The 144,179-nt window shown below is 37.1% G+C and overlaps 2 protein-coding genes and 1 non-coding gene across 4 annotated transcripts in view; 1 reads left to right on the forward strand and 2 right to left on the reverse strand.

Moving 5' to 3' along the window:
- Positions 1 to 12,452: 12,452 nt before the first annotated feature.
- On the reverse strand, positions 12,453 to 114,805 carry LOC134804046 (WD repeat-containing protein 47). 2 transcript variants are annotated; one of them, XM_063776925.1, is made up of 10 exons: positions 114,640 to 114,805; positions 108,498 to 109,976; positions 108,003 to 108,089; positions 105,101 to 105,143; positions 55,992 to 56,212; positions 36,964 to 37,141; positions 28,656 to 28,799; positions 27,252 to 27,407; positions 24,608 to 24,827; positions 12,453 to 15,905 (listed from the first exon to the last, which is right to left on the reverse strand). In XM_063776925.1, the coding sequence occupies exons 2-10, from the start codon at positions 109,949 to 109,951 to the stop codon at positions 15,760 to 15,762; spliced, it is 2,649 nt and encodes an 882-aa protein (XP_063632995.1). In that variant the 5' UTR covers positions 109,952 to 109,976; positions 114,640 to 114,805; the 3' UTR covers positions 12,453 to 15,759. The 2 variants fall into 2 exon arrangements, with proteins under 2 accessions (XP_063632995.1, XP_063632996.1); XM_063776926.1 differs by lacking the exons at positions 105,101 to 105,143; positions 108,003 to 108,089; positions 108,498 to 109,976; positions 114,640 to 114,805 and adding exons at positions 78,676 to 79,096; positions 79,970 to 80,339.
- Positions 114,806 to 123,658: 8,853 nt separating this feature from the next.
- LOC134805379 (U6 spliceosomal RNA) lies at positions 123,659 to 123,762 on the reverse strand. The gene has a single exon (XR_010146275.1). It is a non-coding gene; the product is annotated as a U6 spliceosomal RNA (small nuclear RNA).
- An 8,110-nt stretch (positions 123,763 to 131,872) lies between these two features.
- Positions 131,873 to 144,179, forward strand: part of LOC134804061 (dnaJ homolog subfamily C member 11) — an 18,885-nt gene continuing 6,578 nt past the window's right edge. Inside the window, exons 1-9 of the mRNA XM_063776957.1 lie at positions 131,873 to 132,059; positions 133,214 to 133,388; positions 137,790 to 137,871; positions 138,696 to 138,815; positions 139,177 to 139,304; positions 139,553 to 139,744; positions 140,740 to 140,953; positions 142,178 to 142,294; positions 142,993 to 143,184. Of these exons, the coding sequence (XP_063633027.1) occupies positions 131,991 to 132,059; positions 133,214 to 133,388; positions 137,790 to 137,871; positions 138,696 to 138,815; positions 139,177 to 139,304; positions 139,553 to 139,744; positions 140,740 to 140,953; positions 142,178 to 142,294; positions 142,993 to 143,184 (1,289 nt within the window). The 5' untranslated portion in view covers positions 131,873 to 131,990. The remainder of the gene's footprint in view (positions 132,060 to 133,213; positions 133,389 to 137,789; positions 137,872 to 138,695; positions 138,816 to 139,176; positions 139,305 to 139,552; positions 139,745 to 140,739; positions 140,954 to 142,177; positions 142,295 to 142,992; positions 143,185 to 144,179) is intronic.

Below are 144,179 nucleotides of genomic sequence, written 5' to 3' on the forward strand. Positions count from 1 at the left end.
TACGTTTATTTCATGTTGTCCTACAGGAAAGAGGAAAGACCTTACGCTTACTCGCTTTGACGCTCATAGCTCATCCTACGGGAACATTTTTATTTGAGAACTTCAGAGTTAACTATGACTTAGGTACTCGTACCTCTGACCAATAATAAGTTTATGATGATCGTCTATTGCAGAAACATAATATATACAGGGTGAAATTTAATTCACTGGCCAAATTGAAACACCCGAAAGAACTCGAAAAAATATTAAACACGTGTTTTTTCTTTTAATACCGCTCAGTACATTTTTTTCGAAATAACTCATCATCAAGTTGTCCTAAAAACCGACAACTACCCACTACACCCGCTTCTCTCTTATCAGTTAAGGTCATTGACACCCCGCCCCTCCCGCTGTTTGCAATAGCGTCACCAATTATGAACCCTATTGCAGCGAGATAAGACGCTTACCTACATAAGTTGCTAATTTTTCCTTCATACTTTAACGGGCTTAGATCCGTCAAAATGCAAAGGCAACCCATTTTTAATCTAAAATATTATTTCTGACTAATGATTATTAACAAAACGTCCGTGGCTTAAAAACAATGAGTAAAAACTAGGTCAGGAATCTTTGCATTCAGGCGTATTTAAAAAATTGAATCATCTTATGTACTTACATTTGATTAAAAGTCGACGCAATTAACGAAAGTCCCACGAGATGGTACTCTTGGATTCAATCCTTGTCTGCGAAGGCGTGGAACTGAATCCATTTCGTATAATCTTTGTGCACCACGTAAACACTCACCACTTAATAAATAACACCGTACCATTTCCTAATATTCCCGGTTCGAAAACATTTTTTTAAACCTTAGTACGCGCGCGATTATTATTTTAAGGTTGGCGAGTGACGAGTGACTAATCATTTATGCTTACCGTTATGTTTACCGCTAGCGCGGAATGGTTTAGACTACCCTCGAAATTGATAAACCTGCCTACCATCGCCAACACTAACTAGGTGGACCCTATTGCAACGATTATAAGGTTTAGTGAAGGTCAGATAAGGGTTTTGCTGATGTTGTTGTTAAAACCTACTATTAGGTTTGTTTACATTTGTGGTAATAGGGTGACCACGACTCGTGGAAAGTATTTAAAAATTGAAAAATGAAAATTAAAAAAAAATGTACTCTTTTTTTTCGCTAAATATATTCCTTAAGTGTAACCTAGTGCCTGGAATGAATATGGCCAGTGATTTAAATTTCACCCTGTATAACTTGCTTTCCGCGGGCCGTAAGCGGATTTTTGAAGTTTCTATAACACCCCCAAGTGGCAAGTATGGCATAAAGATAATAGTTAAAATCTTTTATTTGTTTACATTACTTTGCCGTTCCTGACTTCATAGCTGGTTGACATAATGGTTCAAGAAACACAAGTTTGCGTATACCGTTACAAAAACAGTATTAGTTTTAGTCAACAATGTTGTATGAGTCCCCATGACGACCATAATGTATAGGTACATATTTTCGAGAAATGGGCCCCTGGTATATTGCGTTCAAAAATAAACCTAACGATTGGCACGTTGGCTACGCGCCAGTTGCCAGTTCAACACTTTGTACAGCAATCAAGAGGGTATAAGTATGTAACCTTTTCCTAAATTCTTTTTTCTATCTTTTTGACAATATTTTAGCGTGTATTTTCAATCTTTTGGGGTTGCCTAATGCAAGTTTTAGGTTTGAAATATACAACAAAGAAACATGAGATATTATATATTAGTAAAAGGGTTTAACTCGAGTTTGTCCAAATTACAAATTTTTCCAGTACAAGGTTTATTTCATGAAACTACATCTTATGTGCTGACACCCACGGCCCGACGACTTCTAATTGCTGATAGTGGAGTGTGCTCAAGCCATAAAAAGGTCAAATACGGCGTTCACTGAATAAGAGATTTCCTTTGGTAGAATCAATCTTTGTGTTCCTAAAATGTATTTAAGAAGTGGAGCCACCCAGATTTTTGATGCAGGTGGGGGGGGGGGGGGGTTAAGGATCGGTGACGTCTGAGGTTAATATTTTTTTAAGTATAGGTTCTATGTCAAGTTTAGTTGATTTCCCATACAATCTTACACCTTCCTTTTCACTTTTGAGAGATATTTTTTTGAATAAAAAGTATCCTATGTTCTTCCCCGGGACTCAAAATATCTCTACACCAAATTTTATCTAAATCGGTTCAGCGGTTATTGGATCCCCATACAAATTTCCATCTCCCTTTTCACACCCTTAAGGGATGATTTTTAAAATTAAAAGTATGCTATGTTATTCCCTGGGTCTGAAACTATCTCTGTACCAAATTTTAACTAAATTGGTTTAGCGGTTTAGGCGTGAAGAGAAATTTAAAATTAAGTTATTTTTCATATTTTATGTGTTTTTACTTCGGAATGGTCTCATTATGATATCATAAATGAATTCGGCATCCCCGATTTATACGAAAACGATACCAAACTTGGCCTAGTAGCTTAAATAACATAGATATCAAGATCAAGTTGAGAGCCCCCCCCCTAAAAATATACATCAAAAATCTCGGTGGCTCCACTTCTTAAATCCATCCTTCGGTCCTAAGGACCAATCCTGCCAAAGGAAATCTCTTGTTCACGCAACGCCGTATCCCACCCCCAGCACCTTCCGCTATGAGATATCGATTGTGCAAAAGGGTTAAAGTTTGCCAAAAATCTTAACCATTATGTTTAAAACGATTTATTTTTATGTAATCTCGTTTAAAAAATTGGTACTTAAGAATCGTGTTACGAACGATGGTTAAAGTAAAGTGAATCTTAGTGAATAAACTACATTTCAAGAAACATTCGGTGTAAAGAAATCAATATTCACTTACATTTATTTCAACTACCTAGTCTAGTTCGTGAATGACGGTAAAACTTAAGTTTTTATATTATTCACAAACAATTTTTAGGACGTCACGATGTGTAAAGGGGTATAAATAATTTACTTTGACCGTTTTTCACCATCTAGTTTCGCTAAAGTGAGTTAACGATTATGGTTAATGTGCACTTAGGTTCTGTTCCATATATTTTTTTTTTTAGTTGGTCAATGTTGTGCAAAACGGTGGAAGTCAATAGGATGTGCGGGGTGCAGAAGAGGGGTCGGCGGCGCGTACGCCGCTCGGCTCCCGTGAGTCCCGCTCGTGTAATCATGACGCTTAAACTAATAACGCATAGACAGATAGTCCCCATACGGCTAACCTGCCAAAAGTGAAGCCGAAACACGATCGATGTGTGCGTGGGAGGCTCTTGTTTTACGCTCAGCAACACACACACATATACAAAAACGTGTTGCCAGTATATGGATATTTCCCTCAAAGTGGGGATTTAACAATATCCTTAACACTTGGTTATTAATAATTTGTGTGTAGATTTAATAGCAAAAGCTTTTTATGTTTATTTAAGGATTTTTTGCATTAGAGTCCTTTGTGAAATAAGGTTTAAATAAAAAAATTGATCCATTTTAACAATTTTTTATTTAAAATGTGCATGAAATTACTACATAATTTGAAATAAAATTATGAAATATTTAAAAATATATAAATTTTATATAATTACACAAGGAACTTCAATTAAGCGTATTCATTTTAGAATGTAAACGTCATGTCCCATTTTGAGGAAAAAATATTCACTACACTGGCAACATTTATAACAAATGGCGGCTGACGAAACATTGGATTATTGTAGTTACGATTACGTAAAAATATCACTTTAAACTCTATACTTACGCGTGAAATGTAATGTAAGTCGGTTTGTTTTTATGATATGATGCGTTGTGACACCCATTTAGGGTTGCCAGATGGTCGGGATTTGGCGGGATTCTCCCGATTTTTAGCAGGTGTTCCCGATTCCCGACAAAGTGTAAACTGTCCCGAAAAACAGCTTCACGTTATAAAACAATAATTTCAAGTTCCGTACTGTCGTCGAGCGAGCGAGCTGACGTAGTGCCAATAATGTAAAATATCGTTGTTTTTAATACAATTACTTTAATTTGAATGTATTTTTTTAGAGATGCCCCGAATAGTGAATTTGGCCGAATATCGAATACCGAATATTCGGCCCCTCTCTCGACCGAATACCGAATATTCGGCATGACATGCGAACATTTTGAGTCACAATTATTATGCAAACTGTTCGCCATCAAACAAGCACTACGTTTGCTAAGATATATTTTTATGTTGAACAGAATTAATGAATGTATATTAGAGTCAATCAAATCAGACCCATGATAAAAATAAAATATTTTGTAATCAATAAATGCTCAAAAACGTGCCTTCGTATTTAACTACTTTCCAAGAATATATTTTAAATATTAAATATACCTACCTAGTTTTTGGTTATTTTTTTTGTAATTTTTCTTTTTAGGTAGATGCAACAGATATTCGGTATTCGGCCGAATAGTAGGCAACATTCCGCCGAATACCGAATATTGGGCAAAGTGTCCGAATAGACCGAATACCGAATAGTTGCCGAATCATGGCATCGTGGCAATCGTGGCATCTCTAATTTTTTTTTCCCGACTTAAGTCCCAAAATCCCGAAAAATTGATATTGTTTCCCGATAATAGCGCCTTTCGATCTGGCAACCCTACACCCATTCAATGCACAAACAACCATTTTTCCTGTGTTTTTGATTTTTAAACGGGAGGTGTACACAAACCGACGTGACCTTGAGTACTGCCAGGGCCGATTGAATACGGTGACACGAATGCGACGTGACGTCGCACTTGAAATGGCTTCACTAGGGATGTACGAACACTCGATCTATGCCTTATAAATCTATGTCATGACGCATGCCATCAGCTTTTATAACTTCAGTGTGCTATGGAAAACTTAAGTCACTGCGAGAAAGGTAAACGAAAAAAAGGAAAAGTTGTTGTTTATTGAGGTGAGCGAATTCAAATATCAAAAAGAAAGTCCTGTACAAGAAAATACATCTGGAAGACTGATTATGAAATAATTGGGCATCAAAGACAAAAAAAAACAAAGGTAGGGAAGTAAGACCAACAAGTAAGACTGCCCTGTTGTACTGAACCATACGCAATTTCAACAGAGAAATTAAATATATTACTTAAGTCACTCTTTAATTACATTGATATTATTCTTTTTGGTTTTTTTTTTAACTTCTTTCTGTAACTTTCACATAAGTCTGGTTAATTTAAATGACAAGTTATAATTCAACACTTAAACTATCTAAACTAAAAACAAAAAAACAATTTTTTTAAGAAATAATGCAGAGAAAACACGGTTTGAAACGTTTTTCGGCCATATTAAAAAATTAAATTTTTTGAGTTTAACCCATTAAGGTAACGGGCCCCAAGTTCGTGTTAGTACGTTATTTCGTTAGTTTTGTTTCTGGCGCAAATAATAAGGAATTGAAATATTTAATCATTTAATCATTGCAATCATGTACAACATTATAAGTATACAAGGTACACACATAAGTGAACATGAACCCGGACAGGGTATAGCAATTAGTTTTAATCTTATACTAAAGTCTTATTTTATTGAAATTATACATATGAAAAAAATCTGTATTATTTAATCTCTTCAATAAAATAATAACCAATATTTTAGTGATTAAATTGAGAGTAATACGACGGTCGAAACTGTCAGACGGCCGCGAACAGCTGTGTTGTATGCGTGCACTTTTTTTAGGTGTAAGGTGCGCGCTCTCACTTGTTAAGCTTATAGGAAGGAAAAGCTAAACCCATTCGAATAAAACTTTTTGGGAGTGTTTCTGTGGGTTCCTTAGTAATTGATTTGATAAGAAAAAAGATTGAATATATGCATAGAAATACTTAAAATTGCAATAAATCGACTCACGTAATAGCGGTCATTTTATTTTACGTGTGTCTCCTATTTCGTGCCACTAACGAATCAAGGGTTTTCTAGATACATTTTGAGTGCTTGTTTTTAAATATAACAACGAAGATAATTAAAAAAATAAATTAGAAAACAATTAATGTATTTCATGAGGTTTCGTATGAGCGAAATTCGGTATATGTTTTTTTCACTAGAATTCTCATAAAACGAGTTTGAATGTGACCCGAGTTTAAAAAATTAAGGTGTATTCCACGTATATTCTCATATTAACTACTAGCACAATTTTATTTATAATTCAATTTATTTGATTTATTTTTGTGTATGTTTATATTTAACGTATAAGATAGTAAATTTTTTTTTTGTAATTTTTTTTTTTTTTTTTTTTTCGGCTTTTAATCAAGTATTAAAGTACCCACATGGTTTACAAAGTCTTAATTCAACCATTAAAGTCGACGAGTACAAAAAACTTTATGCTAGCGCTCAATTAACTTTAATTTGACCTTACAATTACTCGTAAGTAGGTAAGACCGTTAAATATTTAAAATGATTATCAGCAAATTATCACCAATTACTCTAGGAAAATTTATTCCGAAACAGGGGACACGAATTCACGAACTTAGAGGAGCTGAGCTAAATTTGTATCACGAAATCGGAGCCAAATAAGAGGTTCACGAAAAAATTCATAAAAAAAGTTACAACTAAAACCCTATAGTTTATACATTACATTATTAACAAAGAACTAATATAACTTACTCAAAAGCTTTCAAGGTATTGATATGCTTAGTAATATTTAAAAAAAATATACAAGCTCTCAAGAGCCTTAACCTGCCGAAACAGGGGTCCTTTACCTTAACCCTTTTACACTGGAGGCACAGAAAGAAAACAAAGTTGTTTCCATACTTTTGGCCTTGGATGTATCTATAAGTAGGTAGTAAAGTTATCATCTGACTTGAAATTGTGCTCAAATAAACAAACCCTCCATCAGTGTCTCGAAGAACGAAGGACAAAATGTAGCAAACAGAACATAATTTATTTATGCGGCAATTATTATTATAATAAGGAAGCACGAAGGAAGCCGGGTGCGATGTGGCTTGAAATTAGTCTGGAGTTCCCTCGCCACGGAGACTCATGTTTCACAGTCGTTCCGCTAGAAACCCGCCTTTATTAATGCTTGAACATGTATTAGATAAAATATTATGTAATAGCATTGAATTACGAGAAAATTGTATGACTTGATTATGATTACGCGGGAGGAAAGATGCACTACTTATTTGTTATGCAAAGTTGTTTGTTTTTATTAAAAATCGAGAAAACGAAGGATTTATAGAGTTGGAAACACGAATGAAGTGAGTGAAACAAATTGGAACCCTGAGCATTACGAAGTTATATACCTATTATACCTAAGATAAGATGAAGCCAGAAAATTGACTTACAATAGTGTACATAGTAGGTCAGCGCGTGTGCGTTCTATGCGTTAGGTATTTTTAGTACCGTAAGGGCACACGGGGCCCGTGCCTAGGGCCCCCATCCTCAGGGGTCCCGAAGGACAGACAGTATCAGTATAGTTGATTACCCATGCTAAATAGAAGATCATAGTAGAAATATGTTAGTTGAATTAGCATTCTTTACTTTCCAAAAGGGCCCCAAATTATTATGTGCCCAAAGGCCCTAGCATAGTTTAAGACCGCCCTTTTAATAATTCCTAAACCAAAGGGCTAGTCTTTTGAGAGAACAGTTATTTGATAGCAAGTGTTTAATATGAAATGGTCACAAATATTATCTTACGGACAGGGTAAAGCGAAGCTAAGCTATTCAAGTTTGTGTAAGCAAACAATAAAATGTACGTTGAATTTTAAATATAGCTTAAGTATTCATAAAAAAAGTACTTTTATGGAAGTAGGTAGGTATGTGTTGATACCAAAATTCGTTATGGTAGAAGTGGAAAGTTTATCTAAAGAATTTATTGACTCGTTTATTACTTAGTACAAATATAATTATGTGACTTTTAAAAATGCAAATTCTAAAGAAACATTTCATTTATATATTGATGTGTACCTAAGACTCCGACAGTTTATGAGTGTTAGAAGTAAGTATCTTACACTGGATTCATGATATCCATTCACCAAGATCATTTGGCTGGATCACCTGTTATATTTTCACTACCTACCGTTAAATACGTGGGCAAGTTCGAGGGATTTCATGTCGTAAATAAAATGTTGATATATATTTATGCAAGTGCTCCCTGAATAATCCTCGATTAAGTACTCGATATCATGTCTGATAATAAAAGTGTACCGATGTAATGTCTCGTCATCATCTTCATACTATGAAATCAATTTTAATATAATAAGAATAATACACGTTTTAATTTGTTTAGTGTTTTTATTTTTAAATCTAGAGAAAATAATAAAATTTATTTGTAACATCGGTATAATTTTTTGTTGATGAAATATTTTGCTACATCACTTTAGTATTCGTGCCCCGAGTTAGCACAGGTAAGTTTATCGATGTTTCATTGTCTCACACTCGTTTTTGCCACAAAAACTTCTATGTCTGGTTATTGTATTTAGTATTGTGCCACAGAACCTTACCAAACAAAAATATGTACTTAGATTTATTTTCATGCTGCATTAATATTTTAGATTAAGCCTTGTTTTTACCTAGTTAACTGAGACCAATGTTTCTGATGTGTGTACCTAGTCCTACCATTGTAAGTAATAGTATAGTGATTAAATCGACTGGCTCTTATGTACAAATACTTAACAATATATCTAAAAATTCTATGGATAATACTATGAGTAATATCTTTTATAAAAAAGCATGCTAAAAATTATCATCGCCGAAATTAATGTATACACATGTTATAAGTGTACGGCGAGGGTTTTATATCATTTATATGGCCAAGTATTTTTATTTTTCCTGAAATCGTACTCTACTCGGATTTGTAACATAAATAAGTTTAATGAATTTAACAATATGAATTTAAGTAAAAAAAAACATCGGTTAGGACTTTTCACATTGAAATATTTTTTATTATTTTCAAAGTAGTATGTGCCTAAAGAAATTCCCTTGTAACTAGTACCGTTATACCCTGTTTTTTTTTCAGTATTAATGCTATAACGATTTTACATAATATATTTGACCAGATAAGATACCACCCCTGATACCCAAAACTATTCATATTATGGCTACACAACACAATGAAAAGCCTTAAGTTTTGTGATCTACCTACTGTAGTTATGCAATTCAATTATGATCGAATAAATATTGTTTAATTAAACCTGCAGCCGAAGTCCAGTCACACAACTATGGTCCAAAAACTTGAATTATTATTTTTGGTGTAACTATTATTGTTAGTTTTGAAGCTGTTAAGGAAAATAATTTCATAAGTACTTACTTACCTATTTGTAAAAAAAAACAGGACTACTCACTGAAACAAATTACATTAATACCTACCTAATGATTAGGTACCTAAAATGATTTAATATTTTAATTTACTTATACACATTGCTGTTTCAATCACTCAATGGCAGTTGAATAATTAATGATTCTCGCATACCACATAACCAGTAGGCCTACCGCGAACCACTTTCGACGTGCTGCCTCTCTGTCGCACTTGTAAATTCGTACGTAAGTGTGACACGGCAACAAGTCGAACGTGGTTCGCGGTAGGCCCTCTACATAGAGCTTTCAGAGAATCTTCACATTAACAATTATAATTAATCTAATCATACTAGGTATGTTCTCAATAGCTAATTGGTCCCCTTACGGGAGGATTTCAATACACATGTAAGTAATACTTAACCAATGACATTCTCTGATGACATTTCCCTAATAGCATTATTGACAATATTGATTATGGTCTTATGGTGTTAAAAGGATAAGAAATGCCGATATGTGCTTCATATAGTTGTATTTCTGTATTATCAGTTAGTCTGCTGTTCATTTGTATTATTAAAACCCTAATTTAAGTGTCCATCAATGTGTCAAAACATTGTTATTTTCAAACTTTAATTTTTTGCGTTATTAAATACTTAAACTGTTATATTACCTGCATTGTTTTAATATTTACTGCTAGTGTAGAATTTTCACCGTATCATTATAATATTTATAATTAAATCGGTTATAGTACAATTTACAGCCTAAAAACATAAAATTACCGCTGTTACAGGCACCAGTAACAGTCACAGTTACAATCAACGCATGGTCAGCTTAACACATTTACGGCGTAGACGAACACTGGACTGTAGGTATGTTGCGAAAAGCGTCTATGAACAGAGAACCCGCCTAGCGGTCGCTGGTAGTCTATGTGTTTAAACATTTACCGGATGAACGCGAGCTAACGCTGCGTCTTACGTAAGCGAACAACTTGCGAACGCGACGCGGCGCGGTGCGGCGGGCCCAAGGCGTTCGCGTTCGCAACGAAATCGCCGACGTAGGCCACTTCTATAGGTATCAAAGGATTGATTCACCCCGCGCCGCATCGCTTCGCTTCGCTTTCGCGTGTTGTTCGCCTACGTAGTACGCTGCATAAGCGATTTTTGAACTGAAGTATTGAACAGTTAGAGTTATGTACCCAGTCATTAAAAGTTATATTTTTGTAAAAGTAAATCAAAAATACCTATGTTACCGAACTAAAATCTGAAAATAATTTACTATAGCTGGTTTTGCTGTTTATAAGTCCAAGATTCTAGTTATAGACTGTATTCTGCGACAGACTTTTGCGCCGTTGTATTAATTAATCAACGTCCAAGACTCGCAAAAACATTACCTTTTAAAAGCATCACAAGGCCGACAAAAACATGATGTTACAGGAAGTAAATTAGATCATTCGTTTATACCAGGCTATAATTAAATTTGCTCCGTACCGTATTTTTCTTTTTTCGGCTGTGGGGTTTGTTATTTATTTACATAAGTAATCTTTATTGCACAAAAATACAATCCTATAAAAGGCAGACTTAATGCTATAAGGCATCCTAGTTATATGTTGTTTAATACACTATTTCCTACAACTGAGCCAAAATGCTTAAACACGAATTATTTCCCCTGATTGGTAATTTTGGTCTTCGTTTTGTGAGCTAGGAGGTAATTTTTTACATTATTTATTCCAATATATAATAATGAGATCGTAGTCAAATGGGGGCACAAAATATGATTTATTACGTGCCTAATTCACCTGTAAACATCGTGTACACATATGTGTATATATATATATATATATATATATATATATATACATAAAATCATACGTGTTCGTGGGAATAACAGATTACGAACTCAGATGTTTCAGCTTTAGGAGCCTGATGGAGCGTAAGGTTTTAGGGGTTTACTTAGCGGAGTGAAACATTATGGGCATAAAGCATAGGGGGGATGTTCTTTTGAAGGCTTTTAATATATTGTAATTTTATTACGAAGTGAGAGTCTCAGTAAGTTTTATAATACCTAACTTTTTGTGATGTTTACGCTTATATCTTTCGTTAGACACTTTAAGGAATCACCGCGTTCGATATTGGTTAAAATGCAGTAGGCCTCATGCTTTATTATATATAACCATACCTATCTCATATTAATCTTAGATACCTTTATTATTATTGGAGGCATTTTGTGAATATTTCAGGCATTAAGTGGCGCTTTATCGATTGTTAAGACGAGCGATTCGCCGAATGAATTTTGAAAATGTGACACACAATAGGACAAACAGACCAGATAGATTCCTATACTTACAAAAAATAATGGTTTACTACTATTCCGTCTTAATAACCATGGATTAAAAGGAAATTAATAAAACGAATAGTAATTAAATAATGTGATTATATTCTTAATTGATTAACGGATACATTTTGTTAACGAATTCCAGTTTGACAACGTTGGATTAGTTACGTTGGGTAAGTTATTAAAATTATAAAGCATCGATTATCTTTCAAGTAAAAATTAATGTTCATCAATACATTTTTCATTCATAAAATATATAAATATACTATAAACATAATAGTATTATGTGCAATAATGGGTGACTCAGCACAAATATAATAATCATTAAAACAAGTTATTAATCATCTTCCTTTTGTCAAACACTACTTAATATAAGTACTTGCTTGACGTAAATAATTAACTAGCACAACATGAAAAATTAAATATAATAATTATTAGTTATTAAATTTGTGCAAAGTCGTTTACAATTGGATTGCAGTACATTATATTAATAATTTAGGTAAGTAATGTTATAATCTTTAAGATTGTCATTAATACAATTATTTGTTTACTAAAAATTAATTACCTACTAACACCATATGTGTCCTTAAGATTCTAAGCGAATGGTGGAAGGCCTAGCGCCTCTCTTGCCACCAGTACGACGTGTGAGTCTGTGTGTTGGTACTCTGGAGAGGCCGCAACTTAACCTAAGATTTGACTCTAACATTATTATTTAGCAAAGATTCATTCATATTGCATGACAACCCGCGTCTTCATCAAACCTAAGAGATAAGTAAGTATTGCAATTGAATTTCAATCGATAAATACATTTTTCGTATCATTTGCCTTGAAAGCGATGTCTACAGTTCAATTATTGTAGCTGTAATGAAAAGAAATGACGCATTTTTTATAAGTAAGTACTTACAATTTAATTTGCAGTTGTGGTCAATGTTCGCGAGCAATATTGACTGTAAATAAAGTGACCGAATGGTGAAATGCAAGCATATCAACCGTCAAAAATAACCAATGAACAATATCTACGATACGTTGGCCTACCCCAAAAGCTCTTTTTTTTTTAATTGTTTACCTATTATGGTTAACGAAATTCAATTCGCTTACTAAACTATAGACAGCAGCTTTTCAAAATATATTTAATCCGCAAATCTGTCGCTGTGAACTCATAGCACAATCAGCAAAAACGACCCGACAACGCCTTACAACACGTACTCAACACGACTCGTATTAAAGTAAAATACTTATGACATTAACGAGGGGACCGAAAAATAAACCTTCAAACAATGAAAGTAAGGTAAAAAATAGATGAACAGGAAAAATTGTAATATAATACATGACGGATTGAATTTTTATTGGCCTGGAAGCTGATAAAATGAGACTGGAAATGTTCTTGATTAAATCTGACCTAACTTTTCCACTGGGTGACAATTCTGTTTGGTATTAGTCCAGAGAGTGAGCTTAAAATTCTCACTAAGAAAATATAATGTATTTTTTTATTACTAGTCGTTTAATAAATGAGATTCAATGTACAAAATCATATAGTCAAAGATATTTTAAAAATACATAAAATAAAAGCGAATTAAGTCGATATTTGTGACAAGATAATCACTAAGCAAGCTCCATAAATACTTACGTATATAAAAAATAAAGTTTTTTTTTGCGTTTAAAGCTTTTTGTCTTTAACATCTATAAAAAGAAATAAAGCTAGAAGCATTTTACAGCACATCACAACACATCACATTATCAAAGATTTTAACAGAAACAGAAGTAAAGTAAATTTTATTCCCATATATTTAGACAAGTGAGCCGTCTTTCTGTTTAGAAATGGTTAGATCAAAATCATATCATATGAGTTACAATCTGGTTACAATGCGTTGCGTCTGTTAAATATACAGTTCATTATACTTCTCAATGGAGGTCTCATGTTTTAGTAATTCTCTTTAAAAAAATCTCTAACCATTTTTTGGCCTTCCGTATTTGTGTTACAAGAAGCCTTCAAGTGTAAATTTACATTAAATTTTTAAGTATATACACACTCAAATACATACATTCAACGCGTATTAAAATCGAGCTATAGATACAAGTATTAAATCAAGTAAAATACGTACATCGGTTTAACTTACGTATTACTTATATATATTTAACAATACAAAGTGTTACCATGACAGCTGGAAAAGATTTACATGTTTTACTGTTAAACAATGTTTTAAGGAAATAAAATTATATATTATTTATTTGCACACTACTTAGGCCCGCAATGACACATTATCTCAAATTTATAACAGCACCACAAATAATAAACAAAATACGTGATTTACATTTTACTTAATATGTATTGTGGTAAAAGTAAATAAATACACATACTTTCACCTTTTTACGTTGAATATTATTTCAACGTGCTGACATGACAAGTTTAACTTTGGGCGTAATCTCGGGCTTGTCGCTTTTTATCGGTCGATTAGTATAATTTTAACTCATGGGAATGTCAGTATAAACGATTACAAATTTCGTATAAATAATCCAATGTATAGTACAAAAGAAACCAACATAGGGTTGCTAATTTTACAGATGTGTTTCTGCTAACAAATCCCTTTGCTATTCCTTCAAAATAAGAAAAAATCTCCAATCCTAGGCAGAGAAGCTCAATCACTGGACAATAAAATAATGGAATAGTTATAAAAATACTATATACAAACTACTTAAATATAATTGCAGAGAAATTGTAAACATTTATTTTAAATCCATTTTAATTACATATCGACACTACTTTGAAAAAATCTCGTATCTCACCCTGCTACTCAAAGTTGAAAGGCAGTAACTCTGTATGCACCACATACATAGATACTACATTTTTCTTTTGTTTGACAGAACAAGATACAAGTTTGTTTCAAAGTAGTGCTGATATGTAAAATGTAACTTTTAAATGTTGCGATGTAGTATCGGTAAACGGTAGTGAACAACACATCCTGTAGGTATCGTTACTTCAGAAACCGTTAGTAAAGTTTCAAATAACTGGATGCACTATATCACCAGGAGTATTTATACTGGCCATCTGGATCAGTTTTTAATAACAGAGTTTTCATGTTTTCACAATTAAAGTATAAATATGTAACGTGTAATTTTTTCTTACTAAGGCTCACAATTATAACTGACAGTGAAAACTCTGAGAATTGATCGTGGGTAGAGCTCACTTTACATCCAGTACCAATTTATAAAACTGACACTCCACGTTTATCTAGCAGCGTTGAGCACTGTAGTATTAAATTAAATTTTATGAAATAAATTATAAAAGGTATGAAAAATCTGATACATGTAGGCCCTAGGCGGCGGAGCACCCGCCATTTACGAAAAATCGATCACTTCGCCAAATTGAATTCCCGAGACACCCTTCGTAAAATCTTTCGTATAAAATTTTGAACGTAATTTATTTACAGAACATATAATTTAGCATTGCCTTTATTATATTATAGGACGTTACACGTGAAATTGAAATTATAATATTATTATAACACAAACAACTCGTATTTTGTCTACAATATACATAAAGAGCTTGGCCCTTCTTTTGATTGGCCGTACTTGACTGTAGCCTAAGTAAACATCATTTGTGTGTTTCCACGTTAAAATATACCTTATGCAGTCGACGACCTTATGGTGACGACGTGATGTTAGTATGGTGACTTTCTGATACGGAAAGCTACAATGGACCATACATATCTAGATTCATTATCATGTATTTACTTGATCCATGTACGCTCTCATTGGTCTCCCCTTAATCCCTTTTTCCTTCATGATTACATTTCTAATTTGTCTTTTCCCATTCCCGAAATATGAGGACATGAAATATCAACAATTTCTCCAGACAAAAACTACGGCAGAAGCGCAATATGCCAAAGTAATTCACAACCGTAAATAGTGTCCTTAAATTTTGGGATCGGTGAGACCAGCACAACTTACTTGTAACTTCGAACCGCACGTGGACCTTCTGTTATTAATGAGAAATTATTGACACACGGTGACTAGTTGTGCTAGCTCAGAGAAGACAAATTTAGGCCCTCTCCTGATTTGGCAGTGCGGATCGAAACAGTACGCAGTAAATTTTCTTAATTGGGAGCGAGGCCCAATCTCTGTCTTAGTTTGCAGGTTCCGCGACGTCAAGTCAGGAAAGCGCCTTTTTCAGTGTTAGTACGAGCCGGATACCTGAGGAGGTTAGACCGGCGGTATAGTCCACAGCACGGCGGTCTTGTCTGCAGAAGTCGAAAGGAACGAGAAGTCGTCCGGGTGCCATCTGGCGGAGATCACCTTGTCGGGGTGCCGCGCCACTGGGACGCTCGGCAAGGCGCAGGTCAAATCGCCTAAAACAAAACACTACGTTAACAAAATCGATGCTAGGAGGTAGGAGGTCTAAGGTAAATTAATTAAAAAACCGGGCAAGTGCGAGTCGGACTCGCGCACGAAGGGTTCCGTACCATAATGCAAAAAAAAAAAAAAACAAAAAAAAAGCAAAAAAAACGGTCACCCATCCAAGTACTGACCACTCCCGACGTTGCTTAACTTTGGTCAAAAATCACGTTTGTTGTATGGGAGCCCCATTTAAATCTTTATTTTATTCTGTTTTTAGTATTTGTTGTTATAGCGGCAACAGAAATACATCATCTGTGAAAATTTCAACTGTCTAGCTATCACGGTTCATGAGATACAGCCTGGTGACAGACGGACGGACGGACGGACGGACGGACGGACAGCGAAGTCTTAGTAATAGGGTCCCGTTTTACCCTTTGGGTACGGAACCCTAAAAAGTGTTGAAATTAATGACACCCCCGGCATTCGATATTGCAAATGACTTAATGAGATATGATATTTAATCCAAACGTTATATTATGTTGATTACATAACACTCATGTGCTAACGCAATTGTGAAAATAAAACAATTCCAGGCCCCTATTTCACCAACGTGACAGGTCCGGCAATTGTCGACATCACTGTTACTGACGTCACAGGCCTCCATAGGCTACGGTAACCGCTTACCATCAGACGGGCGGTGTGGTTGTTTGCCACCAACATGTTAATAAAAAAAACTGCACTATATCGCCAGTTAATAAGTACTTATTTTGCGAAGCTAATGACAATTGTCACAAGAAATACGACAATTGTCACGAAATTCCGACACAGAACTCATTTGCTGTCAAGAATTACCGAAAGTTCTTTGAAATCTTGTGACAATTGTCATCATTATCATCATAAACATCGCAAGAGGAATGCCTGTTTTTTGCCGATATAATAAAGTTTTTTTAAATAATACAATGTTGTCACCATGACAAACAGGAATACGGCCCGCCCGATGGTAAGCGATAACCGTAGCCCATGGATGCCTGTGACGTCAGCAACAATGAGACTTGTCGAATTGTCGCACCTGTCACGTTGGTGAAATAGGGGCCGCCCGCCTAGCCAAGGTGACAATCGCTTGCGCTACGATAACGAAACGATGTTAAATTACTATGGTATATAAATAGATATAAATATCCATTTTTTGTACCCACATAATTTGGTAATCATAGACAGATTTTTTTCTAGCACGAACGAGGCAATGCTATACCTTCCGATATTTAGTTTATTCTTGTTCATTTATTTCCAAATGTGGCCTTTGTATATGAAACTTATAAGATAGGTATCGATAAACTAAATATCGGAAGGAAGTCACAAGCGTTACCTCGTTCATGCTAGAAAAATATATTACATCGGTCAAATCTTACAATAAAAAAAGATTCTCAGATTTTACAGTTTCATTATAAAACTATGGGTTTTTGGTCAAAACTTGCTATGTAATGTTCTAATGTTGAAAGTATATTAAATTTGGAACAATTTAAGCCCATAAACAGCGCCGTATGTCAAATAGTTCTTTAGGTATGGGGCTTTAAAAAAAAGGGTATTTTTTCCTTGAATTAAAATTTTGTTTATACCTTATTTAAGACAAATATCGGCACAAACGCTCATGCTATGAGGTATATTGCAATAAACAAAGTTGTAGCAAATTTAATTACCTTTCATTTAAGTGCAAGAAAGGGTCGGTAAGTCTTACAGTTCTCTAGTTATCGTAAAAAAATGAAATTGCTATAATGGGGAAGGCAACTAATGTATTGTTTAAGACATTATCAAAATCCCTACAAAATGCAGTACCATCGACGAGAACGCAATCTACGATTAGCTTTTACCGGTTTTCCCCGATAGCAGCAGAGCGATGTCGGAGATCAACCATTTTTTTATTCAGTAATGAAATCAAGATACAATCTGTAGTTTGGCTTGTTTCTCGGCCCCACTTTTTCGTTGTAGCCATAGATCCCACGATGCCGATTCCGATTCAACAATGTGTTATGGTTTTGAACTTGTTTTGATACGACCTTGACAATAGTTCACGGTAATTGGCGTGGTGTTGGTGAAACACACTGAAATTACTGGAAGTCATGTCATTAGTATCTAGCTCGCGCTCGCTTATTGGTGCTCTTGAGTGTACTCTGAGTCGTGGTAATACAAGATCACTATAATATCCTAACCATAACATATTGATTTATCAGAATCAGCTACCATTACCCACTCTAGGTAAACGTTTGTGTTATAGGGCATGTATGTGACTCAGTCTTGTCATGTAACCAGTGTATTAAAACTTCTTCAATGGTTTACCGTATTTAACCTTCATTTTACCATTTACCTATGGTTTAAATTGTTCCAAATTTAATATACTTTTAACATTACATAGCAAGTTTTGACCAAAAACCCATAGTTTTATAATGAAACTGTAAAATCTGAAAAAAGTCCGAAATTTTTGCAGTTTTTCGCAAATTACGCAGAGAGCACAACTTTTTTTTGCTTGCAAAACATAGTCTCACATTCCTCCAAGGACTCCAAACAATATACAAAAAATACAGAACTACATCACGCATTGTTTTTTTAGGAGATATTTTTGTAAGATTTGACCGATGTATATCTCTACGTCTAGTAATCAATATTGATATAGAGGTACCTACATGGACGCCAAAGTAACTTAAAAACTTACGCGAAATCTAATAATCTGATGATATTTAGTTTATCCTGTTCAGTCAGCAGCAGAAGTAGCGAGCCATGTATTCTAAAAGATGCACACGCTCTTAGCATCTTTTAAAAAAAGCTGTGTTAAAATTATTTTGAACAACAGGCGTGCTTAGCTTTTGCTCATTTCTGTTGACTGTTCAATCAGTACATGGAATAGTCATTGTCACGTGACGTTTCTCACGTTTGTGCAGCAGACAGATGGTTCCAAACTGCACTGGAATTAACTACAATAGGTTTTGGCTCGCGGCCAAATCAGACACACTCATGTAAATCGCTTTAATAATGTTTCTTAATTTTTTGTAACAAAATAGGTCTGTGGAATTGAATGTTGCATTTTAGAAGGAATGTCTAGTTAGTACATAGTAATCGATATAGTAATTAAAGTTGTACCATAAGTAAATTGCGTTTAGATGTCTAATTTAAAAAGAAATCTAACCTGTAATTTAGATATTTTATGTATATTAGACATTGGTACATTGCAAAGAATTATTTATTAAGGTTTCTGAATATCGGTTGCTTTATAAGCCTGCTGCTATTATTAGAGATTAATGTAGCTAAGGTAAGTAGAAGTGCGATCATGCTTAAAAATCACGCAAATGCCGAACGACCCAACAAAACGAATTCGGGAATAAATAATATATGGAAATGACGATGTGACTTCTCGTTTGCCTGTGTGATTTTGATACATTTTTAGGGTTCCGTACCTCAAAAGGAAAAAACGGAACCCTTATAGGATCACTCGTGCGTCTGTCTGTCTGTCTGTCCGACCATCCCCCCCCCCCCCCCTCTTTATCTCTGAAACTACTGGGCCTAAAATTTACAAAATACACAAAATAGTACTTTACCTAGATGACAGGAAAACCTATTAGAAATGTGCAGTCAAGCGTGAGTCGGACTTATGTACGGAACCCTTGGAACGCGAGTCCGACTCGCACTTGACCGGTTTTTTACGATTAGATACGATTGTCTATTAAGTGTATAGGTACTATAGTCTTTTTTAAACTCGAAGGGTGATGACATGTGATGCTCTGTAATCGCTCGCATTGAAACATTTTACAGAAGTTCAGTTTTATTATCTCAACAAAGCTGTTTGGCTAAGTCAAATAAAATTCAAAGTGAATTGGAAACTTAGAAACGTTATCCCTGGCTTGTAGGTATAACGTACTCCAGCTCAGATCGTTTAATGCAGACCACCATAAAACGCATGCATTTGATAAGTGTTGCTGGCGGCAGAACCGAAAAACTAGGAATAGGTTTCACAGTTTCCAATATGTTCATTTAAGTATATCTGATAGTAACGAGATTTATTCTACTGACCGAACACTTGCTGTTGACTATACTTATTTCTTACTAAATCATGTGTCAAATCCAACACAATAATCACGTATGCCACGTCGTAATATCTAATAAAAAAGGCACTTGTTATTAGTCATCCCGACGAGTTTCATTTAGCGCTCGTCATCGGCTCGGAGTAGGTACTGATATCGGCAAACATTTGTTCTATTAGGGTCCCTTGTTTGCTACAGTTGATTACGGAGTCAACGTGACATATGATACTAACTAACGACCCTGGGTTTGAGCGCTGGGGTATTTAGGAAGTATCCCAAGCTCTATGCTTGTTGTTACAGGTTTCGCAATTCACAAGTAATTGTATGGAGTATGGGAGGTAGAGGTAAGGTATACAATCTCCATATATCATAAAGTGTCCGTCAAAAAACCTTAAATAGGTGGCGCCACAATACCTATAATATTCGATAAAATAATTCAAATCATTGACAGCGCACTTCACTCCGTCAACTACTCTAGCGCTAGTCTGGAGAGATTTGGAACTATTATAGCTGACAGCTGGACACTTTTGCAATAGTTCTGCCTTAAAAGATTGACGTCCTTCCTCTACCGCCCATAGTTCCATACTATAATAATTTAATATGGCGATGACAGTTTTTATGTCTACAGCCTTTTATAGTGTGCGTGGTCTCTCTCGAGAGACGCATCTATACGTTTTGAAGATAAGTAATGTTGAATTCCATGAGATGAAATCGCTAACTATTAGCTTTGGTGGTGCCTACGGATTTATTTCTAGGTGTAGCTACTCACATTAAAGTTCCCTTGCAGAGTGCTTCTCGCTTCTCAACAACTAGAGCTTCACTGCACTTTAATTTTACTAAAATTCCGCTGTACATACAAACCTTTTTTTTAAGCCAGCTTTCGAATATTTGAAAATGTACACCTTGTTTTTATCTTAGCGCTTTCCCAGTAAGTAGTATCCTAAAGCATACTGGGCTCCTCTTGGCTACTAAATAATTACAATTATATAAATTTTGACAAGTTCCGAGACAAGACCTTACGAGCGAAAGTCAAAATTGGAACCGGCGACCTTAGTGCGATCGGCCGGCGATCAAGTGAGCGCAGTAGGAAGACAGAAAGAAAGTAGGGAGTGCTAAAAGAAAGCAGAATCATGTAGCACTGCCTCTGGTTTGAAATTCTGTATTCTGAACCACTATGTCGCAGTTTGTTAGTATCTATTCTTAAAGTACAGACTTAAAGCTTGATTTAAGCACATCTCACTCGAGTACCTACCGTTTTTTAAACACAGGCCTAGTATTTGCTGACAACGCGTGTCTCCAGTAATCGAGAAGTGCAACTGAAGAGGGTCTATCTAGGAGCTATATTCCCGTAAGCGCCTGACTGATATTAGATTAGCATCATATTTTTAACCTTGAAAGCTACACTACCCGCCAATGTTATATTACCTTTGTATTATTTGCTACCTTTGTATTATTTTGTAGATATTTTCATGACAACATCAGGTGTGATAATCCTGGCAGACTTTTTGATTGATCGAATAGGAAATATAACTGTACACAATTCTAATTTCACAAATTCTCGACGTTCTTGCCACTTTTAGGATCCAGCCGCAGAAAAATGATGTGCCTTAGCGAACAGGAAAATACAGATTTCACATAACGTGCACAGAACTTTTGTATGTAAACTTCCAGGTCGTTGTTAAAGCTTTTTGCGGATACGGATCTTTAAGATTACGGGTACTTTTTGCACTGAGTGCAGGTCAAGGGTAAAATCGTATTTTGCTTTGAGCATTTTCACATTACAAGGTCCGTGATTAGGGATGATTCTTCTATATAGGTACATAAAAGAGAGCCCATGCTGGGTAGCCACAATAAAACGACGGCAACACACGATAAGAATAGGACGGAGCGAAAAAAGAAAACTCCGTGTTAGCCCTATAGTTAGCAAATATGTACACAGGGGTGACAATTTCCTTCTAGCTGCAACGTCGATTCACCTAAGGTGTCTTGAAATGATAGAAAGTGGAGCAAAAACTGTTGGAAAACAAATGACAATTGCGCATTCGCATCCATATTGATATTAAGTATTCTCGTATTTGAAACTTATACGTCAGTTTTAGAAGTCCATCGTGGCGTAACGTTAGCTGCTCATAGATTTACCAAGAGTTTAATTAGTTTAGTATACGCTATTTATGACGTATTTCTCTCACGTATTTTCCTACGAATATTGCTGAAGCAAAGCCAACTTACTGCCTTATACGTGATGAAGATTGAGAAGATAACCACGTGTTCTCCTTAATAAACAGTACTTATGCTCCGTTTGCACCGCAAGAGCGTATTAATGAGTTATCGATCTCGGGCGATACTAAGAAACCCCCCAGGACACGACCCAATAAGGTTGGTAATGTCGGTGCTAATAGAAAAATTATTCGCTCGTAGATTTTAATAAGAAAGACTATACATGTCGTGCTGTGCTCTTCGAATAGAGATCCGACGGCTAATTTGTAAAAATAAGTTTCGATAATATATTTGTACAATATAGGACGTAAGTCGTACCTATGGGTAAATAAATAAATGCACACTAAAAGTTTTTTAGAATGAGCTACTTAGGAATCTATGCATTTTATTCTTAGAGCATTTAATAAACCGGAGTCGCCTATAAAGCTCACCCCTTTGCCGAAAACATTGCACAGTTGTGCAAACTTTTGTATGGACTGACGTTTATCTGACATGGCTATTTGTACGTTACGTACAAATCATGTATAATAGAGCATTTAATAAACAGGAGTCGCCTATAAAGCTCACCCCTTTACCGAAAACCTTGCACAGTTGTGCAAACTTTTGTATGGACTGACATTTATCTGACATGGCTATTTGTACGTTACGTACAAATCATGTAGAAATAGCCATACATTTGACGTGCCCCTCCTCCGCAAAAATCGGCAGACTGTTTTGTACAGAAAATGACAGCCAAGGCGTCTCCGGTTACTAAATACTCTAAGATTTTATTGGTTAGTGAGTGTTACCCTATTGAAAATATTAATTTTCACATTTTTATCCTCTCAAAATCTGAATTAATGCAGGATATGGTTTTAACATAAAAGCACATAGGGCTATTCATAAATTACGTCATTTCAAATTAGGGGGGGGGGGGGGGGGGGTCTGGACATCGGAAGACGGTAGCATGAAGTAGGAGGAAATGGGGTCATTTGAAGCATGATTTTTGGATGATTATATGGGGGGGGGGGGGGTCAAAAATCGATGACGTAATTTATGGACAGCCCCATAGCACTACGCACATGGCATGTACTACAGTATTATGTGTTTTTTTTTATAGTTACACAGTTTGGTCGACATAGTGACCAGCGACTGCTTTTTTTGTGAAAGGACTGGTGTCGTTGCCGAAAGGGCCACGTCACCACCAAGGATGAAAAGGAAAAGAAATTTACAGAAATAAGGATAGAGAAAAGGAAGAATAGAGAAGAGAAATTAACTTGCAGCAAAACAATAACGCTATTACAGAATGTTTTGAGTAGTATTACGTGGCACACCACATAACATTTATCTTTATTCTAAAAGTATTTGTGAAGTAAACCGTGACCGACGGAAACAAGCGTGTTTTTTCTAATGGTCCATCTAATGGCTCGCCTTGCAGACCCATGTTAGGATACGACCGGCTAATTAATGGGCGATTAACGGACTGCCCAGAATGTGCTGTTAATGTGTACTGGCTCTAATCAACACTTCGTTACTTTACAACTGTAGTCGACATTAAACTATCATAAATGAGAAATAACAGACTTTATAATAAAAGTTGGCGCAGGGGGCCCATTTTTTAATTTCAAGCGCTCGATTTCATCATTCGTAAACATGTGGAAATTGGCGAAGTGATATTTTTGAAACACGAGTAATAGAAATTGGGAATCTAGTGGTATTGACCACTCGCTTTCATTTCTATTAGTATCGGCGATGTGTACTATATTAAATAAACCTATATAGAACTGGCAGCAGCGGGGCAAAAACGCTTGCTAAAGAAGTCGCAAATCGAGCGAGATGCAAGAATATACGCTGGGTTTATAGATGTTAAAATAACACGTCGAACTTTTCAATAAGTTTAATTTTTAAGTAGTATAAGTTTGTAATCGGAGCTACGACAGAAAACTATTACTTTTCAATAGTTAAGCTGAACAAACATGGCCCACTTTGACTTGTTACTCGCGACCGTATTGAACTTTTGACGCTTGCGTACCGAGGTGGTTGTTATATAATTAATACAAGTCTGGGCCCGCGACTTCGTCCGCGTGGAGTACCTAATGATTTCCGTAATAAAAAACTGTCCTATGTTTTTCCCCGGGACTCAAACTATCTCGATACCAAATATCATTGACCGTATACACAGCAATTAGTATTAGGTTCATGTCTCTGATACACACCCAAAGTTAAGAGCTACGTAGCATTAGTTTTTGATTGAGCCCTTATCTATATAGAAGGGCATTTGTGTGTTTCTATCAATACAAGCTGTAAACTGATGTTTACAGAGGTGACAACTTTTGTTTAAATATTTGTGTATGACTCGCGTTACAATAACAATCTGCTAAATAAGCTCACACTGGTGAACCGTAAACACGATATTAATTGCTAGGAAAGTACAGTAGTAAACTCACCCTGAAGATCAGTGAGCACGACTCTGGTGTCGTACCCAGCTGTGAGCAGATAATAGGCGCCGGGCGAGAAGCGCACGCTGCGCACGTCGCCCGAGTGCGGCGTGAACCGCTGCAGCGCGCGCGAGCCGCGCACGTCGTGCAGCGCGCACGAGCCGTCGTCGTGCCCGCACACGAGGAGCCGCCCGGACGGGTCCACCGCCAGCGACGCCACGGCTGCACCCTACACAACACAAATTGGGATTCTCATAAGGTCATATATTAATTCAGCTCATGAATTTTCCTATAACTAATTTTATTTATTTTTATGTATGGATCGATGTTGTCTGAAATAAATGATTTATTATATTATTATTATATAAAATTTGTAACATTGTAAATATACCATCGTTGCCACACTTAACTGACCATCCGTAAACCTTATTGATATACCGAAGTTATACCGATCGTCAGTTACATGTATGTCTCTCTTGGGTCGGTCCTTCATGTACGAGGATCGTGGTCAGCACCAGGGTTGCATCTGGAGCCGATGATCTGCCTTCATCGGTTTCTGTCCAGCGCGTATCTTACGACCGTGACTTGACTTTTGACTTGATCGGTCCATCTCGTTGGTGAACGACAGCTCGATCTTTTGGCTTGAACGTTACATGTATACTACTAGCGAAATGACAACTGACAACTAAAATATTGTACCTGCTTGTCTGTCAGTTTTTATGGACCATCTTTAAGAAGCGGATACCTAAGCACATGTTGTTTTTTAACCTCTGTAATAATGCATTAATACAATGTTTGAAATGAAATTGTATTTTCAAACTTTGAGTTCGCTATGACGACAATATGGTAAAGGTGTGAAATGAGAAACTTAATTTTGAGCTGAGTAACGGCAATAATGAGCAAATTATGTCATATAACCTAAGTTTAGTTCAGCATAAGAATATTCGACAGTTTAGCTACTCGTACGATACCAGTTGAAAGTGTCGCATGCATTATGCATATTTGTAAGCGACGCGACGATCTATCTTCTTGCCAATATCGACGACTTAAATATCAAGTATAAACCGGGAAGATTAACTTGCCTACTTAAGAGGATTTATGCTAAAAGGGCGAAGATCGTAATTTACTTATCTATTTTTGGAGTTGTATTTCCAGAGATTATTTTAAGTATTATGAAATTATCTAATAAGCTTAATGGCCCAATTAAGAGTACATCAGTTTTAATTGTTGATGAAGCATCTTTGATACAATGTATTTAATTATACATATAAAAACAAGTACAAGTTGTTACAAAATATGTTGAAATTAAGGAAGACAGAAATAAACAAGATTCATAAGTTAAATTTACATCTAAATAAAATACCAAGTCTAGCCATAAATTCCGTCACAAAGTTAATTGTCCTTTTAGAGACTATGATTTTAAACTTATTGTATTAAGTTTTATGCTCTTATTTTAAGAATGAATAACGAATAATAAATGCCTAATGATTATTGACACATGACTTTGAATAATCAAACGAACGGTCCCGAAAATACGCACAAAAAATATTTTGTGTCTTAGAGATCCAAGCCAAATAAACATTGGGTTGTTACAGAAATATTTAAAAGTTCGTTAAAAAGCATGAATTAAGACAAGATATATTATTTATGTCAATATCAACTAATAATTAGATTAGACATTTTTTTATTTCTATTTAGATTCTCCATTTAATACTCCTATGTAAAATTTAATTCAATAAGTTAATTCCCATTTGTTCTGTACAGATAACATAGTGACAAAATTTATGGCTAGACCACCGCCTCGTAACAGGTAAAATGAAAATACGCTGCTAAAACAATCGGTTATTTTCGGGTTATTATATTATTACTTAATTATAAGTTCCTGGTGAGTTTATTTCTGAACCAATTCTAACAAAATTATTTTAGATTGCAACCTTACAAGGCAGCGTAGGCGAAATATTCTCAAAGTAGCGCGCAAGGCAGAAGTAACTTTTGCCTTGTAAACGCTATCGATTTCTATAATTATCTAAATCAAGATTACCCTTGACCCTCCACAGATTTTTTTTAATTTCTTGCCTTTTCTTAGTGACGGTAATGGTTGGACATACCTTAGTTGCACTGCCGACAGTAATATGTGGTACTATCTAGTGTTATTCTAGATACTTATACCGGATGTGGCCTGTAATATGAGCAAAAAATTAAACTGTAGGCTGTACTCCTCATACTGACCAACAGTTGTTCAGCGACTTTTAAAAATACCTTGTGGTTTGATTTTTAATACACTTTAAAGTTTATTCTAAGACGCAATGTATTGCGAATTTTGTTATGTTTAAGGCGTGACAAGCAACGTCAATCACAATGATATGGCGTGGTGATGGCGTCCATTGAAGATAATATTTATTTTGTATGAAAAATAGGGAGTCTAAATACTTCATAATTTTTAAAAGTCGTTGAACAAAAGTGTCACCGTTTGAGGAGTATAATCTATGTTTTAATTATTTGCTCGTGTTACAGGCCACACCCAGTATACTGCTGCTTGACATCGCTTCGTCCCAGGTGTAAAACGAGATACAGAGCGCCCTTTCAGTGCCTTCTAAGCAGGTATGCTCAATATTTTCGTACGTCGACTGTATGGTAATCTAACTGGATTTACCTTGGTGGCACTGCCGACGGGCGGCGAGATGACGTTAACGCAGCCCCCCGTTCTCAGGTCCCAGAAGCGGACCGACTTGTCCTGGCTGCCAGACACGAACATCGCTCCGCCCCAGTTGTACAATGACAACACGTGCCCGGAGTGACCGCTTAGTGCCTGTGTAAAAATAAACAACCGAATTAGTCATAGTCGAGATTTTTTCGTATATCGTCCTCGGTTTTCCGAACAGACTCTAAGTAGTTATGTGGGTGCGAATGCAAATAAAATGGCAACCATAATATCATCGTACAGATATGTATTCGGAATAATAACATTTGATGGAATAACATATTTATTTCTAAATTTATTTCATATTTCTAAATATTCCCGAAGATTATAAAGAACCCCCGACGACGGCCAGATCTTTTTAGATTGGTTTTGTGCAGCGCAAATCCGCGTTCTGTATACGACGGATTAATTGCTGTTAATCCACAAATAAGTCTAATTTAATTAAAAGAGCTGTCTGCGCAAGAATCAGGGTCAACCTCGAATCAATTCGGAGTAATTGATAACTTGTTTAATCACTTTAATTACTCATAGATAGATAAGTACTAATTAATTATAATATTACTATATCTTATTCAACTCCATGTAACTTTAATCTCTGGCCATTTCAATCCCAAACGGATTTTTGATTTCCGAGTATACCCACACATTTTAGCACCTTCCTGCCTTACCTTTGTCTATGGTAGCCTTAAAATCAAATCTAGGATCAGGGTCATTTCACTATCTCTGTCACTCTTGCATCGACCACGCAAGATTGAATGAGGAGTTTTAGGACCCAAATCGTAGGTTTGTTTGCGGATAGTATAGGAAAGAACATTTACCTGGAAAGAAGCGCTGGTGGCCTAGCGGTAAGAGCGTGCAATCCGGAGGCCGCGGGTTCAAACCCCCGGCTCGTACCAATGAGGTTTCGGAACTTATGTACGAAATATCATTTGATATTTACCAGTCGCTTTTCGGTGACGGAAAAAATCGTGAGGAAACCGGGCTAATCCCAATAAGGCCTAGTTTACCCTCTGGGTTGGAAGGTCAGATGGCAGTCGCTTTCGTATAGACTAATGCCTACGCCAATTCTTGGGATTAGTTGTTAGAATGTGTCTTCGTAAATTGAAAGAATCTTGTTTTATAGGTAACTGCATAAACGCACGTGGAACAAGTTTAAATGTTAGAATAATATACAACTTTTGTACGCGTGCGTGATGCCGTCACATTCTTTTCGACCTTGCTGCGGAATATACTAAATTTGTATCAGTGCTTATTCTCTAGACAATATGTATATATCTTCGTATGAACTACTTGCGGCTCCCGTGAGCCGTGGCAAAATGCCGGGACAACGCGAGGAAGATGATTATGATGATTTACCTGGAAAGTCTTGCCAGTGGCGCAGTCGGTGACGTAGATTTTGCAGTCGCCGGCACCGCCGCTCACCAGCAGACTGGTCTTGTTGGTCGTGTCCTCTATGAAGCACACGTCTCGTACTGTGCCGTCGTGCATCGTTAACTCCACCTGTACAACAAGATATAGTTTATGCTTGTAAGTAGATTAATTCTTTACCAGGCTGACATTTCAAAAATAACAATCGACTGGCAGTCTTACTCATCGAAAATAGAACACATGTTTGAAGTGCCTTATGTGGGAAATATATATCCCTTGGCTTGGTAAAGGGTTAACTTGAACAAGTAAAGGGTTAACTTGAACAATAATATTGTTTAGTGAAAAAGGACATGTTTAAGACAGACGGACAGCGCAGAAATATAAGGTTTAGCCATGTTCTTTTATATCAGTCCAACCGCGGTTGAGAGGGATCATTGGTAATTTTGAGTAACCAATCTAACAACTGCTCAATAGCCTAGATTCTAGGCTGATCTTTCTAGGCCCTAGAAAGATTAAAACCAGTAACGGTTTGTCCCCTAAGTAAAGGCATTATCATTTTATACTCAAAGTATACCCGTGTAAAATCGTGTACCTATACCTAATCTCGAAAAACATTAAAGGAATGTTTGCCCTTCAAAAGGTCTAAGGGAAGATTTGTCTGGCGCGAAGGTCAGTTACGTAGAATAAAATGCACAGAGAGAACCGAGGCTTAAGTAGTCCACGAGGTACTTTAAGAGTATTTTCCTGTAGCATCTTCATCATCTCATCTTCGTCATATTATCTGTGCAATTATATCAAATATACCAATTCAAATGATTATTGTAGAAAACACACAGCTTATTAATTTAGAAAACATATATTGACTTGTGTACATTCTCTTGGTATCGAAATTAAGACTGTTCCACGGCGACACCAATTACAATATAAACCAAAAGATACTAAACGGCAATATTATTTAGTAGGAACACGTAGTGAAGTATTTGGCCTCCAGCAATAGTGTTTACCTATAGTGACAAATAACGCCCGGAATTTCAAAAAGCCCAACGCAATGATATCCGAATATGTTTTACGAATAGGCACATATATGTGCGGAATAGACGGATATATCACTGAAGGCGTGAAATGCGGTCAGCGCACGCTAACAATGTAGGGACTTTTAGGAAATAACAGTTTTGGTTTTAGCTCAATCCTAAGTACAGCCGCCAACAGATATATCAGAGCGGCCAAGGTGTTCACAATATCTGAACACGCGCTCTAACGCCTTGACAATAGAAGCGTGTTCAGATATTTATGAGCGCCTAGGCCGCTGCGATATATCTGATGGCGACTGCACATTTAATCGTTGTTACCTTGTCTCCATAATTTATAAGTGGCAAATATAGCTTCTATACATTTTTTATTCTTCAGGCTTAAGGCATCATAATAAAACACAAAGTATACAACGGCAGGGATGACCGTGAGTTAAATGAGGTATCAACCTTAATACCAGATAAAACCAATGCCTAAAGTTCAGCCGTTACCCGGCCAGATTTTCGTACTGGAACCGATCTGACGATACTTGAACAAGGCTCTTTGAATGGTGAATTGTTGTTTGTTGCACACAAATTTGTACAATAATTATTTACTAGTTATTTCAATAAGAGCATAATGAAAAGGATAGTAAAAAGTTCGCTTGTAATACAAGAGCACAAGTATCCTACATTAAGATTATTTTATGCCTATCTGAGGATGTGTAAATGTGAAATTAACAAATATATACAAACCAATAATTAATATCATTTATAAGAAAATAGACATCTTACAAATAGACTAGATAAATGATCATATAAAACCTTAAAATATATCCAGCTTGTATACAAAATATCCACAACGCAGGCTTCGTCAGGTGGCCACAAATGCAAATCAGCAACATGCTTCGTCCGAAACAAACCAATGATGATATCCGCAACAGGCATCGTAATTTTTAAATAATAATGCAAAGTTGAACAAACCAATTGGCCTGATGACAAATTTTGAAATCACTTTTAATATTGTCGGTACACTTGTATTGGTTCCGAAATACACAATATTTCAGCTATACTCATAATATTTAACATAAATTATTGCATTTTTTTATAGCTAGTTTAAATCTCGCGCGAAAACGCCTCGCAAGCCATTTGTGACGTCATTAATTAGTTGGTGGAAGGGTGATAGACATTGTTTACATACTTACAGTTACGAATTTTCCCTTGAATCCGAATGATATTGTTAATTCAGCACCATATATTACGATTAGGGATGATAAATACATTACAAACATTAATCACAATAACTCATTTTATACAAAAACTCTCACACGGTTGCAATTTAAGATGAATTATTTAAATACATGTAAATTCTGATTGAAAATCACTGAGCGCCGGTTTTACTTTTTAATTTTTTCTGGTTACGACAGCCAACATGGCAATGATAGTTCCATTCAGCCAAATAATTAAAAAAGTTTTTTGGTGCAATATCGTATTATTTAGCATTTTATTTATGTAATAACAAATAAATATTTACTTTACATTGTGTAATAATATTTTTTGTACGTAATAAATGTTTAGTGGCGAAATATTTTTTTTTTTTTGAACCTCTAAACTCTTTGGTGAGGATGTATGGATTACGGTCAATGAGGTTGTCTATGCTGCTCTAAGAAATACGCATGGATAGATGACGTCAATCCTTAGCTCGCTTCTGATTGGCGTTTCAGTCAAAATGGCTGATTGGAGAATTTTGCACTTTTATTTTATTGAATATATTAATCATCCTAATGTTTATACTGAGATTGGGCAATTTTTTAGAATCATATTAACATATATGTTTCTTTGAAACCATTATTTCCATGATTCTTTGTTACTGTCATCAGGCCAATTGTCACGAATCGTACCTACACACCATATATCTGGATTCTATAAATAGTAAAAGGATCTGCACCAATTATTGGGACAACCAAGAGCGGACCCCTGGTCCTTTACTACAGGATAGTAAGTTTAATTAAATTACATCTGATCGAGCGGTAAATAATTTGTAAAAAGAACTGAATGTCACAATGGAATGCAATCATTAAAATCATCCATTGGAAGACCGTTAATTTTTCCAGAAGCAAATCGATCGGATATATCTGTCGATATAAGTTGATGACGGTATGATTTAAATGAGTAAACAAGCCTGTACACGGGGGCGGATTCAATTGCGCCGTTCGACTAAAAAATGTACGCACAAACAAGTAGGGCAAGATTACTCGTAAATTATGTATGAGCACCAAGCATCCGATAAGTTTCCGGGCCCTTTAGGAATACTGGCATCTCCAGGTGTGGGCTGTCTCATGAATACGGTACACGATTAGAGGATGTTTCCCGTGCCATGTAATTACAGTTGGCGGAAACTCTTTGTCCTCTAATGTAGACATTAGTAGGTACCTTAACTAAACAGTCGTTTTCCACATTATTTTAATTAGCTTACGACCGACCATATGGCCACTTTTGAGCGTTTGTTTATGATGTAAAACATTAATGGCGGAAGTTAAGCTAGTTTTTGTTCTGAATTTGAAATGTTTACCCTATTGATGAACAAAGACTATATTATAAATTAAAATAGATGTTGCATACGAAATAAATAGTGACCAAGGGTTCTAGTACCGGCTAGAATACGTGCGAATATATATTACATCAATGTCTGCAAAATCCATTCCATTATGTTTTTATACCCTCAGAAACTATTGTACCTACTCGGCTATTGTAGCTTAACAGTAAAAATTCAGTATTCCATTAGCGCTACAAACAGACTCATTTCACATATAGAGACCCATTTTTCTGAGTTGAAACCTTAATGTGACAGTACACCGTAAACTTGTAAACTATTATTTTCTCTTAAGAAGGAAAGTCACAGGTAAACTAGTGTTCGCAAACGCGACCTTATCATGTATTATTAGATTTCTATTTTATAAATATTTATATATAAGGTACGCGTTTGCTAAAGTTATCTACTATTTATATGGGAATTGGTAGTTTTATCGATGTTATCGCGATGTAGTTTCAGATAAGATACTAGTTTTACGCCTCAATAAAATGTGTTGTATGAAATTTAATACGTTTACTTTTATTGATAGTGTATAAGACAGTCTAGCTAGGGCAATAAATAGCTTCATAGATAAGATTACTCATTAAAAGCCGGAACTTATAAATAACATGACAAATAACAAGTAATTTTGTAGTATCTGTACCTACTATCTTTGTTTGATTTGAACATATGTTTTAATTTTGTTTCTTAGTAAAGCCAAAATTGTGTTAAATAATACACGATTTATTTTTAATGAAATTACTAACTGTTTTAGCAATAGACAAAAAAAAAACCACTTCCCCGTACGTGTGCGACAATCGTATTCCAGGCTGATATTTATGTTTTTCAAAAAACTTACATAAGAATTGGCTAGTAAATCGGTACCTGCCCATTGTGCATGTGCACATAGTGATATATTCAGTAACAAAACCAAACAAAGCAAAATCCACTTTCAACACAAATCAATCGATTGCAATGTACAGCTGAAACTAAATGGTTCGTTTTGAAACAAAAGAGCTCCTTTATTTGACTTCGATAAAACACATGCATCACATCGAGACGATAAAAAGCGCACCCATTCGAGTTTTTGACAGTAATAGTTTATTACTAAAACAGTATATTTTTAGCACTTATCAATTGTGTGTCTAGCAGCCATATTACATTAGAAATAGAAATAAATATGAGGGCGGAAAAATTCGTAAACACAGATTTTGGGGTCCTACTTTCTAGGTATCTTTTTTACATGCTTATTTAAATTGCAATGCAATGCATATTTAAAAAAATCTTAACATGGAATGTATATTTTCTTGGTCTTCGATGAAAAATATAAGATACATATATTTTATTATTGGTATCATCTCTAGGGGGCTGATAAAATCAATACGATGATATATATTACATATTGCACTTCAATTTTTTACATAATAAACATGAGAATAATTTTAATTCCAGAATATGTTAACGATTTAGATAGTTTAAATAAATATTGGTAAAACCATATACAGATATTTTACACGAGTCACGCGAAACTTTATTACATTGTTGTCGTAACAAAGTTTCATAGCGATTATTTTCGTAAATTAATGCAGGACAAGTGTAAATATCTACCTAAGTATTTTAGTGTTGATGTTTCCTTGTAAACGTCTAATTACAACACTAACGTGTTAGTTGGAAAAGATAGTAGCAAATAGATAGGGATTGGCAAGAGTAACAATGAATCACGTCAACAATCACGACATATTCTTATTTGTATAAAATACTGCTCATTGTGTAAGAATATTTTCCATGGTGTCAATATTGAAACAGGAATATGGAGACTAAATTTGTATGGTTAAGCGGTCGTCCAAATTCCTCAATATACCCTAATATATCAAATATATTTGTTATACAGGATAGGTAATCGTTCGTAAATATATGGCAATATTGCAATATGGCATTCAGTTCGCTCTGTACGCCTTACATAAATCAAACGGGCGGCCATCGATACGTTTCCGCAGAAGGGACCCAGCGGTTCACAGCTAATAAGTCATTCTTCGCGGTTCGTTCTGGCATGAGAGATAGCGTAAGCCTGGCCACGGCTTGAGGCAGTGGTATCAGATCTGAGCAGCCACTGACCCGCGCTACAACGGACAAAAGGCTATATCAATGCATTAGTATAATGTATGTAACGTTTTCAGCAAAAGATACCTGTGACGTCTGTCATTAAGGTCGCTTTCTATACTTTATGGCAACGGCGCCTTATTGAGGAGCTAGAATACGTACCTACTCTTTGATAACCACACATATGTTCGCAACAGAGTTCTGTATAACAAACTTTGTAACGTGAATTTTGTAGAATGATCACTGACGAGTGGTACGTGCTACCTGCTAACAAGGCAAACATTCAAAATAGATAGGGCGGAAATTAATTAACGATCACTACCAATAATTGAGCAAATTGCGAACCGCGTGTTAGTTTATTTACAGTACAGTCACCTGCAATAATATGTTACTCTTCGAAGGCCGCAAAAATATGTGACACGCTCTTACGGCTGTACAAATAAGATCGTGTCAGATATTTTTGTGGCCTTCGTTGTGTAACATATTATTGCAGGTGACTGTACATATGGTGCTACTTTACCGCCCTCGTTCGGCAATTGGCACAATTCGTGCATAAGTATGTCGAAAAATTAAAGGGCCATATGAACTGTAACACGTTGTACATAGGTACTCGTGCGAAAAGGGAATTCGCAACGAGTGGCGATAAATTGAAACACGACCGAAGGGAGTGTTTTAAATCGACACGAGTTGCTACTTTTATCGTACTTGTATCATACTGTACTATAACCTCACGAGCAAATATAACAGTATAAGTACCTATAGGTTGCACATACTACCTAATACATACTACAAGCGTATCATAAGAATACACAGAGCGTTTTTATTATGTCTGACCATACTTTAAGGGCTGGATATGTAGGCCATCCTGAACAACTTTTACTATGGAGCCAACCACTAAATCGCGTACTAAAAAATCTGTTGTCCCATAGAAAACATTGACATATGTATCGCAGAAATTTATGAGACAGCAGGTTTTTCGCAAGTTAAAAGTTGTTCAATAAGAACTACATATTCATCCCTCGTAGAATATTTATCTGACAAAATATAACAAAAACAACATGTATGTTTAAAATCCATAAATGATCAGAATCACTCAGACCCTTGCGTGGCTTGTCGTCTGGTCAGCTAGGACCTGCCTTTACTGCTACTCGTGCGACTTCATATAGTTATGTTATGCCTATCTGTAATTCTTGCTGCGCTTTCCGTGCTGAATTTGAGTTCAAAACTAGCTTGTAAATGGACACCCAATTAGCTTAAAACATGTCGCCTAAAGCGTTTAATGAGGGGTAGAATCACAGTGTGACACGATGGGTTTAGCCAAGTACTATATGTTTTATTATTATTTTATAAGTCGTTTCCAACAGGTATATTTTATTCGAAAGCAATACATATTTCGAATAGTATCAAAATTCATTTTGAAGTTCATTGGTGTATAAATTCTGGTTCGACATGTAAAAGCTTCATCGTCTTTGTTTTAGTAGTAGGGTATGATGCATCTCAATTTCGGAAATCATTTGTGGTATTTCGCCTGAAATTGGAAGCCGGGTTACTAAATTGAAGTGGGTGTTTCAAGGCCATTGATACAAAAGTTTAAATTAGCCGAGGGACTGCATGACCGCTCCACGTGAGGTTCAAATCTATCCAACAAACAGCTATCAAACTCGAACGAGAGCATGGTTCATTTGTCCGTGCGAACACAAAGGAGTGTTCCCAGTCAAAGGGTTAAAGTGACATTACATTTGAAAAGTTTCCTCGCAAAGTGTACTGACTCGACGGCAAGCTTAGTAAACAAAGGGAGACTTGAGTAAATGTTATTATCTTTATCGTATGAATCTGTTCAAATGCAGCATAAATTCATGTACAACAACGTAAAAGCTACGAAATTTTCGTAGGTGGAGTGATAGCAAGGTAAACAAAGGGGCTGTCGCGAACGTAATGTATTGCCACTTTGACTTCCTCGCCTGAAAGGTAGCATAATGCCTCATAGTTACATTGCCTGGCTGTGTTAAAGTGACCATTATAACGCTTTTAGCCCAGATAGGTACTTGATTATTCGTTGCTACTTGATACTGTTGAAATTTGAAAGCAGCTCTTTTGAATCCTCGTCCGATTTACCTCAGACATTTTGAAAAGTATTTATGCGTGCTCTAACATAAATGTTCACTAAACGATCACATTTACCCAATTAGATTTTTGTGTGGATGTAATCGTTAAGTGTTTACATGCGATTATTACTAGTTGGGACACACACACACACTCTGAAAACTGATTCGCATACAAGAAACCACGGCTCACACTGCTTAAGGAAATAGTTATATAAACTTGCTTCGCTACTCAGTAACCCGAGTTAACAAGTTTTCGTAGTAACAGGTACGCATTACGGTTCGGTAAAGTTTTAGGGGTTGTTCGAAGATCAGAAGCAGTCGGGCTGGGAAATTAACGTGTAATGTGCTTACAAAGACAATGGGTGTGCGAATGTCGTTAAGACGATTGTGCTAAATACCTTTATTATCTTGATGAATCAAATTACCTACAAGGAAAAATATGTATCTGCAAACGGAATTTTATGTAACGCGCGCAGGGCTGTAGTCAAAGCAGTAGTAGCTTTGTTGCTTACCTCCTGGCCTTCCAGGTTGCAGGTGTGGCTGTTGAACCGCATCAGCTTGACGGTCTTGTCGTTGGAGCCGGTCGCGAGGAGGTCTCCCGCCGGGCTCCACGCCAGGCAGTAGATGCTGCCCTTGTGATGTTTGGTGCGCTTGAGCAGCACTGTCGGAGCAGTCGGTGCATTGTTGTCCCTAGTAAAAAAAAAAACGTATTATTGTAGTAAAGGTTGAAAGAGTTCTTATTTCGATTTTTTCTGAGATTTATTTATTTACCACTTTGTACGAGGAACTTCTGCCACTTAGCAAAAACAGATAGGTGACATTTTAACTTTAATAAATTTCACATCGGTTTACCACGCGTACAGCGCACTTAATAGGTACATAAAATATAAAATGAATAATATTGCGATAACATTCATATAAAAATTGAAATATTTTTATTAAATTAGTAACTATTTTTTTATTTCACACGTACGAATGCTCGTAAAAATAAACAGAACCAGTGAAGACTATTTACCTTCGAGGAACGATTTCAATAAATCCATGCACTAGCTTAGGCGCGTTAAATAAAAATATACCTATATAAGCTCTAAAGAGTTTTTGACGTTAATTTTGGATTCCGAAATTCGGATCGCATAATTGGAATAAAGAAACGAAAATGTTCACGATTCTCTATAATGCGCAAGCATTTCTATGTTATGTAATTCACCATTCTACCTTATTTTATCCTCACATAATATGAATCACATAATCATCGTATAAAATCGAGAGTGAAGGTGAACGTGAAGGACTCGATTCATTACTCGCAAGTGTAAATATGAACTGAATTTTAAAACAGTACAGGTAAGTTTTAAATCTACAACGATTTCAACGATACAATTAGCCTTTGATTCCTTATTGACTAAGGTAGATGCGAGATTTCGAATATAGGTGCCTATGTATTGGGAACAACAGCGGATTTATGTACTTTATTCTCCCTTCTAGAGTTGATTGAAGTTAAGTGGAGCGCTTACTTTGTTCGCGAATTTCAAGTTCCTACTTTGCGCGGTCGCTAATAATACGGTATTTTTATATAAAATAAATTAGATTGCCGTCACGCAGAATCGTGAGTGCTCTTGATGCCATACCGACGCATTAGTGGATTGCATTAAATAAATCAGGAGCAGATCGAGCTGCTTAATATTAAATCAGATTGTACTTCGACTAACAAGGGTGTCTGTTAGCAAGTTGTACATAATGGGTCATAGTTACAGTTACTTTGTTAACGAATACAAGTTCGGGGTAATTGGGAACGACTCGACACGGAAACGTTTCTTTGTTGCTACAGAGGGGAGTTTCTTGTACACGGATATTTTAACTTAAAAGTGTACCATTATTTTTTTAGAAACCAATAACTTTTGGGTTATTTCTACTCAGAATCACGAACACTATCGATTTAAAAAGAAAAGAAAACGTGTCCTAAGAAAACTTTCAGTTTTGTAACGCTATTTCCCATACATTTTGTTTGGACCGTTACAAAACTGACACCCAAAATTTGTATGAAAAACTGGGGATTTTTTTTTCTTTGTCTCATTCAATGATGATGATGATGGAGACAGGAGGTGGCCATAGGAACTCTGTGATGAAACAACGCAACCTTATTGTGTTAAGGGTACAGTCAGCGAGGAAAGCTTGTACCAAAAATGAAAATTTTGCCATAAACTATATCTTAAATAACTTAAAAGTATATAGGATGCAAGGTATTTTTTGCTACACAATTATTTTGTAAGTAACTAATTTATTAAATATATATTATTATAGTTATTACTCAAATAAGTGACACAGAATTACAGTAAAAACCAAGCACCGTGAAACTACAAAATAAGAGAAAATACAAGGAAACAAAAAATAACTACAAATAAAAACCAAAGACAATTTAAACATTAAATTTGGGCGACGACATAACAGCGTGGCTCCGTTGCGTCGTCGTAATAACATCTTCATAGTTCCTACTTCATTTAAGATAACCAACCTTCCTGTATACAAGTTATTTGAAGCCAGTCTGACATCATCTGAGTTCCGCAACACCTAGAGGCGTATGCAAAGAAGATATGACGACGCATCACGAATTGTCTTGGAGATACAACTTTCAAATAAGGTCTTTCCATAAGCGAGTATCACTTAGTATTCATCTATGAGTCACCGGCTGATTATATTATTTAATAATATCTGGTAAACCGAGCTTTGCTTGAAAAACATATAAAAACTCAAAAATGCGCGTTTTCCCAGAGATAAGACCTAGCTAGATCGATTTATCGCCCCCGAAACCCCCATATAGCAAAGGGTCTAGCAGGCTAAGGAAGGAGAAGTGGCCCCTGTGACGAATATCGGATTTTTATAATGTCATTTGTTGGCCATCGTATAATATAGAAACACCTTAACTTTCAGCCCCCTATCTTGAACCGTCACCGAGATAATGTCAAAAACGTCATTTTATGGACACATTTTTCAAAGTCGTTTTTCTCCTGAACTATATAAGGTAGAGCAATGAAACCAAGTCATAGCTACAAAGAATGAGTAGGAGTATAACTCAGATTTTTTTAAATCTATAATTCCCTGAAAAAATAATGATTAAAATGCCAGAGATTTTTTGGCAGCTCTTTTCAACAAGTATTTGTAAAATTACACCTATGGAAAAAATCACATAAACTGCAAATAGTATTAGCTACTACCATGCGAAAAATCAATTCAATATAATTGGTGCAACATACTTAAAAAATTATATGTCAACGAAAGCGTTGAGCTATCAAAGGCGTCTTTCATTCTGAAGGAGATTTTCTGTTTAAATGAGGTTTAATTTCGTTGCCTAGCAACAGAGAGTGTTTATTTTGAACTTGACGCATGGCTGTAAAAAAAGGTTACTCAACTCATTTGATAGTTATTGCTTTCGTTGACATTTAATTTTTTTTAAGTATGTTGCACCAATTATATTGAATTGATTTTTCGCATGGTAGTAGCTAATACTATTTGCAGTTTATGTGATTTTTTCCATAGGTGTACCTTTACAAATCCTTGTTGAAAAGAGCTGCCAAAAAAATCTCTGGCATTTTAATCATTATTTTTTCAGGGAATTAAATATTTAAAAAAAATTGAGTTATACTCCTACTCATTCTTTGTGGCTATGATTTGGTTTGACTGCTCTATCTTATATAGTTCAGGAGAAAAACGACTGAAAAATGTGTCCATAAAATGACGTTTTTGACATTATCTCGGTGACGGTTCAAGATAGGGGGCTGAAAGTTAAGGTGTTTCTATATTATACGATAGCCAATAAATGACATTATAAAAATCCGATATTCGTCACAGGGGCCACTTCTCCTTCCTTAGCCTGCTAGACCCTTTCATCGAAATCGTTAGAGCCGTTTCCGAGATCGCCGAAATATATGTAAGTATATATAAATAAATAAATAAACAAGATTTGCTCGTTTAAAGGTATTAGATATCTGCTGATAATCCGTAGGTAACATGTAAGTACATAGGTATATTTGAACAAATACTTCAAGTCTGTTAGTAGCGATATTTTTCGGTACAGGGCAAAAACGACGGTAAATTACAGGGCCGATTAAAAAATGAGAAAAATTATAATCCGAGGTGAAGGTGAGCTCTAAGACCGAGATAAACTGGGGTAGCGGCGTTCTGCGCAAAAAACGCCCTCATCCCTACCTAGCGGGACTTTAAGCCAAAACAAGAAAAGGTTAAATACCTAATATATTCAGCAAATCTTCTTATCGGTGAAACTTACGCAGATCGACCTAGGTTTCATGAATGGACGTAACTTAAAAAACAGGAAGAAGTCTCATTTGTAATAAAATTAGCTTTTTTTTTAAACTACTATTTGTAGTTAGTTTCTGTTTCTTGATTGATGACATAGGGGGTTAAGTAAATAGTATTGTAGTTGAATCATTTACCGGTCTGTTTATGTGTACAACTGGATACCGAATTGCACCATGAATATTATTGAATATGTGCATGAACATTTGTATATTTGACATACTAGACTTACGAATACAAATATAGTTATCGTTATGGTCTGTGGGATGCTGGTTCGGTAAATATAACTGTGTGTTAAATATGAGTACGTAGGTAAACCGCGTTTAATTTTAATATTGAAAAAGGTCCACATTTCATCTATAAGCTCGAAATATCTGCGTCGAAATCCAGGTTTTTATCTCCAGCAATATATTTTCAGATCCCTTTCACTCTGTGTTACGTCGACACACTTTTATACTATAAAAGATAACTTCAATTATTTAATACATAGTACAAATGAAAATGTATGATTGTGAAAAAGGATAGTTATAATGTTCTAATTTATGAATATGTACCTACTTATTCAAAGTCTGGTATGTAAATTTAACCGTTTGTTAGTCGTATACCTCGAAATCAAAAAATCCTTGTAGCTTTTCACCTATTCGCGTTTCGCCGCGATAGCGTATTTTGTTGTAGTTTGTAGTGTCATATCGATGGCATATTTTGTTGCTCGCATATATTTGTAATATATTTTTACAACAGTAGTAAATTTTGATGTAGCATGTATTATCCATAGCCTATTTAGTCAACCACATATATTTTCAATAGATGTTTACAACAATAGACATTTTTTATGTAGCATGTATCACTAATAGTCTATTTAGTTAGCCGCAAATATTTTTAGTCGCATTTTACCTGGGTCGCATATTGTTATATTATATTGTATTAATGGTAAAAAAATTGGCTATATCACTGGGATATAATAAAAATACAGTCGTTTATTGACTTCATTGTTACAGCGTATATTGTCTATTATTTTATTAGTCATATCAGTGATATGCACAACGAGGTTACATATATCACACTCATCACCAGGAGAAAAACTACAAGTGCGAAATGCATTTACAAAACATAACTATAGAGGTATAGTGCTTAAAGGAAATATCGCGATATCTAATATCGCATTACAAACAAATATCTATTGAGGTGAAAAGCGACTACAGTGAAGAAAGGCAGGATAGTAAATATAATATGAATTTTATATACCATTGTAATTGGCGACCAAAAATCATACTACAAGAAAAAAAATCTGTTCAGAAATTCTGAGATCGCGGCGAAACGCGAATAGGTGAAAAGCTACAAGGATTTTTTGATTTCGAGGTATACGGCTAACAAACGAATTTAACTATATCCTTAACAAAAGTATCTGTCAAACATTGCTGACTGTACTGTTCGTATATAAGTAGTCGTCAGATCTTCATTAAAAAGGTTCTAACTAAACATATACCTATTCGATGAGGCAGTCCCAGTGTCACCTTCGGTTTTGTCATGAGTTCTCTCTCTACTCTTCAAATGACCTAGTTACTCGTTGCTGGCCAGAAGTCATAATTACATTCGGAATCACAGTAGATTTGCCCAGAGTGACACGGCCATTGTTGTCGAAATAAGTAGCCACAGAATTCCCTACTCGCCGTTACGGAGGTTTCATAATTTATAGGGGCTCACCGAGATTTTTATTTCTCGGCGGGATGAGATAAGTGCCTTTTTCGTTTTCTTTTTATTTGCTAATATAAACTCAATGTAATATACGTGATAAGCGCATATACATTTACGACATTTGCTTTACCTAATTGCTCGACAAAAGCTCCGTGAACCTCGCCACCTGCTAAGCATTAGTTCAAATAGATGTGTTTTTAAATGTAATTTATTTGACAAACGGGCAAACCGGCGGTCGCGGATAAAAAGATAAAAAAGGTTAGTCTCTTCTCGGTGCCAGTAACCTTTCACTACGCAAATATGGCTCGTAAGGTAAAACGTATCGCTGCTTTTAGTTTAGAGGTCCTTTACGACATAAAGGTCGTTTCAAAATCAAGTTCTGTGTCGGCCGTTGCATGAAACTGCATGACGAGTTGCTTTCACGGCGACTTTAAATCTTTGAAATATTATTGTGGCTAATACTCGTATGGGTGCTCGTAATAAGCCGTAAAACAACTTGTAAGAAAGAATATCCTGTTCCAAGAATGTTATCTGATTTAAACAGTCATTGGCACAAAATATATGTACACATTATCAACTACATAAATGGCCAATAAGGCTGATGGCCAGTATTTCGTTCAGTATAAGCATTGCCATTCTACGTGGCAATGCGGCCAGCCTTCTTCAAGATTTTTTTAAAGTTTACAAGTTTATTTATATAAATTTTTTATCAATTTGTATGTATTCGTTTCGTAATGTAATTATTGTATATTTCATTAAAAATATATACGAAAATAAACGTAAAGTATGAGAATTTCACATTTTTTGTGTATATATTTTCACAGAAAAAAGTACGAAAATAGAAAAATAAATATATATAGGTTACAAAATGTTGTACCAGCAATGAAAATGTGCGATCACCTTTAGTTGCAAGTTATTTCGAGCACGAAGCTAAGCCTACACTTTGAAATGATCATAGCGGGATGGACCCGTCTTAAGATCCCAGAAATTATTATATCTAGTTATAAACTCGACAAAAGCGACAAATCCCTTCTTAGTTGGCATGTCCAAGGCTGACAATCGCATTATTTCCGCTCCTCTTACTAAAGTTTATGCTGTTGACAAGCGGGGTTTAGCCGCTCCGATCGTTTCTGTGGTTCAATGGCTAACACGAGAGCTTTTAGAGTACTGGGATAACAATCGAGATACTTGTGCTCAAGAGATTGGACGAACTAACGTACACATACGGTAAGAAAAGTCGCTTACTAAAACTCACTCGTTCGATATTAAACTGATCAAGGTGTAGGATAATGCATTTTCTCAAACATGCCACTAAATAATTTCAACAATTTGCTATTGTTTTAGAAAATGAACACCTATCAAGCCTCTTTTAAGTTTTAAGGTTAACAAGCTATCCCAGCTGACGGTAAATAGTACGAACGCCGTATGTTTACGTTAAACTTTAAAACAATCAAATCTGTTGAGCCGTGTTTAGTAACTATGCTAAACAAAGAGTATTCTACAACACTGCGCACTCAACTTAATTTTGGTTGCGAATAGATAAAAACATCTCCTTATGTTTGAACGTACAGTAAGTTATTAATAAAAGGGTAATGGATATACGTAGGTAAAGTAAGTAAGCTGCCATGATAATTTGTGTGGTCAGAGTGCTTTATTTGCATGACACAGGCGTCGTTCAGAAGGGTTAAGATGGACGGCTCTTTATCATTTGTCACCATGCCTGTCACGTTCTAACAAGTATGTAAGTGCGAAAGTGACGCATGACATCACAGGTGATAAAAATGCGACCATGATACCGCTGCAGGGCACTATACACTGTATCACGGGAAGCCTCACAGGCTTGTATTTTGAAGCGATCAATATTGGAATTGGGAGCAGCTAAATAAAACTTTGGCTTATACAAGCGATTTATAGAACCAATACTCTACTGGAGTAGACATATAAATTGTGATAGTATAGGGATGATGACAAATTTTATTACAAAATCTAGTTAAATAGATGACAATGGTTGTGATAAATATATCACAATGAATTGGACAGCCGCACCGTCAAAATAGCCATTTTCTTGTTTCCCATATTTCAAGACAGCTTCTACTCAAGCGTGACGTCAAGATACTCACGATAAAGTACCGTTTTGTAAGGAGCTTTTCTCGTCCGACGTCATTTATAACTTTTGTATTGCTTTAATGCAATGGGAAAACTCGTATATCCACCGTATGCCAACAACGCATACTCTTATATTTCGGACACACAGTGCGCAGAGGCGACAAAAGTTTGGAATAACTGGTTGGAAACCGAAGATCACGCGGTCGATTACCAATAAGAAGGACCGATCAAGTTAAAGACTCGTCATCCTCTGCTTTCTACAAGGTCGTCAAAGACGCGTTGGACAAAAGCCGGTGGAAGCTAATCATCCGCTCTAGATGCAACCCTGATACTGACCACGATCCTCAGACATGAGGGACCGACCAGAGAGAGAGAACGAATGCGATGGGTCCCATATCGACTCCTACTTAGATAGGTAATAAAAACTTGTCATCTAACCTATTGTACTGTAATAATTAATGTTTATAAGTATAATAAGAATAAGCAAGTAAGTTTCTTTGAATCTTTTTCGAAGTGTATTAATAAGAGAGGGACGGGTAGTCCATCTCGCAGGCGATATTCCCAGCCCAGGTATTCCTGTGACCGTGCGAGCTCTTGATTGACGCATACGTAGATTAAACAAGCCTGTTGGGAGGAAATTCGGCGCTTACTTCGCCGAAGGATTACTTTCAAATTCATTCAGTGAACCAAGCCGAGGCGGCCCGCATCACGAGTATGGAACAATAACGCAGTTCACCAGTTTGCTTAGGACGACGTCCTGCTCACAAACGATAAGTACTTTAGAAACAAAGTATAGTGGAATTGCAATTGACTTTATGCGTGTACTTGCGGCATTAGTCACTGCAACGATAAACTACATAGCCATTCCGGCACAAGAAATCATGAAGAAATATAACCAGGTATAAGTAAATGTACTCGTAGATATATTACATTCCTTAGCTAGTAGCTTAGCTTAGCAGTACCAGCTTGATATACGTCAACGGCGCATTAAGCGCTTAATCGCAGAGAGAAAAGCGAAAGCAGTTACATGTCATACTTAAAATTACGTTCAAGTATGTCTCGGGAAACAATAAAAACAGTCTCGCGACCGAGAAAGGTCAAGGGAAACTCGTTTCGCCAATGTTAACTGCTTGTCATTTGAGAAAAGGGGTACAGACGCGGCTCACCATACATTGATGGGGGAATATATTATTTTATCGACCTATCGAAGAAGGCTTTCTTAATTACGTATGCCGTGAATCTCGACAAAATTTGTACCTATTTTTAAGACCACCAATTGTTTAGAAGTATATACCAAATTAATGCAGATTGAGGATCAGTAACCAACCTATATTATATATTATCTACCTATTTACAAAACCTATTCGTTTATCGTAAACATCGCTTCCGCCGGCTCTTTAAGGGGCTACCCGAGGTTTTCATCGATTTTTGGCAAGTTTTGAATAGTACCTCGTTTTTTTACACTACAGATAGAAATATAAAGACACGGTTATCGGATCTTCAATTTTTTATCTCCCATTTTTATCTACCGGTTTTGAAAGAAATGAATACTTTTCTTATGAAATTTTTAAACATTGTCTAAAAAAACAGTTTTTTCGTATCTAGTAGTAGGTCCTAGAGATGTGCGCCGATGGCAAAATCATCGGCGGCGGCGTCCGATGATTTTTTGACCGGCGGCGGCGGCGTGACCGGCGCGAAATCGGCGTGGCATAATTTTTGATACTGCATGAGAACGTGGCTGTAGTAAGTCTACATTAAAGCCTTCTGAGTATTTACTAGGCTATCCAAAGCATATTATGTGTGTTTTCTAAATTATTGCCGAAAATTATATGTCACTTGGCAACCATTTATTACCAACCAATACCAACCTAACGAGTTACCAACGGTATGTTTAAATATTAAAATAAAAAGGATACTTTATAACGCTACATTTTAGGCAGTATTTTTACTTACTTTGTAAGCGAAATACAAATAAAACACAAAAAAAAAATTTAAGTTGCCTTAAATCTATATTGACTTTTCCCAGCCGCTTATTACGCCTCACCTAGGATTTGTTACGAAATAATGATGAATACTTTACATTTGTCTGAACTGAAGTTTACCAGAAATGTATGTTAGAATAAAGATGTCATCGTTTTCGAAAGTAAATGCCTCTGGCAGGTTGATTCGCTCAACTTTGAAGTGTCCCGTTTTATGGAATATTAAGGTCTACTTTGTTTTCTTTACTGCTAGCTTAGTGATGATACTTGGTGATTTAAGTTCCTATAAGTAGGTATAATTGTTTAGGTATAGCTTATTACGAAGCTTTAACCTGACTTTTATAATTATGATTGCAATATATATTGTTAAGTAAAAGAAGCTGATAATCACCATAAAATTACTAAGAATTGATCGTGTGTATTTTTAAATGAAATTGTGTATTATGTGATAAATAAATCAAATCATATCTATCATATATAATATTTTTATACTTACATTAGTTAAGTTCTATTTAAGTGTATTATGATTGTTATAATTTTGGATATTTTTAAAGAAATAAATATTATTCTTATTCTTTATATGATGACATTGATGACCCTCATGCGTGTTACCAGCATCATACGAGAAATCATATAATACACAATTATAATCGTGGTGACAGCTTGCTGGAGATTCTAAGAAAAAATTGCATGTTTATGTCCTAGGATATGAACCTGCTATTTTCTTGACTTTAGTTCACTGATTAAATTGACAATAAAGAGACTATTGATGTAAAACAAAATGCGTTCTACAAAAAAGCTGTGTGATAAAATATCAAATAATAACCTGAAATCCAGAAACTAGATCTTGTTTAATTTAACGCTAAATCGTTATCACAGTTAAACCGCAACGACAAAAATGATGCTAATTTGCTTCACTGGCAAATAATAAGCGAAAAAGCATAAGGATCTTTAAATTATAACTCTGACACTATCTACTCACTACGCAACATGGAATAAGACACGATAGGTATCAAAATTTCCCACGCCGATTATACGCCGGTCAAATTTATCGGCGCCGCGCCGCCGCGCCGCCGCCGCCGACGATTTTTCCACGCCGCCGCCGCCGATAAATTTGACCGGCGTCGTGGAAAAATCGTCGGCGGCGGCGGCGCGGCGGCGCGGCGCACATGTCTAGTAGGTCCTTCACAGCAGTGAAGGATCTGACATGTAAGTAATCTACATATTTGGGTTCGTCTTTGACGTTTCGAAACGACTTTTAAACGAATTTAATTTTAAACTAACTAACACAAAAGTTATGGCCAGAGAACCAGTTTTTTAGCCTAAAATTGTTCAACTTTGATGCCAAATATCTAGAAGACAATGAACTTTGAAGTAAATATGGGATAATATATTGCTTAAAGCCGTTGCTGATACTACGATAAGATACAAAAAAAACATTAGAAAACTAAGGGATTCAGATCGAAGGTCATTGGCGTGGGGCCCCTTAAGCAACATATTGCAGCTTTAATTAACGCTATCGATTCGGACGAGATGTTATATACGTTCATCAACAAGTAATACAGTACATATATCTAGTTATGCTGTATACTGTGTACGTTGGTTGTTCTGGGCGGTGACTGACATAAATGCTAGAAAGTATGTGCTTAATAAAAACGTCGCGTCGCCTGACTCCGAAATGGAGTTGAAAATGTCAATGAATCGGACCGAGAGCGAGCAAAACGCAATCAGGCTAATGTTTATATAGAATAATATTTCCACTTAGCTTTATAGGCGAAAGATAGTAAAGATAAATAAAAGTTGACTTTACCTATTTATAATTGATAATGATTTGTTAGCAACAAAATGCTGCCGTGTTCTTCACAATGTGGTTTCCACTGGAAACCGTGAAGTTTTTAGTAACTTTGAACTAAAAACTAGCAGGCATGGTGGAGGAGAAGGAATGCCAACAAGCAACTCTAGACCAAAAAGTCGTAATGTGTAAGGGTATTATATTGACATAGTATTTTTTGGCTTCGGTGACCAACACAACAAAGTAGTCCTTGCCATTTGTTAAATTCCGCAATCTGACGCTTGCATTGTATAGAAACATCCATTTACCTAGATATCGCCTTCCCTTTCATTTCTCATTTTATAGACGAGATAGCTAGAATACAATACACAATTGTCGAAGATTTTATGGAAAATAATAAATTACAGGAACAGTGAAGGTGGCCAGATTCGGCCGTTTGAGTTCCAATGATAATAAAGCAGATAAACCATTAAAAGGGCGCGTAAAGCCAGGATATTATTAGAAAGGAACACATAATAAGGCGCGCCACGCGTAACTTGCGACGGAAGATCTGAAGCTCGTGCGGGTTTTAACGTTTTACCTCAACAACTCTGAAATTAAACTTCTGATTAAAATTTCGCTAGTCTAATCCCTCGGCTATATCACAAGCTTTTTTTATACTAAAATAATACAGCTATGGTATGCAGGGTAACTATATACAATTGAAAATAAATGATAATTAGACATGTATTCGTGATTTTTTTCTATCGAGCCAACTTTAACCTTTTAAGTATTTTTTAGTCTGCCCTCGAAAATATACTATTAAAACGTGTAAAAATTCAAAATATAAACTACAATTTTGCGGGGGTCCCCACTTAAAATACTTCAACTACATTTAATTTGATTGTGTTTAAAAATGGTGTGAAAATAATAAGATGTTGTGTCAATAGGCGATCTCTGCCAACTCCTCGGGCAACAAGCGTGTTTATATGATATACATATGTAAATACCATATTCAACACTTAGTGCATAATTGGGAAAGGTTAGCACGCCACTCGCTCCAGGCTGCCGTAACATTCGAGGTCGAATTTAAGGCTGTCAAGCAATAAAGCGTATCGTATTGGGGCAATTCAACAGATGCCAAAAGAGTTCTGATAATGCAGAAACGCGCAATACGTACACTTGCCGGTGTGAAAGACAGGCACCCTTGTAAAGAGCTTTTTGGTTCTCAACGTATAATGACGCACTACTCACAGTACCTGTTCGATGTACTGATATATGTAAGACAGAATATATCCCAATTTGCACGCATTAACTTTCCGGGCAAACTGCTTCGAGCTGCAGGGCGTCTGAGAACAGTTCCCCGTCGCATGGCACTTTCAAGAAAGAACCCACGAGTAATCGGCCCTACTTACTACGAGCACCTACCTGCCGCTCTGAGAAATGAGCCGTGTGACGAAACATTTAAGCGCAAATTGAGAAACCTTTTGTTGGATAACCCTCTGTACTCTGTAAATGAGTACATGGAATTGAATTTGTAACAACATATGTAATTTTATTTATTATTAAATTGTAGATTTGTATTTTAAACATGACATTTTGTTCTTTTGTGATATTTTTATGTTTAAATTCGACATTTTAATGACAGTTACAAATTATTTATGTTGACATCGACTTTAATGTTAACTTGGTTTATATTCAATTGTTTGACATGTTTTTCTTTGTACATGACGATCCTTATTGGGAGACATAATTTTATTAATCTTAATATTTTATTTTTAAATATATAATGTAATTTTTGACGATCATGATGAGAAGATAAACATAATTTTGACGAATGTAGCAAATTTATAGTGTAATTTTCATCTTGAAATAAAGAAAATCTAATCTAAATCTAATCTATGCCCTTTAAATCTCGCAGTGACAAAATATAACACAAAGTCACATCAAAGTCGATGTAGAAGTTAACTTAACAGGACTCTACAATACATTACCAGGAAAACTTCGGTTTTCCACTTGGGAAATTAAGTAATTCGCTAAGGAAGCCTATTACTACCGTACCGCATTAACAACTCCGAAGACAAACAAGAGAGCCATTTGTTATTTAATATTTCTGTGCACAGGTATTTCTCTGAGTTAAGGTGAAGGTTGCCGGTATATTGACATTTTTTGTGGGTCCTTTTATCCGAGTTACTGTTTAATTTCGCGTAAACGCTTGTAGGGCAGCGGCGTAAAGGCGAATGTGTATTTCAGAAGGTTATTTGTAAGAGGGATTGCCGAGATGCCAAGGCGCTGGCGAGGGGACAAAAGGTCTGGGATTTATCCTTTAACGAGATGGGGACGGAAGGTGAGCTCTGCTGGGCCACGGCTGAGTCGCTGAGACTCGGCAATCATATGCAAAATACGCTAGCTGAATTAATATACCTCGGAGTAGTTTAATTTAAAGTACAATGAAGCACATTTATTCAATGTGATATGTATTTACTATAACATATACTGAATGCTTGCTTGCAAACTATACGTACGTCAGTGTATTTAAGTATTTAAGGCCCCGTAGGTTCGTGTTATTATGAGAAGCATTTTCATATTTTTGTGAAATATTGTTAAAAAAAATTAAAGTGCGTTTTAGACTTATGTTCGTGATTTTTCTATCGAGCGAAAGTCAAAATATCAGGATTCGAATTGATGAAGTCACTAGAGAGAATCTTCAAAATTCTTTGTACCTACGGCACCTTAAGATAAGAAAGAGTAGTAATCTGGAGAAGGTGTCTGTTTTATTCCTTACACCATTCGGTAACCTAGGCCATGTCCACTAGCTTACCTACCTATTACCCGCTCATTATAGACATAACTATAACCAATATCACAAAAGCAATTAAACTATGTTCTACTTAAGGAGATTCTAAATCTATATGTAGATTTATCGTGAATACAAGACAAGACGTAAAGTGTGCTTGCAATCGATATTAAAACGCGATATCGCGTAATAAAAACGAGAGTGGAAACCAAGTTTTATCTGTGGTAAACCACTCTTAAATGCCTTTATTTCCTGAACCAGTCCCTTGCGATTTCATCCGGAAATTAATAAATCGGCCATTTGTCTGCCGACCGGGAACAGATTGTTATTTTGTAAATAATTCCGTTCGCTGCCTTTTAACAAATACAAAGAATCTACCTCAGAAACTTCGGCCAACATCTGTAGCTACAGGCTAATGTCAATATTTCATAATATAACAATACTGAAGCGGCGGCGGTTTAGGTATAGGTACACGAATTGTCTAAAATCTAATTATTGAATTAAACCACATTCGGAACGGAAGGTTCAATTTTAGAAGAAGGATGAATGTAAGAAGCGGGTGTTCGTGACTATTAAATAGCCTTTCCTCGTGCAAGACTGACCTTCTATGAGACTATTTACTAGTCGGCAAAATTTATCAATATAATTTATTTGCTCACTATTCTATTCTATTCATCTCCACCTGTCACGTGAAGGACAAATATTTCTCTGAATGTGCAGCCGAACGCGTGGGTATTACCAAGCGATTATCATTTTCTGTCCCAAACGCTCCCTCGTGGAATAAAATTGCGAGTTTATATGTTTAGCGCGCCGTGGACGGGTTTGAATAAAATATGCCGCCGCAGAGCAGGGGTGTATTACTGTATTAGGCTTTAAAGGTCGGTAGGACTTCGCGCAGGGTAAGCCAGGGACGCAACCGGCAAACCATTTTAACGGCTAAGCAGCCCTTTATAACAACATAGTATAACAAAGTTGATAATATTTATATTTCAGAGCTATCCAGAAGCATTCCAATTTCTGCTATAAGAAGAACAAAAAAATCATAACTTTCTATTTCGATTCTTTCATCTTTCCATTTCATTTGGTGCCGGCCCTCTGAATATGATTTCGCCATTTGGCTGTGTCAAAGTAAGAAGGTACTTTTAACGACTGTTTCTCTAAGTTTCTCCTCCAGGTGGCACTTGGGCGGCCTGATGGTTATTGTTTTCAATACCTAAAACGGCTAAATAAATATGAGCGGTAGTAGATATTCATTTAAATCAGCGGTCGGCAACCTTTTAGCAGCCAAGGGCCACATAGTAGTTAAGGAAGTTGACGCGGGCCGCACTTTGTTAATATGTGTGATTTTATCAGACATTGTTGTTTGACAATATTACATACAAAAAAACCAGGGGGGCTCGCGGGCCGCAAGTGAAAGGTTCGCGGGCCGCCTGTTGCCGACCGCTGATTTAAATAATCCAAAGAATCATATCTAAGCTACATCGGAAATAATAATTACGTCATTGCTAAACTCACTCGCTTTATGTCTCACGACTATGGGGCTGTCCATAAATTACGTCATCTATTTTTGACGATTTTTAATAAATTATGCTTCGAGTGACCCAGTTGATGCATGCATTTTATGAAGTATTACGATTTATTGCTAAACTCACTCGCTTTATGTCTCACGACTATGGGGCTTTCCATAAATTACGTCATCTATTTTTGACGATTTTTAATAAATTATGCTTCGAGTGACCCCATTTCCTCCTACTTCATGCTACCATCATCCGATGTCCAGACCCCCCCCAATTTGAAATGACGTAATTTATGAACAGCCCCTATGTTTCCAACGTCCCGCATAATACCGCGCCATACCTATCCCGGGTATTAAGTTGACATCCCAACCGCTAATCCCTGTAATCTCATTAAACAACGAACATCAAAATACCTATTCAGGTAAACATTATATAGGGATTCGTTTACTTTTACAGCAATCAGCAGTATCAGGTACATATTGATCAACTGGAGCGGATTCAAAACATTTTTATAAAATCTCTTAGTTATAGGACAGGTTTTTACTTCATTGACACCTCGACGGCTGCGAAGTACCTACTTCAATATCCCTTCCCTCAGTAATCGTAGGATGTATTTGGATGTTATGTTTTTCTTCAAAATTTGTAAAAATGCAATCCAATGCCCTTATCTTTTACAAAAAGTGCTTTTTAGTGTTCCGCACCGCCCCTTACGTTCTAGGCCCCTTTTTCATGTTAGTTTTGCTCGCAAGAAATATGCGCAGCATAAGTTTTTCAGACGAGTGCCCAACTATTGTAATAGACATCTAAGCAGGATTGATCCCTTTCACAAATCACTTAATGCACTTAAAATCATGTTAAAGGAAAAAATATTATAGCTGTAACTACCTACTCTCTGAGATTTTAATTTGATAGCTAATGTTCCTCGATATGTTTTCGTCTGTTTTTCTGTACTACGCAATTTCAGAATTCTATATTTCTTTCTTGACCCTCGCTGTAATTATTATTATTATTCCGACTTTTTATTGTAAGTATTAATGAGTTATTCTTGCTTCTTGTTGGATGTATCCTACCTTAGGCTTATGCTTGTTCCTTTTGTATACCAATTTTCAGTTACATATATATTTTATGAACCTCCAGGTCTTTTCAGTATTAAGATTTATGTGCGTATTACGCACCTCTGACATATGTATCTTGTATGACTGTATGTGTTCTGAATAAATAAAATAAAATAAAATAAATAAATAAACAAAACCGTACTATAGTTATTAACGTGTGAATTGTATAACAGAGCCGAAATGAAAATATTCGGAACATATTAAATACTACAACAAATAATAATCAGATATACTTAAAATCGCAAATTAAATATTCGTTTGTTCTGTTTCCAGTCATGTTCAGGTAATTTACACGCGTGTAAATTTAATACACATCTATAATTTTGTTATATTTCATTCAGATAATATTTAATTATAGACCATTTAGGTACCTACTTATTAGAATAGAGATGAACACAAGATAAATAAATTTTCTCTGGAATTAAACACTACGTATTGATTAGTACATGCGTGTTTGCAATGTGCATATAAAATACCTTGTAATAAAGTCGAACAAAGGTCGAACAAATACGAAATACAAATATGAACACAAATCACGTGTTGAAAAGTCGTTTTATGTGACAAATGGTTCAGTTAATAGCTTACGTTGAGGAAAATAACAAGAGGAATCAGAAGATTAGTTCTAACAACACATAAGATAATATTCGCATTCTAGTTGGTAGAGACAATAGAATATCTAATAATAGTGTTATCTGGAATAAAATTAAAGAAAACTAATCTCAATGCATCTCCAAATTTAGTAGTAGTAGTAGTAGTAGTAATCACTTTATTGTACACAACACAGGTTTACATAATATTTACATTGCAATTTACATTGCAGAAATGGTTAAAAACTTTGTTTATCGTCAGCTCACGATGTAATAGTTGTAGATCATTGTATATTAATCAAGTAGAATCTTAAAACTCAATTCTTAAAAAGTTTACAGTTATATTTTAATCGCTAGGTGATTAAATGATAAATTCCCTCTATCTAACAAAACCGGAAGGTCACGAATTATGAATTATGTTGTTATCGCAGACATCTATTATCACTCTCTAGACTGTGCCTGGGATGTATAGCCCTCATTTATTTGCTTGCCGACAAGCCTTAATCAGGGCTGAGAAGTATACTGTAATTAAGAAATACAACTTCAACATGTATGCCACAATTTATGATGTTAATCAGATAACCTCCCCTTTCACAAAGTTTGCTGAGTTTACATACTTATACATTATTATTTAACGAGTTTTATTTAATATTACATTAACCGGCGAAAAGAGCAAACTTTGCTAGAGTTTGGAACTTTTATGCAAAATTAAATGTGAAACATGGTGCAAGGATATCTTCAAAATGAATTCAAAAATCAATGCTTAAAACAATAAATGCTTTTTTATTGAGAAATGTTATAGTATTAAGTCATATTAGTAACAGTAATAATCCATCATTAATCGGTCTACTTATTGGAATCCAATATTACCGACGTGCCCCGTCTAGATGACAAGCTATTACGCGAATAATATATGCATACCTATACACATAGAATGCCTGTATTCATTTAGAGACAATACAGGGCGGCAAACCTCAAAACCCTCAAATTCTAATTAATCTTAATAAATCCAGAATGACATATTACACAGGCATTCTATGTCAGATTGTTGTTCACCGCACGTTATTAAACTTTGAGTTTGATTTCGCGTCGCCTCAGGTTTTCGATGCGCGAATCAGCAATCACTCAGGTTTCAATGAAACTTGTATTTCAAAATGATATTGCAGGTAGAAGACCTATATGTACCTAGTTAAATAATTAAGGCTCCGTCACACAGGCGCGTTTGGCGGGCGGCGTGAGAGCGGGGCGCGCCGCTTTTACATATAAAACGCTCACGCCCGCCCGGAAAACGCACCTGTGTGACGGAACCTTTAAGTAAGAAAATCATTATTACAATATTCTGTAATTTTAGCTAATGTGTCACCACACTTAAAGACGCGGGATCGTTTTATGACAACCACATTTCACTTTTATTTGTTGGTTTACGACATTGGTATGTCGGCGGCAGATCGTAAAATCAGGCATATCGAGATATTCCTAGGCATATGAAACGCCGCTATTTATACGGTATATGTAATGGATGTGATCGAACCTTCGTTGCCGCTCAAGTTGCATCGCGTGGGCTTAAATGAGCTTTATTATTATGACATTGCTATATTACGCGCCGACGTGCGATTCCGTGTTGAATGATGTGGTGATACCCTTAATACGTAATCATTTACTTACTTGACATCATCTATCTTCGGGTAGGTGCATATCCTGAGAGTTTTGGTGTTTGAGCCGACGGCGTACAGTTTCCCGTTAGGATGGAACTCGGCGCACCGCACTGCCTGCAGGTCTTCGAGCACTGTCACCGGCTTGAATGTAGGCCGGGAGCCGTTCACCTCGGCACCGACCATGTTACCCGCCGACATGGGTAGACCGTGGCTGCCATTTCGATTTTGTGCCTGTAAAGAAAGCAGTGGGTCATGGGACAGGAACTAGGTACCTGCTGAAAATTGAGAAAGATCACAAACAATATTAGAGAGACCCTCATTAGCGTCTTTTGAGCTTCGACGTCTAGTCTGACGTTGCCGATTTTAGGAATAATGCGTGATTTTTCTGCAGAGGGAAGCTGATTTATGGGACTAAAACAAGTTCATACATAACATAATAAAAATCAGCTTCAAGCAGACAAGCGTTCAACCAGTTCGTAGCTGACCAATAACTTTATACCAGCCGCCTCAGTTAAACGGTAGAGTGACTCTACCGGGTAGACCAACTATTCACTCTCTACAATAGGTAAAGTTCATTGATCACGATCAGTTACTTGCTATGTCTCTTAAACTAAGGCAAAAATATCCTTAGCATGGTGTAGAGGTGACCAGGCAAAACTTAGACAATGGCCAATTTGTACGCGTGCTTGTCAGGTATCGCTTTAGTATGCTATTGTAGGTACCTATAGATGAAAAGCCTTTGACAAAAGTTGTAGGAACCATACAATTCTGAATCCTCTATCTTATTATAAGGGATCCTATAGAAAGTACACAAACTCTAATGATGGATGATCCGACATGAAATCAACTGTTCCTTTTCTAACCTTAATTTTTACTTGGCCATTTAAACGAACATCTCACTCTAGCGCGTAACAAATAAAGCTCATATTTGATAAACCGCAAAGATGTTACGCGAGTTTGTGAAAGTAATAGTAGAAATAGACGGGCAACGAGACTTCTCTTGTGTGGTCCGCAGTGAATTTTTCCGAACGACCAACAACATTTTCCTATTTTCAGCGCAATCTATCAAAACGAAATTATAGCTCGTCATAGAAACGAAGAACCAATACTACTTATAGTGAATTGTTATCAAAGGACATATTGATTTATTGAAACTTTTCGTTCATGTCTCGAAAACGTGTACGAACCTAAGTGTAATTTGTATGGGTACCTACCACATGGTATGCGGTAGATGACAAGTAAAACGTTTGAAAACCTGTAACTTGATAAAAAATTGTCACACGGGCCATCAATCTATTGACACCTCAACAATAATCTGCTAAGTAGATTCCAGTTCGGCAGACTGCTAAATCTTAACACCTTTTTACCCGACTACGGAATCAGAAGACTAAAGAAGATGACACCTCCTATAATCTTCTGATTCCGTGGTCGGGTAAAAAAACAAGCTTCCGTTGAGCACCACCATTATATAATTATATTAATATTTAGTATTCAACTCGTATCGTGTAGCTGACCCTTTTAAAACCTTAGCTTCTCTTTTCAACAACGCAAGTTTCAAAAACACATTAAATCAATATTATATTAATAACCCCTATAAATTGAACAAAACACGTTCTGTCCACCGTAATTAGAGCGTATCTATAGATATGAACAAATTTACAGTCAAACATTTATGCTGGTATATTTTCTATAAACTCGAAAATGAAACATTCTACTTGAGCACGTTCACAAGTGATACTAAAAATCATTATCAGTTGCCTTGTCTGCTGTTGCGTTCGATTTCCGACCTAGCTAAAGGGGAGCAAAATTACAAATCCGATTTTTATTCGTAATTTGCAATGTAAATTTTCATCGGGCTTTCAAAGATTAGGCGTACATAGGCATGGTTTGAATCTGGCTTGACTCATCTAATTAAGTTGTAAATTTAGTTCATATAATGTTGAAAATACAATACATATTCTGATCCGGAGAAAAAAACGAAACTTAAAAGACTTAAAACGAAGATATAAAACAGACATTTTCAGGGTGTTCGATTCAGCGAATTGATAGCCCTATATATTTTCCACGTCAATGGAGGGTCCAGTGATGGGCTGAGAAAACAACGAATGAAAATGTAGCAGGAAATAGTTGGTCTGCCGTGGAACATCTACCATATATCATATATTTAACATTACATTAGTATTCTGTGCTGGTTATTTAGAAAAACGAAACAAATTAATTTGTCCAAACGGCTGGTTGAGGTCACCGGGGACAAAAGAGCTGGCAGCTTCCTCGCTCAACGAATAAGCGTTGCGATTCAGCGAGGAAATGCTGCCAGCATCCCTGGCACTATGCCCCAGGGGCCTTCTTTAGATATAGATTTTTAGAATGTTTTCTTTTTTAGGTTTAGTTTTAGTTTTGTAGGTAGTTTTAATTTTAGGTTACTTTAAATTGTAAGTTTGGTGTTGTGTAACAATAGTACATTGTAGGAGAGGACGGAAAACCGCTTAAAGATGGACGAGTGAGTTTGAGACTCAAATAATACGAGTCCATCTTTAGCGTTTCCGGCCGAGGCATTACATAGTGCTTTTCACGACTACTGCGAGGAAATAAGAAAACATTTGCATAACTATAAGTACTAGCCCGCGATTTCTCTGGTAGCAAATTACTAGCCACTGCCTGTGCTGTCTCTTGAATTTCGGTAGGCGTCAGCGTAAGAATATCATTTTCTTCACTAGAAGTCATTTATATAGCGAGCGTAGATACGTGTTTCTTGTATTTTTTAGTCAAACACAATTTACACTATCCAATTCAGAGAGTATTTTCCGATCCCGTTTTTTACTTTTTTATCACTTTTGAGAGGCGTTTTTCTGTTGTTTGCTTCAAACTGACTCTAAACTTAGCGTTTTTGCTACCAAAACCACCAACAGCTACAAAAGTAAAAAACGCCTTAAGCGTGAATCGAATGATCTGACTGAATGAATGAATGGTTTTGACATTTCTTTTTTTTAACAAGAAATTGGTCCTATAAATAACCTAATTTTATTTTTGAAGGTAAAAGTTGCGCCAAAAAATAACTTTTATTGATTTTTATGTTTTAAATGATACTCATTGCTGTAGCGTACCGTCACCAATGACAGATGATGATAACAATGAAACATTGTAGTAGTGGTGGTTCAGGTGCTACAGCTATTGCCTACTTTCCAGCTTGGTTTTAGACCATCTATTGCCACATTTCCGAACAGTGGCGTGAAAATTAATTTAGATCTACTTACAAAAAATATTTATTCTTGAGAAAAAATCTAATTTGGTTCGCCTATTGAGAGACTCCAAGTATTTGTTAAACAAACGATAACAGTTAAAACTAAATTATAAAGCGTGACATAATAGGTGCTATAAAGATGATACTTAGTACCATTTCCAGCGTTATGAGTTATGACATCACGAATCAGTCATAATTGTTTGGTAAAAAACGATCGAAACAGTCTGGCACCTGAGAACAGTCTCGAAATTCAACAGCTGATCGTCGCGTTACGTAATGCACGAGGGAGTCGATAGAGAAGTTTCCAATTAAAGGACTCATGCGATTTATAAGCCAAAATGTCTAAATTCTTAGATGAATAAATCACGTGTATCAATTAGTGTTGGAACTACTAATACACAAATAAATAATGTTCAATTTATAAGTTTTGCAACTTATATACTAAACGAGTACCTATTCAAGCAAAACTCGCATCAGACGGGCGGAACGGTTAGACACAGAGTTCTATACGTTTTTAATAACGTTGGTATTCTACGAAATAGGGCGCTATCTTTTTTTTTTTGTTCAAGACATATTTACTGGTAAATAAGACAATAGCAATTTCAAACAAGATTCGTATTTGTTACAGATCTTACGGAAGAGATAGCTACTTGAAATTACACAATGTACACTAATATAATAATGCATTAATGGGACGCTAACTGATGTAAGACGGAACTGTCATGTAAGTCAAGCAAACGTCCGTCCGCTTGGCTCGTAGTCCGTACAACATAACTTTATGATGTCTTACGCAGATTAGATTACAATGCAACAAACAGGTAAAAGTAACAGCAAAATAACTTGAAAATAAACTTAAGAGTTGCGGGATTGAGTTTCGTTGACTTTATACTCGTATTAAAATATTTACAACTTATTTTTTGAGTTTCAGTAAATCGTCTTTACCGTACAAAATATGTATTAATAAAGTTAGACCAAGAAAAGTATGCAGCGATGTTGATAGCCCACGCAGTGCTAGTGTCATTTTAAACGTCAAACTTCTATGAAATTATAACGTATAAATAACAACGGTCTAACTCTAGTTATTTAAGCACGTTTATGCATGAGTTACATATTATTATCCAGTTGATACAATCAGGAAATTAATAATTACGGAATAAGAAAAATAATACCTAATACTACCTCATAACATAAAGGTCAATGATAAATGATAATGGAATCCGTTAAAAACATTACCGTCAACAATGCTACAAAATTGCATTAACATAAAACGTGTGAACTCACTCACTACAATAAGCAACAATAACAATATTTATGATTGCCGAAGAAAAAGCTTGTACATATGACACCAATGAGAACGGGTTTCTAACTAGAAATGCATCGATTACCGACTCGATTGAGGTGATAGGCGTTAAGGGGCTACCCGGGGTATTCATCGATTTTTGACAAGTTTTGAATCGTATCTCCTACTTTTGCACTACATAATTACAGATAGAATTATAAGGCAAACGGCTATCGGTTCTTTAATCTTTTATCTCCATTTTTGTCTACCACATTTTATATTTACTTTCAAATAACATACGCTACCAGGAAAGCTTTAATATTTGGTGTAGTATTTTTTCTTGGGATGTCCAGTATAGTGGACATTACCGACGGTTAACTACAATTGTATGTAGATACAACCTTTTTAAGTGCGTAATTAAGGAGAAATAAGGGTAAATCAGTTTGTTTACACATTTCCCACTTTCTATTAAATCGTAGTGTGCATATCAATTCACCAACCAGCCCGACTTTATTTGTAAGAGAGCAAAAACGCGTGGAGATATTAATGAATACTTTGTTCGCTCAGCAATTTTTATGCTAACAGTAGAATGCGGTTGCCAAGTAAGTGGATGTGAATTATGTAAGCATTTAATCAGCTCATAGTAATCAGCAATACTCGTTTTTCATATACATATTCACATTCCTCAATCAGGTTATTCTCGATCCAAATTAACTAACCGCATAAACTGTTCGAAATCGTAATCGGAACATCGCTTGTAACAGTTTCGATTCGAGTTTGAATTGATTTGGGCAAGAAAGTTGCTTACAAGTGTCCACGCGATTCAACACCGGCCATCAAACGAGTGCCACGGAATCGGATAAGTCACGTGACGTAACACGGAACAAATTTAGGAGTCCGTAAATATTAAATATCTATAAATAAATACGAGCACCAAAAGCGGTGGTAGCCGAGTGGATATGACGTCCGACTTTCAATCCCGGGTTCAAATCCTGGCTCGTACCAATGAGTTTTTCGGAACTTATGTACGAAATAACATTTGATATTTACTACTAGCTTTTCGGTGAAGGAAAACATCGTGAGGAAATCTGCATACATCTGCGAATAAATTCAAAGGTGAAGTCCCCAATCCGCATTGGGTTAGCGTGGGGACTATAGCCCAAGCCCTCTCGCGCATGAGAGGCCTGTGCCCAGCAGTGGGACGTATATAGGCTGAATTATTATATAAATAAATATATTCAAGATAGCTGGCAGACTAAGACGACTCTTTACACTCTCTAACGACTTTACCCTCAGTGAATTCCATCCAAATTTTCAGAAAACAGTTTACAGTTAAAGTGTACTTTGTACACTGTTGTCTCAAGGCACTGAACCTTCCTATGCCATTGTCAAATATCACACCTTGTCTACCGGTCACGTCGATGACCACCGACAGTGTTATGTGATGTGACGTTTATACTCGTAGAATAGAAACAGTAATCGTGCCCGTGTTGACCATCAAAATACGAGTATAATAGGGCTCTGTACCGTCTCTAATCGTAGAGGTTAAAATTAGTTGGAAAATTTTCGGTTATCTATCGAAAAAGCTGCTGGCGATATATTTAAGGCTAACCAGTCCGTCGATTGAGCGTGGACAACCCACCCTTAGCCCAGCCTCCCCGGCTGAAGGTTACTTAAGGGGCCCACTGATTAACAGTCCGCCGGACGGTATCGACCTGTCAGTTAGAATAAAAATTTGACAGTTCCGAACAACTGACAGGCCGATACCGTCCGGCGGCCTGTTAATCAGTGGGCCCCTTTACAGAATGAACGACACCCCAAAGGCAGAATCTCAGATGCGCACGCTAGGGAAGTGATTTTAAGAGGGTTTGCGATTCTGTTTTGACGGACTGATTAGTGTTATATAAATCACCAGTATTTTTCAATCAAGTTTTTTGGTTTGTTAATGCTTTTTAAACTTTACACATTGTTTTCTTGTAAGGAACCCCTTGTGGCCCTGGCGATTAAACTCGTTTGTCAAATCGCTACGCTTCCACTTCGATATGAATCCAATACCCGTCGACTGACATTAGGTAATAGTGCAATTTCGGCCAACTTGCGACTCGCATTAGAAAGTGTAACTCACGCATTTTACTTTATACCACTCGGTTTATGTAAGTGCTCATAGAACATCTATATATGTTTAGAATATTCAGTTTCTTTTTTTTTAACTGTCAAAACGATTTTGCTACTATTAGCATGTGACGTTACGATCAAATTATCTACTCTTTATAGTTTTATACGGGTTTTAAATACAAATTGTGTCTCAAAATAACTGCTGTCTACGTTTCTCTATAAATTTTCTGGTGCTTTATTTCTTGGATGGTGTAAATTAATTTATTTTAAATACAGTCAAATACCCTTTATATTAATGCTCAAAATTAGTGTCTTAATTATTAATGGTAATAAACAGTATACCTATTTAGGCCAGTCAAATTAGATAAAAAAAGCGTTTTCAGAAATTAATTCCCAGCAAGCTGGAAATCCTTTTAATATCTTCAAATGAAGTTCTAAATGAGTATAATCAGAATTTGCTCCATCCCAGGAGATGTGGATAAATTTTGGGGGAGATACATTTTACCTTAGATTAACAAAACCACTCGATGTAGAAGAAAGCCACCATCAATTACAATGTCACTACCAGCAAGGTTGTTGTGAATCAGACACTGGTGAAATTTCTTTTTTTGATTTATAACACGATTATACAAAAAAAAAACAGAAATTAAAAGTGGCGGGCATTTTTTACAATCTTTGACTACGAATTCATATTAGGGTACCTTTCGGATCCTCAGATGTCAATTTTTATCATTATTAGAGCATATTTTCCGTCGGACGTACCGTTTTTGAACAACAAACAAAAAAGTGAAAGACCATAAATTTTTCCACAACTCCTGGAATGGAGTAAACTCGGATTACACAAATTTAGAACCAAATGAAGGTATTAAGACGATTTCCACGTTGCTGGAAATTAATTCTTGCAAAAATGACTGGCCTTATAACCGAAATTAGGGTTTCAAACATTTAAATTTTGTTAGCGGTACTAAACTGTATCACTACAATATAAACAAATCTTGCATAATAAGCAAAGCCCGGATTGACGGGAGAAATTATGTGTTGACGTTTCAATAGTGCGAGGACAGATATTTTACAAGTCGATGTCGATAAAACAGCACGATGATGTACTATACCAACGTTATGAAATTCAGAAATATTATAGTTTTACACAAAATTAAAACGAAATGTCTGTCTTTTTTTAATATTTATCGTAATATACAATTATATTTTTTCTCATTTTTCCGATTTTAAGCTCCTTCGCCTTGGTGATAAAATCCATTTCAGTCAAATAAAGGACCGTTCTAAATCTACTGTAGTAATCGGGTCAAATTTAAATAATTCATGGTGTTGATCATGGTCTAATAAAACATGGTCTTCTATTCCCAGAGTGACACGGGCCTACGTCACAATAACATTGCCACTTTATTTCAACATAACATGTTACATGGGTACATTATACCTATGGTTAATAAGTTAAAATATTTCTTTATAATTTTATAATTTTCATTTATATGTATTTTATCTTAAATTTTACAATAACACGTCATTTTTAATTATTCGTTAGAAATATCTTCCGATTCACGAAAGAAATTTCAAACGTTCGGGTAATTTTGTTTACATTACTGGCAACATAGGATAGCGCTGTCACATTTGACAATTTGGATCTAGATAACTTCATGCCCTGACCGTCATCCTTGTCGAACGCGTGTTAATTGTTATTTCCTTCTCGCTCAGTGTCAGCAGGCGCAGTGTTTTCCAAACTTTTCACGTCGTAAGCTTGGTAATTAATGTGTAACTGTGAATTAGTTTTTCAAACGTTTGTCTTGTATAGATAAATAAAGTTTAATTTAATACATTAGATTTGTTTTATTTTACTATGTTTCTACATGAATAACTTAAAATTAAACCATTAAAATAATTTTCACCGTTGGTTAAAATTCTCCCACATTTTAAAGTTTGAGAACCTGTAAACAGCATGATGACGTAGGCCCGTGTCAGTTAGGTCATACGCGAATCTCGGAATAGAGTACCAGGCGGAGTATATTATTATACCATGGTGTTGATGAATTACTTCTGTACTACGCAGTACCATTTCTTTTCCAGATATCAAATCATTTAAAGTTTTTAAAATTTAAACACCAACGTTTTATCTTCAACATATTCTGATATTTATTGTGAATAACTTTACCTTGAGGATTTAAACGTAATCTTGATAAGTGCCCTTTCAACTTTTGGACGATATTCAAACTGGCTTCCAAGCTTAAATTCTGCTTTATTAATTTTTTTATGGTATGAAGTGTTGGTATTTAATAAAAAATTGTTAGTATGGATGTCGATAGAATAGTCGATATTTAATTAAATAAGCACTAGGAAAAGTGATTTTTTTCTCCCGTCAATCCGGGCTTTGATAATAAGACTTTATATTCTGTTTTACCAAATGACTATGTCCTAATTTCATTAAGTACAGAAAGAAGAATTTAACGTCGTTTTGTTCTTTGATTTAATTGCGTTATTTGTTAGATTCCCTGCCTTGTTTCTCCAAATTGAGATCCCGACGGTTAGGTACTTCATGTAATACGTACCTAAACAGTTTCAGGGGCAAATAAATATAATTTCATTTAGATTGTAACACGAACTAAAGTCTCTTCCCAACTAACAATTTGAGGCAAAATTTAGGTTTATACGACCAAATTTTATGGTCGTATATACGTTTATACGACGCGATTTGGGCGCAGCTTATTCAACTTAAAGTCGTAAAAAAGTTGAGTAATGGTCGTTTGAATACCTATTAAGTTGCATAGTCGTCGTATAAGCGTTGCCAATTCGACACTTCGTCGTATAAATAGTAACTACTACGACGCTTAATCGACTTAAGGAAGAGTAGTGGTGAGAAATACGATATTTATACGACTTTAAGTTGAGTTATCGCCGCATAAAGGTCGTATAAATAGCTTATTTGTTCAACGCAAGTTCCGCGTCGGCTTGTGTCAAAAATGACATCAATATTAACAGCAAGTGGTGTGAAATTGTATCTTTGAAAGAATGTATAAGTAGCAATTTTTTTAAAGTTGGTGGTTTATGATATAGGAGACAAGTGTATATTATATTTGTTAACTACTGCGCAGTTAATTTTACTGATGTTTGCTATATAAGTTTATAACTAATTGTTGATGCGCTTTTAAAATTCTTACTCATTTAATTATTTTGATTAACAAATTATTAAGCAGATGCCTTATAGGACAGTTATACAACTTGAGGTTGTATAATCTATACGTTTGATTTGGAATAGTCGCCATAGCTTTTCAAAAGTTGTATAAAAGTTTATTTTACCACATCTATTCGACTGTTGATTGAATAGCGGTAGTATAATAGCACTTTTGCTACTTAAATACGGATAGCGGTCGCCATAGTAACAGTTAGTCGACTGTTCTATAAGGAACACTTTTACGACGTGTAAGCAACTATTAGTAGTTTAAAAGACGCATAATGGATATTCATACCACAAAATTGTCGTGACTACGACATTATTACGACCATAATAATGAGGACCTCTATGCGACCAACTGTCGTGTAAGAAAGTTTTATAGGAGTCGTCGTGATACCTACTATACGACTGTCGTATAAAATGGTAGAATAAACGTTTATTCGACCTTGCTATACGACAATAAGTTTACCGACTATTAGTCGTATAAAATGGTAGAATAAACGTTTATTCGACCTTGCTATACGACTATTAGTTTCACCGACTATTTAGTTGTATAAAATGGTAGAATAAACATTTATTCGACCTTGCTACACGACAATAAGTTTATCCGACTATTTAGTTGCATAATGCACCATTAGTCAAAATGACGACTGTTATGCTACTTTTATTATACTTCGAGTCGTATAGCTACTTGATATACGACCAAATTGTTTGTTGGGTTCGATCACGTTTCATTTATATAAAAATAAAACGACTTTACTCAAGTTAGTAAATTCAAATGTCAACAGCCGCTACGGTACGCGAATAGAATCCGAAGCTGAAAGCTGAGTCGATTAAGGAAACGGCCTTTGATTCCAAATTACAGGTCAAGATTCTAAACACCCCGTCTTAATTCAATTTAAAAACTCTAGCCTCCTTTATGTGACTTAATGATTTGCGAGTTCTCTTTAAAATAACGACGCAACCAATGTTAGGTCACTTTTCACAAGTGTAGTGTTATTTGTGTTCGCATCATCCGCGTTATTAGAAGATATGACTAACGTTTGCCCATAAGCGGTGACTGGCGTGATTGTGTTAGGTGACAAGTAATTATTGCCGTCATAAAACTTTAAATAACAGGTGATCGTTTTGTTGTTTTTTTCTTGGTTAAGTAACGTTCATAACACATATTAGAAATGTAGGAACGAGTTGCCAAGCATGTGTTGTTGCTTATAAGCCACGCTTCAATACATCATCGCTTGAAGATAACAATTTCTTAATTTCACGTTGCATTACATTGCTAACGGACCACCTTATAAAAAAACTATGTGCACATGTATAATTTATCCTTTTCATCATAAAACCGAAGACATACATGTGAAATTGCGAAAACCATCAGTTGTTAGTTCATGAATTTGATTATTAAAACTACCTAGTAAATAAAATCTTAAATATTAAAGATTGTAACTAGGTTTAAGAAATTGTAATGCTATTATTTTTTTGAAATAAACAGATTTAAGTCTAATTCATTCTAATTAATTATTAATAATAGTCTCAAATACGGAACCAATAATGCACAGTTACGTGAGGTTTATGTAAGATGACGAGGCATTATTTAAATTCGTGTTATAAAACAAATTTGTAAATTCGCTTCGGATATCGCATTGGGTAAGAGTTTTCTAATTTGCTCGTCCGATTCTCGTAGTCGGGTGATAATGTCGGTCGGCCGGCTGATCAATACAGGGCGGTATTAGGAAGATTTCCTATCACAACTCGATAATAAAATAGCCGTTCTGAATCTATTACAGGATTTCCTGCGACCGAGTCACGTAGCAAGAAACACGCGAGGGTGAAAACAAGCCAGGTACCCGGAATAAATCACACGATCCCATCCATCCGAACAAACCGACCGTAAAAAGGTGCACGATACAATCCACTATCAAGATTCCGCTCACAATAATAATTAAAACATATCTAAACAGAGATATTACGACACAAAAGAATTCACACTCGCATTGCAACGACGTTGGGTAACCTACAACAAAAAGTGTTCGTATTACCCGAAAACCTGAATTCACACTTACCTACAAACATTATAGTGATGCAAGTTCATAGATAAATTAGAATGCTTTGGTATCACGTATACGTATTGTACTCAGTATATTATTTGATATAAAAAACAAGTATCGAGCATCCGTTACGCGCAGGACCGAGTGTCTCGGTTCACCGGAGCTGAACGGGGCCTGCCCGGCGCAGCTCTTGATTCCCATTCCCATAGCACTCGACCAAACATTGTGCTGATGTTCCGTAAACACAACACTACACATGCATCTCCATAGGATGTACACACATACTTTTTTTAAGACATCAATCGCAATAGCGTCACAAACACAAACTTCGCTAAGCGTCAATCAGGTAATGATAATCATGTATACGAGCCTAGAAAGTCCGCATAAATACATTTTAAATCGACACAGTTACTGTTAAACAACTTTTAAATTATCACACTGCAAATTCCCTTGTATGAGACACATCGCTGTAGTCGTTGAGATACAGACTACTACAACGGCATCATAGCCAAGATAGAAAGTTAGCTCAATTACCTGATGGAAGGCGGAGATGCGTTTGGGGGGCAGCAGTTGAGGAGGCTTGTCGACTAAATTTTCCATGGAGTGACGACTGAAGAATCCTTGCTTTTGGAAAGAGGTGTTACTTGTATAGGACGCGCGGTTAAATTTAGTCGCAGGAGCAACTATTCGATTGCCGTTTTCGTCGTCATCTTCCCACTCGGTAACGACCTCTGTGCGGACGTCTTCAAGCGAACGCGAGCGGCTGCACGGGCAGGCCGCCGCCGGCGCCGGGTTGGGGTGTCGCAGCTGACGCGGAGGTCTCTCCCTACTGTAAAGATCCGAGTGACTCGGTGTGGGTGCTCCGGCTGATCTGTAGCTCGGAGATAAGAAATAATAGTCCCGAGACTTATTGCTGTACGCGCTCATCCCGGAGAAATCCGAATACGTAGAACCTTTAGATGATGATGTTTTGAAATTCCTCAAATCCATCGGATCCGGCGGCCTGAAGTAAAAATTGGGTTGCGCCTGGCGGGAAAGCGGCGGCCAAGGTCTGAACGGCGCGTCAACATAATGTGACGGTTTAGACTTCATTTTAGATCGTGGCACATCCGAGCGCAACGTACTCAGTCGGTTCCGTGCGGATGTAGCCGAGGGAACAGCGCTACTGCTGTCACGGGCAGCGGAGCTGCGCGGGCGCGGGCCCACCACCCGTGCTGCACCACTATCCACCACGCGTTAGACAGAGATGAGAACATAGAGAAAGGCGCGCTTGCGTTCCGCTCGATCCGTTGAATGCGAATATAAGTGAAAGGGGTAGCCCGTGCGCGGTCAACGCGTCGAATGCGCTCAGATAAGAAGTCTCTGGCGAGCGAGCGAGATATCTTCTCCTGTTTACAACTACCGACTATTAAATACAACCTTAGTACCAACAAATTATTGCTATCATTACAATAATGCGAACGTTGCTTTTACAAGCAGGTTGTTTGTTGTCACTTTCTATCGGAGGTACGAACCTAGCCGAGATACGTTTAAAATATACGTGAATATGTCTTATAAGGCATCGATCAATATTGCTGAATATTTATGTAATTATTCCAAGTGGAGTGAATTCGAAATCGTTCATTTTTATTATTTTACGTAACGTATTAAGTTTTCCATCACGAATAAAGATTTACTATTCGGTCCAATGCACTCCATAAAAAGACATTGTGTTTGAGTTTCTTGGAATTGCCAGTTTTCGACATAACGTTTATCTCATCACGCGTGCATTCCACTTTCGCTTATTTCTTACGCCCGAACAGTTATTTACAAGGCACGCCACAAGTGAGAAACATATTTCATAATATTCAATTAACTCGACACTGCGCATTATAATTGCTTATTGATGAAGATGAGACGTAAAACAATAAGATAAATCAACTGAATATTGCGCACAACTCCCACACGCCCGCCTAGAAATAACGATGGAAAACTGAAATATTTAATTAGTTGCCTTATTTGTAGCGAGGGAACTCAAGGTTGTACCATATACAGATCATAGGCACAGTAATCATAAACAAGCTAATGTCAGTGGAACTCATCATAATCTTAATTTCAGCCTACGCGTGGAAAACGCGCATGCTAATTAGGCATAAGCATCAACAATACTGACCACAACAAATGCCTCGTGTTATACATCACGGCTATAAACGTTTCATGTCGCCGCGGACTTATGATAAAGAATACTGCTAGCAGAAAAAAACTAAACGTCTGATAAATTAATTAATAGTCGCGCAAAAACAATGATCGTAGAAACAATAACAGACGATAAGGTAATTAATACAATAGATTATTATTACCTCACGGTGTTGTGCAAACGCGACTGTACAGCCTATGACTTCATTATATGACTCACGGTGATGGCGGTTTACTTTAGCCGAAATTCCCTAAAGGAAGTACGTATATAGGTAAACATTTAATACTGACCGACGCCACATTACAAGTGAATCATTCGCCGGTCGGACATTTGTCTTTGTCTTCAATCAATTGGAACTTAATAACTGATTGATCAAAGAGTCAAACGGGCCAAACTGTAATTTTATGGAGTCGAGTTTCAGGATAAATGGGAATTGAATGAGTAGACCGGCCTTGTACGCGTTTAAGATGAGCTCTTTTAAGATACTGGGCTGCGGACGCTGCGGTGGCGGCCAATATTTGTTGCAAATGGTAACTATTCGCTTACTACTTCACGATATATGGACCCGTTGCATTGCGGCATCTAGATACCACATCAAAGTAGCGCGTAGCGTTCCAATTTAGTTTCATGTTTTTGCAAAACTCTGCAAATAAAACATGCATTCAACTAAAAGCTGAAACTGATTTAGATTTTATGATCGAAATCTAAAATCAAAAGCATAAGGTATACGGTATGCGATAATAATTATGAAATATGAATTATTGAGAACAGAGAAATATTTTTAAAATACATGTACGAACGGCGTCAAATTATGGTACCTAATATGCTAACGATCGCTCTGCGCATAATATCTGATGTAATAAATGAGATTTTAATAAATATGAATCAGTTATCGAATTCACTAATGAGATGATCGATGCATTGTTGGCCAAGGTTGGAATGCGAATGGTAGATGGTAGTACATATATACAAATAAACATAATTTTCCACTTAATAGCCTAATTTGATGCGAATAAGAAATTCATGATTTTTTGTGCGGTTTGTATAAATAAAACTTACACACGACAATATCGACATCGACACTATAGCCAATATCGTCAAGTCTAAATACTTATATCAAAAAACACATCGAATGTTGTCCAACGTTGCTGACGCTGGGAGTGATTGCAAATTGCAATTTTATTGAGTTGATTGCGTCGTCAAGGTCATTACTTAAATGTGAAGAGTACCACTACAGTACTATACAATCGTCTTGCTCGATTTATTTAATCAACAAATCGTTACTTTTGATTAGTGAGCGCATCAAAGACTCGGGCACCTATACCTTCTCTTCTTCGTGCAGCGTGAGCAGTGGGTGTTATCAAAACAATGACACGCCAAATGGCCTAAATGGATATGGTGAACTTTTGTGGGTCTACGTTTACTTCCCTTTTGACGAATTAAGGCCAGAGCAGCGCCAATAAGGGTTTTTTGCCCATATGTATATTATTAAATTCCTTATAATGTAACGAGAAATAAATGTACTGCAACTATATGGTTAAACGCATTTTTTACAGCGTATACTCGTATTGAATAACTTATTTTTCTGAATATCCATACATTTTGGTGCAGCCGTGCTGCCTGTGACGTCACAAGCAAGGTTCGTTTATACTCGCGGTGCACGGGCCATATTTATTTTCTCAATTTCTAAGTTTATGGGGTACAATAGACAGCAGGTATATTAGGTAAGCATACAAGGTGATTCATGAGACGTGAGCAGGACTACTCCTGCACACTCAATAACTGATAATTGATCGATCACCGTCGTATTTGGGTGAAACAACCACACTTTTTCCTATTTTTTTACTTTTTGGTGAGGGCTAGTTTAATTCTCTACAATCATGGTTACCCTACAAGACCTAATCAATAAACATAAAACCTCTTTAACCGTAATTACAGCGTTTTGATTACGAAGAAAATAAACTGTCAAACTTGAGTGAGATACGAGTTTTCAAAAGTAACCAGACCGTGATGACAGTGATGACATTCAATTTGACACAGAGTATCGGTAGTTTAGTATTCTAATTTTAGGGTGACCATGCATGTCGTAAATAAATTAATAACTTTTTTTTTCAACACGACTAGAAAATGAACGCTAATCTCACCAATACTGATACGAAACAGTTGCTTATAATTTACGAACTGCGCAATGTTAGTCCTGCTCACGTATCCCGAATCAGCCTGTATATGAAACACTTGAATATCAAGGAAAGTAGATTTGATTCTATATTCCAATAAAATCATGCATAGAGCTAATTCCCAACTAGTGCCTCCTCTCTCCTCTTGGGAAATAGCGGGACACCATACTCGTAGTTTTTAGACATCACAATATTAAAGCACGTATTTATATGCTTATAAGTATATAAAGGAGGCAAAAAGTCTGAAAACATCTTCAACACAGCGGTAGCAATGCAAATCTGGAATAAAGTGTTAAAGGCCTAAACTGTCGTGAGACAAAATGTAAATATTGTCATGATTTAGTACCGACCGGTACGGGTGCGCGGCGTCGTGCCCATTAAAGGAGGTATAGGTCGGCCGCTGCCTCCGAGCGAGCCATGTAAAACGACCTAGAAAACATAATACTTGCGCGGAATTTTTTGATATACGGAGAAAAAATCGGACGATTGCGAGTCGGACTCGCCCACCAAGCGTTCCGTACTTTTTAGTATTTGTTGTTATAGCGGCAACTGAAATACGTCATCTGTGAAAATTTTAATTGTCTAGCTATCACGGTTCTTGAGATACGCCAGGTGACAGACAGACGGACAGCGGAGTCTTAGTAGGGTCCCGTTTTACCCTTTGGGTACGGAACCCTAAAAAGTAGAAGATTGAGCATGACGCGTTTATAACACGCGGTAGAGAAGCCAATATAATTTATAATGTAACCATTGCATATAGAACAGGACAAAAGACATACATACCTACAACATAGTGTTTCAACAACATTTCGACTTATTTTACTGATAGCATGCGGCATGGCCACCATATGGCCTCTATTCTTAAGTAACAACTTTATCAATATTTTGCTACAGTAAAAACTAACTATAGAGATCTACAACTGACGAAATACACTCTTACTTTCAATAGTACATTGTAGGAGAGGACGGAAAACCGCTAAAAGATGGACGAGTGAGTTTGGGGGCCGACACGTTAGTGGAGGCCCTCGAATAATACGAGTCCATGTTTAGCGTTTCCGGCCGAGGCATTACATAGTGCTTTTCACTACTGCGAGGAAATAAGAAAACATTTGCATAACTATAAGTACTAGCCCGCGATTTCTCTGGTAGCAAATTACTAGCCACTGCCTGTGCTGTCTCTTGAATTTTTGGCGTCACCGTAAGAATATCATTTTCTTCACTAGAAGAACTCATTTTTATAGCGAGCGTAGATACGTGTTTCTTATATTTTATAGTACTATATAGTACTATTCAGTGAGAATTTTCCGATCCCGCCTTTTTTTACTTTTTTATCACATTTAAGAGGCGTTTTTCTGTTGTTTGCTTCAAACCGACTCTAAACTTAGAAGCGTTTTTGCTAAAAAACCACAAACAGCTCCAAAAGTAAAAAACGCCTTAAGCGTGAATCGAATGAACTGACTGAATGAATGAATAGTTTGACATTTCGTTTTTTTTTTAAACAAGAAATTGGTCCTATAAATAACCTAAATTTATTTTTGAAGGAAACAGTTGCGCCAAAAAAGACCTTTTATTGATTTTTATGTTTTAAATTAGATTCATTGCTGTAGCGAACTGTCACCAATGACAGATGATGATAACAATGAAACATTGTAGTAGTGGTGGTTCAGGTGCTACAGCTATTGCCTACTTTCCAGCTTGGTTTTAGACCATCTACGAGCCCCGATGCACATGTTTTCGTCTAGTGAGACCATTTTTTGAGGTTCTCGCGTTTGTTCAAAAATAATGTTTTTGTTTAAAAATTACTGATATTTAATGCTTATACTAATGTAATTTAATTTTATATGGTAATACTCTGCAATAACTAAATCCAAATACAAGAAATACCGTTTGTACTCAAAGAAAAAAAATAATTATTTTTTATTTTTTTTATTGACGGGTAGGATTACAACATATGTGAAAATCTCTAATCTAATCTGTGTGCTCTGCCAATGTACTGACAATTTTGTTTCGAGCCCATGCATGCAGCAGTGCTGTAGGAGAGGACAATATGATTTGGACAACGTTTTTGAAAAGTCCTTTTTTTCAGCAATAAAAGTCTCATGCAATTTTATTATACGTTCAAAATAAACTACATTAAACATTGCTATTATGGTTCCCATTACTGGATCATTTTATGTTCATGTGTAAAATTTATTAAAATAAACAAAATTGTTGCGTGGAACTAGACGAAATAATTTGCATCGGGGCTCGTATTGCCACATTTCCGAACAGTGGCGTGAAAAATACATTTGCTGACCGATTAGGACTACGCATTTTTGTTTATAAAAAAATTACAAAACTTACAAGTGGCTTTTAGCTGTTTAACTTCGTTTAGTAAGACAGTGGATCTTCTGCACATTATTACACCTATTCCGTAGCTTTGGTTGCGTTAGAAAATAGCAAGGGCACAGTATAGAGCCAGTTGTGATTTTGCAAGCCTGAACCATTCTTATGAAATGTATAAATAAGTACTTACTTACTTACTTCACTTACTTGGTTGGCGCGATGACCCAAAATGAGTCTTGGCCTCCAACCTCCAACACAAGAGCACACCACTTTGATCGGTCCAGAGCGGTATCCCGCCAGCTTTCCCTGACGCCGAGCTCACGGAGATCTGCCTCCACTCTATCTGCCCAACGGTATTTAGGATGACCAACAGGATGTATAAGTAAAAGCAAGATATAACTAAAGTTCTATGAAGATTGTTTCATTAAATTTACAATCTCGTATTTCTATTTACAACATAAAAGGACTTCATATAAATAGCTTAGCAGAATAGACGTTTAAACAGAATATAGAATTACAAATATTAATTTAGCTATGCGGTAATTTAATTTATTTATTGCATAAATATAGCCATGATCAATGTAACGTTATATGACTTACTATTAGTACTTAGGGGTCTATAATTTCATGAGGTGAACTTTTGTCCCCGAGAAAACTTGTTATAAAGTAGAATATAATAAACCCCTGCTTTTTCTAAGTATTAAATAAAACAGTAATTTACCTAAAAGCAACTAGCCTATTGATACCGTTTCAATGGGAGTCGGTTTCCCGGCGCTCGGCTTGTCCACGGTAGGTATATAAACTTTTTACTACCGCTTTTAATGGTAATGAATAATGCAGAGTATATTTAATGTCGTAAAGACTTTTGATACGTTTACTGAATCGTTCTCGGTTGTAACGAACGATAACTAAGACAGACAGTACAATAGTACTAATAGATAGGGTATATGGAAATTGCCAAGACTGTGATACAAACGGATGAGCGGCGCAAGGCATCTTAGCAACGTGAGGCTGATATTGTCTATTCTAGCCTTTTTATTTTTCTTCAAAGTACCTACGTACAACTTAAAATCCAATATTATTATCTATAAGTTGAATTAACGGGGCTTCATTTTATGTATGGGTCAAGCTGGCTTTGCTAGTTTATTTCACGTATTGGTTTATAAATTTAACACTGTTAGACCAAAAGTCAATTTCCTCGCAACAATGGGTAGCGTTAGGTACCTAGTGTACCTACCTATGTAAGCTGCACTGCATACTCGTGGAATGCACCATGACCGTGATACGTCCGACGTCCACAGTCGAAGAAAAGAGATGAATCATTGAAAGTATTGAAACATTTCGCCAAACAGATTAGGAGATGATCTTGAGTTATTGTCGCTCGGGCCATTTGAGTGTCCACTTGGCCTTTACCAGCTGAGTGCTGTTTAAACAGATTCAATTTATTATATTTGAATATGTAAAATTGTAAATGCTCCACGTTCTTCTTGTCGCGAGGTGAAGTTAGTTTTTTTAGGGTTCCGCACCCATAGGGTAAACACGGGACCCTATTACAAGTCTTCGCTGTCAGTCTGTCTGTCACCAGGCTGTATCTCATGAACTGTGATAACTAAGGCAGTTGAAATTTTCACAGATGATGTATTTCTGTTGCCGCTACAACAACAAATACTTAAGTTGGGCTCCCATACAACAAACGTGATTCTTTTTCCGTTTTTTGCGTAATGGTACGGAACCCTTCTCGTGCGAGTCCGACTCGCCCTGGGCCGGTTTTTTAAATATTGCGTAACGAAAAGCATATAAATTGGCTAAATAGAATGATCAGTGGCTGAAATGTCCTTCCATATTCTCCTTCCCCTTATTCCTTATTCTTGTCCGTCCTAGTTTTGTTATTGTCCTTTGCATTGATTTTTTTGTTTAATTGTTCAGTGGAAGTTCAGTGCTTGTTATGAGTAATAACAATAACTTCTACAGTTCATATATAACTAATTGTATTCAATATAACCAAACCAACGGTTGGCGTAAAAATTTATTCCATTAGTGATATTTTATGTTTTTAGAGCGCTGGAAGTTAAGTGTTCCCAATTCCCCCTATAAAGTTCCTACTATAGTGAACACACGTCAATAAATACGGCCTGGGGCCCATTTCTCGAACGGTATTAGTCTAATATTATTATTGTGTTGCCATGGTAACCCATACAATTTGACAGTTCATGGAGTAATAATATTAGTCTAATGCTTTTTGAGAAATGGGCCCCAGTATGTACATACATGGTATTAGTTTGTTGTAACTTGTACAACAATGTTAATAATAGAATGGTAAGACGATACAGAATGTAAGGTTAATCAACCACATTCACGCGAGCGTAACGACGGGTGAACATTAGCATCGAAGCTGGCCAGCATTCCGCCATTGTTTTTATACAGGGTGTCCGACTCAATATGGATACGAAGGATCAGGACCTTAAGCGCTACCATTTTGACCCCCAAGTATGATGAAATTAATGGTTTCGGAGAATCAGGAGTGATCCGTCATATCTGGTTAATATGCAGTAGATTCTGGTCTCCTTACACAAAGGGTATATTTATTTAGGTACCTATATATTGCTTTTTGGAATAGTCATGTTACAAAAGTCATTAGTCATTTCCAAAAATATCATACAAGCACGAACAATATTGATACTAGGTACATGGATGGCAGATACTAAAGCATACTTTAAAAAAACATAGATACCTTTGACAGCGTACGCCAAGCCATAAAACAGTTCTAAGCGTTCTTAGCGCTATGGTTACGACAACTCACACGTCGTGTTGTCTCGTTTTCGCTACCTAAATGTTGTCTGGAATACCTAGATCCCTACGAAAGAAAAGACCGCTTGCTTGTCACCATTTTTGTAGTCTGAATTTTTTTTTGAACTGTGCAATAAAAAAATAACTACCTGTAATTTTTATAAAAGACTGGCATTGTACCTTGCTGAAGATGTATTCCGAGTAGAACAGAATATACGTAAAATAAAATAAGCTTAACTTTCGGTGACAATAAGCCGAATTTGCCTCGTGCCCGAGGTCTTTATATTTTATTTTGTATACTTCGTCACCAGAGAAGCTTTTGATTGACGTACGATCGTGATTGGGTGACATTTTGTTGTTGACAGATTGGAATTAAAATATTGAGTTTGTCAAAGGCCCTCGTCATCGAATCGCTTTGCTTTAGATTACGTTTTAATGGAAACCTTTAGTTCAAAGGCGCCTTAAAGTCAGTTTATTTGTTACAATGTTAATTTTGAACGGCGTCCAGTGTATATTTATCTACTTCCATGAAAACGTACACAAAAGCTTAAGTCATTTGCGGTTTTTCCTTGAGAACACTTATTATAGGTAATTTGCAAAAAGACGCACGAACTAAGTGCATTCGGCGTTAGCGGTGCATGTTGCCTGCATCGTGACACGCAATTGAATAGGAAGGAACGAATACTCTTTCCGACGCAATGCAACTTCACGCTCGATGAAGATTAACGGAACGAAAAAACCATTGAACCCTCATTACTTCGGTTCCGTATACACCTCAGGTTTCGACGAACTATTCCTACATAACTGCTTTTTTGTAGGCAAATATTTACACCTTCTATGATCGCTCCTTGACACGACTTCCCACGGCAACTACAGTGTTACAATAATGAGTACAACATTAACAGCATCTAAGACGAAATGCTGTGTCATTCAAAAGAAGTAGCGCATAACATTAGAAATCATCTTAGAACAAAAGAAGTTAATTAAAATTGGAAATTCGATGTTCTATTCAAACATATTCTAATAAACATAATAAACATGATCTCTTCATGAATACATCGGTAATTGCACTTGCTCACGTTAAATTATAAGCCATAAGTCTCAATTTGTACGAACACTCGTCCATTTTCCTCGCAAAATAAATTACCTATTCACTGGACGAATGGGGTGATGAGGTAATTCATGTTGTTTATTCATCAGTGAATTTCTCAAAAGCGTCATTGTAGTTTCATTCGAGTTGTACTCAATATTGACCAAATTTGATGACCTTTTGGCCCTTTAAAAGGATGACGATGTTAAGGCATTACATTCAAACAAAATATAACGTGATTGGAAAGGGAGATCATTTATATAAATCCGTACCTTGTTATGTCCGAATGAGAATGTATCTTCATCTGCTATCGTGGAGATGGGAGTGTGCCTGTCGCTGTCCCAGTTTAAGTGCCAGTTGTCTAACGAGTCTGTGGAGGATTTCTTTGTATCGATGGAACTCTTTCTGGACAAGGAGTAGTTGCTGCCGACGTAATCTCGTTTCATGTCCCTGATACCGTTGCTTGAGACGGAGTCTCTTCTGTTATAGTTGACCACGTTTGCGCGGCTGACGAGGTTTGTAAATGATCCCATGGAGTGCCTTTTGTTGTTGTATCTTTGGGTGGGACTGGGTGTCTCCCTGCGCGGAGGGGTGACGGACGGGCTGTGCGGGCGCCGCAGAATGCTCGGGAATGAAGAGGGGTGATCCATCTCGCGAGCTGGCGACCCCGCCAGGCCCAAGGAATCTCTTCGCCTGTTTAACAACATGCGTGGTTTTACAACTTGTATTACCGGATCACATTAGCGCTAAGCACCTTAGTCCTGTGCCCTGCTTTTATCTAAATAAGTTTTAAATAAATAAATAAAATTATAGCACAATTTTACACAGATCAATCTAGTCCCACGGTAAGCTCAATAAGGCTTGTGTTGTGGGTACTAGAGGACGATATATATAATATATTATGATATATAAATACATATATACATAGAAAACATCCATAACTCAGGAACAAGTATTTGTGATTGGTAATTACACAAATAAATGCCCTTACCAGGATTCGAACCCGGGACCCCCTGCTTCGTAGGCACTAGGCAAGGTCACTACCGACTAGGCTAGGAGGCCAGCCGAGTTATATGTAAAGTATGTAGAAAGAACAAAGCGTAGTCCAAGATAGCAGTTGCATTCGATTTTAATAACTTATCAACTGGCGCGACTATGTATGGGATAACAATTAAAATACATGTGTAAAGTATCAAAACCGTACTACAAACACCTAATTACATGGATGATTTGATGACCATTGAAAACCATTGATGGAAATTTTTGTAGGTACTTTGTAATAAAGGATAATACATAGATTTTTTAGGGCAGCAGTTAATTTTCGCTGTTTTAAATGAGTAATTTTTAGTAGTGTTATACCAAACGAGCGGTATTTTATAATACCTTTAAGACTTACATAATCTAGGACTATAATTAACATAATTAAAACATAAATTTGCAATGCCACTTAAGAAGACGAGATGAAACAGAAGAAACATTCCTCGCGACATAAAGACAGCATTGTTTATAGACAGGGCACAAGCTATGATGCGCGCGTCAGAACATAACATAAATATTATTGCCTACCTGATAATGAGCCCATTAGACGGCGACACAGACTCCCTATAGTATCCAGGAGAGGATTCCCTGCTGCTGTGTAGGTATAGAGACGATCTATAAGGAGAGCTGCAGGCATGCCTTCCGTGCACATCACAATGAGGGTCGTGCTCCACGGTCGAACTGACATAAGGCGAGCGCCGCCCTTCTAAGTTCATGTTCCCAAACATAGAGTCCAGCTGACGCATGGCAGCTACCTTCTTCACAACACTCATCTTCACTGACACGATCGCGAAGTATAAAGACAACAAAGTATTAACGTACGTCCTCCAAGTATGCTGCGAGGCGACTGGACAGAACGGACGGCATTGGTGCGCACAATACGAACGACGATGACTCACTGCGCGCGAGCAAGTACGATTATCGACGTGTCCTACAATTACATATATACAATAAATAAGTGACAAGGTAAATAATGGTCCAGAGTACAACTTAGAGCCATCAATAATAAACAAGCAGTACGTGGGTGGAAGTCCATGCCAAGGTCGCAACGATGTACTCTCGACTCAGAAAAACCTACGTTCGTGCAATTTTAAATATGTATTAACAAGATTATTGTAAACATTATCTTAGTATACGGCTTCTACATAGAACGTAGGTTGATACTAAGATCGTTCTATAACCAGTTTATCTCAACAGTTATGCAAAAATATTATCAGCCATGCCATAGGTACTTATCAAGATCCTTGGTATCGGAATAGAGACGTTGACATACTTTCGACCTAAAAAACAAGTGTTTTTTTAAACGAGGTTGTTCTTCAATTATGTCATTCTTCCAGTGCTTACTTATTCCCGCAAGTAGTAGTGAACCACTATTCGGGATTTTTCTAACACACGTAATCACGTATGTATATAATATACCTATATCAGCCGTATACAAATCGTTCCCAGTATTCCTACCATAACAAATGTTAACAAATCCAAAAACATAACCCTTTTTGAAAAGACCCAGATGAAAATCAACAGAAACTAGCTGTAAAACACTTTGTAATAATGTAATAAACCATTTATTGTTAGAAAGTGAGTATTAGAAATGATGTTTATGTTACATAAAGTGTCATCTGGTCATCTTAGCCCTTTTCCTGTTGCACCTTTAAGAATTCCGGCGTCCGTTTGGCTATCTGCTCCCATGACATTAAGGCGTAAACACTATTTTTTACGAAAGCGAGTCATTAAGACATTCTAAATCAGAAGGGGAAATTAGGCCATGATATTGGGATTGGGCCAGTTACCTCACGACATTTTTATTTACCGAAATAATTTTCATACCCAACCAAATCGACACAGAACAATCAATTGTGACGACCGTCGATTCGTTCTAAATAACTTTCGTTTATATAAAAACTGTTGAATAATCATTGCGATACCGTAACAATTTTGATTGCGTTTTGTTTAAATGAACGGTCATTACCCTTGTTATTAGAAACGCTTTGTTTTTATTAGATCGTAAGAAAACGGCTTCCATTACTAATTAAAGGACTAAATGTCCCTTTACATTGGTTTTACATTTTTCGCGATTTTAGTTATAATTGAGAACAGATGTAGTGCATAATTATTGCCCATCGTACTTTCACGGTAACTTACGCACGTGTCTTGCTATTTCACTCAATCTCTGTACAAAAAGTACTGATATTGACTGCTAGTTAGCATGACAAATACGAACGTTTACGAGAAAATACGATGGAAAACAATTATGCACTACAGGTGTAGGTACAGGTGTACCTCTATCTTTGCCTTTGTCAGTAAATAATGTTGTCCCCAATTTCTTCTCGTTACTTTTTTAACCTGATCATCAGTAATTATTTAATAAAACATCAGGATCGTTCGGACTCTGATAAGAACATTCCGAAATAACTCCCCCGCAAAATTGTTTACTAAATTTTCAGTTAACATTCCCTGCAATAAATACTTCACATATTACAGGTCCGATCTCTTTCGCCAAGTTCGTACATAAAATCGGTAGCGGTAAGACACTTTCATGTACATTTTCCCACAGTCTCACAACCGCTAGGTATTTGTTAAAAAAATACCGAGATCGTATTACTCGGGTTGCAGCATAGTGCAAGCCTCTTAAACATTGAAAAAAGGGTATTTACATATAACCCAATATGCAATAAGCTTACTTAGAATAGTTAGAATAGCGTGACTATTCGAACAGAACATTTTCAAAGTATCCGAACACTAAAATTAACCATAATTATAACTACCAACGGTCGGTCCAAAAGCCCTATTAATGAATACTATAGCAACGTATAGTCACATTAATTAATTGTCAAACAAAGAGCAGCTGGCGCGTAGGTTTGCAATCTAGTAATTAAATAAATATATATGTTAGTATAGCTGTCGTTTAATCGTTTCAGGAAGTCAGTGTTTACGCGGCAATAAATGACGATAAAACTAGATGGCAATTGATTATAAATAAAATAGTATCGAATGCGCAGTTTATTCTCTAGCTAGTATAATTAATACCTATACTTACCTAAGAAAAAATTGCGCGACGCATAAGTGAAACCTTAGTTTACCAAATTTTTTACGAAATCAAAGTATGGTTCAAATATAATTTAACAGGGCAGATCAAAATAATCATTTCGTTTTCTACTGTAAACATAATAATGCCATAAGTTTGACGGTCGAAAAAAAAAAACATTCAAACCCTACGAAAAAGCATCATCAGTGCGATAATATAATGGGGTTTAGCCGGTTTAACCATGGGTTAGCAATAGGTAATATTAAGGTTTAACTTTTGGCCACTATAAGTTACCCACCCACTGAGAACATAGTTTACCCATTGTCGATAATGGCATTAGCGCTATGTGGCCGAACCACCGATAGCATACGCAAATACAAGATAACTAAACAGAGATCCCTTACCTCGGCAAAAGCCTTTCAATGGACGTATTATCTTTGCAATGGATAAACGACGAGCTGGCTAGTTCCATCTGGTAAGGACTACCCTAGGGTTTTTAGCGCTTATTATATTTTATTCTTTATATCATGTCATAATGAACTATTGAATTATTTATACAAACCCCACAAAAATATTAAGATGAGATAAGCCTATGCAAAACCCATACAAAACAATTTGACTTTTCAATAGGTTTTGTTTGCCGCAGACACAGGAGCTCAGGCAAAGTGATAGTTTAGACGTAAAAGCACTCCCGTTACGTAGAGCAAGCGATAATTTTCTTGGAATAAATACCATTACCCTAACACAGTTGCTTGACGTGAAGCCAAAAAACTGGTCTAGTGCATTTTGGACCAAGCAAAATGGAGGATTCCGTACCTTTGTTAATCTGCTCTTAGGCACGGAAGCACGGAACCTTAAATTGTAAATCCTTCCATATAAACTTTTACTTTCCATACGTTCTTCAATTTTTAAGTCGTAACAAGGTATGTATTATATAATTTTCATACAAACAAAATGGATCAACTTGAGTAGAGTAAATCAAAACATAATGTAAAATACATACCGAAGATCAAGTGGAAGGCTATATTTGCAAATAGGTTTTTTATACATACCTGATGAGTATCGTACCGTTCCTTTATTTTATTATTCAATATAATTTACCAAATTAAGCATATAAATGCATTTCGTTTTTATGCAATTCAATCACATAAAAATGAGCAATATTTTTATGACATAATTGTATTAATATCTGGGAGACCGAGCTCTGCTCGGAAAACATAAAAACTGAAAAATGCGCGTTTTCCCAGAGATAAGACCTAGCTAGATCGATTTATCGCCCCCGAAAACCCCCATATAGCAAATTTCATCGAAACCTTTAAGGCAGTTTCCGAGATGCCCGAAATATACTCGTATATATAAATAAATAAACAAGAATTGCTCGTTTTAAGGATATAAGATATAAATGTTCTCATTAGCTTTTTGAACGCTTAACTTAAACTACCGTGACCTTTTACTAACGTTTGCCACGATATTAATAAACGTGCTATTTATAAAAAAAGGTTCCCATATAGCAAATTTCATCAAAATCGTTAGAGCCGTTTCCGAGATCCCCAATATATATATACATATAAATAAATAAATAAACAAGATTTGCTCGTTTAAAGGTATTAGATATGTCTTAAGTATACAAACCTTAGACACGTCAATTAACATGTGACGTGCGAGATTAATAGATTATAGATCTCAGGGGTGCGGTCCTGAATTTCAAGTCAAGACAATTGAATAACTCCGACGTCTTATACTAATTTCCGAATTTAACTGTTACTCAAGTTTGTATGAGGAGTAAATTTTAATAAGACTTGGCTACAAAAAACTGTAAATATTCTAAGACACCTTTTTTGGGGAAAAAATATTTTTTCACCTCAGCAACTCGAACAAGGGTACTTTGCTTCTTAAAAACAGTGAGCAAAACGCGATTTTGCTCACTGAGTCATTTTGTCTCACTCAGTGAGCAAAAACCCCATTTTGCTCACTGAGCGTGTTTCACTCAGTGAGCAAAATGCGATTTTGCTCACTGAGTGAGACAAAATGACATTCAAGTGACCTTTATAGTCAAATGTCATTTCAACATGCGGGGTCTAATACAAGTTCGATATACTTGGGTTCTATTATTTCTGTCCCTCTAGGTATGTTCTCACTGCTTAGGGTGAAAAATTTTGTGTACTACTCGAGATCAAAGTTATTTACATCTCGTGCGCTTTTGAATCCCTTACTACGCTCAAGATTCTAAATTAGATTCACTCGCTACGCTCGTGAATCTATTATAGAATCTTTCGCTTGCACGGGACTCAAAATAAGCACTCGAAGAAATATCAAACTTTGATCTCTTGTTGTACAAATAACTATTGAATCTCGTAGAAAAATAAATCTTGCTACATCTGTTTGCTATGAAATAAAGTCAGACGCACAAAGCTATGGATATTGGATAGTAAGTATGTAGTTGCAAAAATATCGTATGTCATACAAAGTGAGATAAAAGGGATTTAATTAGGACGCCATTACAAATGGTTGGTTTTCGTTTTAAGCTGTGTATAACTTTATGAAAACGAATATAGAGATATTTAGTATTCATAGTTCCTTAACATCGCTGAAATCTTAAAGACCTGATTAACTGGTGCGTCTAATACGATTAATTCACAAATTTCACGGTTCCTTGACTGGGTGATAAGTTCTGAGAGAATTAAATTACACCCACTCAGAGATGAGAACAAAAGCTACAACTACGGGCTAAATGGATTACTATCGGAATCGGAAGTAGGGGAGATATAAAAGGACCCGGGTGTCCGAACCTTTTTTTATAAATAGCACGTTTATTAATATTGTGGCGAACGTTAGTAAAAGGTCACGGTAGTTTAGGTTAAGCGTTCAAAACGCTAATGAGAACATTTATATAAAAATATTAACTGAATTTGCATTCATATTTAGATAAGGATTTATTATTTGCAGACTAAAAAAATACATTAGTGTCAGGATTTTTTGTGAAAATGTAATGACATGATTAATTGATTATGGTTAGAACGAGAGCTATTCCCGGAAAAGGTATATGAGAGCAACGAGACTAGTTAGTGTTCTACATTATCACTAAACCTTATAAAACAAAGTTCCCGCCGTGTGTCTGTCTGTTTGTGTGTTTGAATGTTTGTATGTGTGTTCGCGATAAACTCAAAAACTACTGAACATATTTTCATGTGGTTTTCACCTATCAATAGAGAGGTTTAGGTCTATAACTTGTTAACCCGTGCGAAGCCGGGACGGGTCGCTAGTGAAAATAAAAGATAGGTACTGGAATTATATCCTTTTTAATTCCTCGCCGTAAGAGCTTGCATTTGTTTTATATATCCAGTAGGATTGCAAGCACTTAATTATAAGCAGGCGTAGGCGTGTGATAAGTAAAACGAACCGAAACATACTTAAATCATCATTACTTGGCTTAGGCTACAGGTCAATTCTTACGCTCAAAAGCATTAAAAAAGGTCACTCTGTAAACATGACCCGTTTTCAATGCTTTGGACTCTCTAAAGGGTATGTTTCAGATCTATACAGGCCACGCAACTCTATGTCGAATAAATGGTACCGAAAGTAGATTGGTTTAAGACATAACGGAAAATAATACTGAAACGATTGAAACTTTCATTTTGGAAATGGAAATTTTGATCCAATACGTAAATGTGAGCAGTTACCGAAAAATTTCCAAGTGGAATTTTCGCAATTTCGGAAACTTTCCGATGGCACATCAATATGCCAGACAGATCTGACGGCCACATCTGTCAACAATCTTTCCTTAACTTGTTGGTCAAGTTAAATAAAGGCTTTATTTTGCCTAAGTAACTTAGCTGCGAGTTTAAGCCAGCGTTGTTGTTAGTTCTGGTAAGTTTAATCCTCGGCAGAAATGTTAAGCGCCCTTTTAGGTGAATTATTTTACCCGTGCAGTCTTAGACAATATAGTCTATGTTACTGAATAGTACTGTATATGTTACTGTAAGAACCCATTTTAGTGAAAATGCGTGTTCCCTAGTTAAAACTTATTAACCATATCGCCTCAGTGAAAACGTTTCACTAGTAAAAGTAGTTTTCCGTCATGCCGCTGCATACTTAATATTCAATATTAATTTTAGTTATAACAAGTTTTGACTAGGGAAAACGCGTAAGTACTAATTGAAACTAGTTTTCACGGTATTCTGCCTAAGTTAAAAGATAGGTTACTTACACGAAACGCTAAGTATATTCTGAAATCAACCCAAATCTAAAATTTCTAATACAAAAGTTATCATAAGTAATCACAAGGATCATCCACTAGACTAAAAAAACGGGTTGCACTCCGGGAGTGCCGTCAGAAGTGAAAACTCAATGACATTGTAAGTTTTTCGATCAGGTCACGTGTACGTCTTACGAAGCGTCTTACGTCTTACGCTGTCGCGAGTTTAACATTTTTTTCAAAAAGTGCACAGCGCCGCTAAAGAAGTTTTCACTTCAAAAAGAGAGGTGTCCCGAAATGTTTTCGAATATTCTGATCAGCTTTAATCAAGTCCAGTCAGTTTGATTCAAGTTGTTTCCGAATTCCTAAGACGAGAATATTCGTGTAATTTTTTTTGGCATCCAATTTATGGGATTAAAACGTGTTTTTCCTTAAGCCTGGACTTCGATTACAAACTGTAGGTTATGTGGTAACCTACAAAATTATGAATAATTTAATAATTCAACATAATTTCACTCGGCGAGATCGAGTTTTTAAAAATTAAGTACAAGTACAGTCCGCCGTGGAGTTTGTCTGGCGGGTAACGTGTTCATTATGAAAGGAACTTGTTAAAGGTACCTATATAAGAGCGTGTGCAGGTCATTTTGAACGCCTTACCCGCTTAGCGATTTTTGTTGCTGACTGCAAAAAGTAACTGTTACTGAAATTTATTTAGAGTTTAAAAGCACATTTTGCATAACGGCATCAATAGCAAATATGTTTTGGCGTAAACATCGTATGACCAAGAAAGAAAATCACACTTGACGCTTTAAGTCGCTGGTTACGCATATACCTCAATGAATATTTAATAAGTTTGTTCGTAATTAATATGTCGAATATATGTAACTCCTTTCGTGAAATTAATTAAGAAGGCTTATAATTAGATTATTTTACGTAACTGCTCCAATAACGAATTCGAAAATCTTAAATGGATGCAATGGCGCCGTAAGCTGTGAAATTAATAGTCATATTAGCATACCTAACACAATTTGTCAGGAAAACAAACATATTAAACCGGAAATTAGTTACGAAGCTACACTAGCGTGCAAAAGTATTGCATCACTTTGCATTTTTTCAACTGCACCCAATATATTTGTAAACTGGTTAATTTTGCAAAATTATTTTAATGTGATCATGTTTCTTGAAGTTTTAGCTTTATGAAAAGTAAAAAAACATGGAAACCGGCCCAGTATTTTTCAAATTATCGGCTTTTTCCCGATTTGTGAGCGGTTTCACGTTATCACGCGCACGAGTTGCGAGCCCCTATAAAACGGGGGGTAGAGAAGGAGTCAGTCACTTATCAGAAGTTAATCGTTACATATCTCCGCATATTTTTCCGTGAAGAAGACCTGGAAAAATGGAAACCACTGAAGCTGAAGTCCGCCAAATCGTCCAGCCCCTGCAAACAGGGCGTAGCCAACGTTCAGTAGCTGCCGAGCTGAATTTAAGCCAATCTACAGTTTGAAGAGTTTACCAGAGGTTCCAGGGGACTGGATCCTTTACTTCAAGACCAAGAAGCGGCCGCAGAAAGTGTACATCAGAGAGGGATGACCGCTTCTTTGTCACAATATCTCTCCGAGATCGACACCAGACAAGCATTGCCATCCAGCAGCGTCTGCGTCAGGTACGAGGAGTGGCTGCCAGTGAGTGGACAATAAGAAGAAGACTTAAGAAAGCGAACTTGACACCCAGGAGGCCCGCAGCGCGGCCCAGATTGCTGGCGCGACACCGTACAGCCTAAAGAGAGTTTGCTGAAAATCGTGACGACTGGACCATTGAGAAATGAACCCCAGTTCTCTTCTTGAACGAGTGCAGAATGTGCTTGAATGGATGTAACCGAAGAGGAAGAGTCTTCAGAAGGCCAGAAGAATGGTTCGCTCCATGTTTCTTCTCCCAAAGGGTCGCCTATGGCGGTGGACCCGTAATGTTCTGGGGCGGCATTTTCTACGACGGGCGGACAGCGAGCACAGAGCTGGTTTTCGTGCCTGGCGAGGGCCGTGGCAGTGGATTGACCGCTGCCAAGTACGTCACTGATATCCTGGAGGAACATGTTGTTCCTTATGCCGGTATTTTTGATGAGGGGTTCATCCTAATGCAGGATAATGCCCCGTGTCACACCGCTAGGGCCACCGCAGCCTACCTTCTCGAAGTAAGCATCGACACCATGGACTGGCCAGCGATGAGCCCGGACCTTAACCCCATTGAACAGGTGTGGGACTACCTGAAAAGGAGGGTTCGGAAGCGGAATCCTGCCCTGGTCAATGTTGAGGAGCTGAAGGCCGCCTTGCTGGAGGAGTGGGACGCTATTCCTCATCAACACATTAAAAAGTTAATTAGGTCTATGAAAAACCGCTTGATTTGTGTAAGGAGGGCTATAGGTGGCAATACCAAGTATTAATTTAATAATAGTAATTTATATTGTATTAAAAAAATGACTTTTTCTCAAACATGCAATGAAATATTGATGTTATGTTCCTTATAATAGGCTGCGAAGTATGACGTTTCAGGTGCGGCTAGAACAAAAGGTCGTTAATGGAATTTCATACACATCTTGCAGGCCTAGGCCGGCAAAGTCCTCTTTTTTAATTTTCATTTCACAGATATTTGTGACACAGCATCGTGGCATTCATCCATTAAAAAAAACTAGAGGCAGTATATGCTTTATGGTTCGTAATGACACTCTGCCACTACGCCTATAAAAAAAAAAACAAAAAACAATGTTTGCTATAATTTGCAGTTTTATTTGTATAAAATCAACATGAACTTAATAAATAATACATTCTATAATTTTATAATTTTAAATTATAAATTTAACTACACAAATAAAAACATTTAAAATATTTCATCTAAACGTAAAAAGGTCTACTCAAACACGCGTAGTTATCTTTTTTAAATTGTTATGGAGGTAAAGTTGAAAAATATTCATTCTGTTTTATTGGATTTATGGTGCGTTGTTGATTTTTTGACTTTAATATGAGTTCCGACGAATAATGAAATTAATATTAATTGTAATCGTAGGTGTTGGAATTGGCAGCGTAAGCAGAATTGATTTTAATAACTTGCTGCCTCTGCCGCCAAGTCAAAGACGAAGTATGTATATGGTTGCTTATGGCAATTTTATTATTTGAGAAACTAAGAAAAATGGCTTACAGTTTATTAGAAACAGTTTTGTGGCATAATTTAAATGAATGTAACTAATACAAATACGTCAACACTGTGGAAATTATACTTATTTACTCCATGCATAAAGCAACGATGTATGTGAAACATGATATCAACATTAAAGACTATGTAAACTTATGTGACGAAAACGACAGTCAGACGGATACAAGGCGAAAAAATCAAAGATACATGAAAATATACGGGTAGTAAAAATACACGACTCGTGTAAAACATACGCGTGATAATGATATAGGTACGTGTTGGTTATATTTTGGGTGTAGTTTACTTTTAGTTTTTTCTATAAATAAAACTTGGGTTTCGTGGATTTTTTATTTTATTTATTTCATTGCATGTTTGAGAAAAGCACTATACATACCTCGGCGGGAAATGGGGTTGCCCGCGCTCAGACCTATGCGGCCTCGCTTCGCTCGGCCGTCTATATGTCTTCGGCCGGCAACCCCTTTTGTCCCGGCCTCTGTAGTAATGTACTATTATTCTCAACTTTCCTGATTTATTATTGGAGCATTATGCGACTACTTTCAGTTTTCTGATTCGATTCAGATTCGAAATTTCTATGAATTTACCATTTTTCTAATTCGTTAGATTACAAGCTTTCAGTTGATACCAACATTTTCAGAATCAGGTATAGAATTACAAAGATATTGGGTGCGGACGAAAAAATTGCAAAGTGATGCAATACTTTTGCACGCGAGTGTATTCCAAATAAGCCGCCAAGCATTTAATAAGTGGACCAGACACGGCAGACACTAGATTCAGAGCAAGAAAAGTCTGCAGCGATTTTGATAGCACACGCATTGCTAGTGTTATTTATACGTCATAATTTAATTCTCGAACGTCAAACTTCTAAATTGAAATTATGACGTATAAATAACACTTGCACTGCGTGTGCTATCAAAATCACTGTAGACTATTCTCGGTCTAACTCTAGCAATAAGGTTAAATAATTCCATTGCCGTTACTTTTGTTTTGACTGTATAGTAATCGGAATGAAGTAAAATAGTATGGAAATTATAATGGACAGCTGCTGGACCAAACTGGATCAAAATAGCTAAAGCCAGAGAGAAGTGAAAATGGAAATGTTAACTGAAACTGCGCTTTTTAAGCTCTGCTATTACGCTGTAAAAAGTCACCATGAGTTTCTCTTAACGATTTTAATTGCGATGAAGTTACTAGAGCATAAATTGCAGCTTTGAAGTGCAGGCAGGGCCCCAAGCTACAGGGCCTTGGGGTGAACTACGCAGAAAATATACAACAAAGGAGATAGTATTGTCTAGTGTTGGTAGGAACTCGAGTCCTTTGAGTCTGAATTTGAAGAACTCAGCTCATTTTTACGAGACTATGCGCCTAAAAACCTTTTAAGTCTCGAGTCGAGTCCTTTTTTGAGTCTTTTTAAAGAGCAACTCAAAAGGACTCGAGCCTCCGAATAAAGACTCTATCAACAATTTTATAGGTTTTTCCTGAATAACAGTAAAGAAATTAGGCGTTATCGTATGATTTGTGTACTTAATCCACAAATTATACATAAAGACAATGCATTTCGAAATTGTTTGTAATAAAATCGAGAGTTCTCTGAAAAGGACTAAAGTCTCTACAAAAGACTCGGGTCTCCATCAAGTTGAAAAGAACTCCAGTTTAGACTTTAATTATAAGAGTGAAAAACTGAGTCGAGTCTTGAAGCAGAGGACTCAAAGGACTCGAGTCAGACTCAAAAGACCCAACACTGACAATACTAGTGTTGGGTAGGTGAAGAATAATAAGTCGCAGTGGAATATCGAGGAATATATTTGATACATAAAATCAGATGACTGACGGTTGATTGTACAGACATTACAACAACAACGGTTTCATAGCAACCTACCAACACTTCCTCTCAAGCAACCATCCATCATCATGTGAACACTCACAGCATCATCAAGCACTCAAGTCTAAACCTAAACCAGTCACACACCTTTCAAACTTAATGCGGGGCAATGGCTTAGTTAAGACATCGGCCAAGTTATCTTCAGTCGGGATGTACTCCAACTGAATCAACCCCTCATTGACGCAATGACGAACGAAATTGTACCTAATGTCGATATGCTTCGTCCGCCGGTGAGAAACAGGATTGTTCGCCAACGCCATGGCGCTCTGGTTGTCTACAAACAACTTGACATTCTTAGAGTTCCCCTTTTTGAATACGTGACTCACTAACCTCTGGAGGTATACAGCTTCCTTGGATGCTTCAGACAATGCGACGAATTCTGATTCACTTGAAGAAAGTGACACGCAGCTCTGCTTTCTGCACTCCCAGGATATTATATTCGGTCCAACTTTGTACATATACCCCGAATAAGACTTTCTGTCTCTAATGTCGCCTCCCCAGTCAGCATCAACGTAACCTGTAATTAAATGATCGTTACGTTCACCTTTTGACTTCTGAAATAGAAGGCCTAAGTCAATCGTTCCCTTTATGTAACGTAGAACACGCTTAGCCGCCTTCATGTGTACAGATCGGCAACATGAATTATATTGAGCCAAGAAGCTCACAGCCGCCGAGATATCGGGCCTCGTGTTACAGGCTAGGTAATTCAATGCACCAACCAAAGACTGGTATCGTAATTGTTCTTGACGATTCATCTCCTCACCACCCCCATCTGCCAAAACCTTATGCAGATCCAGTTCTAGCGGAGTTTTCACTGGTTTGCATTGATCCATACCATGATCCTTTAGAACGGTTTCAATAAACTTCCTCTGATGTAGGAAAAACGTACCTTCTTTTCCTCGTTCTAAATTCATGCCTAAACATTGGCGCGCTTGTTCCAAATCCTTAACTTTGAAGAATTTTCGCAACCCATTCAACAATGCCACTTTGCTTTTCATATTTTTAAAAAATATTATGAAATCATCTACATACAAGCATATGAAAATATCATCTTTGAAATATAGACAATTATCATATTCAGAACGTTGAAATGACATTGTTGACAACAAAACATCATTGACTTTTTCATACCACGAACGACTTGCTTGTTTGAGGCCATATATTGCCTTTTTCAATAGACAAACCTTTTTATACTGACCTTCGCTGTCAAATCCTTCCGGTAGTCGCATATAAACTATTTCTTGTAAATCCCCATTCAGAAATGCGGTATTTACATCAAAATGATGTACCTGTAAATCATTTTCTGCAGCCAACGCTAGCAATAACCTTAGAGTTGATCTTCTTACGACGGGTGAAAACGTTTCTAAATAATCCACACCGTATGACTGCGTGAAGCCTTTTGCGACAAGTCTGGCTTTGTATGTCAGGTTTCCATCGGCGTCATACTTGTACTTGTAGACCCACTTGTTTCCCACTACTTTGGCTTCAGACGGTTTATCAACAACCTTCCAAACGTCGTGCTCCTTCATGGACTCCAACTCACGTTCCATTGCTGCTTGCCACTCATGACTGTCAGGTCTCTGTAATGCTTCGTTGTATGACCGGGGCTCTTCCTCTATATTGCAGGTACTATTATAGCAATACAGACCGCTATGTGCACTACGTAACCTATTCCGTAGAGGATACCTAGGTTCTGCCTCATTGTGCACATCAGCCGCTCTTGGTTCTTCGTTACGATCTTCAATGGTGGGTTCTTGTCTAGAAACTTCATTGAGTACATCGGGCTCAGCTGTACGAGTAGTGTCTGCGCAAGCTTCTACGGGTACATCGACTGCGTCCGAGCTCTCTACCGCATCTTCATAGAACTCTTCTGCCATTGACATATTCGGAACCGTCTTTGAGGAATGACCGATTTCCCATACAACAGCATTGTCTTCATCTTGAACAGTCGTCTGAGACGATAACAACTCTACATTTGAACCAGTTTCTGACGCCTTTAAATCAGAACCTTCAATAAATGTAACGTCTCGACCTGTTATAATCTGTCTAGGATTGCTAAGATCCGCAAAGCGATAACCTTTAGTATCTTCGCAATAGCCGACGAAAATATATTGCTTTGCCTTGGCGTCCCATTTCTTTCTCTTCTCCTTCGGAATATGCACATAGGCCGTTGAACCGAATACTCTCAAATGATCCAACTTCTGCACTTTCCCTGTCCACAGTTCTTCCGGAATCTTCCCATTGTTAGCGCTATGAGGCAGTCTATTTTTGACGTATACCGCTGTGTTACAAGCTTCCGCCCAAAACTTCTTATTTAAGCCTTTGTCCATAAGCATGGTCCGTGCCATCTCCGTAATCGAACGCAGGGACCTTTCCGCGACTCCGTTCTGTTCTGCCGTGTAGGGAACTGTCAACTGGTGCCTTATTCCCTTGCTGGAAAGAAATGCATTAAAATCTTTATTAACGAATTCGGTACCATTGTCCGTTCTCAGTTGTTTAACTGTCAAACCTGTCTCATTCTCCACATGCGTCACAAAATCCTTAAAGAAGCTTAAAGTTTGCGACTTTTCCTTAAGAAAATAAGCAAACATATTCCTAGTGAAATCATCCACAATGACAAACATGTAATGAGCACCCCCGTAAGAACGTTCCGACATTGGTCCACACAAATCGGCGTGTAATAAGCCGAGTTTGTCATCAGCTCGTCCTGCTTCACCCTTTGGAAAAGGTAATCTATGTGCCTTACCTCTTATACAAGCGACACAAGGTTCCATTACGCTTTTACCTCCAAGCTCGATCTGTGGAAGCTTCCGTAAATCGCTCAGATTCACGTGCCCAAGCCTCCGATGCCAAAGCGCCAACGAGTCCTCAACTTGAACTGTAGCCAAAGCCCCTTCTACAACAGGAAAACAGTCATCCAACTTATAGATACCTGAGACTTCACTAGCAGTCACCACAAGTTTACTCGTAATTTGGCCTATCGACTGGTGAATCATCCTACAACCATTATAATCAAATATAACCTTCCACCCATTCTTTACCAACTTCGAAATCGATAAAAGATTAACTTTCAAGTCGGGTACATAGTAACAATCTTTTACGGGAAACAATACTCCTTTTAGACTTACCATAATGTCACCCTTACCCTCACTTGACATTTTGTCATCATTCGCACATGTTACAACATTCTTATCAGTTATCATAAAGTCTCTAAACCAGTGCTTCTTAAAACTCATGTGGTTCGACGCACCGCTGTCCAGATAAAATGCCGAGGGGCTGAAGGAATCATGTGCCGACAGTGAACAGTGTAAAGCAACTTTCTTCGACTTTGAAGAAACCGTTGATACGCCTTCGCCATCCATTTCCTTTACCAGCTTCGGGCAATATGACTTCTTATGACCTTTCTTGCCACATCTGAAGCATTTGAGCTTTAATACTGAATGTTGACCTTGTTTCTTTGCTACTAACGCCGAATTCGCAACTGAGGAATCATTCGAAGAACTCTGGCCGGAATCCTCTTGTAACAGCTTCTGACGGACATTTTCAGAGGTAAGCTTCATACCTGAGTGTTCTAATGCCATTCGCAATGGTCTATACTCATCAGGTAGACCTCTCAATAACACTACGGCTATCAGATCGTCATCAAAGCTCTGATTAATCTCTTTCAGCTTTTGAGCGTGGCTCATCACGGATGCAACATATTCATGCATAGACTTGTGATTTTCTAGCTTTTCATCCAAGAGATTATTCATCAAAGATATCCGCCGGTTAATACCTTTATCTTCGAATATAGCTGCCAACGCGTCCCACACCTCCTTAGCGTAAGATAGATTTTGCACATACGGGTACAGATGCGGCTCCAGGTGTAGACATATTAACGTGAAAGCCTCCTGATCCTTCTCTATTTCTGCAGTATCTAGTTGCTTCGGTAGTGTTGACGTGTACTTGAAACATTTTTCGCGAACGAGTAGCATTTTAATTGCGAACTTCCATGACGTATAATCTTCTAATCCGTTTAATTTGGTAACAGAAAATTTTGTAAACTGGGACATGACCTGAAGAATAATAAGTCGCAGTGGAATATCGAGGAATATATTTGATACATAAAATCAGATGACTGACGGTTGATTGTACAGACATTACAACAACAACGGTTTCATAGCAACCTACCAACAGTAGGACTCACGGAGGGTCACGTAAATAATAATCTCAGGTAAACTGAACGTTGAGCGCTTATCGTCGAGTTGCGTACGAAGTACAGGAGGGCTAAGATGGTCGGCTCTTTATCTATTGTCACCATGACTGTCACGTTCTAACAAATATGTAAGTGCGAAAGTGACACATGGCATGACAGGTGATAAAAATGCGACCATGATACAGCGGCAGGTGTACGAAATTTATCGTGCACTTTGTTTTCAGAAAAGTCGACGCAGACGAAGTCGCAGACATAAAGACTATATGACGTCATCTACAACAACGATAAGCTACATTTGGTATAGAGACCAGTCTTTGTTTACAACTGGTCTCCGATAGGGTTATCCTTTTTAATTTACGACGATCAGTTGATCCGTGGGAGTAAAACAAACTAGATCTAATCGCTCGTAAATATTGTTGACGTTATGTGATATATTAAGTTAGGAAAGAATTTAATAAACAATGTGTCTTAAACCTACTATTGCAACATTCACTAACCCGAGGTTAACCGGTTAAACCTGGAGTTACCACGGTTACCAGTACATTTTAACACTGGGTTATCGGTTTAACTGGTTAAACCCGGGTTAGTGGGATAGTGCAAGTGGCGCTTAGTAATACTAGGGCTCGATTCGGCTCGAGAAATTGACACCCTTTACCTACCACAGGGCGGGCGTCCCATTGTTTTGCGACCTAGAAAGAGTTAAGGTGTTTTGCTTTAAAAACCGGTTAGTTAATATTTTTTCTATACGGTAAGGCGACACGTCTGAATATGGCGACAAGTATGAATATGGCGACAAGTATGTATGAATATTTTTCCGTTACGTAAGGCTACACGTCAAAGTCACATGGCTACCGGATGTTGTCAGACGTAAATCATAGAATATTGTAAAAAAAAAATTATTTTTTTGACGGAGTGGGAATGCCTTTACGCACGGTGTGCGGACTCACCGCTCCTTTCCCCTCTCCTGGCGAGAGGGGGAAGATGGCACTACCCACTAAACCCACTCCGGCGTTGCACCCTCTTTGCCGTTCGTGAGGGCGCACTGGGATCGATGTCATTCCACCACGGAAACCTACCCTACCTACCAAAAGAAAACCTACCTACCTGGGGACCTAGCCAAGTGACAATCGTTTATATAAAATGCTAATCGAAACTACACACACACATAAAGGGTATATAAATTATTAATTTTGATGGTGTCATTGTCATACCGATACATTTTTATACTTTTCGATTGGCGATACTACCCGATATGGCCCGTATTTGTTTCGATATAAAAAAAGTTAAACACAGTCTGCGAAGTTATAATGTCACCCATGCCATTTCTATGTAAAAAATCTGTTCGTAAGTATTAAAGGTCAGCCGGGGCCGTGTCCCCGTGGGGCCCACAGCTTATCAAAATGAAGATCGACAATCCCACACTGGCGTACGTGCTAAGCTGCGCGCATTATTCTGTGGATATGCCCAAGTGGCTAATTCGCGTTCGTGTGTTGAGAAGCGTATTACTTTATGTCAAATTTACTCTAGAAATATATTAGAATTTTAGTGACCGCGCAGTGAGGCGTGGAAAGCTTTACCAATATAAAAAATTGTATACTTTTTAGTTTATTACCAACGCAAAATTAAAAGGTAGCCGAAAGTAATTATCGTATTTTCAAGGGGAGTTTCGCTGCAAAAATAATATTGGGATCCCTTGATCTACATTTTCCTTATTAACTAGCAAAAAGCAGAGCTTTGTAAGGGCTCGCGGAGTTTTTCTTCCTAAACGTACCGGACCGCGACTTTGATCCAATCCGATGCTTGTTCCATGTTCGATCGAGTGGGTACGTAATAAGTCCGTTAAGAACGCAGCTATAAGTGAGAGCAAGAAAGAAATATACTAACCGGACCCCGGTTGCTGTCCGGTACGCCTGTTTGTTACAGCGTTTACTTTGTCCATTAAAAACGTGTCCAGACGAGAAAATCAAATTGCCAATATCATCCACACGTAATATACAATTTCATAAGCGCTTATTACATCCTACACGGTCGCCCAGTACTTTTTGTAAGGAAGCCAACTGGCTTTCCTACATAATGTTGGGTCAGCGAGCCAATGTCCTTGAATTTATTTTTGCGTACTGCTCTATCTTAGGTATTGCTTTTCTAAGTGCTCATTAAGACGTGTCAGATGACCAAAACAGCGTGTGCCTATGTTGCACCAAACCTGAGTTCCACTCGGTACAGCCAGGGTTCAGCATCAGCTCTATCTTGGGTACTAATCTCCTAAGTGCTCATCATGACAAGTCGGATGTCCAAAACAGCGTGTGTCTATATTGCAACAAACCTGAGTTCCACTAGGTACAGTCAGGGTTCAGCATCAGCTCTATCTTGGGTACTGCTATTCCAAGTGCTCATCAAGATGTATCGATTAACTAAAACAGCGTGTGCCTGCGTTGCACCAAACCTGATTTCCACTAGGAACAGCCAAGGTTCAGCACCAGCTCTATCTTGGGTACTACTTTCCTAAGTACTCATCAAGACGAGTCGGATGACCAAAACAGCGTGTGCCTATGTTGCACCAAACCTGAGTTCCAATAGGTACAGCCAGGGTTCAGCATCAGCTTTATCTTGGGTACTACTCTCCTAAGTGCTCATCAAGACGAGTCGGATGACTAAAACAGCGTGTGTCTATGTTGCACCAAACCTGAGTTCCACTAGGTACTGCCAGGGTTCAGCATCAGCTCTATCTTTGGTACTGCTTTTCTAAGTGCTCATCAAGACGTGTCGATTGACTAAAATAGCGTGTGCCTGTGTTGCACCAAACCTGAGTTCCACTAGGTACAGCCAAGGTTGAGCACCAGCTCTATCTTGGGTATTACTACTTTCCTAAGTACTCATCAAGACGAGTTGCATGACCAAAACAGCGTGTGCCTATAGACCTACATGGACACACGCTGTTTTAGACATCCGACTCGTCATGATGAGCACTTGGGAGTGCAGTACAGTTTATTTGTACCTGTACAAAGGTACTTGAGCTCGTCATAATTTCATAGAAAAAAAAAATCGCATCTTCGCGTAAGAACTATGAAAACCCCCTCCCCCCCCTTTGTAAGAAAAAATAAGATATGTTCGACCCCCTCCACCCCAAAATCGTCTTACGTAATAAATGAATGGCGCCAAAACAGTTTCTCGAACTGAAAATACCCGATTTAAGTTTGCTAACACAACATGACTGATCAGTTCATCAGCGTCACAAAACATTAGAAGTAAATTGACCTCCGCAATGAATATACAGCAAAATTGATTGTTCTAGTAGGTACCTATTCACAGAAACTTAATTGCTAAATTGGGAATCAAACCAAGCGAAGCGAGGTGGGCCTAAATCCAAAATTTTAACCCACTTTTGTATTCATCGTTGTTAATAGCGTAAGCGCCATCGACTTTATTGAAATTGAAAACACCACATAGGTATGGTTGTCCGAGTACCCACAACACAAGCCTGCTTGAGCTTACTGTGGGGGCTTAGTCAATTTGTATAAGAATGTCCAATATTTATACTACTAACATTTGTTAGAGAAATAAATAATTAACATTAGCACGAATGTTAATTCATTATTTTGCCAACAGATGGCGCTAGTAGTAATACAAAGTGTTATTACTTTATTGTATTTTTTTAGGTTTATAAAATGATATTTTTATGTTTGATAACACATCTAGACATAAATTTAAATTACTATGTTAAATCTCAAACCCAACAGTGCAGTAGTTTTTCCGTAAAGTGTACCACAAGAATGCATAGTTTGTCGAATAGTGATAATTAATGACTTAATAAAATAATTTATGTAGGTTTACCCATTTGAATTGACAGATGCCAACTTCCTTTAATTAAATAAAAATACAACTAGAGTATCTGAATGTGGAATGAGTTCCAGCCTTTACTTTTATGGCTAGGCAATATCTCCTATGCAAATGGTAGAGGGATTTTCTAGCGCACGAATCCACTTTACAGCCAATAATAATTTATCACACACGCGTCAATAGAATAATGATGTGCTTCCACAGATTACGTACTGTAAAAACTTTAGTGCATATGTTTTACGAACATTAAGACCCAGCCTTAGTTTAATTTCTCGTGACTTGACATGAAACCGAAAAGAATAACTATAAATTTAGACGTGGCCTTATGAAATTCAAAGTAAGTTTTTTGTGAACTACTTTTTAATAGTTACTCTTTATTTAGGTCGCTAAAAAATATCTTCCAGGCGATAAAAACTAATCAATACACTTAATTCATAATTAGGGGAGGTAGGGGACCATTGGACAGTCGGGAGGCTCGGGCACCCCCTTGTAAATCGTCCTGATTTCCCAACACAAATCCTCCCGACTGCCCAATGGTCCCCTACCTCCCCTAGATAAGTATACAGCTGTATGCAATAATAGCAGCCAATGAGGAAATGAAAAATAAGGGAAAAACCATAACTTTAGATGAATAATATTCGAACTTTTATTATTTTCTTGTGTTACTAACTTCGAGCAACACCGGCTTCCGACACATCGGAAGGGAGGGGCCCAAGCGGTATCTCACCGTACAAATCTTTCTGCCATTTTTCGCGGGGGGAAAGGTGCACACAGTCGCACTTCTCACACACTTACATACAAAATCCAATCTGTAATGACGACACAAATACATAGAAAATGACACACGTCAAAGACAAATCTTGCAAACCTCGATCTCTTTTTGTGTACGGACGAGTGACAAGTGTCACAACACGCACACTAACACATTTTCGTTGAAGTATGTTATTGTATTCTGAGAGATGAGAAGTCGGATTTGTCGCTCGACCGATCCGCAATTTGTACTGAGCGAGCAAAATCGATAAATCCAACAATTACATGAGACTAAAATATAATAATTGTGTTTGAATGTAATTAAACGTATGATATGTAAAAAAAAATATTACATGTGAAATGTAACACTTTCTTTTGTAAATTTGATGTCCCCCGACCTCTTTTTATAACAAAAAACCGAGCAAACAGGCATTTTTGTGCAGCAGTGTTCACGCGCGCGTCTGGACTCGGTCTAGTGAAAAATCCAAGTGCAACTAGTTTTATTACCCGCGCTAGATTAGATTGACGCGCTAATCTTGTACCTCGGCAGAGGGGAAATAGTGCGAATGCCGCCTCCCTTCCGTGTTGCTCGAAGGTTACTAAACATTAATTCAATATTAACCGTAAACTTTGCTTAAATATTCGGCCTATTTACTTATTAGCAAAATTTCTTAAAAAAACTGTAAAATCTAATGAGACATATACAATTGTGCACCTACCATTATTTCAATTTAGTATTGTATTGTAGTACGGGCGATTTTCCGCAACTCGACGTCCTGCGCCTATTTTGCGTGATAGGGTGTGGGCTAGTCCTGCCAGCCCAGCTCCTCGGGGTATCCCACCAAACCTTTTTGATGTTGAGTAGGACCTCGGGGAGGTCTCTCGGAGATCCGAGATGTTTTGCCCTGTATGGGGCCACTCCGCTGCATTCCAACACCACGTGAGAGGCTGTTTCTTCCTTCTCCATGCATCCACGGTCTGTGACACCTGTTATAAAAAGATGTTTGTTACAAAGTCCATGACCTGTTATGACACTGGTTACCATTCTCAGTCGAACCTTTCCTAGTTGAAGGAGCGTCCTTGTGAGCTTACCGTTGATGCCAGGCATGGCTTCTTTGGCCTGTCTGCATCCAGTCTGGTTTAGCCAGTGTTCTGCGTGTAGTTTCCCAGTGCGTGCCAGCAGCATTGAGCGTATCTTGCTAAACGGTATCGGGAGAATCGGTTCCGGGCCAATCGCCCCCGCACCCGATCCTTCTCTGGCAAGCTCGTCCGCAGCATCGTTACCTCGGGATCCACTGTGTCCCTTGATCCATTGTAAGGTGATCTTGTTGGTCTGACATACCTCCATTAGTCGTTCGTGGCATTCGTGTATAAGTTTGGATGTAACTATATGGCTTTTTAGGGCCATTAAGACTGCTCTACTGTCGGAGAGTATGCGGATGGAGGATCCTACTACCTTCCTTGCAGTGGTGGCAGCCGCCGCGTTTATGATGCCCATGCACTCAGCTTGGAATACCGAGTTATGGGCTCCTAGGGGAGTGGTGATTGACATGTTCAGGTCTTCTGAAAAGGTTCCAGAGCCCGATCCGCTGTCTGTTTTGGACCCATCAGTGAAGATTTCAATTTAGTATCTTGCCCGTTATTTTCATTCGAAGCTTTACATCTACAAGAAACTTTCCTGTAAGACGATCTTTCTCGCAGAGGGTACTTTAGGCCCATCATTCGGACTTGTTGTTGATTTTTGACCGACTACTTGGTATGTTTTTTTGCCTTAGGCTCTGATGATAATGCCACCCACGACTAACCATGACTGTCTTAGCGTATTTTTAGAAATGATTAAATCAATTTACTCTAGTATAAACAAACGCTATTATATGAGTGAATGGCAACAAAATTGTACAGTCACCAGCAATAATATGTTACGCAACGTAGACCTCAAAAATATCTGACACGATCATATTTGTAGCACAATAAGAACGCGTCACATATTTTTGCGGCCTTCATTGTGTAACATATTATTGCTGGTGACATACATACCTTAAGGACCTGTAATTGGTCAAAAGATAATTGATTCCATTGTGTTACGACAACTAAGCCATTTCTGAAAGCATGAAAGTGTGTTAGCGTATGCTTAGACATATATGTGTAATACTTTTTTTTAATTCACCCATATTTCACACTACTGTAGCTTTGGAATTACAGTGGAACATAACATACAAGCATTAACGAATCCGACCGCTTTCGCCCTTATATCTCTTTCCATCATCGGGTAATAAAAAATTGTTTCGTTCGCCATTCACATGACGTGTTTACACGGCTCCAGCGTCATAAAAAAAATCCAGTGGGCTTTACAATCCATGAATAGTATCAAATTTCCTCCATATCTCTACCTCCCTTCACCTAATTTAAAAGGATATTCATAATCGCAATTTGTTTGCAAGTATAATAAAAACTTTAGGGTACGCAAAGTTTGTTTCGCTTTGATGCCTGTTACGTAATTTCTAAAACATTTTGTCTTAACTGTGAGGTCGGGGCCCATTTCATGAGAACTTGTGATACAAGCGGAAGTCTCTTTGTAATAAAATGAATAAAAAAAAGGCTTCCGCTCACAAGCTGTTATGAAACGTGCCTCTAAATTGATATTGAAAGCCTGCGCAGAGCGAGATCGAAGCTAAGCTGCAAAACTAACTTCTATCAAATGGAACAGTGCATAAGCTCGAAGGGCCTCAAAAAAGCTAGGAGATTCTAGTAAAAATGTTATAGTCGGGATAAACTGATTTACCTTTTTTTTTTCAATAACACCTGTTGACTGTTCTGTAGTCTGTTCCTGATTTAATTATAAAGTGCTACGCCATACATTTTCTATGAGCGTTCCATAGTATTTTCAATAGGCAGAAATTCATAGTTATAAAACAGATTATAGAAGATTCTCCCGAGATTAAAAAACAACCAGATCCTAAGTAATTATATTTCCAGAAACGTCTATTTCAGGATGCGTAGGTATTCGCTTTTCGGCGATGCTATCGGAATTTTCTGATTAAAACGTCTATGAGATAAAAACATCCGAGAAGTAACGCCATCTCTCCAAACTTAAGTTGTGCTATCAGAGAGAACATGGGTCAAACTTGAAGGCAAACTTTAGTTCGCTGATTGAAACATGCAGCGCCATCTAATGATTAACGCTACAAATGCGGACAGTGCTATCTGTCGAACATTGCGAGAACTACTGATCCGTTGCGTTACCTGTTGTCGGTCACCTTCGCGAATTTTCTAGTGGGTTTCTAATTCTATCGTTTCAATCGGTAGATGTCTCAGTAGCGTTACTGAGACAAAATTACCAACACGTCTAGGGGCCGATTTTTAATTTCGAATGCTGGATTTCATGTGGGTTCAATATATTATATCTCCACTACTAGGAATTTAAATTCTACTAATAGAATTGAAAACGAGTGTCAAATCCCACTAGATATCCAATTACTATTATATTTTTCGAATTTCAAAAATACAGGATGGGCCACAAGGGTGTTGGTAGTTTTAATCTTGAACTTTTCGAAACCGCTTGGCGGGGTGCGGCGGGGGGGTATGTTGCTATACGCGTCGTTTCGTGGAAATTTAATCGGCATAGAGCAGTACACAGGAGCGGAGCCTGCATTTTGTGTATGAGCTTTTTACCAAAACCCTAAATCGGTGATTACTGCACGATGGGTGTATCGACAGGAATACCATATACGAGATTAGCGTGAGGTTCCAAGTGCTAATGTGATACGCAAATTGATCATAATGGTTGAAACAACCGGCTCGACCATAGCAATAATGCCTGGCGGACGTCCAGTCTCTGAGAGAACGGCCGACAATTGTGGAGCAAGTTCGACGTTCAGTTCGGCAAAATCCGCAACAATCAACGTGTAAGACAGTTTGGGCTATGGACAATAAAAAATTCAACATTGCGACAAATTTTGAAGCATAATTTGCATCTTAAGGTTTAAAAGATTCAGTTTGTTTATGAATTAAAACCAAATGATGCGAATAACTGACTTCATTTTGCCAATCAGATGCTCTAATCTCATTTCCAAAAGGAATGATAACAAATGGCCACCACGCAGCCCCGATCTCGGTCTGTGTGATTTTTTTTTTCTGTAGGATAAGTACCTCAAATTTGTAGTCTTTGAGAATAATTCGAAAGATTTAGAGCAGCTGAAAAGGAAAAAAAATCGGAAAATCGCCAATATCCCCGAGGGGAATATTTCGAAAAAAAAAAAACAGAATTTCTAATATACACATTATTTTAAGTCATAAAATTCCCATAACTTGTAGTTTTTAAAAGTAGTATTTTAAATGTTGTACTAATTGTAGATTTTTTCAATTCAATTTTCAAACTGCCAACACCCTTGCGGCCCACCCTGTATCAAATTGCCGTTTTCCACAGTTTTTAGAGTGGTGAAATTTTAGATCCAAAAATCGGCCCCTAGGATCTAGCACATTCCTTTATCTGTGGTTTCAGTGAACATGTTGTTTATAATAATGATACATTCGCGCAAACAATAAAGAATTATACGACAAGCAAAACTACTTACGTTTGTCTGTTCTCTAACATCTGAGTCATCGTTGTCATTTTTCCTGCAAAAAAAAACAAACATTTTCTTATGAATGGCAATAACAATAATTTACGTGACATAAGCAATATAATAGATCGACGCAATCAACTACCTATATTTTCTGTACAGGTTGACCCAAAATTACGTTGACAAATAATTTGTAGGGATATTTTTGTTACTTTTACACATTAAAAAAAACATCTTAATATTAAAACTACATCATTTAACTAAAACAAAACGTAATTATCTCCCAAATATACTTCTTTGACTTATGCAAAGTTCGTTAAAATTACCAACAATATGCCGCTGTAAAAAAGCTTGTCAAATTATTTTTGGGGCATTCTGTACACTAGCAGCGAAGCTTAGAAGTTAGAAATACATTTACAATGGCTTGGCTATTATCCTACTGCCTACTATTTATTAGACATTTTTTTTCACGCCCCATTAGGCCAAATTATTTTATTTCACGCCCTGTTACTGTTGACATCAAGCGAGCACTTTAAGATAGTCTAAAGTTGGCGTTTAAGTCGTTTAACAACTCTAAGGCTTCATAGTCCTAAATCGTGGGTTCAATCCTCGGTTGTACTGTATAGAACAGAAAAAAAAAGATTCTCGCAAAAATTCAAAAAGAAAAGGTGATAAAAAAAATTTCGGATCCTGAGATCCTTATCATACACACATGCACAGGCAAGAGATTAAACAATGCGGAATGCAGTTGTACTCAATAATCCTTTCCCATCGTATTTTCTCGGAGACGTTCGTATTTGTCATGCTATTTTAATCAGTTTCCGTTCCGAGAAAATACGATGAAAGGATTATTCAGTATATCTGTAGCAATTTCACTCGCATGTGCTCATATTGACAATATTGACGTTAGTTGGAAATTGTTCAAGTTCCACACTTGTTAACAAATAACTGTTTTTTTTATTCTCGTAATAAAGTGTTAAAAAAGGAACATCGAAGTAAAGAACCATTCGCCATAGGCAGCCTCTTAAATATTATCTTAGTTCAAAGAATTCGGACTTTAGAAAATACCTTTTATAGATTCTCAAATGAAGTCATAATATAGCGCAAGCGCGCGATGCTCAAGCAAAAAAAAGTTATTTTCTCGGTCGAACGAACACAACCTGTATGTTACTGATTCTACCCACCTTACCATCAATGTTACCAACTCAGGAACTGAGCTACCTACTAAATTAAGGAACGAATGCAGCCTGCCAGCTATTTAAAAAAAATCGTCCCCATATAAATACATAGTTTTAAATTTAAACTCCCGTTTAGCAACTTTCAAGATCCGACTTGGCAACAATGCTAACCGTTCCAGTGCAACTTGCAGTAACGTTATGGGCAATCAGTCGAGTCACCCAAGCATCAGTATATTTAAACTGATTGTCATTGGTTAAGCACGTATTTCAATTCAACGCCTGTGTTCCAATTGTTTCGTTCTATATTATTTACGAATAGAGTTCAAATTCGAATCTAAATAATCACTAAGACCCAAGTCTAACCGTTACTAACAACACAAAATGCGGAAAACGATACGCTTTGTTTGCATAGAACTAGGCGGTTAGGAGAAATTGGCTCTCAAGCAATTACTCCTAAATATTCAGAACAAATAGTATGCTCGTTGTACCGCGAAACCATCATGTGCTCTTTTTGTTATCCTCATCAGTGATCCTAATGCGGTTCTAATAAGATATAATTTCGATTGATGCAATTGTGGGATGCAACTGTAACGTTAGAGTAACGCGATGCTTCAGCGCATTCTTACCGACACTTACTTATCGCTCTCTTAGTTGTTCTCTGTATAATTGCCAGTAGGATTCAGCGTGCAACCAGTATTTGACCATTCAAAGTCAAACGCGCAACCGGACCGAGAAATCTCTTCGGAATTGAAATAAGATTAAGGAGAATTAAAGTTGTCTATATAGCTCAAGAGTGTACAAGCAGTGGGCGAGGCACATAGCACATAGAACCAAGGCAGAAGAGTTCTTGAGTGAAGGAAAAGTATCAAAAAAACGCAGCTTAAGAAAACCACCAAAAAGGGACCACGGTCTCGACAGCAATACAAAGAACTGATGTGCCTATGAGGTTGCACTATCGGTTGTTGTCGGCGTACTTTGGGGGAGGTTTGTCCAGTAGTGGACTGTTTTGCCCACAAGAATTATGACAGAACGGGCAACATGTAAGCGTCTAAATATTCATACAACCAATGTTTTCCTTTTAGATTTATACAATACAACATTTAATAAAATTGCCATAGCAAATAGCACGAGAGCTAGCTCACTCACTACCGCCACAAATTGTCATGTATATAAATAACACCTTTCAAATGCACGTTTTGTCTATTAGTATATTTGCAATTCAATTTAAGGAATACCTACCTTGAAATAAGGTTGAACTCTGACATACTTAGAGTGGCGCTGACTAATATAGATATTTTTGCCGTTACTATCACTTTACTGGGTTTTCTAACATTGCTGAAGAACGGATTGATTGAACGTCTTTCGCATAGGAGAAACTTGTAAACAAAAACGAAACAGTCACTAAATGGTAAACAAAAAACAATTCGAATGCATACACGTAGGTATGTCGATATCTTTGTTGTAGGTAGTATGCATGTGCAGAGTCCGCTGTATACATTATGTATGGGAGATTGGTCCTTCGCGGCTAAATTTTTCAAGTTGCCGCCCTTTTCTACTTTGCTTGCCAGAGTATAATATATATATACCTTTATAGATAGGTATGGTACGAACACACAAAAGACGGACGCAGTGTCAAACATTCGCGAGCGAGTTACGACTTTCCGAAAATGATCACTCGGATGACGCATTCTTCCAAAGAGTGACTACTCAAGTAATGAGTCAGTGTGGATAGTTACCTCATATATTGCTGGTCCGGCTTGGCGGGCCCGCCCGGCGGGTACTTCGCTCCGGGTGGCTGGCCTGGAGAATCGCCTTGCTCCATACTGGAAAATAATAATTTATGATGAATTTTTTCAAATAAAACTTTATTGCTGAATTTACATTAGGTAATTTGCTGCCATCAGTACTCATCGAGATGGTTCTAAAAAGTTTTCTGAGGTCATATTTGGACTTACTCATCGCCAGCTCTGTGACACCATAATATCTAAACAAAACTAAGTAAACAATTGTAACTTAATATTTCATACCTATCTTCCCTATATCTAGTATTCTCTATAATATTAAGATAATTAAAATAATTAGACATTTTATTAACTTAACATGCATTCGAGTGAAGATAGCTAGAAATGAGTCAAGGTTACTTGAAAGTTTAATAAAGTATAATACAGTCTACAGAAAAAAAATAGACTTGCTAAATTTATTATTGGAAAGAGAATGTCGAGGCAACTCACCCTTTTTGTCTCGCGTCTGCTGAGCAAAGATTTCGGAGATAATCGTCGCATTCCCGTTGCTTCTGAATCTGGTATTCTTTGAGCAGTTCTCGTCTAAAGTCTCCCTCCATCGCGGGTAACAGCGCCGATTCAGGCTGCTGCGGCGTCCGCTCTGCCAAAGATGAGCGTTCAGTCGACGCCGCGGTGGTAGATATAGACGTCGAGGCAGAGTAATCCTGCCCTCTGTGCTCAGGCGTCGTCGCATTTGAAGCACCCACGCTATTCCCTTCATTCGTTTTTCCCTCTCCGATCGGCTTCAATTTCTCCTCGATCGGTTTTAACGTATCATCCAAATTATCGAAAATGCTACCACCATTATTATTGTCGAACAACCGATCGACGGAAGTGTTCATCAGTTTGCTGCCTTTTATTCCTGTCAGATGGAAGCCGGCGAAACACGACGAAGACGGGCCGTAGTCGATAGCGGACAGGGCCATAACGGCCGGGTGGCGCGGCGCACCGTCGGGCAGCGGGCGCAGCGAGCGCGTCATGGCGTCGGCGGCCGAGCGCGGTCTCCTAAACGGCATTGCCAAATGCGGGAACGTTCGAGGCTTAATCGGCGTCACTAACATATGCTCCGTCCACGACGTATGCAGCGACGGACGTTCCAATTTCTCCACATCAACATTCAGCATTCGTTGTTCGAAAGGCACGCTGAACGTTTCCGCCGGTATCGACTGCAGCCATGAAAGCAAACTCAAATCAGACTCGTCGAATCCCGAACCGTCCAGTAATCTGGAAAAGTTTACCTCGTTCGACTGCGCCTCCTTAGACCCTGTAGCCTTAGCCTGACAATAATTAACGCAGGACTCGTATAATATACCTTTAATTAGAAGTTGCATGAGTCGATCGTTCTTTGCGCACTTAGATACGGTGCCGCTAGACTTCTTGTCGCACGGCAAAAATTGTTCTACTAGAGGATAAACTTCGCGGAAGCACTGGACGCGAGCGTTGCTCGGATTCCATTTCTTAAATTGTGCGTGATCAGTAATGCTAGGTAAAGTTAATAATAAACATAAATTTGAGTATTCTTCTTTAGAGGGCGCTAGTTTTTCTAAATCGCTTAGCACTTTGACGACCTCGTCGACAATGTTTTCGACATTGTTGTAGGCTTTTATTTCTGATCTTATGCAGAGCAGTTCTATGTATTTATGTCGGAGGATAGCGTAATTGAATTTGTCCGCTTCGAAAGCTTTTAGCGCGCTTAGGGGTTGTATGAACTCAAGTACGTCGTCCCACTGTCCGTCGAGGATGAGTTGTCGGAGGAAGAGCACGTCGTCGGCGAAGTTGCCGTTGATGACGCCGGTCTCGCGCTCCAGGGAGAGCTGGGTGATGTGCAGGTCCCTGTTGTGGAGGAACTCCAGCGCGAGCCGCACCACATCGTCCTCGCGCAGGTTCAGGTGTGTAGACGGCATTTTAGCTTGGTGGTTTATTTAAAGTCTACAACAAGAGAAATGTTTGCTCAGTATTTATTTTTAATAGTCGTGCAAGCTTTGCCGCCGCTAAGAGTGGTTATTATGTACCTACCTGTATATTTATATAAGCAATGTTTGAGTGAAAGCATAGCACATTTTGGTATAACTTATATACTTTAATAAAAAAGATTGTCAAAATGTCTAACCCATGTTAGCAATCTAGAGAAGATTTACTAAATAAACAAACACTAAACCATTTGACTTAAAGTAATTGCCGCAGATAAGATTTCATCTTAAGACATAATTTATGTCTTGATAAATATCAACTAACCCAACTCTAAAACGTGCCAACCTCCCAACATGGGTTGAATTGGGACTACCTAAATAATGGAGGTGTTGTGAGCACAATCAACTTAAATGAGAACCAGTTATTTTTTATATTTATTACTATTGTCACTTTTATAAATCGTCAAAAATATCGTATAGGTGTATTATCGTTACGTCACTGCGGCTAAGTACTAAAAATTATCAGCTTTTAACGCCAACTATTAAATAATGACGGCGCCTTTAACACTATTACAGATATGGTAAAGACAATAATGGTCAATCTTTCATTGCACAAAATGTGGGTGCATACAACTTACTCAAAAATATGTCCTATAGTTCTTAATTCTAAGCTATGGGACATTATTTTTGAGTATGATGTGTGCACCCATATTTTTACGCTTGACTGTACCAACCATGTCACTTTAAAGAATAATACCCCTTTAGTAAGTCGTTCGTGTGCAAACTTCGTGTTAATCAGAATGGACAAGCATTAAAATATGGTTAACGTTGTGCAACGCGTTATTGGATGTATACAAATACTGTTATGGTGTTGTCATGGCGACGAAACTTGCGGCAATCGTTAACACTTTGTACAATTTAGGGTGGAGCGAAATCCAAAATTCTTGAATATAGCAATGGAACCCCTCTAAAAGGATGTCTAATTTTTTATTATTTACGGGAAAAATAATTAAAAAGATATTGGTATATACTTTTAGCCCTCTACTGTTCGATTATATATAGCAATATATGTATATATTTAATAATATTAATTTATACTTATTTTTTTAAAAACAAGTTTTATTCATTAAATAACATCTTTTTCTTACAGATATACTCGATTCCTATACTTATTTTTGTTTATGACGTATATTTTTATGACACGGTAAAACCACGTAAATCGGGGTTTTATGGAAAATGCCCTTTAACCCGGATATTGTGCACAAATTGGAGTTTACAACCCATAACAGAATCGTGAAAACTATTTTGAACATGATAAGATAATAAAAAGAATACTAATATAAGTATATATATGCCTAACATACGTGTGAACATGACCCAAAAAGGGCGTAAGCGACGCCGAAGGGCGAAATTTGACGCTTATTTAAACATATAAGTAACCCTTTTTTTGCAGAAAAATTATACTTTTCGTAATTAATAACATCGTTACTTTGACACAAGAATGTCTAAAAAAAATAATTCATAATTTTTTTACACTGTAGCATTTTCCTTGTTTTGCATGAAATTGCTGTTTAATATGAAATTTTGAAATTATATTATTGCATAAATATTGAAAAATGCACTATTATTTTGGTAATAACTTATTATACGCTTATTAAGTATTATATAATTTCAATAAAATGTACACATATTAGTGAAATTGTATATTTTAATAATTGATGAAAATTTATCTTTATTAATTTCTTTAGCGGCTGAGTAGAGGGCTAAAAGTAGTGTTGATTTTGAAACTTGATATAATCACTATAATCTACATGACAAACTTTTGGTACCGGTTCCACATTGATAATCAAATTTTTATTTTATTCCATACAACGACGCTCCACCCTATTGTACATACGTATCACATACTATATAGAGCATGCGAGCATAAATTTAATACCAATACCAGTTATATGAAAGGTTTGGAATAAGGACAGATATGTTAGGAATAAGGAATATTTTCTCTGTTTGGTACATGTATACATTAAATTAAGCCATCATAATCCCTGTGGCACTAACAGAAAAGATGCTACCTATTGAAGACATGCCTCCACTGGCAAGTTATAGAAGGTACGATTTGTATTTTGTTGTAGATTTTTTTTCTTTTTAGGGTTCCATACAAAGGGTAAAACGGGACCCTATTACTAAGACTCCGCTGTCCGTCCGTCCGTCCGTCTGTCACCAGGCTGTATCTCACGAACCGTGATAGCTAGACAGTTGAAATTTTCACAGATGATGTATTTCTGTTGCCGCTATAACAACAAATACTAAAAACAGAATAAAATAAAGATTTAAGTGGGGCTCCCATACAACAAACGTGAAACCGAAGTTAAGCAACGTCGGGCGGGGTCAGTACTTGGATGGGTGACCTTTTTTTTTGCCGTTTTTTGCATTATGGTACGGAACCCTTCGTGCGCGAGTCCGACTCGCACTTGCCCGGTTTTTTTTCTTTAATTTGGGTGGTTTGAAGAGCTTCTCGTCCTGAACGGAATAAATACGAATCAAAATAATGTCTCATATAAAGAATTATGTGTTACGTAACTCACCTACAGAATAGGGAACTCTATCTATCAACCAAATTTTATGAAAACATGAAGGAAAAAAAAATCCACCTAAAAATAAAAATCGCCCTGGAAGACATGACTTGATAGAAATAGTATAAACAGTTATTTCTTCCTTGGGGTTGTTCAGACAATAAATGTGAATTTTTACAAGTAGAATGAAAGCTTGTGATTATGATAAGTAGTATATTTCTTAACGACCCACTGCTACATGTGCAATGTAGATATTTATTATCATTATATTTCAAACAATTTACACAAAATCTTAACAAATCATACTTACAACTAAATCTTCCTCTTGAATATCTATTGATGAACATTCATTACATTGAAATTTGTTACTGTTTTAAAGATTTAAACATATAGACATACTAAAGAACTTTGTTTTATACTATTTGGGATAACTAGGATATTTTTTATTATTTCTCCCAGTAGTTTACTATCTTCCATCCTATGACTTGGATTTAAATAAAACCTATGCAAATTTAATGTAATACATTTATCTTAACTATTGTGATTAACTCTGGTCGATATAGCATGCATCCATCAATAAAATAGTACTCTTAACACAATAATGTTACATGAAATATAATTCAGTTAATAGATAAGTTAAACTAATTAAAAATAAAGCCTTGCTGCATATTTATTGTTTTAGTTCTACTTCCAAAGTTATGCTATTTTCTACAAAACATCAAGATGAAACCAAGCCAACCAGAAATCATTATAAGTATTGTATATGTTCCAAGCAATATATTTCAATGAGTTAGGCCATAAAATGAATTAAGATATTATCTTTTGCTACACATGAGAAAATATTTAATCTGCAAAATAAATAAGTAAACAACAAAAATTGATTTCTTTTGCGCATTTTAGAATCAGTTGGACTGGTAGGTCAAATCAGTTAATTTGTTTTACTTTTTTCTAAATGTTTTCACTTTTTATCAGAGGTACTCACACAAAGGAAAAAAAAGGTATTAAAATGAATGTTTTGGAATCATAGCTTCACACTTGCTCCGGCAGTTTGTATATTTCAAAGTTAAGCATACTTTGAACTGACTCACTGTGGCTCTGGGCTCAGGCCCATTAGCAAAGGAGATACATTGGCAAACAAAAAATTACTTACAGCAATATTATTTTAATGCATTGGTAAATTACATTTTTTCATACGCATAAGCAATTAGTAGTTTTCAAAATACTGCTTAAAATGCACATTTTGGACACCATATAAATAATATATGCATTTTGAAAGCATTATGAGCACAGAAAATTATGAGCAGCACTGAAGTTTCATATAGATAACATAGTGGCTTTGACAGTCGTTAATAAAGTTATTATTAACGACTGTACCTACCCTATTGTACCTATGGTACCTACTCTTAATATTAAAAATCTACATGTTGTGCAGACAAATAGCTCGGCCCGAATTATCATTCACACAGGCAATAAGGTGGCTATTTATGGTGAAGAAAGTTATAACTCCTCAAAACTAGGTCTAATATTATGTTAATGATGATCATAGCAAGCCCATTCTAATAAGACACCCAAACCATTAGTAGACTCAATGTGGTAACATGTAAATGTCTTTATGTTATTAATAAAGTTATAAACTAGTTTATGTAACCAGTAAGTTAAACATTATATTAAAGTTAAACTTATGATTCGAAAGAATGTAAACCACTTTGGCAAATAAATTAACAGATTAATAATAATAAGCCTAAGTTGTCTTATTAATTATTCCCGCGGGGAAAGCCTGTACTTGGCGAAATTACTGGTGCATCTCTGACAGGTAACGTACGGCTAAGAGAGAAGACATTTAGAATTTTTAATTAACAGTAACACTTCGCTGTAAGTAAACGATCAAATGTATCGCTCCATATCCGAAAACAACAGAACAATCAGCCACCTACACAATCCAACCTTACCATAAAAGCTTAAAGCCAAGGCCCATTCAAAATATACCTCATTCGTTTTAATATCATGCAAAATAACAAGTAACAAACTAGATATGGGCCCGACACGATCATCGTTTTACAGTTAAGTATTAATATTATCTGTTTTAAAATTATATTCAAATTGTTTTACCTTCTGGTTCCTATAAGTATCCTGCGTGGCGCTAAATTCACACACACACAATTCTGCCTACATTTAGTGTAATATTTGAAAAAAGTATATAAATATTATTACTTTTTACTAAATTTTTTCACTAGAGAGCATACGAGAGACGTTGCATGTATGTAGTATACCTACTTACCTACTAGCTGACTGCTGTCCGTACCGTACGTAAAAGTACGGCAAAAAAACACATTGTCTATGCCCAGATGCCCACACCACGACACGACGTCCAACCATCTGCCGACTGGATATGAAATCCGAGTGCCGATCTAGTCAACCAAGCGTATCGAGTCGGCTGTAAAACTATTTCCGATTTTCCTTTCTGATTGTCAGAGCAATTTTCCATTCAGTTCTCATCAGAGAATATATTACTAGGAGAAGAACGGTAACTCCATACAAAAAAATGTCCCCAACCGTTTATACGTTTATACTAGTGGCGCCGTCGTTGTGTACCAATGGAACTAAAGTTGACAACCGGTTTAGCCTGGCGGGTATTGGTAGGTTATAGTAATTCTGTTGATGAACATATTTGTATCTTCATATCACGAAATATATGAAAGCTGCAAATATTACCCCTTGTTTGTGGTATTATCAACTTAAATAAAAGGCATATTTATGTTTATAGAGTCTGGCTACTGAAATATTACACAAATGTTTGGCGGGAAATTCAAAAAATATTGGGCTGGTCACACTTTGTGTAGTAGGAATTATAGTTTTGATACTAGAAAATATTTTTGATTTTCTGTGCACACGTAAGGTACCTAAGGATATAAGTTAAATATACGTTGACGTGCACTCAAAGTCAGCTCACATAATTTCTACCACTATGTAAAGTACAGTCAACGATAAACACATATGTTAACACTTTGTCACCATATACCATTGTAACAAGGCGAAAAATGAAATGTAGTTTAAATAAGACCTAGCTCGATAATACCGTAATATTAATCCATCACCAAAAAATGCATAAGTACTCTGCCAAATATGCTAAATACTAAGTATCAAAATATTTATAGAGCACCAACCTCCTAATTTGTTTACATTTGTTTAGGAGTTGTAAACATTGCAGTTTTTCGTTATACAACGGTACACGTCGACTTCGCACATTGTCGTAATTATTTAAGAGCTTAAATAATAGTTTGCGAACCTTACGCAGTATAGACATGATTAATATTATTTAAAATAAACCCCTTATAAACCGCAAACAATTTGAATGAATGACATAAATTGACAACTGACTTTTAGCTTTCTTTTTAAATCATATACAATTAGTGATACAACAACGAAATATCTGTCAACAATTTTTGGCTACCCAGACTTTAACATTGTATTATTTTATTTATTAAAAAAATGCTTCACATATAGAAATATACACTGAAAATTAAACCCTGACAACTTAATAAAAAAATAGACATTCGCAAAGCGCATTCACAAAGTTTTCAGTATAATAAAAATAACTTTAGGCATGCCTGCCTATTACACTTTACACACACAGATACACTACACTTTACACACGGCATTTTACACAGATTTCCAACTTGTATTCATACATTTCTTTACGGTTAATTAATACGCTTTCCAGGTGCGTTATGACGCGGTTCCTTCTGAACCCACTAAAGCTGTGAATTTCACTCAAATATGTATCTTCAACAGCCGTTGCTCCACATTTAGCACATTTTCTATGTGCATTGCTGTAATCCATGTAGGTACAGACTTACAGAGTCGTAAGTGGTAGTACCGCTACGTTGTATTTATTATTTAAAGATTTAATGACAGCGTTTTACACAAAAATAAAACGCTAATTAAATAACTTACCATATTCGGAACCTAATAATAATATTGAGAGTGGCAACTCTGTTTGTAGGTCGCATTGTCCTTTTCTAGCATATACGTCTCTCTCTCTCACACACTCCCACCACAGCAGTTTTGCTTTTGACAGTTACACAAGGCAAATTTTAAAGTCATTGTCTCAAAATTATACATATTTACACCAGGCAGGATTAAAACTTTAGGTTCCGAATATGGTAAGTTATTTAATTAGCGATGGGGTCTACTTTACGACGTCTGGCTTCAAAAATTGCGGTTAGACACATTAGATCAAAATTACAATCCCTTTTTGAACCAATACAGCTAGGTTTCGGCACGAAAGGTGGGTGCGAGGCAGCCGTCCATGCCCTAAGGACCTACCTTTCACTCGATGATTGCGAAATTGTTGTCAAAATTGACGTTAAAAATGCTTTTAATTCGGTTAGTAGAGACACCTTGCTGACAGAAGTTAAGGACAAAATTCCGGAACTATACAATTACCTTTTCTTTTGCTATTCAGACTCATCTAAATTAATGTACAAGTCACATGAATTATTTTCTGAGGTTGGCTGTCAGCAGGGTGACCCTCTCGGGCCAGCAATTTTTAGTTTGGCTATAAATCCAATTATCAAAAATTTAAAATCAAAATTCAATGTGTGGTACTTAGATGACGGAACCCTAGGAGGCGACGTGAATACTGTACTCTCTGATTTGTCTTTTATTAAGAGTAGTTTCGAAAATATTGGTTTAGAACTGAATTTCAGTAAATGCGAACTATTTATTCAAAAATATTCTTGTACTTTGACCGACTTATAACCCAAATTTGACGATCTGACTCCCAATATCAAATCAGTAGACAAGTATTCTCTTTGCCTCCTGGGTTCTCCTATATTCGAAGAATCTTTTCCCGATTATATTTCTAACTCCATAACTAAATTCAAAAGTCACACGGATCGCTTACTCGAAATTAGCCCTCATTATGCTTTTGTGATTCTTAAATTCTGCCTTTTTGTCCCTAAATTTACGTATGTGCTCCGCTGTTGTCCTTTCTGGAAACATCAAAATTTATTGTCGCCCATAGATGATTTGATCAAAATTAGTTGAGACGATTCTAAACATTCAGCTAAGTGAGCCTTCCTGGTCTCAAGCGTCCCTCCCTATTCGTTTTGGAGGTTTAGGAATTCGCAAAATTTCCAGTGTGGCTTCCCCAGCCTTTTTAGCGTCCACTCATAGCACGTCTGGTCTCATAGGAAATATCTTAAGGGCTTTGCCCACAAACTGTGAGATCGCGGGCTTTGAGGACGCCAAAAATGCTTTTAAAATTGCTTGCCCAGGCAAACAATTTCCAGACAACCCAAATTCACAAAGGAGTTGGGATAATGTTTACTGTGATTTAACTTACAATACTCTCCTAAACAACTGTACAGGTCCAGACCGCGCGAGGCTTTTGACGGTCGGAGCCCGGGAAGCCGGTTACTGGCTACATGCCCATCCTTCGCCCAATACTGGTACTTTCTTGGATCCGGCCTCCCTTAGACTGGCGACTGGTTTGCGACTCGGGGTTTCGGTGTGTACGCCACACATATGCTCTTGTGGCACGGACGTGGACCGACTGGGACACCACGGATTATCTTGTCAAAAAAGTGCAGGCCGTTTTTCGAGACATGCGTCGCTTAATGACATAGTCCGTCGGTCTCTTGCTACCATCAATGTGCCTGCTCTTCTTGAGGCGACTGGCATTATCAGAGATGATGGCAAGAGGCCCGATGGAGTATCCTTAGTTCCTTGGAGCTTGGGACGGATGTTGGTGTGGGATGCTATCTGCGTAGACACACTGGCACCGTCCCACCTCCAACGGACTACTGTAAAAGCGGGCGGAGCGGCGGAAAGCGCCGAAATTCTAAAACGTAACAAATATAAGAGCCTCGGTAGAGAGTACCATTTTGTACTATTTGGAGTTGAAACTCTAGGTCCATGGGGTCCCAGCGCGCATAAGTTGTTCGCAGAAATCGCGAAGCGTCTGGTTGACGTAACTGGTGACCGAAGAGCTGGCGGCTACCTCGCACAACGTATCAGCATTGCGATACAGCGAGGAAATGCCGCCAGCATCCTTGGTACAATGCCTCAAGGGCCTATTTTAGATTTAAGCTAGTTATTAATTTAGTTTAGTAGTACCACTGTATATATATTATATGTAAATAAATGATTTAAAAATTAGCGTTTTTTTTTTGTGTAAAACGCTGTCATTAAACAACTGTACCGATATTCGGAACCTAATAATAATATTGAGACGTGTTTGTTACCGCCTGGTGGTGGGAAGACGCCAAGCCAATGTGATTATACATGTACTTATTATGTAATATTATTATATTATGAGTTTTTAATTAATTATGTAGTACACCCTTTACCTCTCACCTGTGAGGAGAGAGGTATTTAGTAAAACATACAATTTGATATACCATTATATTATGATACTAACTTTACATTTTAAATACGTACTTAATGTACTTATAAGTTTTCCAAGAGAATAAGTGAGTCACCACAAGGGTGCTATACTTAATTATATGTATGTGAAACTAGGTAAAAGAAGATGAGATAAGTCAGTCTACTCTTCAAGGATCATACAACATCTGTGATAAGGAGTGAAGCAATTCAAATATGAAAAGATAAAAATCATAAAGTACTCGAGTAGTTTTTATTTATAACTCCCAATTATTAACAAATTTGATAATAATTATCTAGTAAAGTGAGCAGTTGCAGGAATATAACAAGGACAAGTCCTGTCTTATTTCCAGAATCCTTCGGGATTGAGTAGACGAACATTTAAATTATTCGTTATATCACTATCACTAGGTACCCACAAAGTTAATATTGGGTACCTACTTACTAAAATATCATAGGGAAGTACTGAATTCCTTTAATGACTGTAAGCCAGTGTGAGCTATATACTTGGTTATAGCTATAAAATGCATTTAACCCTTTGCACGCTTTACTAACGCGAACGCGACCTAAGGTACCTAAACAAACCTTACTTAAAATTGTGAAGGTTACTTTGAGAGCTTAAGCCATAACATAACACTCATGTGGGCACGGCGCTATGGGCACGACTAGTTATGACGCTTTTTGGTGTTCAAATGGTTAATATAGAAATGCCACAGAACCTCATCAATAATATTTGTATTGGTGCAGGCTCATTCTGCTTATATTCATGTTTAGCTATCATCAAGTGACCTTAATTGTACTCATTAATTTCTATATCGCCGTGTGCCTGCTACACTGCCACATCTCGAAAAACCGTTTTTTCGAGAAATCGCGTCTCAAAGTTGTGAGAGTATATTTCAGGGTGTTTAATAGGATCTTACTCCTTTAGTTTTAGGTCTATGAATTTAAAATTTAGCTTTTTTTACTCGGAATTATATAACCCTCCTTATGACCACGCCACTTTTTAAAAGAAATGTATATTTTTTAAGACACAAGGCCCGAAAGACAGGTATTTAGAGTTGTGGCCGTATTGCAGACACATTTTTTAAAGATTTTGGGATGCGGCCAAATTTAAACACAAAATTATTGGATAAAGGTTACCATGCAAATATAAATAAAAACACCAAAATAGTTAAAATCCCTTTATTTTATCAACTTTGATAGGAACAAGATCACTGTACGCGATAATATGTGTAACTAGCTTATAATCAGCAACATTATCTAATTATTATTTTCTAGGACGCAACTCAAAAGCTTCATTTAAAACGTGTGCTATATAGCCACAACTCAAAAGGGCCGTCAAGTTCACGTGCGAACGCCGCGGGAGCAGGCGGCAGACTGGCAAGTGGCTGTATTGCAGGGAATCGTCTGACAATTTATGGTCAACTCCATAAGGCCACTTGTGAGAAAAAGGCTCTTAAAGACCTTTTGTGCTATGGCTCTCGAAATAAGGTCGTAAATTGAACAATTTTGAATACGAATCTGCAATAATCCAGAAAATTAAAATTTTTGAATTGTGGCCGTATAGCAGGCACACGGCGATATATGCAGTAAGAGTAGTTTACCTTATCTGGTGCCTACTAGTAGACATAAGCTTGATTGGTTCTGAACACTAAAGTGGCTTAATTTATGTAAACCATTCATAGACATTGCTTGGTTCTGAATATTCAGTTTCCTCTTTCCAATGTGTAAATTATTAAGAATAAGGTACTTAATTCGAAACCTTAGCTCATCGCATATGTGTTTTTAACCAAAATGCAGATTTGTGTGTTTATTTAGTGACTTTACATTATTTGCAATAACTGTGCGGAACCATGGGGTCCCCAACCTTTTACCGGGCACCCGTGGGCCCGAAACCAACAGCGCAGAGGCCCTTTAAGAGGAACCTATTTCATCCAATGCTAGAGTCAACACTTTGTCGAATGTATTTGTTATTTATGTATACTTATCCTCCTTATGAACTAAGGATAATTGTAACTTTTTGATATCAAATATACGCAAGATTGTAAATTATTTTATATTCTGAAATATAATATTACTGGATTTGGGCCAGTGTGCTTTTGTAGGTGTACTATATCTCAGGCCTACTATATAGGCTAGTCTATTAACATCCCGCCTCCTGGAAGGCAGTATACAGACTTCTTAGATATATGTTCACGGTAGCGCTAAGTGTGTGAAGCTAGTTTTCCGACACTTGACTGCATGAGACAGGTTTCGAACAAGTAGGGTACCTAGATAGGTTGAGGTCCTTAACTTGTGAATTTGGTAGGAGCAAGACACAGACGGGGTGTAAATTAATTAATTCAACATGTTTCAAGAAATTCATGTGCATTGATGCCTTCAGGTTTCAGGTTACACTGTACAGACAGACTAACACTTTGGCAGGGTTTTGCCAACATATAATAAATGACTGCATTTGTTTGGGTGTACTTGTTCCACAACAGAGACATATTTATATATAACAATGTAATTTTTGAAAGGTACTCGCGTTTCAAAATAGCTTCGCCTTTTCGCAAGGCGTGCTCCTGTTTCCCATTTTTATTGTGCAAAGCAAACAGTATCACAATGCTATAATTTTGTATAAATTGAGAACTAGAGGGTCATTCCCTAGACGTGACCGCTCAGAAGTTGTACTAGAACCGTTCGTGCAAACCATTCAGTCACTGTTTTTAAAAGCCTTTTGTAGTGGGTACATTCTCGGTCTTAAATTTGTTAAACGTGTAGTATCAAACTATGACAAGTCATGTTAATGAATTAAATGATAACAGTGTCTGGTCCGTGTATAGAAGCACTTGCCCTTCAGGTTAGGGCATGGGTAGTTTAAAATAAACTTAATCCGTGCATAGGTGCACTTACGATATAGGTGGTTTAAAACTTCCAGGGTCACAATACAGACACAAGTGTGTAAAATACATAATTCATAAACGCCTGTTAGGCCAGTTTTGTATATTTTATTTCAAACATGCTTGTGCAGCACCGCCAGCACATAATAATTTTCCTATACCATGGCAGTCAGGGATATAATAATTAAATAGGTAGGTAACCTTGGTCATGTCGTGTACTCGTAAACATGTTATTTGAAAGACTAGTGCTCTCGAGGCAAATATAATTTATGCAACTGTGAACTGCTCTTACATTGGGATCATATGTTTTTATTTCTAGTCTGCCTTAGCAGGCCTAGACATGGTTTTTAGATATTCATAGGGCCGTTAAACGGACCCTTTGTACACCTTGAGCAGGCTGTTTGTTTCACACCATGAGTAATATATATTGTAAACATAGCTTATTACTTCAGAATGGAATCGTAAGCTCTGTCGTGTTGTGAGCTTACCGAGCCTGATTTAATTAGAGTCCACAGATTATCTGGACCTTGGAGGATTGACCACTCCTTATTCTAATTATCAATATTCTGCCTGGGCTTATAGTCGAAATTAGGTGACTAAATCTCTTAGTATTATCTATGCCGCCCAAGTTATGAGGCTTAGCGTCTCCAGACCACAATTTTATATTAGGGTGCAAAGATTTTTTCATTAAATAAGATGAGTCGAGATAGGCCTGGAATCTTAGGTTATTTTTTACCTATTATAATTTTAGAATTGATATGTAAATGGAAAGCAGTTTTCACTTTTACCACAGATAATTAGCCCAATTTTGGGTTTAGCCAATAGGGTAGGGTGTTCGGGACCCTTAGAATAGATTGGTAAACAAAAATGAAAACTCTAATAACGATGCCTTGCCTATTTCGACAGATTTTTACCCAAAAACATTATTTTGTAAGAACCCTTTTTACTTTCTCTAAAAGGGGATATTTACAAATTCATCTTTGTAATATTTTTCTGATTGTGATACTCGCTCGCCTGTGTTATGAGCATATCATTTATATTTCCGTGAATATGTCTGACATGCCTTGCGCAGGCTTACATAGGTTATAAATGTTATAATATCATCATCAATAACTTGACGTCAGTTTGTGGACGAATCAAAGATTCTTTGGCACACCTTACTCGTACGTAGGTGGAAACATGGCAGCCTTGCGCAGGCTTAGATAGGTACATAATATATTGGTTTCATCACAAATAACTTGACGTTAGTTTGTGAACGAATAAAAGATTCTCTTGGGCACACCTTACGCAGGTGGAACCATAACAGACGTAGGTTTAAGAATATCATTCAAATCAAATACCCTGAATTTATGGGTAATATTCCCTTAATTGCGGGTTCCTTGCTCGACAAGGTGAAAGGCTTTACGCAGAATTTAACAGGCACTTTTAGAAAGTGTCATTCACGGTGACGCGCAGATTTGCCAAAACTAAACTTTAACTCTACAGTTAACTAATATAATTTGGCAATATGAACCAAACCATGCGTCTTCGTCAATGAATCAATCTAAAGATTCCCGTATCGTTAATGCCCTTTCAAGTCACAGGCTTCCGATTTTATTTGAAACGTTTACAAGTGTACTATTTATGTAGGTAGGTAGATAGGCTTAAGATTTACCCTCTTGTATGTAGTTACGTACAGAATTCATAATTTCAAAATAACACAAGCACATATATCAACTACATGCAAGAGTTCTTTTCCTTAACCTTTTAAGCTGTAGGTAAGTACCTGCTAAGTTATTTACAATTTAAGTACCTACCTACATTTTAACCAATATTTTTTCAAAATCAAAGATGTAGTTGGAGAGAAATAAGTAGGTAGATAAAGAGTGAAATACTTCACGATTTCGCATGTCATTCTTGCGCAGAGCCATGCTAATCTCTCTCTATGTCTAGTTAGATTTAAGTTTGTGTACTGCCGAAGTACTCACTTTCCACAAAAATAAATGCAATGTTTGCGATGTAGGTTTGTTCGTTACCTTGTGTCCCTCAGAGCGGAAATAGAAGCCCCGCGAAGCGGGGCTTCGTCGACTCCTAAGCGGGTACACGTTATTTATCAGCAAGTTTATTACCAAAAAAATAATTTTGCAATATTATATTAACCCGGAACGGGATAAAATGACAAATTGCTGATAGATACTTGGACAGATAAACCCTGCACGTCTATAAGCTCCTACCTTAATACGTAGGTTCTACGTAACACGTATTAACTATCCGATCCTTTCGTATTCGAAAACACAAATCATTTGAAAACTGAAGGGTATGCCTCCACACATCACCATTTAAGTATTATAATTTCGGTTACATATCAGAATACCGAAAGTTAATTTACCTAATGTCGAATCACCTATGCTCGATTCACCTATTTTTTTAAACACCTAATGGTTTATTAACCTAAGCTCATAACACCTAATGAGCGAATTACCTAATGCACGTTTCACCTACAATTGTTTTACCTAAGCTCAGAATACCTATGGTCGATCTACCTAAACTTGATACACCTAATGCTTGAAATACCTAAAACCGATTTACCTAATACATGAAATACCTAAAGCTGACATACCTAATGGACGATCCACCTAAAGCTGATATACCTAATGAACGATATACCTAAAGTTGATTTACCTAATGGATAAAATACCTAAAACTGTTATACCTAACGAACGTAATACCTAAAGTCGATATACCTAATCTACGTAATACCTAAAGTCGATATACCTAATCCATGTAATACCGAAAGTCGATATACCTAATGTAAGATATCCCTAAAGTTGATTTACCTATTGAACGAAATACTTAAAGTTAATATACCTAATGCACGTAACACAAAGTTGATATACCTATTAGGTACAGTCAACCGTAAAAATATGGATGCACATTGCACAAATCATCTCAAAAATATGTCCCATAGCTCTTATCAAAAAGAATAGATAGTATAGAGGGGTCCTGTCATTGTAAAGTTTGTAGTCACTGTAAATTTACTGCCATCTATCGACACACGACTAAAACTCAAAATGAAAACGTATAAAGTTATCAAAAAATGTATATATATGGATAAATGATTTTATTATTTTTATATCATTTTGATCCATGTTCATTCACTGATATCTATGTGTTAAAATTGTTAAATATGAAACGGTGTCGTCACGCCATCTAGCCGAGGATAGGCTAAAGGTGTGTGCGGCATCTATTCGAGAATGACTTTTACTTGAATTCCGAGGCACGTTTTTTCCTTAGACTTTATTCGTCTTATACGAAGTTACATATGTCTTTGCTCTTATGTTTATGTCAGCGAATTAAGAACTATGGGACATATTTTTGAATAAGTTGGCTACACCCATATTTTTACTGTTGACTGTATCTAATGAACGAAATACCTTAAGTCGTTATAAAAAATCATTTACTGCAGATAATATAATTAAATATAGCATTAATAAGAAAGATAAAAATAATATTATATGTAATTAATAGATAATTATAATAAATAATATTAAATTAAAAATTATAAAATCTATACATTTATTGATTAAATTCAGATTAAAATTAAATACTCTAAAATAAAAAGCAAAAAATAGTTAAATCATTTAATGTTTATGCGCAGTGAAAAATAAATTAGAATGTGAAACTTAAAACATGCAGTAAAAAAAAACGCCTCTTCTTTGACAGGCGAGGCGTTTCGACAGCTATTCCGTTCCATTCAGACAACTTATTAAGAACGGTTTTTCAATATTCAATATTAATAATATAAAAATAATATAGGTACCCTACCTGTCTGTTTTAAGGTAGTTAGGCATAATCTTAGATAAAATTAGCTATAGGTATTTCGTTCGTTAAAACATATACCAGCCTTTGGTATTTCGTGCATTAGGTATATTGACTTTAGGTGTTACGTGCGTTAGGTATATTAGCTCTAGGTATATCGTTCAATAGGTAAATTAACTTTAGGCATATCGTCCATTAGGTATATCGACTTTCGGTGTAACATGCATTAGGTATATCGATTTTAGGTATTTCGTCCTTTAGGTATATCGACTTTAGGTATTTCGTTCGTTAGGTATAACAGTTTTAGGTATTTTATCCATTAGGTAAATCAACTTTAGGTATATCGTTTATTAGGTATATCAGCTTTAGGTGGATCGTCCATTAGGTATGTCAGCTTTAGGTGTTTCATGCATTAGGTATAATAGCTTTAGGTAAAACGTGCGTTAGGTAAAATGTGCATTAGGTAAAAGGTTCATTAGGTGTTTCATCCATTAGGTTAAGTGAGTTTAGGTATTATAAACTTAGGTCATTCAATGTTTAGGTAAAATGATCATTAGGCAATTTAAAAATAGGTGAATCGAGCATAGGTGATTCGACATTAGGTAAATAAATTTTCGGTATTCTGATATGTAACCAGCTAAACTGGGGTTCAAATTCAAAAACTCGAGTTTAGCTTCACGACCTTCCAGATGGAAAAACAGCAAGCCAATGACTTTAAAATTTGCCTTGTGTAACTGTCAAAAGCAAAACTGCTGTGGTGGGAGTGTGTGAGAGAGAGAGACGTATATGCTAGAAAAGGACAATGCGACCTACAAACAGAGTTGCCACTCTCAATATTATTATTAGGTTCCGAATATCGGTACAGTTGTTTAATAAATAAAATTTTCGTTATGAACTTTTAACCACAGCAGTTGGACAGTCATTGACAAATATATTTTTTTATTATGGTGGGTAGACGTACCTACCCTCCATATATTTTATGAACATTGATAAAGACAGTTGGAAGCAAATATTCATTATAAAACTTAATCACGTGTAATTAAGTTTTAAGTGTTTTAAGTCCCGTTTTATGATTAATAATGTAAAAAATTCGTGAAAATTTAAATCTTAGTTGGGAGCAATGTTGCTGTAGAAAAATGTTTTTATTTTGATTACTGGCAACTTTTTCTAGGAGGCCAAAGCACACATAGAAGCTTCAGGCGCACACATGCGCAATTATAAGGGGACTTAAGGCCCCGTTCGCACGGCAGCTTTTTCAACGCGCGTTAAAAAAGCGTTTGAATGACGCAAATGGATAACCATGCATGTATTCACACGAAGGCGGTTTTTAAGCGCGGCGCTTTTTTATCGAGCACTGTTCGATTTTCGGCGTTGAGCGTTGGCGTCAAATTGAATAGAGCATACGGAACTCCGTGTATCTGTTCTCACAAGCGTTAAAAAAGCGCCGGCGCTGCTGTCAGTTGGCTGTCAAGTGTCAATTTTTGGTGTCAATCGTCAAGATTATTATTAGTTTCACCTTAAAAATGTCAACTTATGCTTACAAATTCCTGAAATATTCAAGCTATATTCAAATAATACGTCGTAATAGCAAATAAAGTATGGCTTTGCTGAGATGCGTACGTGGCATTACGACTCACAAGTGATTTTTAAGCGTTCATATGAACACAAATATTGGAAACGGTAAAAAAGCGCCAACGTCGGGTTTTAACGCAACGCTTTTTAAGCTGTCGTGCGAATGGGGCCTAACTTTCTTATGAAGTGAACAGGCCTTGGTTCTCATTATCAGCCATTTCTTGAATTTCAAAATTAGAGTATTTAACAAAATACACATAATAAATAATCTACGTTTTATTAAAAGATACGAATACGACCGAAACTCGATTTCTTTTTGTTAAGACTTCGACAGAAACGAAACACAACAAAACGTGGTTTTAAAGAAATGCTGAGGAGAATTTATGAACTTATTGTCCCCTTCTGGACTGGCCTTAAAGAGCAGCGATTTGCTCTGAAAACACTAAACTGATTGAGGTGAAATGTAGTACACCTAAGTCAGTGATAGGACGTGTACGGTGTATAGTAAATAAATATTTTAATTAAATTATGGGGCTACTCGCGCATGCCCACAACCTCATCTGCATATAAAAATTACGGTACTTCCATTGTAAATTCCTCCTCCTTTTTACCCCCTCGAGGAATGATTACCGATTCCTATAAAACGGATAAAACTAATTCTTCTTCTTCTTCCTTGCCACTTCCCATCATTTGGGGTCGGCTCTCCTCGTTCTAAGGCGCCAGGACGGTCTGTCCTGGGTTGTCGCAGCTGTAAGTTGGGCTCGCTCCAAGTCGCGGGTTATGGTAGCCAGCCACGTGGTTTTGGGTCTTCCTTTGCTTTTTCTGGTGCATGGCATTGCCAGCGCCTTCCTGACCACGTGATCTTCGGGACGTCTCATTATGTGGCCATACCATCTGAGTCGGCTTTCAGTGATCTTTTCTGTGATGGGCGCAACTTTATAACTCCCTCTGATATACTCGTTCCGTATTTTATCGAGTCTTGTTACGCCTGCTGCCCATCTCAACATTTTCATCTCTGCAACATGGACTTTGTTTTCGTGCACTTTTTTTATAGCCCAGCATTCGGCCCCGTACATTAATGCAGGTCTGACAGCTGATTTATAAACTTTCCCTTTTACCCGGATCGGCATTCTAGCGTCACAAAGAACTCCCGTAAGGGACCTCCATCTTTGCCAGCCAGCATTCACTCTATGGGTTACGTCAGCTTCGATATTAGCATCAGCTGTCAGCATCGCTCCTAGGTACTTAAACTGAGATACTTTAGGTAGTGGCTCTCCTTCGATGTAGATCGTACTGGGAGTTGTGGTGTCACCGCTGAAATTGCATTCAAGGTGCTCAGTTTTAGTTCTGCTGATACGAAGGCCGCTGGTTTCGAGGACGTGCCGCCAGCGTTCGAGAGTGATTTGTAGCTGTTGTGCACTATTGTTAATTAGGACAATATCATCTGCATATAACATGCAGCTGGGCGAGGGGGACTGGATATCTCTGGTAAGAAAGTCCATAACCATGTTAAAAAGTAGAGGGCTCAGGGCGGAACCTTGATGGACGCCGACTTTGACTTCGAAGGTTTTACTTTCTCCTGCCAAGCTTCTTACTTTCGTACTACTCCGAATGTACATGTCCTGGACAAGAGCTACGTAATGTTCCGGTATTCCTTGTGCCCTCATTGCTTTCCAGACTAGATCTCTTGGAACCCGGTCAAAAGCCTTTTCAAGGTCAATAAAAACCATGTGTACGTTTTCGTGGTTTGACCGGTATTTTTCCATAACGATACGGATGGCTTGAATGGCATCAATAGTAGACTTCGAAGGAGTAAAGCCGTACTGGTTTTCGGATATTGACACATATTTAAGGAAGCGGTGGTTCAATATTCTCTCCCATATTTTGAGGGTATGAGAGGTAAGTTTTATTCCTCTGTAATTTCCACAGGCGCTGACGTCACCCTTGTTTTTGAAGAAAGGCACTATGTAACTTTGACGCCATGCGCCCGGGATCTTATTTGAGATAAGGATAGCATTGAATAACCTTGCAAGCCACATCAATCCTACTGGTCCCATCTGTTTCCACATGTCGGAAGGAATTTCATCAGGACCAACAGCTTTATGATTTTTCATTCTTGAAAGCGTGGCTTTCACCTCGGCGATGTCGATTTCTTGAATTGGACCCGCCGTTGGATGTGGTGGTGGTATTTCTTGACTTGGAAATTCTTCATTTAGGAGGTCTTTATAATATTGGTACCATCTAATATTTATTTCTTCATTACTGGTTAGCAGCCGACCACTTTCGTCTTTTATGTATTTGTTTACCTTTATGTCTAGGGTCGATTTATGTCGTTGTTTTGCAATTTTAAACACTTCTGCTTCGTTCTTTGCTTCTTCCAGTCTGTTGTAGAAAAGTTCATTAGATTGTGCTTTACTTTGTGCCACTTTGCGCTTGACTAGTTTCTTTGCATGTTTGTATGCCCTGAGATCTTCCTCGAGCTGCGTGGTTTGCCATCGTTTGAAGAGATCCCTTTTGGCATTGACCTCGTCCTTAATTTCGTCATTCCACCATCTAGGGTCTTTGTCAGTTTTCAGTTTTCCCTTTGAGATGCCCAGGATTTTTGACGATTGAGATCTACAGGTATTTTTGAAATTAGACCACATGTGTTCCGCATTATTATCGTAGTCCGTGCGCAGATCCTCTTCCAAGTACTTCCTTAAACAGTCTATCAGTTCATCTCCTTTGGGCGTGTATAGCTGCCCCCATTTAATTTTTGGCGTTTTATCTGCTAAGGTTTTTCTAATCGGATTTGGTAATTTTAAGCAAGCTACTAGGATTCTATGTTGTGTTGCAAGTGCCTCTCCAGGTATTACTTTACAATCATTAAAATTCCTTAACAATTTTCTGTCTGCTAGAATGTAATCTATTTGGGTTTCATGGCCTGCACTTTTATAGGTTACTAAATGTTCTAGTTTCTTTTGGAAGAAGGTATTGACTATGACAAGGTCATGTCTCGCTCCGAAGTCTAGAATTTCCTGCCCTTGTTTATTAATTGTTCCATAGCCCCAGCCCCCATGTACTCGTCGATGTAAGGTGTTGAAGGTCCCTACATGGCCATTTAAATCCCCCCCAATGTATTTTGTCTCTGTCAGTGGTATCTGATTGACGAGTTCATCGAAGTCTTCCCAAAACTGTGATTTTTCTATTTCTGAGCAGCCACATTGAGGAGCATATGCCGAAATAAGGTTTAGGGGTGATTGGCTGTCCATGGCCAATTTCACAGCTATAAGACGGTCACTTTTCCTTTCAACCTGGATAATTCTTTGTTTGAGGTGTACGTCTAATGCAATAGCGACTCCATTGCGCTTGTTACCTAAGCCATGGTAGATCAGTTGGTAACCGAAACCTATATCCCTCGACTTGGAACCCTTCCATCTGGTCTCTTGAATGAAGCATGCATTTATATTCCTTTTGTCCAAGATCTTACTAAGTTCTTGGGTTCTACCGGTTAGCGTGCCCAAATTCCACGTAGCTATTCTTATGGCTCTACTATTTATTTGCGAACGCGAATGCGTGTTTCTGTCATTTTCTTCGTCGCTTCGGGGGTACGCCCTAGTATTTAAATCGCTCTTTTTCACATTCACGTCGCTTGCGGGGGACGCCCTAATATTAGCCTTAATTCCTTTTTTATTACTTTTCATTTGAACGAGGAGAAGTTGTTTTGGCAATGGGTTTTACGGCCGGTTGCCACCTGACGCCAAGACTGTCGTCCTCCTCAGGACGTGAGCGCTGCCGTTGGCCCCTTTGGGCTCATCCGCCACCATCTCTTCTGGGTGCTCCAGTCCAAACATCCAGCACTGTTGCCGACCTCGCCTCTGAGGATGTCAGAGAAGCCCGACGCAGGGGTTTGTTAACGGAGTAACCTTCTCCGGCCTGTTGGTCCGCGGGAGCTATTTTATTTCACTCCTACCCTCCTGGAGCTCCAGGCGGGCGTTCCACTATCCGCCGCCTGTGGACGCGTTCTCTAGGGGTGAGGCTCCCCCGAGAAACGGATAAAACTAATTATCTTTATACCAAATGGAGTCATCTAAATCGGTCCAGCGGTAACGTGAAGAGGTAACAGGTAGACGGAGTTACTATTAATCGCATTTTAATAATATTTTAGTTATGATTCTGTAACTCAGCGGTCGGCAACCTTTTAGCAGCCAAGGGCCACATAGCAGTTAACGAAGTGAACGCGGGCCGCACTTTGTTAATATTTATGAATTTATCAGACATTGTCATTTGTCAATATTACATACAAAATAACCAGGGAGGCTAGCGAGCCGCAAGTGAGAGGTGTGCGGGCCGTTGGTTGCCGACCGCTGCTGTAACTCATTCTGAATCATTCTGCGTTGTTTTCAAATGGAAAGCTGATTAACACTACTGTCGGAAGCCGGTGCTGCTCGAAGCTACCTACCTAATTTCGAAATCTTGATGCATGAAGGTCCAGTTAGACCAAAAAATTCCGCACCGATTTCGATATCCCACGCAGTGTAGATCTTATTTTAAACGTCGAACTTCTATGAAATTATGACGTATAACACTTGCACTACGTGGGCTATAAAAATCGCTGCAGACTTTTCTTGGTCTAACTATATTTTAGTTTCGAGTCGTGTCAAAAGGCGTAAATATGTTGGATAAAGTTTAAGCCAAGCTTTACAGTTTCTCTATGGTTTGCGCTTTTCTATTCGACACTGGCGACGCCGCTGTCAGAGCGGCAGTAAAAGAAATTAACTATCTCAATATCCAAGGATTGACTTTTTTTAGGTTTTTAATTTTTAATTTAAATTATTTAAAATGGATGAAGAAGGCGATAGTATTTTGATGGAAGAAAATTATTACCAGTTGCTGAATGTTTCCAAGACGGTAATTATATTATTGCATGTGTATTTCGTCAGAGATTTTACTTATTTCGATTAACATTATTATATAACGTCAAATTTGATCCTAAGCAGACAAATTCTTGTAAGTAACTCTTTTTGTTGTCCTACACAACTATTAGGAATTGTAGATCCAGTAGTTTAGGTATAATATTTATTGCGGACTTAGTCAAAATGAACGTGATATTGTGTCACGTAATTTTAGGTTAGAACCGGCGATGATATGCTATTTACGGTTCGATTAAACAACATTAAGGCTATATTATTGCAACAGTGATAACCCAGCCTCCTTGTCTCATTACTTGAAACTTTTATATTCACATCATGCGGTGAACTTAGTACATGTTTGGTACATGCTTTCCATATCATGTCATGAGTTCATGAGATTACTTAAGAAACGAAAATTCGACTTGAAATTGTTCCCACGAGGTTTGGTCTTGATACTTGTTTTGACATTGTGATTGTATTGAAAGAGCATACTATTACATTCTGGACCAAGATTATATCTCCTAAGTCCTTGACCTACTTTAAATATTTATGTTATGTAGCTAAGATTTCCAAGTGTGAAGTGTGATTTCACTTCTACATCATAACCGCGAATGAAGTAGCTACCATATTATATGTATAACCATCAATATAAGGAGCCTGCACACCTGTTATTCAACACACTTCACAAATTAATCAAAATATATATTCTTGATATTTTTTATTCATAACACCTTTATTTAAATTAATTACATGGCATTTTATTAAGCTATACATTTCAATGAATCTACATATATTGCTATGGCTCCCTTAACACATTCATTGCCACCCAGCAAACAACATGTCCACGCTAGGCCACAACAATTTCGTCATATAAAGCAGTAGTACCACGATCTCGACTATCGGGTCATCCAGCCTGGGAACGAAATCATAAAATACCCGATAGTCGGGTTTTCGGCACTTAACGTGTTAAATAATCTTGAGTTTGCTTCAGCAGTTTGGCTCTCACCCATATATGAAACTCCACGGGGAAAGGTACCTTATTGCGGTTGTGTAGCACCACATTAGTATTGGACCATCGTAAATAATAGCATAAGTGCCAACCTCCATGAGGTACCTAGCCCAACATGTAATATCACATATAAATTATAACAGGCATCACCAGATGAGATCAACAGTGCATACCGGAGGTTCAGCCGCATGTTCCATCCTGACAAGCACAGCACAGACCCAAACAAGCAGAAATGGGCAGAGCAGATCTTCAACAAGGTGAAGGAGGCATATGAAGTGCTATCCGATAACCACAAGAGAGCTATTTATGATACATTAGGTAAGCATAACCAGATATGTTCTATACTCCGTTTATTGTAAGATTAGAATTTTTCTAACCCCAAATGTAGTGGTAATTACATTTTTCTTCCGAAATGCTAGGGTTCCTATGACACCTAATATTGCGGTACAATAATATGTAAACGCTCGTCGTCATGCTTGAGAGGAGGCCTGTGCCCAGCAGTGGGACTTATATTGGCTAAATTATTATTTTTTTATTTTAATATGTAAATGAAACTATAATTCAGTGCACTGACATTCAATTTTGGAGGAAAAAAGTGACCCCTACTTTTGAGCTTATAGAATATCTAATCTGAAAAACAAGACTATAGAGTGCAGACATACTTAAAATTCTTATATTTACTAATTCAAATATGTTAAAAGGTAATTCAAACCCTATTAAATAAAGCCTATCTATTTAGATCATTTTTAGTTTCAATTGCATACATCGGGGTTTTCGGTGCAGGAATGTTTTACACTAGCCAAATAACAGATAAAAACTGTAAAAAACGATACTAATTTAACATTTCTAAGCACATTTGGACCTTACTACCTACGTGTTATTGTTTAGTTTGGTAATTATTTTACAATTAACAGTTTTTTTTTTTTTTTTTTTATTTATATATCCAAAATAACTCTTACGTACTAATTTAACATGGTGACACAGCGAACGAAAACCGCGTACGGTTTATCTGCCGCCATTGTCGCTCGTTTACATTCCGGTTAGTAGCTATATCTAAATGTGTAATAAGGAAATAATGGTTAGTACAAATATCGTTTTAGGTTACCTGAGTTGTTGATAAACAACTCGAGCGCGCACCTGTACTTGATAACAACATATTTTTTATAATTGTTTTGGTCTTATGTGTGTTATTAAGTATATTTTGATTTACATCATCAGTCCATGAGTTTAGTGTATAGGGTAACATATATTGCCATATTCTTTTTCCATAGGTATTCTTATAAGGTGGTAGTACATACATAGGTATACTGATATTTCTCAATTTTTGTGACCTTGATCTATTTTTAAGGTTAGGTAAGTTAGCGATTTCATCACATACTAGCATCATTTTAAACTTATCATATACATTAATTATATTACAGTATTCAAATAGCTTTGTTTCGTTATTTCTATACTTTCTCCGTATAGAGTTAGGTACAATTGTTTTTATCAGGCTTAGCTGTAGTTTATATACAGGGTGGAAAGGCACGACGATCCTTCCCGGAAGTATTAGGTCGTTTAAGTGATACAGAGACTATTGGTAATGGTAAGAATCGTTAATTGAGTAAAAAATAAAAATTGCAAAAATACTACTTTTTAACTGTGGTGATAACCCTATAGCATGTGCACATGACGGCTAGATTAAGGATCTCCGTCGGGAAAGCTCGGGACTTTACACTTTTTTCCGATCGTTGACAGTATCGCAATGATGTATGAATGACACATAAATGTCAAATAAATCAAATGCATGCAAAAATATTACAAACAATTTTATTACTTTCTTAGATAATTACTTTTTTCCAATATTTAATACTATCTTCTTTTCACATACGGTGTTCAAATGTACCTCCGTGTATTACAACGCCGCCGCAGCCCGTACCCGAGTATGTCGATGCACATGCGATATAGTGTATGCTCTTCGTCATTTATCCTCCGCAGAAAGCACCAATTAGCCTTTGTCTCATTTCGTCCGCAGTTTCACATTCCGTTTGGTTTGGTACACCATATCTTTTACACAGCCCCACAAATTTAAATAGCCACGAGCATCTAACATTTTTATTTGAAGAATATGACATTCAATAAGTATAGTTCAATGAAAATTTAATTTCAAACATCAGACGTCTTGTCTATTTCCTACCACGCAAGAAGGTTTGTTAGTTTGGTATTGAAGAAGTATTTATTCTTGATTTATTCTTAGTATTTCATTTTTGCAGGTTCATTTGGTGCAACTAACACAACCTACATGTAATTTTTTATTATTTTAAATAGTTTCCAATTATTCGAAAATAATTTTGTGAAACGTGTTAAGAAACTAAAACCTTTTTATCAGTCAAGGAAACCAGAGATATTTATAAGACGATTGCGTACTTTTGAGTGGTTGTCAATGTCACCATTTGAACTGTCGTTGTAAACAATGTTGTGGTTAGTATTATTAATATTAAGGAATAACATAACTATTTCATTCAAGTATTGAACAAGTGGAACCACTAAGAAAGCGAAAATCCTGCAATGATTCTTACCGTGCTGTAAGCAGACCTAAAAATGGTTAGATGGCAACAAATTAGCATAATTTCCTGTCGAATACTGATTGTTTACAAGTAAGTTCATTGACCCTGTCACCTGTTAGGGTTAGAACAAAGTAGTTTTTTGCGTGGATGTTTAAAAGGTCATAATTTAGAAACGGTTGCCCATATTAACATAGTTTCTATGGAGAAAATATAGAGCTTAGGCTAAACTATCTCCCATTTCCGGAAAGGATCGTCGTGCCTTTCCACCCTGTATATTATCTAGGTAGGTTTTATAAGTTCTGCCGTAACTACTTAAGCTGTAACTAATTATAGACTCGGCTAATGACATATATAGCATTCTACGGGTACTAAAAGGTATTTTATATTTCAAAAGGGATAAATTGGACAATATGGATCTCAGTTTATTACAGACATAATTAATGTGGGGGCCCCAGTTAAATGTATTGTCTATTCTAAGACCAAGGTAAGTATGTTTATCCACTTGCTCCAAGGGTTCGCAATCGCATGCGCTCGTGGTAACGCGGTGTAGGCACTGGTGTTTGTGTGCTATGATCCTCGGTTTTATTTGGCATTTTTTGTGAGCGGAGTGTATATACATAACTTTTGTTTTGTCGTAGTTAATGACTAATCCTACATCGTGGGCCCAGGCACATAATAGATTGAAGTTTTTTTGTAGAATATTTTCTGCTATTTTTATATCCAAATGGGCGGCTAAGAGGCAAGTGTCGTCTGCGAATTGGTACACAGAACCGTCAGCAAATATATTGCACATTTCATTTACGTACAGTAGGTATTCGGTTGTTGAGAAAATCGAGCCCTGTGCGGTGCCTCTCTCTGTGGGAATTAAGTTACTATATGTGTTATCGACCTTAACTGCTGTGAAACGATTTGTATGATAGTTTTTCATTAGATCTAGAAAAGGGCCCTGTACACCACTTCGCAGAAGCCTGTTATAAAGTGTGTTGTACCTCAAAGTGTCATAGGCTTTGCTGAAATCAATAAATAAGACAAGTACATGTTTTTTGTCGTTTAGGTAGGTATTGACTTCGTTTGTAAAACTACATAATAGTTGAGAAGTATTTTTTCCCTTCTGGAAGCCATATTGTTTATGATTAATAATTTTATGATTATGTAAAAAGTCCTGAATTTGGGTTCCAAAAAAATTTTCAATTATTTTATCAACGCAAGATAATATGGTTATGGGTCGGTAATTATTAGTGTCGCAATAGCTCCCTTTTTTATGAATCGGTCTAATGGTGCCTATTTTTAGTTTGTCGGGGTAAGTTGAGCTTTTGATGCAAGTATTTATTAGATGAGTAATAATAGGGGTAATTTCCGTGTTTATATAGTTAGTTAAAAATACACGAAATCATTCCCGCACCGAAAACCCCGATGTATGTTCATAAGCAGTTAAAATCAGTTTTTTAAGCCTTCAAAAGGAAAGGCTTCAAAAGTGTAGTATATTGAACCAGTAATATAGCTACACAATTACCATAAAATCTGTCTACTTTGCTTCAAATATCGAAATTTAATTTAAATTTTAATATTGTTATTGTGTTGTGGAGGTTATGTTGTTATATACGTATTCCGATTTAAAGTAGGTCTTCACTACTAACAACTTGTAACACTTAAATGAGGTTGTGATATAGTTTTCATATGTAAAATTGTTGGAATACAATTAACCACATCTTACGTTAATATTATTTTAATAAAATTGGGTCAGGCAACAAGGCCCATATTACAAATACCTTACAGACTAAACTTAAAAACTAAACACTATTAAAACAACACAACACATTATTATATACAAGAATCTGTACAAACAGCAACACTCCTGGCCTGAGTGGACGCTCGGAGCGGAGCGTTCGGCGGGGCGTGCAGCGTGGCGTCGGGCTCACAAGTGATTTGAGCAGCGTGCTCTAAGGCCGCTCCTATACGTTTGCATTTGTTTAACATGCACGCCGCACGCCCCGCCCCGCTGCACGCTCAACTCGAGCGTCCACTCAGGCCTTACACTAACTGTCCATCGGTGGACCTTATTACAAAAGGCATAAGGTCCACCGATAGACAGTTAAGAGTGTGGGCGATGGTATGAGGCTGTCGTACTTTACTACTGTAGTTGAAAACTTAATAATATTTCAATTCTTAACAGGTAAAAGAGGTTTGGAAGTAGATGGCTGGGAAGTTATATTTCGGACGCGAACACCTAGAGAAATTAGAGAAGAATATGAAAGGTTAGTCCTCATACAAATATAGATACATGGGTCAGTCAAAACGTTTTGTACCGAGCTACTAATAATGGCGGTGTATGCAGCTTGAGTGCGCGCGACCACCGTCCCCCTCGCACCCCGCACAATTGGGTACTTTCCTCTACTTAAAATAAATTATTTCACACCGTGCACGAAATAATGCACCAGATCATTATTAGAAAAACATAGATATTAGCAGTTATTTTTAAACACAATTTCTATTTAATAAATCAGATGGAAGTATAAAAGGTAGGTGAGTTGACCGTGACGCCACTACACACGTTTTCATATAAATTCCATATTAGCAAATCGTTTTGACAGTTCTAAAAAAGAAGCTGATTTGACTAGTAGGAAAGTAGCCCCCCTGTCTAGACGGCTTCATCGAATGACTATTGTTAGAAAGATTATAATAAATCTGCTTATTCTAGTGTCAGATCATAAAGGCTTAGGACTTTTGACAAAAAATTACTTCAATGGATAAAAGTCGAATCATGAATCTAGTATATAACTGGACCAGGCATGAGGGGTGGGGGAAATGACCGAACGGTATAGTCTTATGTATCTTTCAGTAGGAGTAGCAGCGAAAGCGCTTTTATTGTTTGTCCTTGTCATAGTCTCACATTTTTTTGATTCCCCACCATAAATTTAGTATGTATTATGGTGGGCAACAATTAAATTCGACCAATAGGCGACACTATGATTGGTCGAATGTTTTGTCCCTCACGGAGGCACGCGTATAGCACTTCTATAGGATCCTACCTTCTACGGGTCGAATCCTAAACTTGATTCTAAGGTTTCTTTTGTGACAGGTTAAAGCGCGAGCGAGAGGAGCGGAGGTTGCAACAGAGCGCGAATCCTCGCGGCACCATCACACTCTCCGTCAACGCTACAGATATGTTCATGAAATATTACGATGAATATGAAATCATGTGAGTACTATATCAGATGGTAGTTTACTTAGTGGGTTTGCAATCGAGATATTATAATTGTACGTTATGCTCTACGCATTCTGTCAATTCATTCATACACTTCGATCATAATTGGATTGGATTTCTAATACTTACATCATTCTTATTGAATTGAATCATAATTTATGATTTTGAAAAAAGCTTCGATTTTTTGACTGATTCGATCGTCTCATCAGAAAATCTGATTCTTAGAAAACGTAATTTACTTGAAATTGTTTTGTTATGTTACTTTATTAATATAATGGTTTGCTTGTATTTTATGTTATTCTGTGATAGAGATTACCGCCTATAATGTACTTACATTATTTTGTTTTGTCTACAGAGAAGAATCAAATATCCTACCGAATATAGAGGTATCAGGCATGACCATCCAGCAATCTATAGACTCGCCCATAACTTTGAGGGACACCATGACACTCTCAGGGAATATATCAACACAGAACGGAATCGGTAAGAATGCAGTTTTCCTTCAGACCATTACCTTTGCCATTGCCTTTGTACTAATGATTTGTATTCTTTCATGATTTATGTTTCTTTTTATACAATAAAGTATTTTACTACTACTACAATATTTTTCACATACCTTGGGAATGGTAACAGTTGTCATCACCAAGCATACTTTACTTTTAACCTTTTACTATCCCTCTCATCTCAGCACATCAAGGATTTTATAAAACAGCCTACATTTTTTTTTGCAGGTACCGGTTCCGTGAACCTAAGCAACCGCCACCTCAGCTCGGAGAAGGGTTGGACGGAGTTCGAGTTCGGGATAGGCAATGGACCACTCCTGGGCTTCAAAATGTTCCGTACCCTATCCCGACTGATGTTCGTCAATTGCGGCACTGTCATGCAGTTTACGCCGAGAGGGATCGTGCCTAGTCTTGTCTCAAGTATGTCATCATCTTTCTAGCATTGTCATTGTCTTGTTGACCGTAGCATCCCTGTTTGAAATACCGATATTTGAAACAGGGACGGTACGGTTAGCTGAGGTCCACTTAACAACCCCGTAAGATAATTTTATACAGCTCCTGCCGTGTTGCAAACTGAGGGGAGCTAGTTTTTTTTTTAAATTTGGTTCTGTTTTCTTACGATGTTTTGGCGCTAAAAAGCGACTGGGGAATTCCATGAGAATTATAGAAAATCAATAGTAGCAGATGAAACAACGCACCAAGTGTCTGCCACCCAGGAATACTTTTCCAAACAGAGATATGTCTCTACAATAGGGATGATGACACATGTTGAATTTTATCACAATAACAAATGAGCAATTTATCACAATATTGTGGATATTAAAATAATATATGGCACAAAAATACAGCATCTGGAAGTTTCATAATTTAAGTTTTTTTTTAACTTCCAAAAACGAAATAAGTAAGGATACCATTCGATTCATCACATTTTATCCAAAAAAAGATTGTATAGCAACTATATACATAAACGCAATATTTCACCGACAAAAACGCAATTTTCTTATTTTGTTCATACTTCAAGATGTACTCTCAGTGACCTTGACGTCACGTTCTCTTATCGTTTTGTTAGGGGCGTTTCGCGAGTGAAGTACGACTGTCGGACTTTGACTATCATTTCTGACTTTTGTATTGCTTTAATGCAATGTGTACCGTGCCCAATATATACACATTTAATCCTAAAAACAAACCTGATTGATTGATACCATAAATGAAAAATTGTCATCTAGCCTATTCGCGTTAAAAAGTATCTATGACAATTTAATTGTTCTACATGTAGAGACATACTTCTTTTTGTTAATCTTTTGGAGAATACACTTGAGGCGTTGACACTTTGGTGACGGTTCATATACATGAACCGGTGTTCTACCCCACATACCAAGGGACATAAAAAATAACCAAAAAACCCCTATATTCAGCAATGGCGCTCCAACTGGACGCCCACTCCGTCGGTTACCTGACGTACCGCGCCGGCGGGCAGGGCGGTTCCTCCATGACGTCCATATACGTCCGCGACTCCGAGAAGTACCACACCAACACGGCCATCCAGCTCGGCAACCCGCACTCGTTCATCTCCTTCAACATCATGAGGAAGATGCCACAGCACGACATGAAATTGCGCTTGGCGTTGAAGTAAGTTACCCGTTATGGACCCGTTGACCGTTAAAGACGTCAACTGGCAAGCCTACAATGTAGTTTTGATTTAAATACGTGCAGCATCGAATATATTATAGCTGCAAAAGTGGTCAAAGAGTTCGTTACACCATAGGTAATTATTTAGTACGGTGTGATGAACTATTTGGCCACTTTGGCTGCTACAATATATTTGACGCTGCCTACAATTGACCACTAAATTGCTAGTGGCTCAGAAGTTAAGAAGTGTCTAATGCGATTGTACTCAATTGCCTATGCGAATTACTATATGAATATACAACTAAAATAGAATAGAAATCATTTATTCAGACAAAACATCAATCCAAAGAACACAATAATAAATTTAAGTCAAAGAAGAAGTAAATAAAACAGAAATAGAGATGTGAAACCGAAATGGAGACCATTTCGGCTTCACATCTCAGACTCAGCAATGCATTTGCAATTAGAAATGTTCTCTTTTGTTACACTTTATGTCGTTGCTATAGGGTTTACTATGTCAACGATGATATGTAAAATTGGTGTTATAAAATAAAATAAAATGCATTTATTTCAGACTAATAAGTATCCATAGTGTGTTAGTTACAAGAAAATACTTAAACAACTATATTAGTACCTAAACCTAAGTGAAGCGAGGACCAGTGCCTGACTAGGCCACTGTCCCACCTCCCCGCTACTACGCTCAGGAGGCTGTGGCGGCTGTCGCGGACTCTACGGAGCGTCGCGGCGCAGCGCTTGCGCAGCGTCGCATGACAACCGTTAACGTGCGCCTCCGCGAACATGCCAGACGCGCTGCAATGCCGCGGCAGCCGCAACAGCACCCTGAAAGCGTCATTATATTGCACCCGCAATTTATTGATCGAGCGCTGCGTGTATCTCGACCATGAGTTGCAGGTATACAGCGATGTACAGTACGCACGGAATAGCGTAATTTTAACTTGCGCTGTACACCGACTGAACCTGCGAGCTATCATGTTGGCTCTGATCGCCAGAGCCCTCCGCTCCCTCTCGATATCCGCATCGTCGCGTAAGTCATCGGTTACCAAGTGCCCAAGGTACTTAAACGAATTAACCCTCCTAAGCTGCTCTCCATTCAAGCGAATGGGTGGGACATGAGATGAGCACTTGGTTCCCGCCTTGAAAACCATATATTCGCTTTTCGACACATTATATTTTAAATTATGTCTGTAAAAAAATATTCTACAGACTCGGTACCTTCGGCGCCATAGCAGAGTACGGGGCCGAGAAAAAGGTGTCTAAAAACAGCAGCGTGTCGGCCGCGGTCATGCTCGGCGTTCCCAGCGGCGTGATCCTCAAGCTCAAGTTAGTACAATATACCTACTTGTATACAATAGTGATATAATCAAGCTTTTCAATCTTGTACCCAATAAGGCCACTCAGCAAACTTCACTCAGCTTCGTATCCTTAACACGGTACTCGACTGAAAAGCTCTCCATTAAACACGATTGTATAAAATACTATTATTTACTAGCCTATAAGAGTGTCCTATTACTGAGAAAAAGCCTCTTTTTTTCCCGCCGTTTGGTCCTATCCATTGCGCATGGATAGGACCAAACGCCTTTGCGTTTAGTCTTCCTATGCCCCGACATCCGTCTTGTGGGATCCAGTCGGTGGCTAGTCTATGGTTAGTACAGGGGTCGGCGCAAAATAACACTTCAGAGTTCTTAGTTCTTAGACCACTAAAAACAACACCCGTGGCTCTGTTTTTGCTAATTTTTGCTGCGTTTGGGTCTTTTTCAAAAAAGTTCGCCGACCCCTGGGTTAGTAACATCAGTCAGCACGTATATCGTATTCAGAAACGTGCGAGAGACTTTTGCATAGATGGCGCCATCATAGCTTGCCTCTTTTTCTATCAGATTTGGCTTAAAGGGCATCCAGGGCATAAAATACCATTAAAAACAAAAAAAATACACTATTCTAGGGATTGACAGGGCAAGCTATGCTGGCGCCATCTGCTAAATACTTCGACCGGCCAACCCCATTGTTTACTATTTTTCCAGATGGACATGTTCAACACAGACGATAGTGGTCCCCATACACCTGTGCGAAGAAGTGATGCCATCACCAGTCTTCTACGCCACAGTGGTGCCCATGGTCTCATGGCTCATTCTCAAGAAATTAGTACTGGACCCCATAGCGAGGGAGCGGTCAGAAAGGGAGCGGCAGAGATCTATGGAGGCTAACTTTGAAAGGTGAGTTGAAACTGGAATTTTCGTCCTTTTTTCAACAAAACGTAATCTTAACGTTGCTGAATTGCTGAACATGGTTTTGAGAGCTTTTCCGCCTTTTGAAACCTAAAAAATATTTTAATACCTACACGACTTAAGTTCTGTTTTAGCATTATAGTAGGAGATCCCACATATGGTCGACCTTGACCTTCGAGCAACACGGAAGGGAGGCGGCATTCGCACTATTTCCCCTCTGCCGAGGTACAAGATTAGCGCGTCAATCTAATCTAGCGCGGGTAATAAAACTAGTTGCACTTGGATTTTTCACTAGACCGAGTCCAGACGCGCGCGTGAACACTGCTGCACAAAAATGCCTGTTTGCTCGGTTTTTTGTTATAAAAAGAGGTCGGGGACATCAAATTTACAAAAAGAAAGTGTTACATTTCACCTGTAATATTTTTTTTTACATATCATACGTTTAATTACATTCAAACACAATGATTATATTTTAGTCTCATGTAATTGTTGGATTTATCGATTTTGCTCGCTCAGTACAAATTGCGGATCAGTCGAGCGACAAATCCGACTTCTCATCTCTCAGAATACAATAACATACTTCAACGAAAATGTGTTAGTGTGCGTGTTGTGACACTTGTCACTCGACCGTACACAAAAAGAGATCGAGGTTTGCAAGATTTGTCTTTGACGTGTGTCATTTTCTATGTATTTGTGTCGTCATTACAGATTGGATTTTGTATGTAAGTGTGTGAGAATTGCGACTGTGTGCACCTTTCCCCCCGCGAAAAATGGCAGAAATATTTGTACGGTGAGATATCGCTTGGGCCCCTCCCTTCCGATGTGTCGGAAGCCGGTGTTGCTCGAAGACCTTGACTAATCTGTCTGACGGATGAAACTATGAAAATATGAAATAAAATATGTTCCAGAACATAAATAAATAGGGTTGCCTAAAGAAATATGGTCAAGGCTATTTTTAACAAATTTTTGAGACAGATGAGTGC

The sequence above is a fragment of the Cydia splendana genome, chromosome Z, assembly GCF_910591565.1.
Source record: "Cydia splendana chromosome Z, ilCydSple1.2, whole genome shotgun sequence".
In the NCBI taxonomy this organism is placed as follows: domain Eukaryota; kingdom Metazoa; phylum Arthropoda; class Insecta; order Lepidoptera; family Tortricidae; genus Cydia; species Cydia splendana.

Excerpts from the sequence above, each read along its gene's own strand:
- LOC134804046 (XM_063776925.1), bottom strand. The coding sequence starts at position 109,951 with ATGCCGTCTACACACCTGAACCTGCGCGAGGACGATGTGGTGCGGCTC. Across the intron at positions 108,090-108,497 it reads GCAGACGCGAGACAAAAAGG|TATGGAGCAAGGCGATTCTC; the intron begins GTGAGTTGCCTC and ends ATTATTTTCCAG. Across the intron at positions 105,144-108,002 it reads CCGGACCAGCAATATATGAG|GAAAAATGACAACGATGACT; the intron begins GTAACTATCCAC and ends TTTTTTTTGCAG.